This window comes from Abramis brama (genome assembly GCF_963993115.1).
Source record: "Abramis brama genome assembly, chromosome: 4".
In the NCBI taxonomy this organism is placed as follows: Eukaryota; Metazoa; Chordata; class Actinopteri; order Cypriniformes; family Leuciscidae; genus Abramis; species Abramis brama.
Window position 1 is genome coordinate 44025109 of NC_139966.1, and position 142394 is coordinate 44167502.

At 37.7% G+C, this 142394-nt stretch overlaps 10 protein-coding genes across 20 annotated transcripts; 4 read left to right on the top strand and 6 right to left on the bottom strand.

The window, feature by feature from the left end:
- Positions 1 to 623: 623 nt before the first annotated feature.
- ascl1a (achaete-scute family bHLH transcription factor 1a) lies at positions 624 to 2289 on the bottom strand. Its single transcript, XM_084112506.1, has 2 exons — positions 1558 to 2289; positions 624 to 1459 (listed from the first exon to the last, which is right to left on the bottom strand). Exon 1 carries the CDS (start codon positions 2159 to 2161, stop codon positions 1571 to 1573), a length of 591 nt encoding a protein of 196 aa, XP_083968632.1. The 5' UTR covers positions 2162 to 2289; the 3' UTR covers positions 624 to 1459; positions 1558 to 1570.
- Positions 2290 to 6638: 4349 nt separating this feature from the next.
- pah (phenylalanine hydroxylase) lies at positions 6639 to 21818 on the top strand. The gene is made up of 13 exons (XM_084112505.1): positions 6639 to 6915; positions 8102 to 8218; positions 13145 to 13328; positions 14853 to 14941; positions 15687 to 15754; positions 17250 to 17446; positions 17569 to 17704; positions 18011 to 18080; positions 19248 to 19304; positions 19426 to 19521; positions 19712 to 19845; positions 19932 to 20047; positions 21015 to 21818. The coding sequence occupies exons 1-13, from the start codon at positions 6871 to 6873 to the stop codon at positions 21056 to 21058; spliced, it is 1353 nt and encodes a 450-aa protein (XP_083968631.1). The 5' UTR covers positions 6639 to 6870; the 3' UTR covers positions 21059 to 21818.
- Positions 21819 to 22316: 498 nt separating this feature from the next.
- Positions 22317 to 27356, top strand: th2 (tyrosine hydroxylase 2). Its single transcript, XM_084111994.1, has 12 exons — positions 22317 to 22662; positions 23497 to 23674; positions 23790 to 23878; positions 23993 to 24060; positions 24572 to 24622; positions 24718 to 24863; positions 24956 to 25091; positions 25714 to 25783; positions 25939 to 25995; positions 26267 to 26362; positions 26795 to 26928; positions 27014 to 27356. Exons 1-12 carry the CDS (start codon positions 22432 to 22434, stop codon positions 27177 to 27179), a joined length of 1422 nt encoding a protein of 473 aa, XP_083968120.1. The 5' UTR covers positions 22317 to 22431; the 3' UTR covers positions 27180 to 27356.
- A 5340-nt stretch (positions 27357 to 32696) lies between these two features.
- On the bottom strand, positions 32697 to 47205 carry nup37 (nucleoporin 37). Of its 2 annotated transcripts, none has more exons than XM_084111803.1 (10): positions 47081 to 47205; positions 46482 to 46686; positions 40709 to 40833; positions 39304 to 39376; positions 38855 to 38949; positions 33868 to 33958; positions 33508 to 33689; positions 33148 to 33198; positions 32971 to 33064; positions 32697 to 32892 (listed from the first exon to the last, which is right to left on the bottom strand). In XM_084111803.1, exons 2-10 carry the CDS (start codon positions 46635 to 46637, stop codon positions 32779 to 32781), a joined length of 981 nt encoding a protein of 326 aa, XP_083967929.1. In that variant the 5' UTR covers positions 46638 to 46686; positions 47081 to 47205; the 3' UTR covers positions 32697 to 32778. The 2 variants fall into 2 exon arrangements, with proteins under 2 accessions (XP_083967929.1, XP_083967928.1); XM_084111802.1 differs by having other exon boundaries at positions 46482 to 46653; positions 47081 to 47193.
- A 574-nt stretch (positions 47206 to 47779) lies between these two features.
- parpbp (PARP1 binding protein) lies at positions 47780 to 61569 on the top strand. Its single transcript, XM_084111815.1, has 11 exons — positions 47780 to 47924; positions 48148 to 48319; positions 49323 to 49556; positions 49666 to 49776; positions 50698 to 50868; positions 50992 to 51146; positions 53267 to 53444; positions 53525 to 53706; positions 54422 to 54503; positions 59975 to 60170; positions 61264 to 61569. Exons 2-11 carry the CDS (start codon positions 48170 to 48172, stop codon positions 61566 to 61568), a joined length of 1764 nt encoding a protein of 587 aa, XP_083967941.1. The 5' UTR covers positions 47780 to 47924; positions 48148 to 48169; the 3' UTR covers position 61569.
- Positions 61570 to 61975: 406 nt separating this feature from the next.
- pmch (pro-melanin-concentrating hormone) lies at positions 61976 to 64241 on the bottom strand. The gene is made up of 3 exons (XM_084111817.1): positions 63948 to 64241; positions 62674 to 62845; positions 61976 to 62115 (listed from the first exon to the last, which is right to left on the bottom strand). The coding sequence occupies exons 1-3, from the start codon at positions 64191 to 64193 to the stop codon at positions 62066 to 62068; spliced, it is 468 nt and encodes a 155-aa protein (XP_083967943.1). The 5' UTR covers positions 64194 to 64241; the 3' UTR covers positions 61976 to 62065.
- Positions 64242 to 70454: 6213 nt separating this feature from the next.
- On the bottom strand, positions 70455 to 85582 carry igf1 (insulin-like growth factor 1). Of its 4 annotated transcripts, XR_014605769.1 has the most exons (6): positions 85126 to 85582; positions 83760 to 83919; positions 76401 to 76582; positions 76090 to 76125; positions 73885 to 74342; positions 70455 to 73777 (listed from the first exon to the last, which is right to left on the bottom strand). XR_014605769.1 is itself a non-coding variant. In XM_084111291.1 (5 exons), the coding sequence occupies exons 1-5, from the start codon at positions 85171 to 85173 to the stop codon at positions 74283 to 74285; spliced, it is 486 nt and encodes a 161-aa protein (XP_083967417.1). In that variant the 5' UTR covers positions 85174 to 85582; the 3' UTR covers positions 70455 to 74282. The 4 variants fall into 4 exon arrangements, 3 of the variants coding, with proteins under 3 accessions (XP_083967417.1, XP_083967418.1, XP_083967419.1); XM_084111291.1 differs by having other exon boundaries at positions 70455 to 74342; XM_084111292.1 differs by lacking the exon at positions 85126 to 85582 and adding an exon at positions 84711 to 84785 and having other exon boundaries at positions 70455 to 74342.
- A 7416-nt stretch (positions 85583 to 92998) lies between these two features.
- bcat1 (branched chain amino-acid transaminase 1, cytosolic) lies at positions 92999 to 103304 on the bottom strand. 2 transcript variants are annotated; one of them, XM_084110592.1, is made up of 11 exons: positions 103190 to 103304; positions 101281 to 101322; positions 98479 to 98679; positions 98260 to 98370; positions 98034 to 98153; positions 96815 to 96975; positions 96264 to 96406; positions 95847 to 95932; positions 94949 to 95089; positions 94706 to 94780; positions 92999 to 93865 (listed from the first exon to the last, which is right to left on the bottom strand). In XM_084110592.1, the coding sequence occupies exons 1-11, from the start codon at positions 103238 to 103240 to the stop codon at positions 93827 to 93829; spliced, it is 1170 nt and encodes a 389-aa protein (XP_083966718.1). In that variant the 5' UTR covers positions 103241 to 103304; the 3' UTR covers positions 92999 to 93826. The 2 variants fall into 2 exon arrangements, with proteins under 2 accessions (XP_083966718.1, XP_083966719.1); XM_084110593.1 differs by lacking the exon at positions 103190 to 103304 and adding an exon at positions 102357 to 102834.
- lrmp (lymphoid-restricted membrane protein) lies at positions 100845 to 125607 on the top strand. 6 transcript variants are annotated; one of them, XM_084110585.1, is made up of 38 exons: positions 100876 to 101224; positions 104788 to 105440; positions 105540 to 105650; positions 107102 to 107282; positions 107727 to 107785; positions 107929 to 108004; positions 108286 to 108444; positions 108548 to 108665; positions 108930 to 108980; positions 109104 to 109181; positions 109278 to 109334; positions 109558 to 109617; positions 109925 to 109989; positions 110137 to 110230; positions 110736 to 110873; positions 111061 to 111162; positions 111609 to 111760; positions 112803 to 112914; positions 113426 to 113750; positions 114340 to 114392; positions 115005 to 115080; positions 115290 to 115440; positions 115869 to 115947; positions 117975 to 118021; positions 118172 to 118254; positions 119612 to 119808; positions 120024 to 120099; positions 120190 to 120247; positions 120362 to 120389; positions 121223 to 121363; positions 121590 to 121724; positions 121830 to 121974; positions 122067 to 122110; positions 122192 to 122260; positions 122341 to 122393; positions 122696 to 122782; positions 122940 to 123059; positions 124723 to 125607. In XM_084110585.1, exons 2-38 carry the CDS (start codon positions 104819 to 104821, stop codon positions 124979 to 124981), a joined length of 4461 nt encoding a protein of 1486 aa, XP_083966711.1. In that variant the 5' UTR covers positions 100876 to 101224; positions 104788 to 104818; the 3' UTR covers positions 124982 to 125607. The 6 variants fall into 6 exon arrangements, with proteins under 6 accessions (XP_083966715.1, XP_083966716.1, XP_083966714.1 ...); XM_084110587.1 differs by lacking the exon at positions 122940 to 123059; XM_084110586.1 differs by lacking the exon at positions 111061 to 111162.
- Positions 125608 to 125938: 331 nt separating this feature from the next.
- Positions 125939 to 133090, bottom strand: dnai7 (dynein axonemal intermediate chain 7). Its single transcript, XM_084110591.1, has 16 exons — positions 133077 to 133090; positions 132782 to 132799; positions 132369 to 132456; positions 132193 to 132284; positions 131942 to 132046; positions 131718 to 131855; positions 130486 to 130620; positions 130296 to 130399; positions 129924 to 130221; positions 129726 to 129834; positions 128703 to 128866; positions 128435 to 128609; positions 128104 to 128318; positions 127310 to 127468; positions 127086 to 127199; positions 125939 to 126980 (listed from the first exon to the last, which is right to left on the bottom strand). The coding sequence occupies exons 1-16, from the start codon at positions 133077 to 133079 to the stop codon at positions 126705 to 126707; spliced, it is 2193 nt and encodes a 730-aa protein (XP_083966717.1). The 5' UTR covers positions 133080 to 133090; the 3' UTR covers positions 125939 to 126704.
- Between the last annotated feature and the right edge of the window lie 9304 nt (positions 133091 to 142394).

Here is a 142394-nt window from a genome sequence, read left to right on the forward strand (position 1 = left end):
AATGCCCTAGGTGGTGTAAGACTGTAAGCTAAAAGAACGAAAGAAAATACGAAAACCATAATATATGTAAACACTTTTTTCTTAACAAATATTATATATAAAAAAAAATATTAAGAACCATCTTGCCCTGTGCGTCCACAAAAGTCGTAGGCTTTATATTTCTCAGTATTTTAACAATCGTATTCCCTCGTTTTAAGTAAAACACTGTTTTTATAATTATTAACAATAATTAAAGCAAATAGCCATCTTATGTTTATACACTCTCATATGAGTACTTGTTCCTGTATGCTCTCTCTCTGCTATTCTCACCCACAAAAGTGTTAGTAGGGTGAGCCAACAATATGTTTATTTTCCAAAAGTGCTGTCTTCTCCAAATTGGCATTCATTATGAGCGCATGCAGTCTGTGAAACGGTCCAGTATGCTGGTCACGTCTCCTCCTGCCTGACAACAGGCAGACTGCCGAGGCTTAGCAGGCTTATCACTTTTGTTGCCCATAAAAAAGAAAATGTGCAACGAAAATCTACACTTGACACTTGATTGTGTTCTTATAAAATTGCTTTCAGAAATCAACAAGATAATAGGTTGCAGTACACAAGCAAACTCAAGAAAACATGTCTCTTTTAGAAACTTTTATTATGAGACTAAACTGTAGAAAATATGGAGATAAGGCATATTCTTATTTTCTGAAAGATGCAAACCCCAGCATTGTAAAGGCAAAGTGGAACAGTGTGGAGACACAAAACACCTCCGTTTGGACAATAGCTGCATAACCTTTGATCACTTCGAGTCATATTACAATTGCAATTATAATTCCTATTAAATAAGACACGTTGGTGTTGAAATTTAAACTCTTGAGTATTACACTCCTCTAAAACCCCCACAACCGTAAAGGGAATTGCCAGCTGCGATGCATTTGAGACTATAAGTCTGAATAAGCGAGAGGTAATGAGCAATTTACGGCAAGCTATAGGTCAAAAATATATACATATTAAAATGAATGTGTACAAAAACATCTATAAATCTCTTACATACAAAAATAGCTTAATATATTTCAAAAAAACATTTTATACAAATAGAACTTCATATAATAAAATTCGCCAAGTTGGAAGCATATTAGAGTTGTGAGGGGGTCTATCAAGGCAAACCTTCTTTGATTACATTAGCATAGGTAAAGAACAACGTTTGCTTATTGTTGTTTATATTTCCACAGTGTCGTGGAAAGTCATTTTAAAATAGATTTCTTGGGCGAATGCGCTGGAAGGACTGGTCTCCCGCTCTTCCCTTTTAGTCCTTTGGCTCTGACACTCGGGATCCGTGGTTTGCCGGTATGCATGCATGGGCCATCTCTGGGTGTGGATTCGAGTCTATCCGAACCGGACTGCAGCGCAAACGCAGTGCTGTGTTCTTGGAGGACATCCGAGTTCCTCCCAAGTGAGTGCTGTGATTTTTATGCGTTTCCTAGAAAGAGAACATGTCATGGTGAATATCTTGCATGAACAACAAAATGGTAAAAGCTCAGAAAGAGCAGCAATAATGATGTTTTGATTCATACGAACCTTTCACGAACGTTCAAAACCAGTTGGTGAAGTCCAGGAGCTCTTGTTCTTCTGGACTCAGAGGGTCGTAGGAGCCCTCATCTGAAGAGTAAGAGGACACGGGCGAACCGGCCATAGAGTTCATGTCATTCGTGTAGTTCTGGGAGATGGTGGGTGACAGGACGCCCGACTGGAACGCCGCGCTCACCGCGTCATGCTCGTCCAGGAGCTGCTGGAGCGCGCGGATGTACTCCACTGCCGAGCGCAGCGTCTCCACTTTGCTCATCTTCTTGTTCGCCGCTCCGTTGGGAACGTGTTCGCGAAGAGTAGCAAAGCCGTTGTTCACCAGCTTTACCCGGTTGCGTTCTCTCTCGTTCCGCCTGGCCACCGCGTGCGGCTGCTGCTGAGGCAAGCTGTACCCGAAGCCGGCGAAGTTGAGCCTCCTTTTGCACCGGAGCAGCTCCGGGGAGGACGAGCGCTGCCTCTTCGCCTGCTTTGATGCGGACTTGTTGCTGCACTGGCTGTCGGTCGGACTGAGTTGGATGCTCTGCGAAGCAAAAAAGCAGGCAGGTGCCATGAACTGCTGCTGGTTTACGCTTATTTCCATCTTGGCAGTGATGTCCATTTCGCGGATTGGAAAAAAGAGCGAGGGAAAGCACAAAAGTTTCTTTGGACTGCCCAGTGGCCGTGCGTCTTGCTCGTGGCGTTCACGTGTGGCTTCAATGGGCAGGGGTGCTCCGGACTCTCGACCTGTTCTGAGTTAGGAGATGGAAACAGCGCGGCCTTTTCAATACGCCGACGGCCCGCCGCGCGTTCTCCTGACCACGCCCCCTGAGATGCGCTTGCTTTGCGTACGCCAGGCGCGTGCCGCTCCTGCCACTGAGTAAACAACTTCTCATAAAGAATGACTAGAGGTGTTTTTCGGTTATGACAAGTGGTTCTCGGAGAACAAACACACGCACACACTTAACTTCGAGCTGCAATGAAGGCATCCCGTGACCTTGTAAAATTAAACAAGGGCGCAATTCGATTTTTCATTATGGCGCTTAATTGAGAAACGCGTCATTAAACTGGCGATTAATAATGTTAAAACACGGACAAAGCTTGAAAAAAAAAAGAAAAAAAAAAGAAAGAATCGAGCATGTTTACGGAGACGGTGGACTGTAGTGTATTTACAGCTAAATATAGCCTACACTCGAAAGTTCATGAATTTGTTCAAATTTTAGGCTTTTATAATAATGGCAGAATATACCTATCAGGAAAAATAGTTTAGAAACAAAACAATTCACAGAAAATGTGGCCTATAAGGAGAGAAAACTATCAAACTATTGTTTTGGCCATCAAATAGCTACTGGCATCAATGATAACAAATTAACATTTCAAACATATTTGACAACTTGCCCTGACCTAACATTTACGGGAAAAATAGCAAATGTAGTTTGGAGGACAGATGGTTTCAAGGTGTTTGAAATCAAGAACATTTTACTCTCAACATTTTTGGCCGTATGATAGTAAACAATTTGTAACTGCTGTTGTGAATAAGACCCACTTGTTCACATCCATTCAGAGGCGAACAAACTTTCAAAGCACAATGGACTCAAATGTATAGTTTAGTTATGAATTCACGCCTGTCACGGTAACGGTTACATTGTTAACGCGTTACAGCCATATAATATTGCTCCATATATAGAGAGAGAATCTTTAGAATCTTTTAGGGAATCAGAGCAAGATGAATTTGGCCAGTCATTATAAGAAATCATCACAGCTGGAAAGGCGGAACGAATGGGTTATTTTGTGGACGCGCGTTAAGAAAAGCTCCCGACAATTTATTCACTCTATTTACTTGCATTATATCTCTCGATTAATTTCGCTTCTTTCATAGCATGATAATGGCACATTACTTTCAACCAACTTTGTTTGAATGACTTTGCCTGCGCCGGTGTTGTGTGCGCGCGCGATGCATGTGGAGTGGGGAGGGAGGGGGGCAATAAATTGTGTAATTTCTCTTAGTTGGCTGAGGCATTCAAGATCAGGCCAGCATTCAAGCACCCAGCCCCCTCCAACTTTCTTTTCTCTCCCTCTCTCTTTCCCCCCTCCTCCTTTTTTAGAGCAGCAAGGGCGTTTAGAAAAGAAGCGTGGGTTCTATTCACTCCGGCTGGGACTCTCTGAAACATATCCACCATGCTCTGTCAGTGCATTTGCAGAGTCCAATTAGCGTTTTGTAAGCCCCTCTTTCTTTCATGATACTCTAGGCTCAGGGAAGGTTCCAGTCATTCCCGGGTGTAATAATTAATATGACATCTGGGCGTCTGAACTTCTATTGAAACACCTCTGCACTCGGAGAAATGCTGTAAAATAATAAAAACAAAACAACTCCATACAAAGCCGTTTGTTTTCTCCTATATCCCCGGGTTTGATATGCAGGATTATATTTCAATTTGTAAGCTGTTAAAACTACATTGTAAAGTTGTTATTGTTGTTTTTATCGCTTCAATGACTATTCATTGCTGCTATTTGGAGAAGATGCGTGGCGTTTATGCACTGCTATTTCTGGATGAGAGCATGTTGAAGTAAATGAAACGGTCATATCATATTCGTGAAAGAACCGAACACCGATGATTCCTTGTTAAATGCGCGCGCGTGCTTCACACCCATGTGCACGCGCATGAAAGTCTGCAGCGCGCGATACACTGCAGTCATGCAGAGACAGTATATAGGCAACACGATGTTTACTGCACATAAGCTAATCCTATAAAACACACGGTCACAGTATAGAGGATCTACAAGTTTTTGAACAGTTATTTGGAGCAAAGAGTTGTGTTCCATAAAGGGAGTTTTTGCATGAACATTTTGGGTTCCCCAAAGAACCTTCAAATGAACAGCTGATTTGAAGATTTGAATTATCTAAAGAACCTTTTGTTTCCACTATAAAGAACTGTTTGTGAAATGGAAATGATACATGGATGTTTAAGGTTCTTCATGGAACCACAAAGAACTTTTAATTTTAAGGGTTTTGGGGGCTATTTGGTTTAAAACAACTGCAATTAAAAAATGATCAGAAAGTGATCAGAAACTTTACCAGTATTCATCATATGTACACTGTAAACAATTATATGATCAATAAGTAAAGACAACGTTTTTAAATTGCTTTAACTCATCAAAATAAGTTAAGCCATTAAAAAAAAAAATTAAGTTATACAAGATTCGACTTTTTTTTAAGTCAGTTTAATGTAATTCAAGTTGAAATGACCTAAACATCCAAGTTGATTGTACTTAAAAATTTAAGGCAGCAACTTTTACAGTGTACCTACTACATTTTTATGTAAAAATGCATAATAGCAGCAAACTGGCATTTTTCTTTTTAAAAGCATGTTTTCTATGTAGGCCCCTTGAAGTAAACAAACTTCAGCAATTTTTAACTCCCCTTAACAATATAAGGCAAAGGCCAGATGTGTTGGTCATATCAGCCATTCATTAATTTCACTTAGCTTGAATATGTGCATTAACTACCACCATACCTTGATGTGTTTTTGTGATAACATTTCTATACAGAGTGAGGGATACTGTATGCTAAACTTACCCTACCTGAAAACATCTGCAGGTGTTGAAAGGTAACTGTGTCCAGATGTTCATTCAAGAAGAGTCTTTGCCTGCTGTTGTGTAATTTCTGAGGACTTCAACTCTAAATAGATCAGGTAGTTTGGTCATGGTCCTACATCTCCTGTGTAAATATAGACATTCTAATGCAATATTCCCATATCCTATACAGTCATCACATGTTATTCTAACATCAATTTCTGAGGTAGTAGGCTGATGAAATTAATAGTGTTTTTATATTGGACTGATTGTATTGGTACGATTTTTGTACATATAGTGTAGGTCTAATTATCTTTAGCTATTTAAATGGTGAGCCCATGTACAATATATAGGCTAGTAGCCTTCTTTATATTGAACAATGGAGTTAACAGAATGGCTGGTAAATGGTACAGACAACTACTGCCATCTACTGGTGAAGTCATGGATGGTGTGTGTGTGTGTGTGTGTGTGTGTGTGTGTGTGTGTGTGTGTGTGTGTGTGTGTGTGTGTGTGTGTGTGTGTGTGTGTGTGTGTGTGTGTGTTCATGTTTTTCTATCCTGGTGGGGACTTCAACCTGAATGCACACAGACTCATGGGGACTCGTGTCACAGTCTAAATTGAGGTCCCCATGGGTAAACAAGCTTATAAATCATACAGAATGAGTTTTTTTAAAAATGTAAAAATGCATAAAGTTTTCTGTGAGGGGTAGGTTTAGGGGTAGGGGCAGTGTAAGGAGGTAGAATATACAGTTTGTACAGTATAAAAACCATTAAGTCTATGGAGAGTCCCCACAAAGATAGTAAACCAGACTCTCTCTCTCTCTCTGTGTGTGTGTGTGTGTGTGTGTGTGTCAGACAGGTGTCAATACGTTGCCTTAAGACAAATGAAAAGATTGCTTTTCAATCAATGTGAGATATAAACTATAAACGGTAGAGGCCATATTCATTTTTAACATACAAGTATACCTATATACTTCTATGGTGTTTGAAAAGCATTTCGATAACCACAAAAGTTACATTATTAGTAATATAGAACTTAGAAGTGTATTTTAACGTTACCTGACGTCAAACAGACACGACACGAGGATGTATCCTTGGAACAGTAGGACTAGTATGCGATACGTCGACAAAACATGACAAGTAGCTACATTATAAATATATAACCAAGACGTTAGTGTTGTTTTTAGAAAGTATTTTACATAATTGACGGTGCTACATATAGGCTATAAATCCTCTTATTAAGTTGACCTCCCTAAAATCAGTGTATAATTCTTTCTCGTACTGGCTAAACACGTTCCTTCACCTGCTGGACTCAATTAACTTGGCGCCATCTCGTGGTCATAAACAGAACATCAATGTAGCCTATAGATAGTTTTTTTTATCATTTATAACGGGATCCTGCGTCAGTTTTTCCCATCTTGAAAACTCAATCCCTTCTAATTTTATTAATTATTAAATCAATTATGTAAGTAATACAATTATTACAGCAAGAAGAGAAGCAAAAGGGCAAAGTAATCGTTACGAAATGCTGACTTTGAACTTCATCCTCACCCAAAACTCCCCCTGAAAAGTCGTTCCCACTGGATATTTTCCAAACATCCCCGCGGTTTATGGACAACTCGTCGCGTGACAGGCACACCAGGCCGTTCAGGGGGTGTGGTGTCACGTGGTACTTTTAAATCGATGGAGTTTTGGATGGGTTGTGCAAATTTTACAGAAACATCCAACAAATCAGCACCACCTGAGGACTGAAGCAAGAATGGACGCAGGTCTCAAGCAGATGAACGGGGATCTGGAGAGAAAGGTGAACAGCTTTCTATTTTTAGATCTTTTATTATAAAAGTAGACTATTAATATGATTATGTTGCTGTATTATTTTAAATTATGTATTTATTATAGCACTTCCCCAACATTAGAGGAAAAACAAAACAAGAAAAAAGACATGCTTACTTGGTTGAAGCTTAGAATTGTCAAAGTGTAAATTCTGTGTGGATCTACATTTTGTCAATGACAGTCTAACTCACTTATTATTGTCAGACCTGACTGGAAATTTCTCTCCAGACCACAAAACAAAGGCAAGCTTAGTGTAGAATCCATTGAAAGTCCAGTAGAACAGTAACTACAGTAACTGTTAAAACTGATCAAATTTTAAGCAATCAGAAAAATGTTAATCTTATGCTCTCAAATAAGTCAATAATACATTGTTTTATTTTTATTTTAAGGTATAATTTGGGTGCCTCAAGGTGTATACTGTACTTGAAAGAATATTATGGAAAAGTTATGAAATATCAGAAACATTAGTCAAAAATTCAGTAATTGCTTTAATGTTTGTTTAATTTTTATTTAAATTTTGGGGGCCTGAGGTTTATTTTGTTCTTTAAAGTGTATTATGGCAAAATAGGGGGGAAAGTTATGATATCATCAACATTTTGATTCAAAGGAATGTGGGTTCACAGGAATGTGAGTGTGACTTTGGTCATGAGTTTTTAAAGTCCTTCTGCTCATACACACACACACACACACACACACACACACACTACTACTACTACTTTTGAAGCAACATTAGGATAATGCAATGGTAAGATAATTATACACCTAATTCTAAACATACACGAACCTACTGACATTGAAGCAAACGTTATTTGCATTTATTTTTACATTAATTTCCAATTACTTAGAAAGGTGAGTGTGCCTTGAAATTTAGTCATCAGTTTAGCTGCTAATGTGTAACAGACATGGTTGCATCTTTAAAAAAATGAATAAAATATATACACAAGCAGAGATGGGTCATTCCGTGTCCGTTGGCACTATGGGAAAGATTAACTAATATTCTTTTCAAGGACAAAATAAATAAATGTAGATGCTGATCAAATAAAACAAGTGCAAAGCCCTCAAAAATGTCATTTTAAATCATGGTTCGGCACTCATTTGATGCGTGTTGATGATGAAGAGTGCAGCTGTGTGAGTGTCTCGATCTGCTTGTTTAACAGGGCTCTCTGACCTCATCCTACCTGGAAGAACCTTTGAACAAATCAGGAGTGGTGTCCTGGATCTTCTCTCTGAAAGAGGAGGTTGGCGCTCTTGTAAAAGCTCTGAAACTATTTGAGGTTAGTATCCTGACACATATGACAAATCTCTCCATTTTCTCTCTCACTCTTTCTCTCGCTTATATACACTTGCGTTTATCTAAAGCCAAAACATGAGGGTCAGGGTCATTGGAATGATAGTGGGACAGAAATGCAAAACACTGAACAGGACATATTTGTGGCGTATTAGGCAATACTGTGCACATTATGTACATTCAGCTGGGTTAATAGGAGTTCATAAAACAGCAAGGAAATATTGACCTCACAACACCATGACATATTAAAGGACAAATTTGCAGATTTTCAACCAGCTTTGTATTGTTAAAATGATATAGTATGATTGATATATATATATATATATATATATATTGATATATATCATATTGATATATATGATATACATACTATAGTATGTATAGTATAACAATTTCTTGAGCAGAAAATCAGCATATTAGAATGAAGGATCTGAAGGATCATGTGACACTGAAGACTGGAGTAATGATGCTGAAAATTCAGCTTTACCATCACAGAATTATTAAAAAATATATTCAAATAGAAAGCAATTGTTATTATTTATTTCACAATATCAGTATTTTATTGTATTTTTGATCAAATAAATGTAGATGGAGTGAAATGACACTGAAGTTTTGTTTTGTATAATATACTGTACTCCTTAATATGAGTTCAGAAAATATAAATCTCAAAAAAAATAAAGGCACAGAGCTGTTACTGGGGCAGTACCCTAAGGTACAAAATCTTTGTACCTTGTTTATACATATTACATATTATTACCTGAATATTACCTAAATAATACATATTAGTACCTCAAAGGTACATATTAGTAACTTTTAGTTTTTGTACCATAGGGTACTGCCCCAGTGACAGCTCTGTCCCTTTTATTCTGAGAATAAAAAGAGCAATAATAGGCAGAGACAAAGCTTAAGGCCATTGTGAACGAACATTGTGACCTGTCCACACCGACACCGTACTTGTCAAGCACATATAATATCAAGCAGAATTGTGTTTTGATGAGATGAAAGGATTTTACACCCAGACTCAGAAGACAATCAGAAGAAAGTAGTACCTTAGGGTTACATCTGCTATAGTCACTGGGTGTCAATGTGTACATTTGAGGTTCTAATATAGACCCTTTAGGGGTCCAAAAGCTGTTCAAAAGGTATTTTTCCTATTTTCCTATTTTTGTAGGATAAACACTCAGACGCTTATTGATAGGAATCAACAATTAAACTTTGCGTTCAGGTATCACAACATATGAACACATGTGGACGCACACAGTGCCTGTGTCCTGTAAGAATGCCAAGATTCCTTGAATCATCTCCAAAGTCTTCCCTACTTGTATCAAAGTTCAGTATACTTTGTTTTTGCATGTTGACTTTTCTTCTGCCTACGTGCAATGAAGCGTATCCCAAGTAGATGGCAGGTTTTATTGACTAAATGTATTTAAAGAAATTATAACTACGTAAGCACAATGAAAAAAGTGAAACAACCCATGTCATTTCTTTAAAGTGCATTTTTAAATTGGTCTAATAGGTGGTCTAAATCTAGTTATGCTTATGCTACTCTGAATAATGCCTGAACTTTGTATCTTGAGCACTCCTTGCGTAGCTTTGGTTTTTGCCTCTTCATGATGATTCGCTTAATCTAGTCCTGCTTTGTAAGTCGCTTTGGATAAAAGCGTCTGCCAAATGACTAAATGTAAATGTAAATGTAGTTATACCATGTTTGTTTTTTTCTAAAAGCGAATAATGCTCTACATAGAAAAAAAAACATTTTAAATAGTATTTTTGGCTTGACACCGGAGTGTTTATGTGCAGGACATACTGGCTATCTTTTCTGACTGCAGAAATTATTGTGGGTTTTATTCATTGTTCTGGTATTTTTTTAAAACAACAATATACAGTGTAATTTAAAAAGACATCACAGTAAACATTAAGGTCTTTTGAAGTTGTCTTTATTTATAGAAAGTAGACTAAATTAAATGAACAAATTGTTTTTTAGTTTTATCTCAAGTGAAAATCCTTTATAGATAATTTATTGAAATTAAGGTGAAATTAAATTGTAAAATGGCAAAATATGAATATATTGGCCTACCTGACATTCTGGCTTATGTCTGAAGAGAATAAATTGGATAAGTACGGTGGTCTTTGTAATAATTAATCATTTTACTTTGTATGAATGTTTTTTCTTTGGGAAAATTAACATTTATGTTAAATCAAAATGCATATAAATATAAAATATAATGTGAGAAAAATTAACAAATTAGAGTAAGTTGGTCCAAAGTATTTTATTTTTAAATTTTTTTGAGTGCACACAACATTTTGCATGCCAATACATGCAGTGCTTTCCTGAAACTCTAAAATCCTGAAAGCCTAGAATCTTCTCTGTGCTTTCGTGCAAGTCAATAATGGATATGGGCCAAACTTGCACCCCCTAATGCTACTATAAAGATAAAAGCTTGGCCTGTGGCTTCTGATTGGTTCTTCTGTACCATCCTACTCCACCCCCTTAAAACACCCCCTACTCCACCCTCAATTTTCGCACACTTTTGACCTATAAGTAAAAGCAATTTCCTGCAGCCCACATTGAAAATGCTGTGAGGGGAAAGGGTGCTTTATGAAAGAGTGATTGGTTGGTTATAGTTATAGTGAATAATAGTTAGTTTTCTGAATTAACTTTCCAGTTCGAACAACATATCGGACAATTTATTCATAATTAATGGTAACACTTTACAATAAGGTTCATTAGTTAACTACATTAGTTAACATTAACTAATAATGAACTGCACTTATACAGCATTTGTTCATCTTTGTTAATGTTAATTTCAACATTTACTAATACTTTATTAAAATCTTGTTAACATTAGTTAATGCACTGTGAACTAACATGAACAAACAATGAACAGCTTTATTTTTATTAACTAACATTAACAAAGATTAACAAAAACAGTAATAAATGTATTGCTCATTGTTAGTTCATGTTAGTTAATGCATTAACTAATGTTTAATAAAGGAACCTTATTGTAAAGTGTTACCTAATTAATAATATAATGCTGTGCAGAAGCCTATTCATTATTAATTAATACAATACCAATTATACTGTTAATTAATGTCATAATATCCTTATATTTTAGATTGTTTGGACTGTATAAAACACAAACCAGAAATAACCACAAATAGACTAGCATGTATAATCAACTATTTTATGTGGACCAAATATCAACAGGGGCTTTGTGGCATTATACATGTAAAAAAAAAACAGAACTAATACAACAAATGTTCTGACTGAACCTGTTGACATGCTGGACAAAGTTATAATACCTCAGGACTGCAAAAAAATGCCAACCATGCAGAAAAATAATGCGGCGATTCTCTGCTGTGTTGTGTTTTGAGTGGTAAAGGATGTAGATTCATATGGACTCAATCAGTACCACATGGAAAGGGAGGGAAAATATTTTAGATGAAAAGGGACCAGAGAGGGTCCAAGGCATTGTTAAACCCCATCCGCCTTCTCTACGGGCCTATGGCAAACAGCAATGAGTGTCCTCCCTCTGTGTGCATAAAAACACATAAATACAAACACATTTAGGCTGTAACAGTGCAAAAACACCCTCACTCCTATTGGCTGAAGAAAAGCTGCACAAATCAGTCCCAGTTGCTGCCAAAATGTGTATTTCATGTGTGTTCGTGTGTGTGTGAGGTAAACAGCTGATAAATCAATCTAAGTGATCTTTTTTGTGTGTGTGTTTTTTGTTTGTTTGTGGAAAATCTAAAAATGCAAGAAGTTTTCTGTGGTTAGGGTATGGAAAACACAGTTTGTAAAAAAAAACAAGTCAGTGGAATGTCCCTGTGTGTGTGTGTGTGTGTGTGTGTGTGTGTGTGTGTGTGTGTGTGTGTGTGTGTGTGTGTGTGTGTGTGTGTGTGTGTGTGTGTGTGTGTGCTTGTTTATATGATTTATGAAGACACAAGTTTGTATAATGACATGGTTATTACACTGGTAGTCCTCGTAATACAAAATGGCTTAAAAAACATACTAAACAATTTTGTATTAAAAATGCTGAAAGTTTTCTGTGATGGGTAGGTTTAGGGGTAAGGTAAGTGCAGGGGGATATAATATACAGTTTATACAGAATTAAAAATGAATATCATGGAGTGCACCAGCATTGTGTGTGTGTGTGTGTGTGTGTGTGTGTGTGTGTGTGTGTGTGTGTGTGTGTGTGTGAGTGTGTGTGTGTGTGTGTGTGTGTGTGTGTGTGAGAGTGTGTGTGTGTGTGTGTGTGTGAGTGTGTGTGTGTGTGTGTGTGTGTGTGAGAGTGTGTGTGTGTGTGTGTGTGTGTGTGTGTGTGTGTGCGCGCGCGCGCATTTTGGTGTGCGTAGTTTAGTACAGTGCGGTTACTGATGCATTACAGTAATTTACTAAATGCCAAGTTAATTATGAAAAGAGAAGACCACACACAGAAGCCTATCAAACACTCTTAATCATGTCATGTTCGTGGTTCTTCTTACACATTTTTTAATTAGTTGCTTTTTCCTTAGATGGACTAGCTTGGAGTGCCACCTAGTGTTTATTCTATATTTGAAGAAAGACTATACAATTTGATTGTACAGCTTAAAATTGAGGTAAAATCAACTGTCAGATTTTCAAACATCCTAAAACAGGAGTAAATATGAAAAAACTTCCCTGGATTGTAATATAAATTAGAGTGAATATATATATAATATATATATATATATATATATATATATATATATATATATATATATATATATATATATATATATATATATATGAAATATTGGCCTTCTGAAATAAGCCGAACAAGCAGTAGACTTGATATAATCAGAAATTTTAATATAGCACATTGAATCATTTTAAATTATGTAATACAATGAAACATTTATATATAAACATATTGTGTGTATTTTGCAGGAGAAAGGAATTAACCTGACCCACATTGAGTCCCGTCCATCACGCAAGAACAAAGAAGAATATGAGTTCTTCATCAGCGTGGATCAAGGCTCCTGTAAAGGAATGGAAGAAGTTGTTGACAAACTGCGCACACAGATCAGTGGCCAAGTTCATGAGTTGTCTCGCAACAAACAGAAAGACACAGGTGAGACACAGGGCAACAGTATGTAGAATAACTCATCGCTCCCAATGAGAAAAATAAAAAAAGCTGTTAAGGCATTTTGAGGTCAGAGAGAAACACAACGAGAGAGCAAATGAGGGAGCAAGAATAGGATAGTATAGATTAAGAAGAACAGAAATAGAACACATGTTGTAATCGCTCATAAATGTCATTGTGCAGATGGATGGCAAAGACCCTTGCTCTCAGCCTCTCTTATGGTTGTTTCCAGAATTACATTAGTTTAGTTTTTGAGGACAAACAGACTCATAGAGATGGACTGAAATGTCTTGTTTCACTCCAAGAGTCAGTTCAGCAGGGTGGGGGTCAAAGTTCAAAACAAAGACTGACAGACCAACAGACCCATCACAATTTCCCCCTCTATACAATAAGAAAACACAGAGCAGGGACATTTATGAATATTTATGGCCGATGAAGAAAACCAGTCAGGGTCTTCAGTTGTTGGCCTTTTGTTCAGAACGCCTCAGGCTCACTGTTGAACTATGTGCTGATGGCTGGACCTCCAAAGAGTTTAACTGTCATAAATCTAGACGATACACAGCTCTGCTGTAGAGCGAGATTTAGCCTCATAGCCTAGACTGGCTCATTCTCCACACAATGCTTTCTGTTTACTACTGTGTCATCCATCTCTGTTAGCATGCCAATGTTAGCGACCAATTAATATTAGCAAGTTCACATATCCACAACTTAGTTAATTAATCTCAATTTAATAAAAACTCATAGAATGGAAACGCTATAGATCTCATTGAAACCGAAATCAGGAATTTGAATGAAGGTCTTTGGGGAGTAATTCTGGAGGATTAAAAGAGGAAGACAGCTCTATTTTCTCAAACTTCATCTATACAGAAATGTGTGTTATTTTAAGTGTAAAGGTGTCTAAATTGTCTTTTTTAGTAGTGGGACTAGTGTTCTAGGTGGATAAATGTTACTCCTGTGATTCCAATGAGTGACATTTGGGGATAGTTATGAATAATCAGTAATTTCAACTCTTCTTACATTAGCATGTATAATAGTTTAGTCTTGTGCAATGCCTTGCCCCATAGACTTCCTTTGTAAGTGCATTACTATACCCTTGTGAAAAGAAGTGCACTTAATTGTATTGAAAATATATTTTAAAAAGGAGATAATGTCATTTTAATTGGCATTTTAATTCAACCAAGTTTCAGTAGAAATGACAGTAAATTGTAATTTAGTTTACATTGAGGAGTATTTCAACCATATTTAAATGAAAATATGTAATGAATGATGAAATTACAACAAATTTAAACTATAATACATTTTTATTTAATTGCTATTAGCATGCAATTAAGTGTCCAAAAACATTACATTCGGTTCGCACTTACAAGTAAAAGTATATTATTTTCATTTAAATTTTTATTTATAATGTGCTAAAGTTTGCTTCTTTTTCACAAGGGTGCTATCAATAGAGCTTAACTCGCATTGAATATTCCTTTAATTAACACTCTTCTTTTTTCCCCCTCTCATCTAAAGTTCCATGGTTCCCCAATGTCATCCATGACATGGACCGCTTCGCCAATCAGATTCTCAGTTACGGGTCCGAGCTGGATGCAGACCATCCTGTAAGACACTGTGTGTATGTGTGTGTGTGTGGCCTGGTAAACCCTTGTAAACTCTATGCCACAAAGATGGCCAAAATCCATTTCCTTGTGGGGAAATGTTTTGGTCCCTATGAGGAAAACAGCTTATAAATCATACTAAGTGATGTTTTTTGAAAATGTAAAAATGCAGAGTTTTCTGTGATGGGTAGGTTTAGGGATAGGGGTTAGTGTAAAAGATACATATTGTACAGTATAAAAGTCATTATGTCTATGGAAAGTCCCCATAAAACATGAAAACACAATGTGTGTGTGTGTGTGTGTGTGTGTGTGTTGTCTGTTTTTGAAGTGACCGTCTGTATGATCAGAGAAAAGAGCGAAAGTGACGTGAGAGGAACGTCTTCATTTTTATTTCAAACGCATGCGTGTGTGGGTGTATTTTTGTTGACGCGTAGTTGGTCCATGCGATGCTAAAAGCCCAGTCAGGATCTGCATCACTCTCTATTCTAATGGAAACGGGCGGGGGCCCTCAAATTGATGTCATCGCTTTAATTGAGCCCCTGTAATTATAAATAATTGCCCCTTTCCAGCCGTCATTAAACTGAAATGCATTCATCATGAGCAGCAAACACTCTACAAAGGCTTCATTTGAATGAGTCTTCTGCATCAGACTGAGTAATACTGTCAAAGGCTACTGAGAGATCAGAACTAGCCATAGATCCACTTTGTGATCCCAGATCACACACCCTAACGTCGCTCTCATTCACAGGGCTTTACGGACCCCGTGTACCGTGCCAGGAGGAAGGAATTTGCTGACATTGCCTACAACTACAGACAGTAACTATTGCCCTCACCGTTCTTTCTTTCTCCCCCACTTTCCCGTAGGCTACAGGGATTGTCCCCACCTCTATTGCTTTCCCTGTTGTTTTGTTGTGCTTTCTATGGAAAATTACTCCTACTGGCTAACAAAAGGGCTAAATTACAGGGTCTCAGCGCAGTCCGGAGCGCCGGGAGCTTTGTCATCATAATTGAGATGCATTATTCACACGGCCACTACAAAGGGCAGGAGCGTTGAATGCTACGCCCCCTGAGGAAGCTCACATTTACATACACGCTCCATCAATAATAACACCACTCATCACTCCTAAACTTATTCTCACACAGATATGACGTGCAAGCTCATGTATGCTTAGTGTATTGACGTATCCTGACATTTGTGCTTATTTCAGTTACTTACAACATTTTAAAGGCTAAAATCTGATTACACTGTATTAAGCACAAACTGTGCCACTATAATATGTGAGCAACACTAGTTTGTTTGTTTAGTTAGCTACACCCCTGTTTTAGTGCTGTTTTGGTATAAAAAACTACAATGGAACCCAACAAGCATTTGGAATCTTAAAGGGACAGTTCACCCAAAAATGTTGTGTTAAGTCAAGTCACCTTTATTTATAAAGCGCATTTTACAATACAGATTGTTTCAAAGCAACTTTACAGTGATAACAGGAAAATAATGCAACAAAGTTTGTTTTGGCAAAACAATGATTCATTTCTGTTGAAAAATAATTGGTAATACTTTACAATAAGGTTCATTAGTTAAAATTCGTTAACTACCTTAGTTAACATGAACTGAAAATGAACAATACTTCTACAGCATTTATTAATCTTAGTTAATATTAATTTCAACATTTACTAATACATTATTAAAATCAAAGGTTGTATTTGTTAATGCACTGTGAACTAACATGAACAAACAATGAACAGCTGGATTTTTATTAACTAACATTAACAAAGATTAATAAATACTATAACAAATGTATTGCTCATTGTGAGTTCATGTTAGTTAATATGTTAACTAATGAACCTTATTGTAAAGTGTCACCAAATCATTAGTTATTAATTTAGTTAATATATCTATACAGCAGATCTGGAGAAAACATCATCCAGCTCAGTTCAGTTCTCATACAATGGTGTCAGTGCAGTCAGATCAGTAATATTTTTGAATATTGACATTATTTACTCACCGTCATGTTGTCCCAAACATATATGAGTTCATTTATTCTGGGGAACATAAAAGATGCTTGTGTTTATACAATGTCATAGGGTCCAAAACAACAAAATACTAAGACACTAAGACATTTTGAACTTTCATTTTTGGGTTTTGGGATGGATAAAACGTTATAAGTGTTTTTGTATTATAAAACAAAATATCTTAGTTTAAAAAATATAGCACAAACATGCTTTTAATAAAACTATAGATACAGTTCCGACAAAAGTATTTGAACACATTGGGTCCTAAACATGAGCTAAGCATCTCTCTCTCCTCTGTTAGCGGACAGATTATTCCACAAGTTGAATACACGGCTGAAGAGAAGGCCACGTGGGGCATGGTTTTTCGAGAGCTGAAGACTCTGTACCCCACACATGCCTGCCGTGAACACAACCGTGTTTTTCCACTGCTGGAGAAGTACTGCGGGTACCGTGAGGACAACATCCCGCAGCTAGAGGACATCTCACGCTACCTGCAGTGTAAGATCATCTTACAGTAGAGCTGGCTTGAAGGGAATGTAAAAATGAGGATTTAGTATGTAAAATAAAATAAAATAGTTTGAACTGTACTCTACATATCTCACCCTTTGTTGATTTCTCAGCATCCACTGGTTTCCGTCTGCGTCCCGTGGCCGGTCTCCTCTCCTCACGTGACTTCTTAGCTGGTCTCGCCTTCCGAGTGTTTCACTCCACCCAGTACATTCGCCATAACTCCAAACCCATGTACACACCTGAACCGTGAGTATACATACCAAGAAGCTGTTACAAATCTCTATCTGTGAAATAAATGTCACAAATATATTTCATAATTGTGAAAAGTGATCATAGGAAATACTGGTAATTATACAGTGGCTGGGAAGGGTCGTAAAGGCCCGAAACGTCACACTTGAAATAAATTTGTGAATGGGAGCTCTCCGGTGTGCGGATCTTTACTTTTTTAACTTTGTATTCTATATGAGATCCAGCACCCGTACCTGACTGGGATGTGCGTGATTTTACTGCTCCTAATTATACAGTGGCTAAAATATGTATTTATTTCCTCAGGGACGTCTGTCATGAGCTGCTGGGTCATGTCCCGCTGTTTGCCGACCCAAGTTTTGCCCAGTTCTCACAGGTTTGATATCATTACATGCTTTAATGTACCTGTACAATAATATAATATAATATAATATAATATAATATAATATAATATAATATAATATAATATAATATAATATAATATTGTTACGTCTGTTCTGGATTTGGTTTCAGTTACTTTTGCACTGTTCCCAGTTCAGTTTCCTTTGTCTTTGTTTATCAATTGCCATGGTTTTTGATTTGCGCTCATGTGTTACACCTGTGTCTTGTTAATTATTTAATTTAGGCTACGTTTACACGTGGCCGGCTATTTTCATAAATGGACATTTCACCCTCTCCATTTTCAAAAATAACATCGTGCACACCTGCCAGTTTTCAGTCCCCGTGTATACGCCGTCAAGACCATGCCAAACCTGTAGGTGGCAGTGTAACGAGAAAGCTCAAGCCCACGTTAGCCAATCAAAATCCCGAAAATAGCAACAACAGCAACGAATCACTTCCTCTTTCTGGTCGCACTTTTGACGCAGGTGCAAGTTCTGTCGCATACTGTGACGTCGGCTGCCTAAATCTCAGTTTTTCTCAGTTTACATGCAAACGTGCAAAATCTCCACTCTGGCCGGAGTCTTTAGAAAGAATCGTTTTCAGAGGCGAATTCTCCGTTTGCGTGTAAACGAAGGGCCCAAACGAAGGGAAATGTCTCCATTTTTCAAAATAACCATGTACATATAAACGGGGCCTTAGTCCCTAGTATGTCCCTGTGTTTTATAGCCCTGTGTTTGGTTCAGTGTTTATCAGATCTCGTCAGTGTATAGATGTAGTTCTGTTTCCCCTGTTTTTATTTTGATTAAAGAAAGCTGCTTGCAAATAGATCCAGCTCTTTTATTTCCATCTTTTACAACCCCTTGCTGACAATATTATCAATGACCTAAATTTATTAAGTGAATTTATTATATAGCCTACTGATATATGTTGTAACATACTCTTGACCAACAGTATTGTATATTTCTATATAAGAGTAAATAGTAACTGTTTTGTTACACAACATGACTCTTCTTAGTTTACATTTTTATTCTGTGACAGAAATAAGCTTCCATAGAATTAGGCCTTTTAGCTGCATATAAAATATCTGCTTGATACTTTATATTTTAAATGTGCATTTTATCAGTGTCATGATATCTAAGTGTGATGTTTTCGGTCTGATCAGGAAATCGGAATTGCTTCTTTGGGCGCCCCTGATGAGTTCATAGAGAAGCTGGCCACAGTAAGTATAGAATTATTTTCCACATTTTTACCGAGGCCAAGTTATAAGACCACACGTTACATTTGGCTCTCTCGAAAGGGCTGCATGATTATAAAATGTTTTTTATTATTATTATTTGTAGGTCTACTGGTTCACTGTGGAATTTGGTCTGTGCAAGCAAGGGAATGAAGTAAAGGCTTACGGTGCAGGTCTGCTCTCATCTTATGGCGAACTGCAGGTGCTTATGTGCCTTTGTACTATGTCCTGTGCTCTAATAGGGTCTAACACAATGTAAACTGGGTTATCGCTGTGATCTTTTAGAGAATGTTTTTTAATGGTATGACTAGGGGAGTGATACACAGATGCACAAAAATATAGCCATAGTGGAGATCAGACTGAAATGTAGATGTTATTCTACTGTCTTGCAGTACTGTTTAACAGACAAGCCCAAACTTCAGCCCTTCAATCCAGAGAAGACCTGCCTGCAGAAGTATCCCATTACAGAGTTCCAGCCAGTTTACTTTGTGGCTGAAAGTTTCGAGGACGCCAAAGAAAAAGTCAGGTAAAGTGACTGCAATTAAATCAACAAAATCGGTCTTTCTCTCAGAGTTCTTTTTACAGTTATCTATGTGCATTTGTTTATTACAGGAAATTTGCTGCTACCATTCCCAGACCATTCACTGTGCACTACAATTCCTACACACAGAGCATTGAGGTGCTGGACAACGCACAGCAGCTGAAGGACCTGGCTGACAGCATCAGTGGTGCGTCTTCAGAATTATGGATCTCTTAAACTGTGTCCTCCCCATAATTAGACAAGAAGGAACTAAGTAAAATCAGGATCTTCAGTAGAAATTCTGTACTGAATGTAAATAAGAATGAGCAGAGTTGGGGATGGGGATTCTACAATTTTTTTTTTAAAGTACACTGTAAAAATGTATTATCAGAAATTGTAACAAAGAAACTAACCGGTACAATTAAAGTAAAAAATTATCTATTTAGTATCAAGTCAAACTGAATACATTAGTTAACATCCACAAAGCATTTTTAAGGGTCAGATCAGCACTCACTGTAAAAAAAAAAAAAAAAAAAAAATATATATATATATATATATATATATATATATTTTTTTTTTTTTTTTTTTATTTTTTTTTATTTACTAAACTTAATTTACTGTGTTTATCCAATTGGTTTGTCCAATGTATTTGAATTGAAAAAATAAAAAAAGTTATCTCAACTTTTGGGAGTAAGTAAAAACTCAAAAAAGCCCATACAAAAAAAGAAACAAAATATAATGAGTTGAGATTTTTTACAGAGCTGTACAACTTTTTATGGCATTATTTCATAACATCTTCGTTTCGAAACATTTAGCTTGTCACAATAATTTCTACTCATTTTTATTTTATATTTAAATTCAGAATTCGGAGTTTTAACTTAATTTTCTTCACCATAGTGAAATTCAAAGTGGTTAAAAGTGCAAGGAACACCAGCACCACATATAAACACAGCAATAAAACTGTATTTTTAAGTTTAGTAGGTTGAAAATGTACCCCCCTCCCCCCCTTTTTTTTAAGTGTTTATCTTATGATTGGTGCCTAAAGCAAGTCTTTTTGCAGAGGTTTTGTTGTTCAAATGACCAACATTTTTTTTTTTGTAGCCTTATTTGTTATGTTAATATGTGCACGTTTGAATTTAATCCACAAATTCATTTTTTTTCATTTTTTTTTTCAGGTGAGATCTCAATCCTCTGCAATGCTCTGCGGAAGATGGAGTGAAACGATGGGGAGTAAAGAAGAAATGCTGGAAAATCAAAGAAAGCTTCATAAGCATCTTCTATATATTGCTTTTTAGGCTCATCTAACATCACTTCTATATATAGTTTTGCTAATCAAGCTGTGACAGAGAGAGCATGCTAGCTATTAAATATTATATTAGTCATTACGTATTGCATGTAGACAATATTTATAGCCTAATTTTTGTAGTCGAAATATATGTAGGCACCACATATTTATCTGTCAGATAACGAAATAACACGAAAAATGTAAAACAAATCGCATGTAAATACCAAAAAGCTTCGGGCATTCTGAGGCGCGCATCTCGCAATATAGGCTATTTGTTATTTTATATGATACATTACTATGTAGACTATAATCTTGGTAGTTTAATCGTATACAGAAATACAGATTGCCTACCGTCCAGCATTTGCTTCAGCTGTTGATTCTTGTTGTCGCACAATGTTGCTGTAATTTGTCCAAACCCTCAATCAATGAATCACAGCATCAAAGGCTTGTTGAAACTGTGTTGAGCCAATGCATTTTGCCGGGACGAATTGGCGGGAGTGCTTTTATTTTTACATGCGTTCATATGTTTTATTAAACCAAAGCTTAATAATTTGCAGTTTCGCTTGACTGTGACGCAATTCAGCATACTGCATTTATCATTTATCTGTGACTTAAATGTTATGCATGCATTGTCGAATGTATTTAAAAATAAAAGAATAAAAGTTATGTTGTTATTAATAAAAATGAGAATGTCTTTCTTTTATTATTGTTATTATTATTAGTATTTGTATTATTAAGATGGGCTAGGCTACTACACTACTACAACTATATAATTTGTTATGGAGGCCTATAATAATTAATTTATTATTATTTTTATTATTATTATTTATAGCATTAACACGTGAATAAGCATGCGCACAGCAGAAGTCCGTTTCAGTACCTTGGAGAGCAGCACGATCTCAATGCGCTAATTTTGCATCATTTAGGACCCTAAAAACAAAATATATTTATATATTTCCAATAAAGACTCATTTAGTTCTGACCTTTCACAAAATAGCGTTTAGTTTATGTAATTTGTCGCTTATGGCTGTGAAGCACCTGTGAAATGTCACGTGTCACGGCTCTTAGCCTATTTGGTGCCCGTAAAATAAAAGACAAATGACGCATCTCAGCATAAAATCAGACGTGCATTTGCGCAACACATTTACATAAAGTCCCGCACGATATAAATCGCAAGGCTGTGGCCCCACACTGAACATAGAGTTTTCTCCGCATTTGGGTAGATTTGAACTCATTTAGTGTCAACACAACGATTAATTGGATATATTTATTTTAGATATAGTGGTCAGTTGTTCCCCTAAGAATCGATGAAGACGGACAGTATAGTACAGAATATCCCGCTGGGCGGCAGAAAGCGCAGTTTGATCGAGGACGCGCGGCGCGACAGAGAGAGCGGCTCGTCATCTCCGGGCCCCTCGCGCTGCGGGGACAGCTTCGTGTTTGAGGAGGACAAGAGCGGCAAAGTCACCCTCAACCTCCTCTTTGCTCTCAAAAATGAGAAAAACGCAGGCTTTTTCAAGGCTGGCAAAGTCTTTGAGGTACGTACTTTTACTTAGTTGTTTTTTATTCATTAACCACAGGTGTTGCAACACACAAAAATACATTTAGTTTCAACGCCTGTAACGATTTTCCACATTGTATGTCTTAAACTTATAGCTATCTAATTTAATATTCCAAATATTCACAGTTTTGTTATTTTGTTGCAAATAAGGAAGTTTAAAAATCAAGCTATTTAATGTCAAAAACAAAAACGGCTCATTTTACGTTGCAGTGTAATTACACAAATTAGTACTGAGTAATACTGATTAACTTGTGCTATTTACTATAGTATAGTGTTAAGGTTTGGGTTTGGTTTAGCGTTAGTTACTTTAATTATGCAATTTTACTGTTATTACTATAGTAAGTAATGTGTAGGTACACTCTTAAAAATAAAGGTTCTTTGGCATCTGTGGTTCCATGAAGAGGTTCTTTTAAGAACCGTTCACTGAAATGTCCATGGAGAAACCAAAATGGTTCTTCTAAAGCAACACTGCATATAATTTTTAATAATGTAACTGTCACCTTAAAATAAAATGTTACCTAACATCAATGGAAAACATGGACATTTTAAGTTCTGTGCATGAATTTATTGTGGTAATCAAACATAATGTTCTACTCCATAATTACCATCCCCATTACCACCCCACATTCATTTTAATTCAAAAATTGGAAACAAACACATAAAACATGTTAAGGACTCTAAAAACATAACGGACATGTTCAACTTTGTGAGTCCTGAAGCAGTACACTGGAAAGTGTTACGCAAGTGTTACAGCTGATATTTCTAGTGTTTATACATGCTACAAATGTTGTGTCTGGTTTTTGCAACTTAGACTTTCGAAGCCAAGCTCCTTCATCTGGAGAGTCGGCCGAGCAGGAAGACGAAGAAGAGCGCTGGAGAGGATCTGGAGTTCTTCATGAGATGTGAAGTGCACTGCTCCGACACTGACATTTTCATCAACTCTTTAAAAAGAGTTGCTGATGAAGTGCGAATAGTGCAAGAGGAAAAAAGTAGGTGATTTAGCTATTCTATATTGCATATGACACCAGAAGAAATGTATTTTCAAAATAAATAAATAAATAAATAACATTATTTTACAATGTCAATTTTATTTTGATCCGATAGTTCCCTGGTTTCCAAAGAAGATTTCTGACCTGGACAAATGCAATCATCTGATAACAAAATATGACCCTGATCTGGACCAGGACCATCCTGTAAGTGAACAACAGTGATGCTGTTTTTAAAGCAGGACATTATTTATGATCAGGATTTTATAATCCTAGTTCTGCTTGAGCGTTATTCAACTGTAATACTATTGTATTATTCAGGGATTCAGCAATCCAGAATACAGAAAACGAAGAGAATTAATTTCTGCACTGGCTTTCAACTATAAGCAGTAAGTAATATTAATTATTTTATCTGAAAATAATAATAACAATAATAATAATTATGTGCATTGTGCATTATTATAAAATGTGCATTGTGCTAACTAATCATAGATTATTTTACTCAAATATATATATATATATATATATATATATATATATATATACATATATATACATACATATATATATACATACATATATATATATACATATATATATATATACATATATATATATATATATTTGAGTAAAATAATCTATGATTAGTTAGCACAATGCACATTTTATAATAATAATAGTAATAATTAGTTAGTAATTGACGTTTACAGTAATCTATACATTATTTAAATTATACATTAACACATTTTTATAAAAAAAAAGAATCTGATTAATTAGCAGAATGCACATTTTACATTTTACAATTCCATTTTATGTAATTAATGCATGAACTTCAATCATCAACTATGTAAATATATTTTAGGAAGAAAAAAAAAAAAGATCTTTCTTTTGTCATTGTAGTGGTGACCCTTTACCTGTAGTGGTTTACACTCCAGAAGAGATTGCAACTTGGTTGGTTTTCCTATTATGAGTTTGATTGCAGTCATTACTTCTTTAACTCTATGTACGACTGCATGATTCTAAGAGCGCTTTTTGTGATGAGGCAGGAGGGAGGTCTACAGGACTCTGAGCAGTCTGTACCCCAGTCATGCCTGCGGACAGTTTCTAGAAGCCCTGGGCCAACTGGAGAGCGAATGTTTGTATGGGGAAGACAAGATCCCTCAGCTCGGAGAGGTGTCTGCTTTTCTCAAAGGTAAACAGGCCTGCTTATTTCATTTCTGTGTGCAAAAAGTTCAAACTGCGATTTACATTGATTTGAACCATTCTGTGTGTGCTTTTGTTTAGAGAGGACAGGGTTTCAATTGCGACCAGTGGCAGGGCTGCTCTCTGCTCGGGACTTCCTTGCCAGTCTAGCATTCCGGGTGTTCCAGTGCACCCAGTACATTCGTCACCCTTCAGCTCCCATGCATTCCCCTGAACCGTACGTACAGTGACACATTTTGCAAAACTTTTTAAAGGGGTCCTATTATGTTTTTTTTTTTTTTACTTTTTGAACTCTTTATGTGTAATGTTGCTGTCCAAGCATGGAAAATGTCTGCAAAGTTAAAAAGCACAAAGTCCACTCTAAAAAGAGTTATTCTCTATAAGCACCGTTTCTGAACTCCCTGAAACGCCTCGATTGTAGTCTTGAGTTTTCCTCCAGGAACGTACACGTCACAATATTCCTCATTTAAATAATTCCCGGCCAAAGCATACACAGAAAAAAGGGAAGAGGCCTGGTTGAGTTTTGAAACATGCAGTTATGGTAAGGGCCGTGACATTCCCGAAACACACTCAGCGGTTGACCAATCACAACACACTGATCCAACCGACCAATCAGAACACATTGTGCTTTTTGGAAGGAGGGTCTTCATAAACACCAGAACTAAATAGAGTGTTACTGACAGACTGGGAAAAGAGGTGCATGCTGCAACAATGTATACTTTGAGAAAAATTGTGTTTTTTTAAACATTCAAGCATTAAAAACTTTTCTAGTAGCCATAATAGGTCCCCTTTAATGTACACTATTGATATTTTAAATAACTCAATTTTAATGTCAACAGTGACTGCTGCCATGAGCTACTTGGACATATCCCTATGCTTGCAGACAACGAATTTGCTCAGTTTTCACAGGTAATTCAATGAAAATGTCCATACTACATAACAAACAATTTAGTCAAAATAGATTCATTCATTCAAGTTAATTAATTACAGAAAGGTCTTGGAATCTCCAACCTCTCAATATTGAATAACAATTTGTATTTGACACTGAATCTTTTACCCTGCAGGAGATTGGTCTTGCCTCACTTGGAGCATCAGATGAGGATATTGAGAAACTGTCCACTGTGAGTACATGGAAATATTCAAAGGGAGAATACTTTGAAGAATAATGTATTAAAGCAAGTCTTTAGTGCCCCCTTGTGTTGCTTCATTCAAATGACAAATTCAAGAACTGATTAAAAGGCCATTATCTATAAATATTCTGTCCTTGAAGGAAATCTCAAAGCCAGCCATTTATACTAATCATTTTTTATTTAGTTCCCTGTATGTATGTACTATACATGTTTGTATGTGTAGCCTAACAAAAGTCTAAATTTCTCTAAATTTCACACACAGCTGTACTGGTTTACAGTGGAGTTTGGCCTCTGCAAGCAAAACGGAACAGTGAAGGCCTATGGGGCCGGACTTCTGTCCTCCTATGGAGAACTTTTGGTAAGACAATTTATTTATTTGTTTCTTTGCTTGCTTGTTTGTATGTTTACTCTTGATGCACTCATTACGACCCTAACTTGCAAAACCACTAAATCCAGTCTTTTATGTTTACCAGAACCCAGTGAAAACAGTAATATTGTGAAATATTATTGCAGTTATCAAAGTAACTTTTCAGTTTTAATGTAATTTATCCCTGTGATGGCACAGGAATGGCAGTTTTCCAGCATCACTACTCCATCCTTCAGTGTCACATGATCCTTCAGAAATCATTGTAATATGCTGATTTGGTGCTCGAAAAACAGTTCAATATTGACAGCCGTGCTGCTTAATGTTTTTGTGGGAAACCATGATGCATTTTTTTCAGGATTCTTTGATGAATAGAACAGCATTTATTTGAAAATTAAACGGATAATGAATTGTGTCTTTTACCAGTACGCTCTTTCTAATGAGCCCCAATATAAGTCATTCAACCCAGCTGAGACTGCAGTCCAACCATACCAGGACCAGTCATATCAGCCCGTTTACTTCGTGTCCGAGAGCTTTGAGGATGCCAAACACAAGCTGAGGTGGGTGTTTGTTTGTTTTTCAGATGATCTGTAGATCTCTTCATGGAGGTTATGATTACTGACTGCTATTGCTGTCGTTCCACAGGCAATATTCATCTACAATACAGAAGCCCTTTTCCATTAGATATGATCCCTACACTTGCAGCATGGAGGTCCTGGATGAGCCTTCTAAGATCCAGAATGCTTTAGGGCAGATGAGGGATGACCTGAAGATCTTACATAAAGCCTTGGAGAGGCTGGGACAGAAATAAACCACAGTGGGTTATCTATCACCAACAACAACTAGGAAACCCTTTCTTTATGAATATGAATAATATGAGTCAATGAGTCCCGGAGTTTAAATGTGGGTATGCGTGTATATGTGTCAGTGTCACCTTGTTATGTATGTAATGGACAGTTTGGTTTACAAAAACAATAAATATATTTATTTTGACTACTGCTACTGTAGTGAAATTTGAATATGCAATATTTTGACAAAATACTGTAGAAACTCAATTCTGAAGTCTGGTATTAGAAAAAGGCAGACACAGACATGGCAAAGGAAGTACGGGTCTGTGCTCACTGTGACACTGGTGAGGTTGAGACAGAGACATGCTTTCTCCTTGGTGAATATCAAGAGGTGAGAGAGAAATGCTCTGACAAACTGTCAAACCTCATGCCACAGTTTTCCAGTTCAGTAAAAACAGATCAAATGCACATGTTACTAGGGGAAAGACAGTTACAAAATTCATCTTTCACAGCTGCACACCATCTGAAACCATTACTTTAATGAATAATCCAGCAAACCCCCTCGCCCCAAAAGGCAAAATATGTGTTAGAAATCTGTGTACAACCCCCGAAGAGCAAATAACACACAGGCACGAAAGCCATTTACGACAAAAAGAAATGTGAAAGAGCTCTCACCCACTCTCACATTTTCCTATTGAAACAAACATCATGCCTATTAAAAAAGGACTCTTCCCCATTCATTCATAGAAAACCTTCTGTAAAGGAACACGCATATCTCCAGGACATGGTGTGTATGATTATTACTGTCTTATATAGTGTATTTTGTTGTACTGTATACTGTTTTATGCATGCTTTATGATAGAACCACTAATGTAACCTCATACCACCTTCCTATCAAAATAATCCTCATTTAATGCCATACACATTGGTGTACATCACTTCATAGCATGCATTGTCTTGATATATTAATCAGAGCATAAAGGGACACAAACTGCCTGCTTACTCCAATCATTCAAATGAGTCAGCTTTCAAACAAAGAAACTTTTCCCGCTTGAAAATTGCACCTTTCTCATTGGTCAGGCCGAACTTGAAAGGCGTGATCCCTGTGTGGGTTGCAGAAAGTTCTGTTCAGATGGTTAAATAACTCTTTCCTATAGCTTCATCCCCGGTTTCTGTTTCCAGTTTCATTCCCTTTCACTTTTCATTTTATTTGTGTGGATGAGTTTGTTTAGATTAGTTATGTGTTTGTGATTTAGTTAAATAAAACTTTTGTGCACATTCATGCGAGTTGATTCTGGTCACCGTGTGTAAATCAACGTCACTTTAATGATGCGATCACAGCTACATGCTAAAAAATAAGTGTTTTCCTGTGGCCATGGAAAATATCCTTTCTGAGAGTTGATAGATGATCAGTTCACTGGATGGATTGAACAGATTAATTGATTGTAATATTAACTCAGATCAAGTAAATGCTATTAACTGATCCAAATATAAGTTCTAATTAATTATTCATATTTCCCTTTTGAGCATCATAAAATGAATCATCTTAACTGCTTTGGCTCCAGCAGGAAAAGAGACTGTGTCTTAGCCCAACTTTTAACAGATTGGCAGCTTGTGGTTGCACTACAGATGGAGGTTGGAACAACTACGCAACTGTTCTATTCATACTAAAGGATTAGGCTACCAGGTCACAGCATATTTGTCCCCAATGGCCCAAGCACAGACCAAATCATCTTCTAGGAGAAACCACAAAGCGAGCAACCAGGTCACTCTGTCCTGGAATTCATTGAGTTCAGGGGTAAATGAGGTTCTATTAGCTGGCTGGCCTTTGTTTGCCTTGAACATGCTGAATAAAACGAATCAGAGAGACAGAGAGAGAGAGAGTTTGTCAGGCAAATAATGTAATAAATCTGTGAGAGAGGAGAGAAGCAGACATCTGCTTTCATAAACCAAATTCAAGCACTTAATCGTCTCTCGTATCTCATTTTACACGGCGCTCAACCCAGCCCACAAATCCCTCTGACCATAGCTTGGATCTGAATCCATTACGTACAAAACAAATGTGCATTGCCATAGCAATACGATAACCGCTGATGGTTCCAGTGAAATTCAAATCCCAAATGCTTATTACGTCACATCAGAACTCACATTTCTATTTGGTAATATTGTGGGCATTGTTGAATGCAACAAACGGGTTTCGGAAGTAATTCCATTCATTTTCTCCATAGGGGAATTGATTTTGAATGCTAACTTATAAATCTATAAAGACAGACCTACTGTGAGGGTTATTTATAACAATTAAGGGTGTTAATTGTTGGTATATGCTGTTGCTGAAGCCATCAGCCCACTTATTTTTGTAAATAATCATTCAACAGCAGAATTCTTGGTGGGGGAAAAAATCAGTGCATGATGGAGACCTCACTGGTCAAAAATTCTGGGATTTGGATATGCACACGCACATTACCAATGCATTTTGGTAATGTACCAAAATACTGACAAAAGCTCTATAATCTAATAGTATTGTGACAATCAAATCACACAAAAATAACTGTTTAGCACCCACCCACTCCCATGAAGCAGAAGCAGAACGATTTCAAGAACTGAAAGGGGAACCAGAACCAGAATTGTTAAATTTACAATTCCCATTGGTATACATCACTGTTCAACTACTTTTCAGCCATTGGTTATACTAACAAAGGAAGTGAAACCACAAGTCTGGTCCTCAAAAGATTTTATCCAGGAGAACCCTCATGAAATTACATTATCTCCTGGAATCAAAAAGAGCACTCCTTCCTTTTGTTCTTTTCGCTTTGTCTTAAGTAGTGAATAGGATTATGCCTTTGAGCCATGCGGAAGCTCTCAAGTTGGTTGGAGCTGCTTTGATCATGGTGATTTTTTTTAGTCATTAAAACTACTCGCCAACTTTGAAGGCTTAAAGCATTAATCCTTTGAAGGAGGGCTTGCGTAGGCTTTATTCTTAATGACAGAGAGCATCTGCTGGAAGAAATGCCGAAGCGTACTCTATCACAACACTGCCTCTGTAGTGCCATCTTTCCTGCAGGATGACTAAAATATTCCAAAAAAATGATTCTTTCCTTATTGATGCATACTCTAATGCTCTGATTTTGATTAAAAAAGGAATATTCACAGACCTCTGGCACAGCCCTCACTACTAAGTGTAATTTTACCAGCCACCAGATGGCAGTCTTGGGTTAATTTTGATAATTTAAAGTAGATTTTGGAAAGGTGATCATTTACTGTATTATATTTCCTAAAAAATCATTTGAGTTTTTTTTAAAAAGAATTTCTCAATTCTCTTTCAGAAAGTTATTGTATCCTTTGGAATAGTGTCTCTTGTGTGAGAGTATGTGGAAGAGGCTGACATTGATTTCTCCAAGCTATATGCAGCTGGTCCAGCACCAGCCACGTTCAGTGCTACCAAAGCCTTGTTTCAGACCACATTGAACTTATTCAAACAAAGCCAGCAGACCAGGAGAGCAGTAGCATGTTATGATTGCGGATGGTGGTGTGCTTCTAGACTCCAAGAATCATACAGGCTTGTCTTTCGGGCTTGAAAGAGTGTAGGTTCATTTCTCCCCCTTCTTTATGTACCCGTTTCAATCACACCTTAACACCTAGGCACAATATGCCCTACTGTTACAAATGGAGCACATGCAAAATCTCACATGGAAAACTTCTCCAGGGTTGCTACACTTCTTCACCAAAAGTGCTTCAATTTGCTAGTCATGAGGTGCATGCAGAAAAAAAGGAAATTATATCAGAGGACCCCTACAGCCCCTCAATTGTCAATAAGTCTCTTAAAAAAATGTTATGCATGACAAGTCTCAGAGTGTTTGGCATGGTAATGGATATGACAATGTTGATATGGTCTTGGCAGAACATATCTGCTAAGCTGCTGCTGCAGAGCAAGTACAGGACTTGCTACTGTTAATACATACAGGACACACTGCTGTGAGCAAGACATGCTGCTGCTGCTGTACATGAATTACTCATATCAGATCTATACAGGTGGAGCTGGGGAAGGTGGAGGGTTTCTAAAAGCACCTTGCAACTGCTACAGCAAATGCTGACCAAGTATTTGAAGGTTGAGCAGCGAGCTCATTGGCTACTGATACAGCAGGAACCAATCAGCTGTGCCCAATAGAAAAATATGTGATTGCAAGCAGATTGAGTTAAGACCTGGGCTGCGTTCCAGTCCAAAATTGTCATGCCCTTCACTCGCTAACTTCTCTCTGTCTCGTTCACTCGGATGTACGTCATTGCTTACGTTGAATGAGTGCCCACTACTGGCGGAACCTTTGCAATAGGCTGAATTGGAACGTGCTAAGCCCTTGATCACTTAGAATCCACTATGGGGTTGATTTTATTTTTTTTATTTTTCCCTTACGAAATTGTTTAATGCAGCATTCTATATGTATATAGGTGTGTTTGTGTAATAATATATCATAGAGTTGTTTGTGGTGGGGTAAATTAAATGCAATATGCGTTGACGTCACAATCGTGTTGCATTGTGGTATATGGAGCTGCCTGAAGTGTACATATGAAGTAGACTCGCTCCCTCTGTCAAAATCGAGGGAGCGAGGGTCTGTCCATATAAACTTCCCTCGTCCACTTCATGAAGTGGAACACACTTCAAAATGGCGGCAGGGATTCCCCCGAGGGGAAGTTCTTAGGGAAGTTCGCAAGTATGTGTCTAAAAGTGGACTGGACTATTTGCTTGTGCCATCCAGTTTCATGACAGAACTCTGCATTTATTGTCATGAGGTGCGATTCTCCAAAAAAGTAATGATTTATGAATTAATAAATAATGGTATTTGTAAATAATACTTTAACTTAAAAAATACATTCAAGGTATAAGAATAAAACCAACATAAATAGAGAGCATATTTTTAAAAACTTAGTACATGAAAAAAATCTGAAACTCATTTTTTTAGTGTGTGTTCTTATTTGTCATTGACCCAACTTTTCTACCTTTTGGCCTCACACCTTCCTACCCACACAACTGACCTGAGAGAACCCTTGTTCCCCCCTTTGAGAGTCTACTGCGTTTTTCTTGGAAAAGCACGGCTCACGTCGTCTTGTGTTCCCCTTGCACTACAGTTTCCCATGCTTGTCTTCAACTTCAGGGTTCAACTGTTGAAGCACAAATAGCATTGCGTCTATCTCCCCCACCACACATGCGTCACGGTCGAGTGGAGGAAGTTCCCCTGTAGTGTAAGGAATGGGACTGCATATTATTATCCTGGTGGAGTCAGTGAGACAGTCTATATGAGCACCTGTACAGAGTTTTTTTTCTCACACTCAATCGTTCTGCAATGAAAACTGCCAGCTCCTGCCGTTTGGCGACCTTTGGCTCAACTTTAAGCCAGCTTGGCAGAACACCACACCAAAAACACTGATACAATGCTTCGCAGAAAAAGGGGAAAAAATTGGGGAGAGAGAAAAGTGTCTCATTTCCCACAATTGTTAGTCTGAGTTCTAACCCAAGTGACCTATAAAATAAGACACAGTGGAGTAAGTACAGTGACAGCGCATGAAAAATATGACTTTATTTATTGAAAAAGTAAAACAGAAAAACTCTCCAGTTGAATTCTATCCAGGTTACATCTCCGTCATCCAGAAGAACAGCTTTCGGTCCCCACCGACAACGCAAAGAGGTAGGGTCTTATGCCAGCTTAGACCAGCCCCCACAGACGCTGAACCAATCATCACAGGCTGCAATGACAATTGTGTACCATAAGGCTTGAGGTAGGTAGGTAACACATAAACAAACAAGTAAGTCATTTTACAAACCTGTGGATGGCCCAGGTGATGCACCAATAACTGACTGTTTATTTTTCCTGGATAGCCTGTGGTGGCGAAAAGATTCTCATTTGCCCTTGACCATCTGTAGAAGAGAGGCCACCAGCATTATAGTCATGAACGCAGTCCAACAAATAATGAATGATCTGATCTTTAGTAAAAATGTACCTGAAATGTCTCGCCTTCCCAACATGAGCTGGCCTCTTCTCAAGTGGATAACTACAGGCAAAACACATCAGTATCATTTACAGACAGTTTAATTCACTCCTACATTACAGCATGGTCCAAAAAAACTGCTCATTTGAATGTTGTTATGGTGATTCAGTGTGGAGGAGCTCATGTAAGACTTAAAATCTTGATTCTCAGGAAGATAAACTAAATTAAATAGAACAGGGGAGATAGTAGACAATATGCCTGGGTCATGCTGACTGCACAAAAAAATTAAAATCTGCTTTAAAAGTAACTCACTGCAAAAACACAACACACTTTGAACAATGACGTTGACCACAGAGACAAAGTTGTGTTTACCTGGAGCGGGTAATGTCCCAGATCACCCAATCATTGGACACCACAGCTCCAACCTTAATAGTGTTTGTGAGACACCAGTCAGCTGACATGAGTGGCATCTGCCCGCTGTCCAGAGACAGAATGGCATGTTGTGTAACAAGGTCATAGAACCGTATAGTGCCTTTCTTCTCCGCCACCATCAACTGTAACAAATGAAGATATATTGATTTATTTTGATATACAGTGGAATCCACAAGTCTGAAACCACACTGAAAATCTGGGACTCAAAATCAAATTTGACCCTAGAAAAAAAAAAATTAAAGAATGAATGTTATGAAATAAAAGTATACATAAGTTCTCTACAAGACTTTTGTTTCTGACCTTACAGATGTCCTCGGGGTGCCAACAGACGCTTACACCGGGGGAACGCAGTCTGAATGAAGTGGTTTCATTGCCATCAAGGTCCCACACTCTTCAGGAAGGAAAGCAACAATATAATTTTCAGGTAAATACAATACAAAATGCAGAGATAGATTTTGAGGTGAATTATGTTACAGCTGTCCACATGGTTCATTCTGAATGATGGCCAAAAGATAGTACTTGATAGTCAAAACATAAAATCTCTGGAAAAACTACTAGGGAGTGAAACAAACCATGTGCACTTTTAACTTTGTGGATGTTCTTTTTAATTGTTTCCCTATTTTAGTGTCCGTTGTGTTAAGAAATTCACAATCTAATCCAAATTATAAGTGGCGCAATAAAATCGGAGGTCACAGTGACAAAGGAAATGGGCCAGCAACAGGAAAAAAGACTGAGGCCATAAATGGGTTATTACATCACCCCTGTCCTCATGTGTTCTTACCCTTTCAAAGGCATACACAAACTAAAAAAAGAACTGTCAGAACCAGGACACTAATCAAAAGCAGCATAATCATAATAAGAGCTCAATTAGGCACAGAAAAAAAGCCAGATGCTAAAAATAACTTCCCGTCAATGCAAAACCATAAACCACTAACCTAAAATAAAACAACAGGATGACATAAGACTACAGAGTTTGAATACAACTTCAATAGATTCAACATATTTCAACCAATAGATGAGTAGACAGTAGTGATATATTATCATTCAGGGCTATATTATCATCAGTATGCGTGTACCTTGGGAATCAAACCTATGACCTCGGAGTTGTTAGCACCATGCTCGACTAGTTGAACTACAGGAACCCTTTCCTGCAGCTGAACTGGAGTTCCAGTGAGAAGCAGGATTGCCAATACCTCCCAGCCTTTTCTTCCCAGGCACAGAAGACTTTCACTCCAAATCTGCTTCTTGAAGTTTGTGAAGGCACGCTAGGGCAAGTAAAGGTACAGCAAGAGGCCTGCAAGCAGACGCAATAAATCATCTGGACGGAGAAGACTGGAGATCAGATTCTGGATGGTTTCACTGAAGATCAGATCTTGGGTTTACCACATCACAGAGGCCCGAGTGAAGAGAACCACAATTTCCCTCAAATGAGTTAGAACTGTGGAGGTTTTCTGGGAAAGCATGGGGGAAGAGAAAGAGGGAAAAAAAGAAGCCCTCCATTAATAGGAAAGACGCACAACCGCTTAGTTGATGAGGTCATTGAGAAGTCTTCATCAAATTAAGGCCAAAAGCACTCCAAAGCCTGTCTGAATGTCAACCGTGCAGTTGGGTAGATTAATATCTTCAGCTGGGCGGTACTTGGAGGACATGCCTCATGCTCAACAGCTCCCAGACAGGGGTCTTTGTAAGCACCTAAGCTCTGTCCAACACATTTGCCAGGAACTCCTGAACTGTCTCCCTGCGTCTGGGGCATCTCTGCTCTGATCAAGCTCATTTGAGTGAGGTTTCAGACCACACCACACAAACATGGTTAAAACCCATTTACTCAGAACCCCTCGCCAAGCAAGAGTTCAATTGCACGCAAAACCAAAACCGCCAGCCCTGACTATCGCCAGGGTATTCAAGGCGGCGAAAAGTCAGCTCTCTACAACCCTGACAAAGCCAAATGAGGATTAAGACACTAAGCACACAAAAAAGTGGGAAGCATCACAAACAATATACTGCTACTATTGCGTAAGGCTCTTCAATGACTGACGCAGCATTGTGGGATAACACGCAACAGCCATGTACAATACGAGTTGAAAGAGATGGAAGTGTTTGAAGTCACGGAAGATCTAAGAGGGAAAACAAGGGGAGGGTCTGTCTGGCTTGTCTGTGTTTTCCCACACTGCACAACCGGGAAGCTGAGCGGAGCGTGTGATGTGATTTTTAGGATGGGGCAGGGGTGAGAAATGCTGAAATTGAGTTAAGAACTGTTGAAACAAACATTTATGGTGGTGACCAGGTCAGTGGCTAATTCCTTGTCAAATATGATGTGAATAACAGTTCAGACCTGACCTGTTTAAAACAACAGTGTTGGAAGTTTTGTTTACGTTCAGGTGCTCTCAGCAGCCAAAATGAGACTTTTTTGTGGTCTAGAATAATTGAATCAATCATGAAGGGTATGAAAAGTTTAAAACCTCACACAGAACCTAGAGGACAAAACTAACCTGAAAACAGCCATCGTCACCAGACTCACATAATGGATTGGTTTCAAAACCTAGTAAGCTGGTTTATAGTAGTACCTAGTGCATATTACTACATTTAGGGTACATATTCTAAGGTACAAAGTACAAACGTGGCTCTTTAGGGGTACTGCCCCAGTAACAAGTTGTTGTACTTCTAAAGGTAAAATTTTTGCACATTTCTTCTGACAGTATAGACAGTCTTTTAAGGCATCACATGCACCTTTGAAAGGTGGTACCAAACCGTAAGCAGCAACATTTTGATGCCTTCCAAGATACCTTGGCTTGCATCTATAAAATTCTAAGACAGCACCAAATGTATCCTTCTTAGATGAGAAGTTATGTGTCATCAGTTTAGCAGCATAGTAAAGCCAAACTCTATTGCGGGTTTGTCCAGACCTTCTTCTGGAGGAGCATCTTCCTGCAATTTAACTCCAGCCTGCTCCAATACACCTGTCTTATTTGTAGTCAAATCTCCTGTGCCCATTACACGATGAGTGCTATTTGTTTTTCAAGTGAAGTTGCTACCTAGGTTTCAAATAAGTTACTTCTGATGTTCTATTTTGGATAAAACGATGTTTCTATATAACAGAACACTCCTTGCATTATCTGTCATCCTCTAGAACAGAAGGTGTGCCTAATTCTCCTACAGTGAACTCTGTCAACTCAGCATTTCCTTGTGTGACCTGCACTCCCAACAGTAATCAAAGGAAACAAGCTGCACTCTTTTCTCAGCACACACACACACACACACACACACACACACACACGTAACACTAGAGGAGATCTGAAACTGCTTGATTTTGAGGCGATTCTATAATTGAGGTGGTTAATTCATCCTCAATGGCAATATCTTAAAAGGCAGGAAAGATAAAGCTTATGTGAACTTATGTGAAAGAACAACTCTGCAGAAAAGAACAATGCATTTCAATGTTTTCAGATAAGGCTGCACTGCTGCAGACCAACTGAGGCTTGCTGGATAAGCAAGTTAAGAACCATTGTATGGACACGACCATACTAGCATCCCATGCTGGGGACCAGCATCCCAAACATATGCTGCTGAATAGAAAAGTTGATCTTTTCAGCAGGGAAAGTGTCACACATGCAAAAACATTCCAGCTGAAAGCCAGATTTGTATCAAACGCAGTTTGTGTGGCCTGACTGGAAAAGGTTCACTCTTTCTCTAACATTAACCTGATCTTTCTCTTGTTCCACCTCGCTGTTCCTCCTGCGTCCCATTTTTTCTCAACGTGACAGAATTTAAATCTTTCTGCAGATGGAGCGCTCTACTGTTTTCTCTGGCTCCACAGGAGAGGGAGACTGAGGCTTACGGCGGATGTTTCCTGCTTCGATCCCTTCAGTGGCCCCTCTTCCTCTCCAACCAAACACACTCTGACACAAAATCTACTGACCAAAGCAACATATATCAACTATCTGCCTCTAAATTCTGATGGGCATGTGTAAAGTATGGGGGGCACAATGGGTAACATTTGTCTGTTTTCCTTGCGAGCATGACCACAACGAGACACCAAATCTCAAATCATGATATCAAATCTCTCATTTGAGCTGGCAGTTCAGGATTAGTAATATATGGTAACTGCAGTGGTTTGCACCTTACTGTGCTGTCGGGTGGGCCATGATTTATTCATAAGAAATGGTTACTATTTAATCAAAATAATAAGCTGCTTCTCCCTGGGCCAGTCTTAGGGGTGTTAGGGATTACAAAAGGGGTTTCAGCACATCCAGGATCCAGCCGAGAGAAGAAGCCCATTATTGCCGAAGCTGAAAACTGAAACGGTCTCATCTCCTACTGTGATAAAGATCAGCGATTCCTCCTTTCATCACAGCCTGAAGCCCCACCAACATCAATAAAACAGCTGCGAGAAGAGCGATGGACCGAGAGCACTCTTATTCTCAATGGCGCACCACCCCTATGATGAGTGTATGAAAACATTATCGCAGCGCAATGGGTCAGTGCTAACATGGGTTCACATGCTGACACAGGCGCTGTGTGCACCAAGAAATGCACTGGATTCAGAGCAGAGCTTCAAGCATGCTGATCCCAGCACAGACCTGATGGAGAAGATGATGGTTAATATCAAACAAAGGATGTAATATCTACAAGGCAATGGCACAGAAATTGCAAAATCACCTGATCATGTTGAGGAAGCATGGTTACACCATCCAAATTTAAGACGTATACCATAAAACTGTCATGGCAAGGTCTGCATAAAGGATCCAGTTGCTGAAATTTGGATCTCTATAAGGAAAACTACCGTCTTGGTCCTCATCCACCTTGAAGCCATTAAGGTTTGCAAGCTGGGAAGACTAAAGAGTTGTGGCAGGCCACAGCACTACAACATCCAGGTGTGTCAGTTACATGGTTCTGACGCAAAAGGGAAGACCCGAGACTCCAGGAGTGCTCTCTTACATTACCTCTGACTGCCAGGAAACCGCACTTACCTCAGTGGCTGATTGGTGGGGCCACATTCAAGAAGCTCGTTAACTGTGGCCGTGGAGAGGAAAAGCCATGGCTACTGATTGGATTTCCACGTTTAACCAATTACTTAGAAAAACTGTGCGAGCAAGTGGCGGTTGACGCTTACGCAGAGCAACGGCGAGCCATGTTGTGTTTAGTGTTGGGTTTCAGTGTGGAAATTTGGTCAAGACTTTCTGCATCATTAACAGAGAACAGAACACACTCACACACACACACACACACACACACACATATATATTTTCACTTTCACACACTCATACACTCGGACTAAAGTGCAACTAACCTGCAAGTGTGGTCATCGCTGACAGAGGCTATTTGCTTTCCTTCTGCAGGCTCAAACACTAGATGATTGATGTAGCTGGTGTGGCCTTCCATCAACTAGGCAACACAAGAAATCAAAAAAATTGGAATACAACATTCATACAGTGAACAAGTCAGCCAAGGACAAAGACAAACTTTTCCGTATAGATAGATGGGTGTGCAGTCAACATCTTGACATTATATATATTGATATTTTTCAGCCTTTTGATAATATTTGTGAACCTTGAGTGATGATGCTCATGTATAGTTCAATTGATTTTTCATTTGAATAAATTCAGACCTTTTGAACTGATTCAAGGAAATTAATCAAATTTCAAATCAAATCATTTTGATACTGACACATTGTGTAATTTTATAACACCAGCAGAATCATTGCTAATATACTGGGAATTTTCAACAAGAAAGAGCTACCTTTACATCACAGTTGTTTTGGAGATTGGATGTCCACAGCCTGATTTTTTTGTCTGCCGCTGTGGTGCAAAGCCTGAAACAGGAGCAAATTATTATTTATTTATTTTTAAATAAAACACTGCATTTAGCCACCATCATGTATGTGGGTGTGTAATAAACCACAGTCAGAATATAAAACACTGGAGAGATTAAAAATGTTAAAGACATACAACTGAAGTCAGAATTTCATCACGCCATTTTCACATTTGTCTGTTCAAAAATCCAACCAAACCCAATAAAACAGCTCTGACACTAATCAGGAGCAGCAATTATTCACACAATTACACTAACTCACCTCTGACAAGAAAAACACTTTCAGTTAGAGAATCGCACGCACATTTTAATGTTACTATACCACACACAGACACAAAATCTTCTTACATCCTCAAACAAATAAGAATCACATGAGTTCTTGCCATGAAAGGTCCAATTACAATCACAAAGTTCTATCAACATGTTCATTTGCGAGTTGTCTTTGGCTAGATTGTTGCGCAGATGGCGTAACATCACAATGATACCAATCATTTACATGCCAGCAGTACAGGCAGTCAACCAGTCAATAACCTCTGACTCTATCAACCCACACGTCCAGGAAACATTAATAAGATCTCTAGTACTCCATTCCCAAGAGGTACATCTACAATGAAGAAGAAAATAAACTCAAATAAGGGGCAGTGCACATAGTTAAGCACGCTACACCTTCCGCTCTGACCACAGCATGGCCAGGAAATAACTCTGCCCTTCCCATGCTGCTAAAGCTACAGGAAACTTCCCCACCGGGAGCAGAACACTCCCAAGTTCACAGCTTAAGGAAGGACATGTCAGACTGACAACATCTTATTAAATTCTTGATACAAACCAGATCAAACTAAAGCTGTGACAGACACTTTCCACTGCTTGACATGAACATACAAATCTTGGTAATTAATTGATCCCTGGAAAATGGGTCTAGTGATAAAAACATTCTGAGAAAGCACATTTATTTGAACAAAAATTAGTATGTTTGTGCATGTGTGGTAAAATATCTCAACTCTCAAATATCGCAATTGACTCAGACATCAATTAGGAAGGGAAATTCAATAGTGCAATAAAGAGAAAGCATATTTATCTTAACATTTAAAAGAATATCAGGATTTGTGCGGTAAAATAAATCAATTATCATATGCTGTGTCTGAGCCTCTAATGAAGAGAATGAACCCGGCTGTAGATGAAAAACTGTATGGTGTCTGGCATCAAGACCTGTGCTCCTTCTATAGATCATCATAATTCCACATCTTCTATTACAAACACAAAGTCACATTATAATCTATCAGTCTCATTCGGTTTCAGCCCTGCATAAATAAGCAGTACGCGTTCAAAGCCGTACCTGATGACTGGAGGGAGCTTGTCCAGACGGGTTTCAGGGCTCCATGCGATGGCATCCACGCGTACTCCATGCATGAATACTTGCAAAGAGGTGAACTCTACTCCCTCGACCTCTGTGTCTTCCTCCTGCACAAATACAAATAACTAGGCTGTGGGCACCATCACTCAAATGTAGTGTCAATGCAGACAAGACTAGATCTGTTGGCTAGGCACCATCCTGGTAGAAAGAGTGTTTTCTTTTATAGATAGATATGAATGGTTACATTCGGAACAGTATACTATTTCTCTAGGATGCATACAATGTACTTTGGCAGCATCTGAAATCGCATACTCGCTGAGTAGGTACTTCTTTTTTTAACAAGCATTTACTTTGCCACAGTTCAAATCAAGTATCAAATCAAGTATATTTGTATAGCGCTTTTCACAATACAGATTGTATCAAAGCAGCTTCACAGTATTAAATTAAAATTAAATAATACAACAAGGTTTGTTTCTAGTGGAATTTATTGATTGATAGAATAAAATTAAATATCCCCCAAATATCCCCAACTGAGCAAGCCAAAGGCAACAGTGGCAAGGAACCGAAAAAACTCCATCAAGTGACCTAATGGTGTCCTAAAACTCCATCAGGTGACCTAATGGAGAAAAAAAAAACCTTGGGAGAACCCAGGCTCAGTCGGGGGCCAGTTCTCCTCTGGCATTTATGAACTAGAGGCCGGATTGTAGTTTGAACTGTAAGATTAACAATATTATATGAATGCCTGGCCGAAAAGATGCGTCTTTAATCTAGTTTTAAACTGGGAGAGCGAGTCCGAGCAACGAACAGTATCAGGAAGACTATTCCAGAGTTTCGGAGCCAAATGTGAAAATGCTCTCCCTCCTTTGGTTGATCTGGATATCCTAGGTATGACCAAAAGCCTCGAATTTATTGATCTTAAAGCGTGCGATGGATTATAGGGCGATAGAAGATCCGTTAAATAGACTGGAGCTAAGCCGTTTAGGGCTTTATAAGTCAGTAGCAATAACTTATAATTAATACGGAACTTTATAGGTAGCCAATGTAGTGATGATAAAATCGGTGTTATGTGATCATATTTTCTTGATCTAGTAAGAACTCTAGCAGCTGCATTTTGGACTAACTGTAGCTTGTTTATTGAGGATGCAGGACAACCAGCTAATAAAGCATTACAGTAATCTAGTCTCGAGGTCATGAATGCATGAACTAACTTTTCTGCATCAGAAACTGATAGCATATTACGTAGCTTAGCAATGTTTCTAAGGTGGAAAAAGGCTGTTTTTGTAACATACGAAATATGATTTTCAAAAGACAGGTTACAATCGAGTATAACACCCAGGTCTTTTACTGTAGAGGATAAAGTAACAGGACATCCTACGATGTCAAAGTTGTATTGTGAGAGGTTCTGTGGGCGGTTTTTTGAACCGATAAGTAGTACCTCTGTCTTGTCTGGATTTAATAAAAGAAAATTACGCGTCATCCAATCTTTTATATCTTTAACACACTCTGTCAATTTGGATAATTTAGCGTTTTCATCCGGCCGTGATGAAATATATATTTGAGTGTCATCAGCATAACAATGGAAACTAATTCCATGTTTCCTTATAATATTTACAAGTGGCATCATATATATTGAGAATAATAGAGGGCCCAACACAGATCCCTGCAGCACTCCATAGTTTACTGGAGTTATGATCTAAACCAGCTTAATGCTTGTCCTTGAACACCAGTATAATTTTGTAGTCGATCTAAGAGTATTGTGTGATCTATAGTATCGAACGCAGCACTTAGATCAAGTAAAACTAGTATTGAGATACAGCCTTGGTCAGAAGCTAAAAGTAAATCATTTGTGATTTTAACAAGCGCAGTTTCAGTGCTATGATGCGGCCTGAATCCTGACTGAAACTTTTCATAGATATCATTTTCTTGCAAGAAAGAGCCCAGTTGAGCGGACACAACTTTTTTCTAGTATTTTAGACATAAATGGAAGATTTGAAATGGGTCTATAATTTGCTAGATTATTATGATCTAATTGTGGTTTCTTAATGAGAGGTTTTATAACTGCCAGTTTAAATGTTCTTGGAACATGACCTAAAGATAAAGATGAGTTAATAATATTGAGGAGAGGCTCTTCCACTACAGGTAACACTTCTTTCAGTAGTTTAGTTGGTATAGGATCTAATAAACATGTTGTTGTTTTAGATGAAGTGATAAGTTTATTTAACTCTTTTTGTTCTATAGTTGTAAAGCACTGTAATTGTTCTTGCTGGGTGATAATTGAGGCTGAATTATAAGGCGCGATTGAGGACTGAACATTTACAATTGTGGTTCTGATGTTTTCTATTTTCTCAGTGAAGAAGTTCATGAAATCATTACTACTAAACTGTAACGGGATATTTTGTTCGGGTGACGTCTGTTTATTTGTTAGTCTAGCCACGGTGTTAAATAAAAACCTAGGATTGTTTTGGTTATTTTCTATTAGTTTGCGGAGGTGCTCAGCCCTGGCCGCTTTTAGGGCCTTTTTATAACGTGACATACTGTCTTTCCACGCGATTCTAAAGACCTCTAAATTAGTTTGTTTCCATTTACGCTCTAAATTACGGGTTTCTCTCTTTAGAACATGCGTAGTATTGTTGTACCATGGTGCTTTAATTTTCTCTCTGACCTTTTTTAATTTAATGGGTGCAACAACATCCAATGTTCTAGAGAGAATGGTGCTCATAGTGCTAGTTAGTTCTAGTTCATCTGTTTGTTTGGGTTCAGGCAGCAGCTGAGACAGATTAGATAAGCAATTTGAGAAATTATTGGATGGAAGGATTGTTCTGCCTGGTCGATAACGCGGCGCAGCATGACATATTACAGCAGTATGTAATATGCAAGTTACCAAGTAATGGTCAGTGACATCATCACTTTGTGGAATGATATCTATATCGGTTGGATCGGTTCCATATGATATAATTAAATCGAGTGTGTGATTAAGACGATGAGTTGGTCCGGTGACGTTTTGCTTGACCCCAAAGGAATTTAATAAATCTATAAACGCAGCCCCTAACGCATCATTTGAATTATCTACGTGTATGTTAAAATCTCCAACAATTAATGCTTTATCTACATTGACCAATAGATCTGAGAGAAAATCTGCAAACTCTTTTAGGAAATTAGCGTAAGGCCCAGGCGGTCTATATACGGTAGCCAAGGCTAAAGATAATATGGATTTTTTTCTAACATCTAAGAGCGTAACATTTAGTACAAGTACTTCAAACGAAATAAACTTATAACCCGTTTTCTGAGTAACATTGAGAATATCTCTATAGATTGTTGCAACACCGCCGCCACGACCAATCAGACGGGGTTCATGTTTATAGGAGTATCCAGATGGAGTAGACTCATTTAGACCGAAATAATCATTTGGTTTAAGCCAGGTTTCAGTAAGGCAAAGTACATCGAAGCTATTTTCTGTGACTATTTCATTTACAATAACTGCCTTAGGTGTGAGTGATCTAATGTTTAGAAGACCTAGCTTTAAAAATTGTTTTTGTTTACTAATAGCAACCTTTTCTGTTTTAATAACAATTAGATTTTATACAATTGTTTATTAGATATACAGTTAAAAAGTATATTTTATGTAGTATGAATGTCTATAGTTTGAACTACAATCATCATGTGACCTACAGCATGGCTTCACTGCCTATCCAGTGGCCTCATACGATAGTAAACCGTCCATTACATGCGAACACTGTTTTATGAATACTGTAAATTCGGACATACTATTTTCACACACTGCTTTTTGCCGACTATATTAAAGGGAAGTATGCATATTAGAATGCCGTGATTATGCAATTTCTGAATGTCTACAAATCCTAGACAACCTACTACTTTTGCCAAAATAGGTAGTATACAATATCCCAGAAATGTATTCGAATTGACCTTTAAAGGGATAGTTCACCCAAAAAGGACAATTCTGTCATTAATTACTCACCCTCATGTCACTCCAAAGTAAACCCGTAAGACTTTCGTTCATCTTCAGAGCACAAATTACGATTTTTTTGATGAAATCTGAGCGATTTCTGTCCCTCCATTGACAGATACGCATCTACCACTTTGAAGCTTCAAAAAGCTCATAAAGAGATCGTAAAACCAATCCATATGAACTGATCAGTTTAGTCCAAATTATCCGAAGAAACTCAATCGCTTTATGTGATGAACAGATTGAATTTAGGCTTTTAGTCACATATACATATCGACCAGCGAACATAAACAGAAGCTCAACCGAACCTACTTGACACGCAAGAACAAACCTCTTGCGGAAGCTCAAACATGCTGCGTAAAGCCCTGTTCACACCGCCAGCGACACGCAGCGAAAAAACGACACAATCCCATTCATTTCAATGGAGCGCTGGCGACTTCCGGCGACATGAGCGACAGTGACCGTTGGCGACAGAATGTGGGGCTGTCAAGCGTTCATAAATTTCAACTTTATGCAAATGAGAAGCAATTTTCGCGAGCGACAACCAATAGGAAAGAATACTTTCAGTGGAGCTCACGTCACTGTCTCGAGTGCAGGCAAGACAGAAGAGTTCAAGGGCGATTTCACTGTTTTATATTATTTGACTGTAACCACATACATTGATATAATAAAATGATGCATGGAAAAGAAACTGTCAACAGTCTCAGTGAGTTTAATTCATACATTTATAGTTCGAGTGTTGTAATTTTATGATGCAATTTTAGCATTGCTGCAGTTCCGCTGCATTATGTTGACTATTAGGGACAAGAAAATTGATTATCTGTCAAATTCGAATGACGTTTTAGTGATTTATGACAGTATGAGTGAGTTTAATTTGTTGATTGATTGATCGTTAATCTAGTAACGTTAAATGATTTAATCCACTGAACACTGCTGTGGTAATATAAAAACACTCTCCCAACAGCAGACTGTTACGGGATGCGGGGCTTCACACACGAGAATGAATATCATTGGTTCTCGCACATCAAGCAAACATGCTTGAGCTTCCGTTTACCATAACTGGTGTGCGAGTTGGTAAATGTTTATATGTGAAAGCCTAAATTCAATCTGTTCATCATATAAAGCGATCATGTCTCTTCAGAAAAAAATTGGAATAAACTACTCAATTCATATAGATTAGTTTTACGATCTCTTTATGATATTTTTGAAGTGTCTAAGTGGGTAGTTGCGTAGCTGTCAATGGAGGGACAGAAAGGAAAAAGATATTAATTTGAAAAGTCTTACGGGTTTAGAACGACATGAGGGTTAGTAATTAATGACAGAACTTTCATTTTTGTTTGAACTATCCCTTTAATTTCAAGTGTGATGAATGAACATAACGCATAATACTTTTAAGAGCTGCTTTAAGAGTTTTTTTCCCCCCAAACGTCCAATATAAAATAATGACATTTAAATTCGATATGCAACTTATAGTTGGTAGCAAAATATTTTGTCAGTATACATACACAATTACATGCAAGCACAGGTGTTTACTTTTGTCAGCAAAACTGCTTGTGTCCACCTTGCATCCGCATACTATCCACCCTATATAGTATTAAAGATTAGTTCGTATGTAGGGTGTTTTGTCCCACCTGTGATCAAATACACCTGAACTGGTTCATCAATGTTCAAATCACAGACAGGTGTGCTGGAGATGGATTGTAGTGAGGTAACGTTAGATCTCCAGGAAGGTTATAGATTTTAGAGTGCCCTTGTCACAGATTGATCAGTCTGGTGGACAACTGTTCTTACCTTAAAACGACAAGTGCCCACGACCACATACTGGTTTCCTCCATACGCCAGGAGTGACGCAGGTGAGCCACAGTCATATGGACTGAACTCCACTACATGAACATAGTCCTCGCAGGGCACTGTGTAGGTTGCAGAGCGAACTGTATCATCTGGCATCTTCCATCAAACGAATCTTTATTATTTGGATGAAAAGGAGTTACTTTTCCTTTATAAATAAGTAACAAGGGGAAAAAAAAATTAAAATGCATTTTATTTGGAGGAAATGGTTAACAAAAGTTCACTAAGTATTACAATGTATCTAATGTGCTGTAATAGGATGAAATGTGTGCTGTGCAGAAACTCATTAAAAAAAATATAGCTTCAAATATATTTGTATAATAAACTCTAGAACTTAATCTCTACTGTACCTCATTCATGTTATGTAGTAATAATAATAATGAATGCATTACTATTTATTTACGCTCTCCACACACTTTCACTGTCGAAGTTGTAAGTGTGTGAACTACACTTCTTTCAGTTCAGAGACAGCACACTGATGTGTAACGAGTCTAGACGATTCATGCGCATGAAAATAAATATTAAAGCTTTATACGACAAACCTGGGATAACTTTATGAAGATCGTCTGGTCGAATAAGTGAACGCTGGCAAATGAAACACATGCGGTGATTGTTTTCAGCGCGCTTTCTGGTCACGTGATCGCGTTTGTTTTCTTCCAGGTTAGTGACGTAATCATGACGCAAGCCCATAGAAATATCATGATTTTTTTGGCTCATTTGAAAAAAGATGTATTAATCCACTTCTTTATTTAATTTTTTTTTTTGTACCCCTGCACAACTTCATTTATATTTTGTTGTTAACATAAATAATCGTACATTTGGACATTCTAAATGTTTTACTGATCTTATTATTGTGGAAATGCTTAATAAAATGTACAAACGATATAAACAAGTGTAAAACGTACTGATTAATGCTTTAGTTTAGTGCCAGAAAGATGTATAGGAGTGTTTGTTGATTTCTCTAGAGTCTGGACTGAAATGAAATCATTTCTCTAGGGTCTGGACCGAAATGAAATCATTTACTCCGATTTATAGCCCAGGGGAAATGTCCTGCTCCTGCACTTATAAAATAAAAGTGTTTTTAGCGGTGGCAGTAGCTCTCATATTCTTCCACATCGCTATTATGAGTTATATTTATTTTGTCAACAAGGATACACATGTCGGTTTGAAAGAAAACAAACGGTACTGTTCCGTTGCGCTTTTGACTTCCTGTTTGATGGGGGCGGGGCCAACAACACATCGCGCTCTGTGATTGGTTCAGACGTTTTGGCATGTGGATTTAAATTTACAGGCAGCGCACCAGTTTATAATAACTTATTTACTGGCGTCTGTTTTCCCATATGTTTCACATTAGAGACCTCGGACGCGAATTTAATATCAGTGTTGGTAAGTTGACCTACGAGGTTTGAAGGTTCTGTTCTTAATGAAGTGCAAAGGGGCTCTTGTTCCTGACTATTATTGTGATTTGCTTGATGTCTTTGGACTTTCTGTTCTAGCTCAAAAGTAGAGTTGGAAAGCTATATGTGAGGTGTGGCTGAATTGCATGTATGTTCTGCTGTCTGCTCATAATCATTTCATTGCTGACCTGCTCAATTTTCTGACCCCGTAGTACATTTTGTAAAGATTGAATAATGGTGGTTATGGAGGAAAGCCTGAGAGCAATGACCAGGGTTTTCAGAAGAGAGTGTCACAGGGTGTTGGACTCTGAGAGGACCACCATCCAAGGGGCTGATGGGATGCTGATGGTCCTACAACTTGCTATGGCTGGGGTCAACAAGCAGGTAATGTTGCATTGTAAGGAACTTGGTTTGAAGACTTTAGTCGACATCTTTAGAATCTGGGTTATTACTTTTTGTGAATAATTATTTTAGTAACCAAGCATTAAAGTTTGGATCTCAGGTCTGTAAAAGCATGTACACTAACTTTCAAATGTTTGTGGCCAGAGTAAGATTTAAAAAGAAGTAAATACTTTTGGTCAGAAAGGATACATTACATTGATCAAGTGACAGTAAATATATTTATAATGTTACAACAGTGATACTTTAAATAAATGATATTCTTAAAGAGTCCTGAAAAAAAAAATCAGTTTCCATAAAATTTATTAAAGGGATGGTTAACCCAAAAATGAAAATTGTCATTTACTCACCCTCATGTTGTTCCAAACCCGTAAGACTTTCGTTAATCTTCGGAACACAAATGAAGATCTTTTTGATGATATCTGAGCGATTTCTGTCCCCATAGATGGCTACGCAAGTACCACTTTGACGCTTCAAAAAGTTCATAAAGAGATTGTAAAATGAATTCATATGAATTGAGCGGTTTAATCCAAATTTTCTAAAGAGACTCGATCGCTTTATATGATGAACCGAATAAATTTAGGCTTTTATTCACATATAAACATTGAACATTTCATTAAAATATCTTCATTTGTGTTCTGACGATGAACAAACGCCTTACAGGTTTGGAATGACATGATGGTGAGTAATTAATGACAGAATTTTCATTTTTGGGTGAACTATCCCTTTCAAGCAGCACAACTGTTGATAATAATAAGAAATCTTTCTTGAGCTGCAAATTACCAGATTAGAATAATTAATGAGGATCATGTGACACTAAAACTGGAGTAATGACTGTTGAAAATTCAGTTTTATACATGTAGTAATAGAAAGAAAAGAAAAGGAGTCACGCAAGTTTGAATCATACATTTTGTTCTGTATCTGTACATTTTCTGTGGATCGGTTGTGCGTAATATGCTTGTCCCTGTGTTTGCTCTACTCCTGACAGGAGTATGGGGACTTTGGTGTTGCTTTGAGTGAAGTCTTGGCTGCCTGGAAATACTTCCTTCTGGATAAGCTCCAGCTATCCCACAACGATATCCCTCTTCCACAAAACTATGACCTCATTCGAAAAGAGTATGACTGCTTTTTGAAACGCACAAATACTGTGGACTTGATTGACGTCTTCATTATGTTCAAGGAGCTTCGGATAAATGAGGACCCTGAGGAGCCCCTAACTGCGGTGAGTGCTGCCTGCGGGCCTCAGATTTGGTTATTCTTTCAGTCGTCTTTCCGAAAGAACTTTAACCTGTGGTGTATTCTTTAATCTGCGGTCTTATCTCGATATCTAGATGCAACTGTTTCAATTTCTCATTGGTGAAAAGGAGAGTTTGGAAAAAATGGAATCTTTTCCTGTGTGTCCCGCAACTCCATCTAACAAGGCTGGAATCTGCAGTCCACAGGTAACTGGGGAAGGATTAGTATTAAACTTGAGAAAATCCAAGACGATTAACATTTCTGTCTATATTTACTTAAGTAAAATTATTTCATAAAAAAAGGGGAAAAATATTAAATACACCTAATTCTGACACTGTATATTCATGTATAAGTATATTTAACATTTATTTACGGTTTATACACACAATTATTTATATATACACTTTTGAAATGGCTGACCTGCTTTGAAACGTACCTAACTCCCATTAGATGGATGGGTATATTATTGTCCAATAACCTTAAAAAAAAAGCCAAATATGAACAATTAACTGGCATAATTGGCACTAAATAATCCACATCAGTATCCTATGGAACGTTTTAAAGCTATTGGACCTAGTAACAGCAACTAAGAAAGGTGAAGCTTAACAAAGGGTTAATTAATGTTGATTCTGGCACTTCTGACTGATGTCAAGATCTTACTCTAGTTTTCTTTTCCTGGCTCTCATTCTCCCTTTTGTTTCCTGTTAAATTAAACACCCGGGGATGTCTCTTATTCAGAAGAACGTGAATATCATATCATTCAGAATCGAGAAATGAGAACAGGATGTTTTAAAAACACTTTGTATAGTGTGTTGAAACTACTGCTACTCTTGCCCAGTTCTGTTCACAGCTGCTCTGCTGGGCTCTGATTTATGTGCGAGTAGACGCTGGGCTTTGCCACTGTAATACTGGGGGTGATGAAGTTTATGAGCCTGGCCTGTTTAAGCTTAAGGGGTTGTGGAAAAAGCCCGTCCTCTATACAACATGAGTCCAAGTCCGCTAACTGACTCATCAGTATTGCAGAACGGAAGAGTATGAACTGTTCCTGTTAAAAAAACAAACCATTCACTCTTTCAATTAATTACAACCAATTATCGCAAATGGTTGTTGTTCAACTTTTCTTTCAGATACAGAGAGTTGTCAGGAGAGTTTTCTGTTCTTATTTGGGTCTTCTGGTGAACTGTAAGAATGACCTGGCCCTCGTGTACACCCTGGACAACCCTAATCGCTCTCTGGGCCACATCGCCTTTACTGACCTGAGGCATGCTGCATGCAACAACGCCTCGTCTCTTTTCTTGGTGAATTTGCAATGACTTGTACTTTTCAAATAGATAAATTCACATTTGCACACATTTTTGTTCAACTACACATCTTTTTAAGCCTAATGTGAATGCTGATTAATTGCCTTCTTGTGTGTTCAGACAGTGACGTCGTTTGTCAGGGCCATACAGCTGGGAGGAAAGGGGTACGCCCCACCTGAGTCTCACCCCTTAAGGAAGCACATAAAGGGTTTATCGGAATTTCTCAATTTTGTCGACCAGTGTCAAGACATTTTAGGAGAAACCCCCAATCCAAGGTACGCTTTCATGCCCTATTTGGCCTGAATAGGAACTCTGTAGGAACTGTATGTCCAGCATTGGCAAATATCTACAGCTGCAATGTAGACTCAAGACATTTGCTGTGTTCAGAATGGAACTACCTTACTATTGAAAATAGGGCTATATATATATATATATCTATCTCTATCTATCAACATTTATTTAATTTATTTGAACATGATTATTGTAATTCTAATATTAAGTAAAGAATTAGGCATTATTCCATAAAGTTTCTAGTTGCTCACATGACTTCACACTGTTGATGACATAATGTTGCCTATGCATAATAATCCCCCAATTTTGTGTAAAATGTCCGAGTACTTGTAAAGCCAATAATGACTGGTATTACTTTCTATTAATCTGTCACACTGGAAATGGCAGGTCAGTTTGAGTGCACTGCATCATGGGATACATTATTCCATGCCATGAACCATGCCTGTTGTAAACTGCTCTTTTTGGCAGATACAATTTGCATACACAAAATTGGCACCCTGTGTGTTGCACATCGTACATTCTGTATGCTAACTGCAGCAGTAGTATGAGTGGTATACTATTCTAATAGCCATTGCTTTGAATCAGTAGCAAGGAATGTCATGACCTGGCCTTGACTTCCTTTGCATCTCTCTATCATTAGTGCACAACCCCAAATGAGAGAATAGAAGCCTTTGATTTATACAGATTTTGTATCACATTGCTTGGCCCAAAGAAAATGTTCCTGCTATCTGTATTTGTAGATCTGTTGGTCTCCTATCTTGAAAACGGATCCTCTCGTCGATCTATAGATGCATGTTCCTCTTCTCTCAAACGCAACATTTAATGACGTCTGCACCCGTATTAATGAAATTGCCTGAATTGTTCAAGCATGTTTATCTGAAGAACATCAAAGTGTGTTGTTCCGAACAGCAACTGGCGACTTGTCCCACCTTAGTTTGATAACTCTGATTAAACGTCATAACGCTGAGATTCTGCAATGATAACTTGCACTTCAAAACGTCTGAGCAAATCTCCACTAGACATTTGGCAGCACAACACATGGAGCTGAATAGTGTAGATGATTGAGTTATTCAGAAAGGACGCAAGATCATTTCCTGCACTGCATCATGTGCATCAACTTCATTTTTGATGGAAGTGCCTTGAACCTGCTGCATGTGGTCCTGTTCACCGGCACGTCTCTCTCCTCTGATGAGCGAGTGCAAGCGCTGCGCCAAAAGGGGTCTTTCATCGGTCTGCTACCCTGCCTGTGCAGTTCCCCACCTCCCAGCACCTTATGGAGTACTGTATTACCACACACAAACACTCCTTACGGGGGAATCGGGGTCTCTCGTACAGCTAACATCTGTTTTCCCAGATGATTCTGTTACTGTAATTCCCTTTCACAAAAGCAAGGTCAGGGATTCAGGGCGGCCTCTTTCCTGCTGCAGCCCAAATGTTTACATTTATTAATCTGTTCATATATTCACACACAAAGTGAGGTGGAGTACAGCAATAGCACTGGTCTGGCACAAAAACCTCTTGGACCCTCCTAGACCACATTTTTACATGAGTTATAGAGTGGTCACACTAGATTTTAATCAATTCTGCAATAAATGTCTTTATATAACAAATAATTAATATTCAAGAGTTTGACAGTCATGGAAAATCTGAAAACCTTATTTCTCAAAGGCCTAGACAAGTCATTGAAATGTATTCTTTTTTTTAAAGTTATGATCAGCGGTTGTTAAGTAGTGCAAATAATAGCTTGTTATAACAATTATTAATATATTGAAAATATTTATTGCATATTATTTATGCAATTATAGATGTTAATGTAGAATTAAACTTGCAAGCCATAGTTGTTTGTGAGTGTTTGTGTTTTTAAAGCAAAACCAGTTGACAAATTGGTTTGTAAGATTCATTAGCAATTTGTTTTTGTTTTTAAATCTATTAATTGCAACAAAAAAGTAGTCATGGAAAATCGTTGGTTAAACCTTGCAGCTTCTTGTGTTGATTTGCCAACTAAACTGCACAAAGGAGAGTTCTCTCCTTGTTTGTGACTGCACGTTTAGGATTGGTGAAATTTGAAAAGGCTCATTTTTGTTAATTGTCTTGTCTCAAACAGAGAAGCTGGATCCAAGCTGGTGTCTAGTATCAGAGCTGCTTTGGTCAAAGGCCGCAGTGGTGGAGACCCAGTATACCTTGCAGCAGAGGACACTGCCAAAAGTCTCAAGGAAAGGATCAGCCAAATACACACCACGCAGACTCAGTCAGTGATTGGCACAGGAATTAGTCCAGCCAGGGTAAAACACAGTTGATGTACTCTATTTTCTGAATCTCACCAAACCAGCATTATTAGTAAGACACAATGTTTACTTTTTAGCCCAAAGCGCATGCTATTAACCACTCTACTGCCTATGGGGGCCGAGAGACTGTTAAGGTTCTGATGGCCCTTTTGGATGAAGAGGCACTAGCCCCGCCCTGCAGGAACAAGGCGGAACTGCTTTCTGAAGATCATGCGATTCTTAATGGCAGCGCTGGAGCTTGTCTTCTTACTCTGTACAAGTGAGTTACAGCCTTTGACGGTACGATTACAAGGCCATGATCTAAAAATGGACTATGTTATGAGCAGTCGTGGCCTAATGGTTAGAGAGTCAGACTAGTAACCCAAAGGTTGTGGGTTCAATTCTCAATACTGGCAGGAAATGACTGAGGTGCCCTTGAGCAAGGCACCTAACCCCCAATCGCTCCCCGGGCACCACAGCAAAAAAGGCTGCCCACTGCTCTAGGTGTGTGTATCCACGAGTGTGTTCACTACTCACTACTCCTAATGTGTGTGCACTAACTTGGATGGGTTAAATGCAGAGGAAAAATTTACCATTGGCCTTCACATGTCACCTTCATTTTCACTAATCAAAATGATCCCCATTCCCTTGCGAAAATGACTAAAAACACTGTATTATGCATGCCAGGCCAGTAGTTGATGTCAAAAATGGATTCTAAAATTAAAAAAAGGTTTAATTAGTATTGTTGTTGCTGTTTTCTTTAATGATGCAAAAATACAGTTGTTGTAGAGTTAGTAGATAGTTCCTGTCTATTTGATCTGTTTAACTCTCCTTTTAACAGGTGTGGCAAAAAAGTTAATTTGTGTTAATTGGACTAATTAAAACTGTTGTTTGTTGCAGTCATTTATTTTTATGTCGTATTTTCATTTGCATTTCAACACCTCGTTTTATTCTTCAGTTATTCAACTTGTTCTCGTTCCAATTTGTGCCTATAGATCTCCAGAAGCTCCTACGGGATCTTCTCCAAAACCTTTACGGAACCGCGTCTTGAACCAACAAGAACAGACCAAGTCCAAGGTAAAGAATCATCGAGGTTGTGAGCAGAGACCCTGGTCTCAAATAGCGGTCAAACAAAAATTGAATGTGACACTTGATTTTAAAAACAGACAGCAAGTAATGCACGTTCACGAGCTATATCATCTGCTTCCTCTGTTTTGTAATGTGCAAATTTATACACTACAGCTGTTTTTTATGCATGGTGCTTGTGCAGAGGGTTTCCTGTAAAAACAACCACTGAGTGTGAAATTTAGTGTAGTACAGTACACTCCAGACTTGAACCAATAACCTCTGGCAGTGATGCGCATTCACACACTTCAAGCCTATCTTATCCAGAAAACATTTAAAATGGTCTTGGAGGGCTGTGAGAAGAAAGATTATATTTGCATGTGCTAAAACTTTAGGATTGTCTTCTGGCCTTGTAAGGATTTCTTTTACTATTTGGTCATAAAGTTCTTGAAAGGAATAAATCCCTTAATATGAAACAACTGCCTGAATAGGAACTAAATGATGCCTGTCAAAGAGGCTTGTTTCTGAAACCAACTTTAACTAGTCACTGGGTTGCTAACACGTTTTAAATGTGGTGATGAATGGCACTTTAAATTTAAGGACTGGCCATCTTCACCAACCAAGAAGTGGTGAGCGCTCTGTGAACATGTATGCTAGGCACATTTTGTTAAAAGGCTTCTTTATTTGATTGCACTAGCAGATGTCTCTTTAGACCTCCACTTTCTGGCCGCCTTCCTGTGTTAGTGAGTGGTAATGGTCCCCGGGCAGCTCACCGCTTCCTGAACTGGACGGGCGGAAGCTTTCTGCATCAATTTCACTTTGAACATGCCATATCAGTGGCGTTACTCCGCTAGCAAGGGAAACTTGAAAGGTTATTGTTTCCTGTTGTCTGCAGAATGACTTTATCCAGTCATACTCGAATAGTTTCATCACAAACTGACGTTGATTGGCACGGGGAGAGATCTAGAGGTTCCTCCAGCAGTACGACTGCAGAGAGAGATTATTTTGAGTACAGTTATGTAGTAAGGTTTAATGAACTCGTAATGAACCCCACAGTCGGTACTTTGAGGGCCAGTATACATAAATTTTTTTTTTAAAAAGATGATATTAATTTTTTACATAAAGTTAGCACATCTCCAGCTGCACATGTCCATTTAAAAATGCGCTCAAAACAGAACTCTCGTATTAAGATCTGCATCAAGTTACCCAATCTCAAGTGGATGGTCTAAGTACAGGGGCCCGTTCTTCGTACGTCGCTAACTCAGTTAGCTGGATTTGATTGGTGACGATTTGGCATGATCTTGGATTGTTTGGTTCTTCGAAGCTCATCCTGGACTTGCTGTCATAGCAACAGGTCCGTAAGGTTAAACCTGCTCGGGAGCAGGCTTATTTCATGTAAGCGGGATTAGATCCCGGCTTTATAAGCGGAGCTGATACAGGAAGTCCAGCCCAGCGCGATAGTGCACTTTCTGAGAGATATATTTTTTTCTCGTGACTCGTGAGATTGTCGTTTACATTATTCATTTGTTGGAAACGCACATTTATTTTCGACTTGTCGGAGTCGGGCTTTAACTACAGCACAAACTGTTTGCATTGCCCTAAGATTATTTGCGAGTGGCTCTTTCCTTTACACTATCGGAGATGCGGAGAACTTGATGGAAAGTGCTGTCTGTCGTGTCATTCGGAGTTTACCTGGTGCTTTTAGGTTTAAAAAACAGTTTTAGGTTTTTTAGGTTTTTTCATGGCATTTCCAAGCCACTTAAGACCCAATGTTGTAAAGGGGTGTTTGTTTGTTTTTTTGTTTTTTGTTTTTTTTTTAGGTGAAGATCATGCAATCATGACCATGCCGATTACAGTATATGTCACGCTTATAGGCTAGACCATAGACTGCCATCAAGGCCTCAATGAAGGGGATTATGTGAACAGAAAGGGGGTTCACAATGTAAATGTGTAACCCAGTTACTATTGTGATTCTTAATATTCCAGATTAGTAATATATCAAATTTAAAAAAGGCAGTTGACTAAAATCTTCCATATCACAAATGTGAACGCAAAATGGCCAGGATCTGTGCATGACTTAAGAATTTTCAGAGATTCACATTCATGCACATTATTTGAAAGTGATAAGGAAATTTCCACAATTAAATATCAAGCTCACTGTATTACATACACTTATGCTGATCCTAACAGAACTGCATTTTTTCATAGGTGATTATGACATGTTCCTGCCTGCAGACAGGTGTTTTATGGCCCCATTCCCTGACCCAAACCAGTTACAATGCAGCTCTAGCCAGGACAAGGGCACACAATGAAATGAACTTTGGGTAACTAAAGGGAAGATTTCAGTGTCTGAAAAGTCTGAGGGGTTGCACACCTGACAGGACTTGTGACATTGTTGCATGTGCCATATTACACAACATTTGCCAAAAAAAGAAAGAAAAAAGCAAGTGGTCAAGTGCCTGCGACAAGAAATATTAGACACATGCCTCATGCAACAAATAAAAAGGAAAAGTTGGCTATACACTGCCCACCTGTAGGCCTGTGTCTCCTCTGTCTGTGCAGACTCTTCTGTAGGCCTTTCTGTAGATGTGGAATCGTGCAACTTATATTGCAGCCATAAAGCATAAAAGTATAAATTAAGTAAAGTTATTTATGCACTTGCAGGTAGGCTAGTTCCTCCATATGACAGTTATCTGAGAGGGTTTATTCACTGTCCAGTGCAATGGAAACAAATGGACATTACAAAGTCTTATACTTTCTTTCCTTTGGAAAGTTAGAAAATGTCCACTTACTGCACATATTTCAGCCACCACTTTCTTGGGAACAGATACAAGTGTTGGTGTATTATGTAAAAGTGCACAAAAGAGGAAAACACAATGTCATTACAATGAACTACACTCGGGGGGGAAAATGTGATCAATAACTCATGGCAAAATATTTTTACATTAACATAAGTTTATCAGTTTTCACTTTCACAAGTCAAAGCAATTCATCATTACTCAAGATTTAACAGTTGAAATAACTATACGGCCTTAATTTAAGGCAGCAAAAATTATTTTACAGTGTAGGCTACTAAGATCTTTTTCTTGATTGCTTTTATAAACAGACAACCATTTATTTAACAGTGCCTTTTATAAAAGAGACTATAATATAACTAAAAAATAAGGAAAGCAATATCTTTGTCATAGTGTCTTTGCAATGGTTAAAGTTACCACAGTCATTGCATGCAGTAGCACCTCAATGCAGTACACGAGATCCAGGGGGCGGAGTTGGATCCAGATATAAGGGGTGGAGATTGGTAGGTTTAGGGGTGGGTTTAGGGATTAAGGGGTGGAGATGGGTAGGTTTAGGTATATGTAAGGTGGGAGGAGTTGGATCCGACTCCTCCCCATGGATTTCATGTTCTGCAGTGAGGACCATCTCATTGCATGTGCTGCACTTTATTTGTTCCATTTTGTTTTATTGGTGTTTTTTCATTTGTCTATTTACCTTTTTTTATAATTTGAAAGATAATAAAAAAAGAAATTGGTAGTCCTTGAAAACCAAAAAAGTAGTGCTTGAAGTCCTTAAGAGTCCTGGAATTTCATTTTACATTATCTGTACAAACCCTGGATATTAGACAAAATAAAAATTTCATTTAATACAGGTACTCCTTGAAAACAACAAATTCAGCTTGAAACATGTTCTAGCAACACTTTTCCAAAGTGTATTTATTTTGATTAACAATAAATTGTATTAATATTATATATTAAATAAAAATATTATTTAATAAACTCTAAAAGTAGAATCAATTATAATAATAGTAAAAAGGCTATTCTGAATAGGAATTTATTATACTAATACTAATTATAATGATAAAAAATGCATTCTCTAACATGCTTATCCTAGTCACAGGGATGCTGGATCCTATTCCAGCATTGTGGGCTGAAGGCAGGGAAACACCCTGGATATAAATATCTTATATTATATCTAAATGAGTTGAATGTGTAAATTAATTCTACTTCACAAACTTTCATTTATAATAATAATAATAGTTGTAGCAATAAAAATAATTTACTTTTTTTCAACATACAGGAACACGATGAGTAGTTTAAAATCAGAGACCTTCCCCTCAAACTGTTCACAGTACTTCGATGCACATTGCTAAGTGTTAACAATAATGTCTCAGCTAACACTTATAAGTTGATTTGACGTTAATTTCATGTGTAAATGGGAACTTAAAGGAATAGTTCACTTAAAAACAGACACTTGATAGACCCCCTTGACTTCTATAGTATATATATATATTTTTTTTTTCCTATTATGGAAGTCAGTGGGGTCCATCAACTGTCTGGTTACCGACATTCTTCAAAATATCATCTTTTGTGTTCAGCAGAAGAAAGAAATTCATACAGGTTTGAAACAACTTTTTCATTTTTAAGAGAACTATTCCTTTAATCTTACGGCTGTGCTACTAGTGCTGTGTCAGCTGGCTCCTCGGGTTTTTCCCAGGGCAGGTGTTATTCAATCATGCGTCATTTCATTGTATGCTTCACAAACACGCAGACACACCCCTCATCTTATTGAAGGCTTAATGATGACGTTCATATCAGAGGAAGTAGCTGGTGGACCCAGCCTGTTGCAGTTTTTCTTGGGCTCTCTGTTGGCGTGCAGTCAGGGCTGCCCAACGTACCATATAAGCCTCCCATATGAAAGCACCCAGTCTGAGCGATACTGTTGTTTTAGGTGCTCTTTTGAGAAGTGCTTTGAAAAGCTGCTCTCAAGCTTTGATTTTTTTTTTTCCCCCCCCTCACATACACCCACTGCCCCGTTTTCTCTACGCTTTGCAGTCCCACCCAACTATGCCTGCAGTATTTTTTTATTTTTTTACTTTGCTGAATTCCACTCTCCTACTGCGGCCGGCTAGCCTAAAGGGAGAGAGCCTTGAATCCTGATAATCCTTAGCAGAGATGGATCAAAGGCCCTGAAAGCGGTGGATCAGCGCTTCTCTGAGACCCTTGAGACCTTAGAGGTTCACTACGCCTGTTAAAGCTACCATTTCCTTATTTCATGCTCCTCACGGCCTCCGGACCGCAATATTTATCTTTTTTTGTATTCTTCTCATAAGATTTTAGATGTGGTCATTTCCACCCATGTTGTATCAGCAGGGCTGAATAATAAGGACGATCTGATGACCATAGGCCAGTGTGAGAGAGTTTCTGGGTAGTTGATGGGAATGTTATTTGTCCAATCGGACCAGTCCTGCAGTGCCACTGTGTCATACATCTTTTGTTGACCATATTCATGTCTTGAAAACTTAAACGCTTGGTTTTGTGACAATTTGAATATTCTTGGCAATATAGCACTGAGTAGCAGTTTTTTTTAAATATTATTTTATATACAGTATACACATGCATGAGAATAAGCAGTTCACGTTTTTTGAAACTCAACACTAACTGAAAATGTATATTTATTGACCATTTTAACACTTTTCCCCCACTCAGGTTGTGCGGCCAACCATCCGCTCTCAGTTTGCGTGTACGTACAAGGACGATGAGCTGCCCCTCAACCGGGTGTTGGAGTTTCCAAGTGCTAGCCAACTTCCCACCTGTGCGCACCCTGCGCCCAAACGAACCATCTCTTTACATGTATCTGTGGAGGAAGAGTGTGACTCCCCTGGGATGGACAACAGACTCAAAGGTAGTGTCTCTGCCAAGCTTAAAGATGCCATTATGTCAAAAAGTAGATTTAGATAGATAATAAAATCTGTAGGATTTCTCTTCTGAGAAACAGTGGCGATTCTGGCCAAAAAATAAATAAATAAATAAATATTGATCGTATTGATGTTGACTCATCCTGCATGCCACAGACTCATGTCCTATCAAAGGCTCTCTAGAATTAGAGTCCCACCTCCTGTAACCAACTGGCAAGAAATCTGTTCAAGTCATTTTGTATTCATGTATTTTTTTGGGAACACTTTAGTTTAGGGTCCAATTCTCACTATTAACTAGTTGCTTATTAGCATGCATATTACTATGATTTTGGCTGTTTATTAGTACTTATAAAGCACATATTATTGCCTTATTCTGCATGACCATATTCTACATCCCTTAATCCTACCTAATACCTAAACTTAACAGCTACCTTACTAACTATTATATATAACTATATAAGCAGTAATTAGGAGTTTGAGGCAAAAGTCGTAGTTAGTGAGAATTGGACCCTAATCTAAAGTGAGACCAATTTTTTTTTTTTTTTTTTTTTTAACAAGAGGGGGCTCAGTTCTAAGTGTACTGAATAACCTTCATGCTTGGTCTGTTCACTGCGCACACACGCAGAAGTGCTCCCCTTTTCTGACGCCACACAGTCGGAAAGATGCCCAGGTCCACCTCCACAGCCCAGGCCTCGATCCCTGCCCAGTCCCTGCTTGGGGACTGGTACTTAAGATCAACCTTTAAACGATTCCCCATCCCATAAAACCTGGCCGCCCCCACATCTGTTGTAAAAACCCTGAGAGCACACGCTTCTCTTCCCCCCTCGCTTGCTTTTTTGTGGGAACGCGGGCTTCGCTCCACCAGGTTATATGACAAATGTTCAGCTTCAGCACTGTAAAATAAACACACCGCCTGTTAAAGTGCAGACTAACGTCAGCAATTTCATCATAACCTTTTCTACCCTTCCGTCCTCAGCCCTCCCTTCTTTTTTATTCCTGCTCATTGTTTCACCTTATTCTCAAATTCAAATGTTTTTCTTTTGTCCCCCCCCCCTTGTTTTTCTGTGGATGTGGACCCAGAGGCCACTAACTTGAGGTGTGAAGGTCCCGGCCAATCCGCTCTGGGGGAACATAGTGGAAATGCCTGGAAGCAAGCAGGTGGGAAGGGGACCCAGCCAGAACAGCTCCGAAGAGCAACCGGGACCTCGAAGAGAAAGCTTGCCAATAGAGAGTGCGCTGAGCATGGAAAAGAAGATAACCAGCCCCCTCAGAAAAGACCCCCTGCCAAGGCTCCCGCTGGAGGCCTGGGGAAAAGGAGCAGTAAAGCTGCCGGCAAGAAGCTCATTGCTGGTCAGGGCAAACTGACTGGATTTTTCAGACTATAATTTACTCCATGATCTCTTATTGATGATGCTGTTTTGGCAACAAGCACATATTTAATTTATTGGTAGTCTAAATGCATTTAAGGAGGATAGTTCATCTGAAACTGGTAATTTACACCCTCATCTTTTCAAACCTTTTTATTTTTGCCATGAAATATCCCTTTAAATAAATAAAAACCAAATCACATCAACATGAGTCAGGGAACTCTTCTGCAGATATATTTGTTTGTGGGCATGTTCGAGACTTAAGGGAGAAGATTGAGTTGGCAGAGATTGAACTGTATCATTTTAATTGATGATTGTGTGACTGGAGTACATTTTTATAATGTATACTTTCTGTTTTCCTTAAACACGACCCATCATTTGCAGATTTTAATAAATTTTTATTTCCATTCTTTAAAATCATATAAGTATGTTTGTCATCTTTATATTTAGAGTATCTTGAAGGATCAAGGGAGATCTGGGAAAATCATGCAGATGCTTTGTCAGCTGCTCTGTTTTCAAGCTTTCCAGCAGGGCCTGTATACTCGTCCTATCATGCACCTCAGCACTGTGAAGAGAACAGGAAGAGCAAAACAAATTTAGTATTAAATATAACTGGAAGACAGCTTGTTTACTCATGGGTATATTCTCTACTGACAAATAAATAACCGAAGCTTGTTTGTTGGTCTGCTTTGCTAGTTTTAGAGGGGTTTTGATCACTTTTCAGGCCAGCTTAAACCATTTAAGACCAGAAAAACATCTTTGCAATTGTTTTTCATAAAGTAAACCATAAACAATTGTTTTTCATAAAGTTATGGATGTCAGGTTTTGCTTTTTACCCAAGTGGCTTTGACTTCAGATTTCAGATGTATGTGCCAGATAAGAGACATCAAAAATGTGCAGTGTTGGGGGTACTTCAGGACCAGGGTTGGGAACCACTAGATGGATGGCCAGTCTATCACCAGGTGAAACGTTATTTTATTTAATTTTTCTCTCTTTTAAAAAAATAAATCCTATACAGACAATTATTTAAAAACTTGCTTCAAAAGCACTTTCATACTATCAATTTCATACTACTTTCATGGCTAGTGGAGAGGAAGAAGATAAGAAACTTGGCAGTGCTTACTGTCTATGTCCCTCCTGCCCACAGGAATGACATCATCATCCACGCTACGTCGCTCATCCCTCATGTTGAATCCATCCAGAGCATGATCCATCCCACGTGGCGACAGTACAGGGAAGTTTCTCGAAAATGCAAGGTTTGCTTCCCTCCCAGGAGACCCTTTCATTCCTGTGTCCTGATGGAAAAGGGAAATGCATTAAAAAAAACACAAATATGAATGTGGGACAACCACTTGAACAGAAGCAGCCTAACTCAAAACACTGCTCCCTCTACAGGCATTTTTTTCTGGAGAATCAAAGTCTGAAACCACACATGGAGATGTTTAAGTTAATTTGAACAACACACGCCCAAGGGCAGCCTCAAGATCCCTCTCCATAACTGCTCCCAAACTACTGGAGCAAATCCAGTGCATGGAGCCCCACATGGAAGAAATGTCAAATTGCGACAAAGTTTCCCATGCCTCGCTTAGCCAATTTTCACAATATCACCATGGGCCCTTTTATCCATAGATTCCATTTCCCCTCTTGTGACCGTGTCCTTCCCATAGTCCTCTCCGACTGTTCCATTACTGCACTGATAATTGTAGCAATGTGAGGACGATTCAACCTTGAATTGTGAAAGCTCTGTTAGATACCCATAGAAAGGCCACCTGACTCCTACGATGCCAGCAAAATCGAATTGGTACGATTTCTTAAAGGTAAATCATTGCTTTAAATGGACTGAAACCAAACTTGTAAAGTGCATGTAAATGTATAAGTGTTGGCAAATACAATCTTGAAAAGAATTTTTTTTTTTGCAATTTTCACTTGTTTCACAGACAAGGCTTTGAGCCTAGTCCCCGACTAAAATGCATGTTTGAGCTGTTTTAACTGAAAGCAACTTGTTCTGACAAATCTTAAAATATGTCAGTATCATTGTTTTGTCTCAAGATGCACACCAGTAATGTTTTAAAGGCACGTTTATAAAAGCTACTTGAATGCCCTAATTGAACTAAGGTCTAATCCTGACTTAATCTAAGCCCTGTTCGTGAAACCGGGCCTTTGTTTGTCAACTCAACTAGATCTTTATTTATATCACACATTTAAAAACAACAAGAGTTTAACCACAGTGCTTTACAGTGTACATAACTGACCCCTAAAATCTTATATATATTTTTAAAAGTTAGTCAAAAGCTAAGGAATAAAAAAAAAAATTCAAAGCAGATTTAAAAATGTTAAGGGACGAGGCTGGTCTGACATGAAAAAAATTGAACATTAAATTGACATGCAAACACTTACAGCAAGTATGAAGATGCGTTTTGTCCCGTCTTCATCCACCAGTCTGCCTTCTATGATGGGGTGTCTTCTGTAGGTGAGCTGCCCAGGTCCTATTTCACTTGTATCGTCTTCTCCTGCTATCGATGCCAGTCTGTCTTGGTCTGTGCGTTCTTCATCCATCATAACTTCGGGCAGAGCCATTGTTGAGTGAGTATTCAACTCAACTAAAAGTGCAAGTGCAAACATGAGCATGTAGGAAGATGCCATGATCTTGGGCGATGATGGTTGATTTGCTCGCAGGAACCTGACTTTGCACTCGCATGTCCTCTAGGAAGCAAATGTGTGCTTTTATAATGTGTGCATGATGAGTTGGCCATTTTGATCTATTATTTGAGGTATTGATGACTTCCATGGCTCTTTGGTGAAAGTGGTTCACCTTGACATAAAGAGGTTGATGACCATCCACAGGGAAGATACTACGAGGATTATCTTTTATCTTCTTCTAAAAGACCCCACTGTGACTTTGTAAAAGGCCAAATAACATTTCATTGTAAATCTGGAGAAAAGGGTATCCCCTACCACTATGACTTTTGCACCCCTACCATACTTTGTTCTTCAAGCTCATGCAGTGGGTCAGAGGTTATGCACTGAGGTCACATTTTGTATAATATCTAAAAGCAGTAGTAGTAATCTGCTACAAACATTTACAATATGAAAGAAATGAGCCTCAAAGAAGGGAGAATGCCTGTTGAGACATCATCATCCATCAGATATTTTCAATTCCCTTGGTGCCGCCTCCTCATTGTATAGGCTAATATCTTCCTGTCCTTTTTTTGTTTGTAGGTCAGTGCTGGATTATATGTAATTTCATTTTAGGTAGAACTTTGACCTCTCTAAGAAAGGAGGCTTATATTGGTGGCCTTCTTTAAAGGACCAATTTACTGAGAGAGACATTCTGAAGAACGATGTGAGAGGTAGGTTGGTGTTAAGATCCCTAAGATGTATACACTGTTCAATCCTACATTCAAGACAATATCTTTCAATAAGAAAGGCATAATAATTGCAGCAACCCTGTAACACTGGTGATATTCCCCCTTCTAAATTAAATATGTAAAACGTTCCTCTATCCGGGATTAAAAGTGGTTTACAACGACAATAACACTAGGTTAAGCGCAGTGTGAAAAGTGCACTATATGTATGTTCACATTAGCGACGTTTCGCCAGCAAAAAAAGGTCCATTGTCAATTATAGTGTAGTCATAGTGCATGAAGCACTGCTCACACAGAAGTCACTTTCATTCAAACCAAGCAGCTTTCTGTTGGTCAATGCAGTGAATTTTTTTTTGAATTTTTGCGAAATATGCATGTGAAAATGTTTCGCCCTCACAACAAATTTCTCCTTCTATCTTTTTGATTCACTCATTAAAAGAAACGACTAATAAGAGTACTTCATAAGAAATCAGAGGTGTGTTTCCAAGGCTCCTCTTCAGTTCTTATGAAAACATAAGGGCTTTCCTTATTAATATCATGGAGGCTGTTGCACATGCAAGAAGAAATGGGACATGAATAATAGTTATTGAACTCAGCTGAAGTGATTTTACTTGGAACACTCAGCCTTTATTTAGTGAGTATTTGTGTTGGAGTGAGAGAGCCTCTACTGAAGGACTCAACTGGTCTATGGAGACAATGCTGTTCCAGCAAGAGTACAACTGAACTTCATAGTTTGACGCTCTGTTATTCTAACCTCTCTTTCTCTGTTGCCACTCCACTTTCTGATGTGTCTCACCCTTCAGAGCTACCTCTTCCCACCTTTAATTGCCCTCAGAACAATAATCTAATGTTCTGGTGTGCAATTTCATGCTAACATTCGTAGATCTCCTTTCATGCCTCAATTGCCACCATGGTGAAACATGGTGTACATTTGTGGTCTAGCTTAATTTTTTTGCCAGGTTTTTGAACCTTCGACCTCAGCGTAACTGAAATGTTAACTACAGTCACAGTTAACATAGAGGTAATCTCTATTAAATGCATTATGTAGAGCGATTCAGTCATGATTAATGTTGGCCAAAGTTGTGCGAATTATAATGAAGATTAAAGTGATAATGAGTATTTTAATTTCATTTTATTTTCTTCAGTAATTGACTGAACATTGCAGTGTAATCATTTATTTCAACATCAACCAGAAGATTTTAGGTTAAAATTTATATTTTAGGTGCTGTGACTGGTTCTCCCATCCCTAGTTTAATAGTTTAAAATAGTTTTAGATGGCATTTAGCATTTATCAAACTGCAGGACATGTCAGCTTTCTAAAAGTATTATGTCCGCTATCCAATTTCGTACTACTGCAAAAGCTCTCTGCATTTTCAAGTATGTACTCTGGGAGTACAGACTGACTGTGACTTTTGATTTGCTCCTTTGCAAATCTATCCTTTTGCCGCAAAACTGGAGACTTGAACATCCTGTAATTTAAGCGTTGCACTCTAATGGAAATCCATTTGTGTCCTCTGAATATTTTGCATGGGAATTACCAAAGGTGACACAAGATATATAATGACATCAGAATTTTGGCTATTTTTTGCTGTTACACAGAATCACACTTTTGGCCCTGGATCCCGCCACGGCCCCATCTCGCCCCATCTCTCACCTCATGGTCTTTGCCATTGATGGATCAGGTATCCACTCCAGAATTGGCAGCCGAAATACCCAGTAATGGAAAAGAGAGAGTGGTCTGAATGACAGTTTTTTGTGTTTTTTTTCATGCGGGATAAAGTTACGTACAATTATGGCCGCTGACTCAAAGATATTCCACTCATTGCCGGTTTGAATTAAAAATCACATGTGGATGCTTCGAGGAAAAGCATTAATTCTTCAAGAGAACTGGAGCTGTGTGATGAGTTTAAATAATGCAACAAAAAAAAAGAACTGCGGAAATGGACTGAAAGATTTAAGCAGTGGGACCGATGAACCAAGCACTTTGTCAGGGAGCATCTCATGGGGACATTTAGTTCCTTTGCTTCTCATATCAGGGGGCACTGCTGTAAAGTGGTCAAATGCATCTTGTGGTCAACAGGGACACTTGACTTGATGACATCACCAGTATCATCGCCATATTTCCCAACGGATGCCAAAAAGACCGGGCATGTTACTCTGTCCTATTTTGTTACGCACGTCTTCACAAACCATACGTTTTCATTTTCCAAAGACGTTAAAAAGCGGCTTTTGATCATCCTTTGGGAAACCAGGAGAATTTACGGTCACGATTCCAAGATGCTCTCCCCATTGATCGTATTACCAGATTATTTTCTTTACTCGTCTGTTGTTTGGTGGTGTAGTAAATGATGGGTTCAGGGCTGAAGGGGCCAATGGGGGCTCAAGCGGGACCATGGTGGACCAAGATGGGATTGGCTTCTTTGTTGCCCAGAGAACAGACCATGGTTTCCAGGAACAATGCAGCTGATGAGAAACTCTCCAAGGAAAATATGTGTCTGACATCATGGGTTCTTAAAGCTCGCAGCTGAGCCAACACTCTCTTGCCACAATCAGCTCCCAGTGAATTTCCACTGCTAACCGAGGGAGCGATCTAGAGGTAGAGGGTGAAAGGGAGTGTGTAGGGGTGTGGATGTCGCCTGCTACCTTGTGTATACGTGTAGTGTTGTATGATGACTGGAGACCTAAGAAGAGTTTGGTTTTGATTATCAGTGGACGTTATTCTGTGGCATTACAGTAATACTCATATATGAAACGGCTTTTGCAATGCTTTTAAATTTAGTGATGCAACACATGCAGCATGAAACAATGTAAGGAGGGACTTAATTTTATGCATCAGGATTGGATCGTGCACAGTGGGCTGTGAAAAGTGAGTTAGAAGTGTGTCATTTTGGGCCACAAGTGGAACCAAACGGAATTTTGATTGTTAGACCATTGGAGTTTTTTTTTATGATCCACTTGTTTGGTCAGTGGAAAAGTAATTTCAAAGGCAGAGAAAGTTTGTATTTGTATACTAGTTTGTATACTATCACAGCATTTATTAGTATTTTGAATTAGTTTTTTTTATATTTTCATTTTTCATTTTGATTTAGTAATTTCTTGTGATTTTTATCATTTTTATTAGTTTTTCTTTACATTTTCTATTCACATTTAATTGATTTTTATTTAAGATTTAATGGTTTTAGTGCTTCAACTTAAATGGAAATTGAAAATGTTGCCTACTGAAAAAATTTGTATTTCACTTAATGAAAACGATTTTAGTTTTAGTTAGCAGTAACAACACTGGTATTAAGAAAGTAAAGTGGGTTGATTTTAATGTTATGTTGTCTTTTTAAATGCCAGGATATGTGTTATGTACTGCAAATAAACATACAGGAAGAGACGCCATGAACGAATATGGGAGAATTGCTGTTATTTCTGGACTTCAATAGACCACCGCCATTTATGCATTGTACTAGTGTGTTTTACCAGGGCAAGTTATGCTGTATGACATTCGATAACACAACAGAACATCTGTTTTCCTTGTATTCATCCTCCTTTCATCACCTGCAAAGCTGCGTTTGTTAGAAAGTGTTACAGCTTGTGCTTAATTGTGGAAATGACATTCTGTCACTTATGTATTTGGTAATCAAAACAACACAAAGCAGTCAAGTTCTAGTACACACCTGAATCTGATTATTATTTCTGAACACATGGTGTTTGGAATGAATGCGTTTCATCAATGGCTGTTCAAGCCCATATTGTAAAGCTGCCAGATGTGCCCCGGGGTGCCCAGTCTGTCAAGACTGTTTAAATAGTTGCTGCTCCCTTAAAAACACTTAAATTAATAATGTATTTTTGCAAATCTTCATGCACCAGCCATTCCAGCAGGCTAACTGATGCCTTGTATCCAATAGCAGTAAAAAAAAAAAAAAAAAAAAAAAGCCTTTTCAGCCCTACATTAATTATATTTCTTCAGAAACTACTGTGGGGAAGTTTGGGAATGGGAGAAAGAACTGAATTAGACCACAAGGTCATTGAAAAGACAATAGCACACGTAAGATGAATGAGCTCGAAGCTTCAGTTTCAGGGTTAGGTCCAGGAACCGTGTCCTTAGATGCACTCGGCACTCTGAGAGCTACAGTAGGCCTGGTCTGGGGGAAATGCACAAGCTTGCTTTTTAGCTAGAATCCCTCTGAACTTGACCAGCAGATGGGAAGCTGCTGCCTTCAAACAGCTGTCTTTGGTTAACATTGCTGGATGGCATATGGAATGGTGGTACTGGCATGTTGTACGTGTGAGAAGTGTACATTGCTGTTGTCATAATAGACTAGAATGTCATTGGAGCATTGCAAGATTTAATAGGATTAAAAGTGTTTTCATGGAGTGTGGTTTGGACGTGCAGTATCTACTGATTGTTTATGTTCTTGGCTGAATTTTTGCACAATCCTATTTTATTGCTTTTTTTTAAAAAGAGAGCAAATACATAATTTGTTGCCTCCTTTACTGTACTTTTATGGCACTTTTTATGACATTGTGGAGATCTGGTCACCATTTAGCTTCACCATATTGAAAAGAGTAGTGCGAACATTCTGTCGGGTTTGAAATGGCATCAGCTTGAGTAAATGATTGATCTTTCCCTTTAACAAAGGTGTAAAATTACATGCAATTAGCAGATGTTTGTAATGTATTTTTTGTGCAGCAGAGTGCAGACCAAGTTGGAGGTAGCATAGACCAAGTCAGGTTTGGATAATCTATTACAATTCTAGAAAGGTTATTGTTTCTCTGGTTTTGCAGAGAATCCAGAACTATTTGCAGACAGTAATTTGTCTAATTGGGCATAATAATTGATTTGGTATTACAAGGAAAAATGGATGAAATTAAGATTCAAAATAACATTGACAAATTAACATTGCCTGCCAGCCGCCTGCTCCACATTTCAAATTATGTCTGCTGAACGTAAGCCAGGTGGCCAATTTATTTATTAAAAGGCTTGATTGTTCCACTATATATCCATTAAAAAGTGCTGACAGCAACCAAGAAGCTTTGTCCCGTCACTGAGTACCTCCTAGAAAGAGCTGAATGTGCAGCCGTCTTGTCAGTACAGCCACTGCCTGATTTGTTTGTCTTGGCGAAACTTCATATTTTAGGAAGTATCACTTTGTCATGCGGCTAATGTGCAGTTTTAGGGCATTAATGTACGATTTGGCAAATGTTACACCTTCATCACTTTTTGGAATCCAAGGTGCTTCGCAAGGGGCAAGAACATTGCTTTCTCTGATTGAAAGACTTTTTGAAATCTAAATTTTTGGAGCTTCATTTGTGTTAGCTTTGAGTTTTAAAAAAAAGTTTTTCTCTTCTGGGAAAACAAGCTAAAAAATTGATGACTCATCCTGCACTAACAAACTTTTTGTCCAATCAAATGCTCTCTATAAGGAAAAGCCCATCCACCCTGAAACCGGCCAGCAAATCTGCGTTGTGTTTATTCAAGTCCTGCCCAGACTTCTTGTTTCATAAAGAAATGCAATAGTTTATGTCATTATAATCACTCTGAGACTTCAGGTATTGACAAGTGGTTTATTCAGCAGGAATGGTGAACAATCTGTCAGTATTTTCATATTTTATACAGAAAGCAATTGAGCACCAGTAATGAAAGCCTCACAATCCAAAAAAAATAATAATAAAAAAATGCTTTAATGATCAATGCCCAGAATCCTCTAATATTTGTCATTCCATACATCTGTCTCTGGATTTATGTAGACATGTTCTGATGAAAACTATCAAACACAAGCAAAGTGGCGCAAATCGCCGCAGCAGTCTTAAATCCTCCATTTAATTTGAGGAAACAGAGCCACTTCAAAATAAGCATGATATTTCTGTAACAATATGTTCCTTAATGTGTCTAATTAAAGATTCAAGAAGTTTCTTCAGTGCTGCCCATGATATTAGCTACAAAGCTATAACCAACAAACCAAAGTCTTTGGTATTTTGTGAGGACCTTTTGCCGGAGGTCTATTACAATCAGATAACTTGTGCACATTACATCGATATTCTGGGTGGCTATTGCATATGATTCTACATTGTTCTATTGTTTCTTAATGCTGATTGAGAAGATATGCACACTTTTAAAACAAAAGCCGCAGAGTTCAAAAGTACAAACACTTTAAGACACAAATTGAGGTTGTCAAAAAATAGATAGTTGCCTTTTTGAACATGGCATCCATCTTGTGTACACTGTAGATGATTTATCGTCAGATGGCTAATGTGCTGTTATTTAAAACATAACCTTTCTTCATTGCACTGGTGTAATTTAAATAATTTTGGTGCAATTTTCCTATTAAACCTCCTTAGGCATATCGATAAGTAAAAACACAGGCAGGTGAAAAGAAAACCAACGGTCCTGAATGGGCTCGTACAGTGTTAGCCAAATTACACTGTTGCTAGCTGGTTGAACTGTACTGTAACTCTATTATTACTCGAGGGGAGAGAGTCTTTCTCGTCTCTGTATTACACTGAAGACAGTTTTGCCCCATTTCCTTGCCAGTTACAAATACTTAAGTTGTAGAATCAGTGCCAGGATGTCAAAATGAATGTAGTGCGCATGAAAAGCTACATTGTGATGGACAAAATCTTGGTAAAATTTGCAGTTCACAGTACTCTGTCAAGTTATTTGGCATAGGGACATTATGTTTCAAAAATATGAATAATTTAAAAATCGTAGAGAAAACAAAAACAGCAATTAACCATCTCGGGCCACATTTTTCTTTTTTCCATGCATTCACAGCGCTCACAAAAATACTTTCTCTCGCTTACACTGTTACCTTATTGAAATAGCTTAAAAATAAAAGAATATTATTACAATGGTGGCCACAAGGCTGTGCAAAAGGGAAGACTTCCAACATTGAGCTTCTCAAGCCGTCACCTATGTTTTCAGCCAACCCCTGCGAGTAACAAACTACAAAATAGCACCATTATACAGTGGGTTGATCTTTTATATGGTTCCGCTATATGATGCCATCACATATGATTATGGTTAGAGAATGCAAAGGTTAATATAGGTTTAATATAGATACAGAGTAAACAGTGTGGGTTGACATGATCCGATGGGTTTAGAAAAGAGGAAAACACCATGCAGAGGGACTGTGAAAACACCCAGCGACCCCTCTGACAGCCACTTAAAGTGGTTTGTAGTGGGATAGTTCACCCAAAAACACAAATTCTTAATATTTGCTAAAACCAATTTTTGCTGTATAATGATAGAGTGACCCTGTCTATGGAGTGCAACAGCGCCTGTTCACTTTTTCAGCAGCGTTGGTTCCGGAAGTATTTTTTCCAATCATTTCTCCCATAGGGATTTCAAAAAAGTCTTTGTTAAAGCGTTGTAAGTCATTAACCAAGCCAACCAGCTACGAGGTAAATCATAACACTACGTTATGTAAAAAAGCAAGAAAGCATTTGAAAATCGGCCTTTGTGTACTTTGTGTAAAATATATATATATATATATATATTAACTTATTTATTATACGTTTATTGCAAAATATGCATTTATATCGAAATATTCAAATATTTTGAGTGTAGGGAGACTCGATTATGTCATTCACAGTACTTCATGGGAGTGGGTGAGGCTAAAGAGATCTTTTGGCACGTTTTGCTTATTCTGACTCTCTGATTGGTGGAATTATTTTTTCTTTTTTTGTACAGTGTTGTGGGAAATGTAGTTTTTTCAACACAAATACCACTGTTAAACATGATTATTTTCAAACTAAGCTGAAATAATGCGGGCTGATGGCTTTAACAAAAGCAAATACTATTGATTAACAGCCTCATAGCTCACAGTAAGGCTGTCTTTAAAGGTTTATAAGTTATTGTCAAAAATCAATTTCCCTATGGAGAAAATTAATGGAGTTTTTACTTCCGGAACCCAACTGTTGCACTCTATAAAGCTCCAAAATGGACAAAATTAATATGATGAAACACAATTCCTGTATTTTTTTGGCGTGAAATGCAGAAATGCAAGTCATTGAAAAATGTTACCTTTATAGATTCCCATTTGCGCTTCAGAGAAAAAAGTTAATTGTGAGAAATTTTGTATGAGAAATGGTCACATTGTGGGCCATAAAGTTGTATTATGCTAAAAAAGTTGCATTTTCCTAAATATTATATTGAAAGTTAACCCATGAGAGGGTAATGCAAAATGAGTATGACATAATTTACCTTTTTGGGTGAAATATCCCTTTTAATAAAGCTAGTGAGTTGCAGTCCGGCTTATGTCACCAGTCTTTCACTATAAAGATGCAAACCTGCAACTTCCTGTTTGGTGAAAAGTAGTTGCTTAGCCAGATTATGTTCTTATTGATGTTCATACCTTACAATTGCTAGTAATTTTTATGTTTCTGTTGTCTTCCCTCTGTCTTTCCTGTGAGTGCTGATACACTGGTGTAAATGCATGCGGAATAACTGTTCGAGTGAATGGCTTTCACCTCCCATTTTCTAATGAAGGTAAACCATGCAGTTAAAATTACTTAAAAAAAGAAGCAAAGATCCCTCACACACAATTTAAAAAAAAACACACACAAGGTGTTTTGCAGGATGTAGGTCATGTTCTATCATTCCTAAATGTGTTCTCTAGAGCACCTCAGCGCATTTGCATAAGGCTTTTGTATAATCCCTCTTGATCTGGTCTTGCACAATGAATCAAATAAGAAAAAAGAGATTTGTATTTTAAACGTCATCTTTCTGTGCAGCCGTACTTCAGATCTGCAAGGGTTGCATCTGGTATAAACTGTCTAGACAGCCTTTCTTGTCAACACAGTCCATGATCTCACTGCGAACTCCTCTCTTGGCAGCGGAGCTTCTAACATTTCACATAAAGGCAGCACGTTTGCCTGCAAAAAAATTGTTTTTGAGATAAAAAATATTACAGCTTTCTTCCACTAGATCCAGATTGTGATAATTATAAGTAACTTAATGTGTGTGGGGCATCAATAGTCACCTATTACTTCTGTTCCAGTGGCCATCCATCAGAATTCAGTGGAATATGGACATTTAATAGGTGCTGCGATCTAGAGAAGGGCCAATTTATAGGGCTCTGACACATTTTTTTGCCACTTTAAAAAGATTTCGGCATCCATTATGTGCAACCGTTCACACAAGGAGGATAAACAGTTATTATTTGACTCTTTATAGCAGCTAATTTAGTATTTTCCCCCAGTATAGAATGGTGCAGTGCATGGAAATCATCAGATATTCAGTAATTCTTTTTTTTCTTTTTTTCTTCTTTTTTTTTTTTTACAGTGGAGCACGTCCCTGGAAGACCAGTCTTTCTTTCATCCCGTTTTCCACTATCCAACAGTTTCGCTTGTCTCTCTTAGCCGTTCCCCCCGCTGTCCTCTACATGCGATAGTTTCTGCCCCCTGTGTTTCCTCGGCTTGAGTTCTTCTGATTAACCTCCTGAAAATAAGAAAGAGAAAGCCAGTAAATGTCGGTTCAGATGATGAGAAGTAACGCAAAAAGCCGAACCAAGGAGAGCAGAACGGCTGTCGCTGCCCGTAACAACACAGCTGTTTGGTGAACGTAGTGTTATTTCATAATGCCGAGGAAATCTACTGTCAAAGCAACACATCAAAGCTTTCACCGCAGCAAGATTAATAAGTGTAATTCACGAAAGCTAAGCTGGGACTGAAACCGCATGCAGGGAGTGGAGGAGAAAGGCCGGCATGAGGGTCCAGACTCTGAACTCAGCGTGCAGACTTCTAAGGTGACCTTAGACTCGGCTTCCAGCGCATTACGTATGGGTGCAGAAATATGTCTGCGGAGAGCGTATGCAGGTCTACCACAAAAACCACTTAGGCAGTTCACTTGCTAATGGTTTTCTTTTTCGAGAGAGGACAACTGAGAGCACTTAAAAGGATGGCCCACATTTGGGCAGCGGGGGTGAGGGAAGAGCTGCTTTTTCCTTAGTATGTATCGTAGCACAATGTCCTGCCATTATTCGCTCTGTTCTGAGATGACGTAAAGGGGTAGCTCAACAAAAAAATTACATTTCTGTCATCATTTACTCACCCGTTTCAAGACCGTATGACTTTCTTTCTTGAGTGGACCACAAAAGAAGACATTTTGTAGAATGAGTCGGTTGCTCTGTTCCGTGCAATTGTGAAAGTATCATAAAAGTGGTCAATATAACTTATGTGCTATTACAAGTCTTCTGAAGCCATATAATAGCAAAGTTTAAGTCATTATTCACTGATCTTTCCCGCCATAAACTGGTAAGAGCTGGATATCTACAACTGGATCATTGAGTTGAACTTGAGTACTGGACCAGTCTTGCAGAAAGAATCATTCAGACTGGTGTTGTAAACTGGATCAATGTATTTAATTCAAGATCTGACTCAAAATAATTTGTTTGGACATTGCAATTTCAACTACATGGAATTTAGGGCAGATGTCAAGATTTTCAGCAAAGAATAGCTTATATTTTGGTCTGTTTTTCACACAACGCTGTTGTAATGGCTTTAGAAGAACGAGTAATATGAGTTGTGAACCACTTTATGGTACTTCAGAGTGTGTGTGTGACTGTGTGTCCGTGTGTGTGTCTGTCTGTCTGTCTGTCTGAGTCATTTTAGAGCTCAAAAATTCGTCTTTTGCACTGGAAAAAAAAATCTTAGTGTTTCTCTTGTTTTCCAGTACAAGTATCTAAACATTCTTAAATCAATATACATTTAATTTAAGTGAATTTATGCTTAAAACAAAATATCAGCCAAATATTTGGGAAAATAAAAACCAACTAAATTTGGGTGAAAACAGTATTATTTTTCTTACTCTATTGACAGATATTTTTTCTTGTTTTAAGAAAAAACTCACTTAATTTTGATCAGTTTTTCAGAACATAAGACTTGAAATGATATCTTATGTTGTTTTGCTTTTCAAGTAAATACACCCTTGATTTTAAGAATGTTTCGATATTTGTACTGGAAAGCAAGACAAATACCGTACACTGCGAAAGATCTTTTGCAGTGTGTTTACCACAAAAATAGCAAAGTCATACAGGTTTGGAACAACATTAGGGTGAGTCTATGACAGAATTTTACAGGCTCAATAAAAATGCACTAAACTTGAACGTTGTTATAATTTAAGCACTCTCATGCACATGCCCAGCACTGTTAATTACGGCTCGCTCTCAGACTGAGGGAAGACTTACCTTACAGGAAGAGTGGCTATGTCCAGATATAGGTTTCTGCAAGGGAACACAATCAGTACAGTTATGAACTAATATCAACCAAATGAGTCAACTGATGTTGCATCAGCATTATATATTCATAAATTGTTACTATCTGTCCCAAGGTTTTACAGAAATGTACGATTGCATCAAATGCTCTTTTGACCCCTTCGCTAAGCCCCACCTTAAAAATGGTGCTGACCAATGGTACAATAATGGTACAAATGACAAATAACCAAGGAGGTGAAGCTTAGCAAAGGGTCACTTTTGACATCACAAGTGTGGCTGCACACCTTTGCTGTCCTGGTGATGTCCGTGTGCCGTTGCGCTCGTAGGGATCGTGGAGTTTTGCCGGTTTTCACAGGTGCACAGTACATCTCAAGGCGCCGCAGTTCGCAGCTCTGAAAGCAGCATTCGTCAACAATGCCGCGGTTGTGCGACCGTCTCGAACTAGGCCCATATCCTGTTGGTTTGCCTGTTGGATGCATAGGAATAACATTAAGAAATAGCCTTCTGTATGGCGAGCACATCTGATACACATAAGAAAAGCGAAAGCCCTCCTGTAAATCTTCACTGTGAGGGAGGATCTGCACTTAATGGCGAGTTTAAATTCTGTCCTATCTAAGGTACGTTAAATAAAAGCCTGTCATCACATCGAGTTCAAGCCCTTTATCCATTTTATTATTGGCGTGGCACCAGCTCATGAGGAACAATTACAGCCCGCAAGGTCATGCTCCGAAACGCTAAATCTCAAAAACTTACGGTTGTAACCTGTGGCTAAGAGCCCGGTCATGAGAGCTATAATAGCTTAGTGTAGCAGCCAGACCGTAGCTGTGATTCTTCAGATATATGGACGTGTTAATGACATGAATTTACAGGGTATCACTTTGCACAGAGTGGACCCTTCTTGGCAAGCCTCCTAGTTAAATGGAGGTCACACTGACACAAATGTTTAGAATATCACGTTTTGCAGTTTAAAACCTGATATCTTAAACTAGCTGGAAGGCCAGGTTCGGCCCTTGAGGGGGTCAGATCAACCTACGGAGAAAAATTCCCTGCTCAGCACCACTTATGAGAATAACAATGTTCCTAGTAGACCAGGATGAACCGTGAACTTTCCCCTGTGTGCTTGTTAATGTCACTGCTGAACTAGGTGATAATTACCCATGTGAAAGAACATGAAAATGAAACTGCCTCATGGGTATAAAACTTTGTGTGCTGCAAATGAGGTCAATGCACTATTATAAAATGTCCTAGACATTATGTTTAACGATGAGGTCGGGCTACTTAATGCGTAGAATTCGGGATTTGGGTTGTCTGATCCCAAACAACTTTAAATGTTGTTAAAGGTAGCACTCAGACACCTGACTAAGTTACTATTGTTTCTTTGTCGCCAAATCACGGTGGCCTTAAAAAAATATCCCACTCTCCATTTACAAGTCACCACTTACATAGGGCAATATAGGCTTTTCCCAGTTACCAAATTAAATAATAATAATAATTTAATATGGCATTTACAAGAAGGAAATGCCTTTCCCTTTCAGAGTTAATAGCTCTTGGCTTGCAGGGCTGCCAGTGCTGACAAAATGCATTAACTTCTGCTTTGCACTTGCTGCACTCTGACAGTGTTGTTTTGGAAAGAGAGGTGCTCTAATTCTGACAAACATGCATCCCTGCAGACTGCATGACTCTTGGGTGCCGAACATGTTGGGGAGAATAGGGGGCGCTGTTATATTCAAATACAATTAAGTTTTATGTAGGACACTGTTAGTTGTAGAATTGTTTGCACACTCAATTGGACACGTGATGTCCTTTTTTAGATTTTTAATTAGATTTCAGTTATTGAGTATAATCAAAAAATATTATTATTATCTGACACTATTTTGTCAGTGTTTTGTGCCTGTAATAATGGCCAGATTATTTTTGAACACCAGGCTTTTGACTTGTACAGTTACAAAATGCAAGAATCTCTCATCGTTTGTTATTATTGACATATTGAACTAAATATTAAATTTTCCTCTCGGATTCAGGGGTTCTTTTCTATTTGTGGGCTATGTGGCCATATAAAACACAAACACACACACAAACAGAATTATCTTGCTGTAAACCAATCCGTCACCGGTAAAATGGTTTTCTGGATGATTTTTCTAAATCCTTTCTAAAAAAAAAAAACCTCCCAAAATTAACATCTGCTGTTTTCCTCAAAATAGCTCATATGACCCTTCATGAAATCCATTGAGTGGCGGTCCAACAGGTGCAATAAACAACAAAAGCAGCTCTTATAATGCAGTGTAATCGGTTTAAATAGGTTTTCAGAGATTTGAAGTGCTGAATTTTAAGAGGTCAAAGTTGTAATCCTAAAATAAGGTATTATTGTTAGATCAGCCATGATCCAGCTCTGGTCTGCAAATCTGTTTTCATGTTTTGTTCTTTTTATCAGTATGACTAGCAGATAATAGTCTTGCATGTTTTTCATTTTCCATATAAATTGTCCACAGATTAGGTCATGCATTTATTGAAGATTGTTGCAATGTTGGATAGATTATATATCGGCTCAGCTGACAGTCTTCCATCCCCTCCCCCAGTAAAACCATCAACCCATTCACAACATTGTGAGAGACCTGTGAGACCTTTGGAAAGCACATCTCCATCACAGTGATTAAGATCAATGTGCCGTCTGTTTCAGTGTTGCAAAATAACAAACGTTTGTGTTCCCACACTTTTGGGTTAACACCTTTGCTTCCAACTAAACAGGCGCATCAGGACGTGTACATTCCAATGAGGAGCACCACTGGAAAGAAGCTGACTTTTATAGCCATGCTAAGGTTATTGAAGAACAGGGAGTTCTTGGAGCTGCTGCCATAAGCTGCCTGCAATAGTGTCAGGAAGTTTACTGTTCACTGGGGACTATGAAAGCTGCTATAGTCCTGGAAACTACCTCTTTATCAATGGCACCACAAAGAGTTTATAGCAAGATTTAGTTTCCTTCCAATTTTTTTTCCTCCTGGCCTTTCTTTTTGCCACTGTTTACTATACAAAGAGTTGTTAGCTCTTGCAGGCATTAAGAATTGAATATGAACTGTTTGTGGTGTTTAAAGGTTGTCAACTGCCAAGTAACGTTTTACTGTTTCATGTCAAAAAGCTTTTAAATGTTCTAACCAGGTTATTGTGCTGATATAGGCCTATTATTGTTGTTGTTGTCTATTTAAATGTTAGATAAATAGATATTTACTTGTGGTGTTCCCAGTCAAAAAAAAAAAAAAAAGCTTATAAACCTATCGTATGCTATATTATCACCAAATATCAAATTCAATCTTTGTCAACTTGTTTTGACAAATTCAATCTGAGCCTCATTGTTCTGAGGATAAAGTTGAATTGATCAAAGTCAATGATCTTACGATCTCTGTGAAAAAGAAAGCCTATAATACTCAAAATAGTTTGTTTGTGTGTATGTGCGCAGTGGCGCGAGTGTGCATGTACTGTATCCGCGCATGCACAGGTCTGAGGCCTTTATCTTTGCAAGTATGTACAGTAGTGCATGTGTGAACATAAACATGATGAACATGCTTCTGAACACTGGATATTTCTCTTATTTTCGATTTCCCCCATTTCCCCATCATTTTTGACCAATTCAAGCTCAGATCAATGAGGCCTACAATGTAGTCAGTTTTAAAAAAAAAATACAAAAACTATCATAATTGAAAGAAAACAAGTGGACAAAAAGGTTGAATCCAATATTTGGTGATTGAAAGATTGATAAGCAATTTTTTGCAGCCTGGTCATTTTTGACCGGGAACTTCAAAAGTGTGAATTTGTGCCATTTTGTACAAGATAAAAGCATTTCAATACAAACTTCCTGGTTAAACATTAAAGCACGTTAGTGTGATACCGTGCATTTTTTTTCATATTTTATTGAGTAGGCCTATTGACAAAATTATCCACAAATTCTGCTTTTTTCACACAAAAACTGGAGTACATATGCTTAGATCAATGAGGCCTACGATCAATCATTTCCAAAAATAAATACAAAACCTGATCAAATTAAAAGAAAACAAGTTGACAAAAAAGACTGAATCCAATATTTGGTCATAATATAGAGATTTCTAAGCTATTTTTTTCTGAAAGTTGCATTTAAAATCCTCTTGGCTCAGAAATCCAATTCATATGTATATGTAGTCTTGATGGACGCTTAGCTTTGGTGAGAAGTCAATTGTTTGTGTCTCTTGTAAATCAGACACAGCCAAAGCTTGAATATCAGGCTTTGTGATTAAAAAACAACAACTTCTTCTCACCCAAAAAGTGCTGGCCATAGAATACACAGTGCCCTCTGCAACGAGTTTAAGTCCAGTAGAACAACGGAGCAGGAGGGGGCAGGGGGCATCCTGATCATCCTGTAATCCCCTATAATCTGGTGCTGCTCTAGGACAAGAGCCAAGCCTGACTGTGTGCTGTTGATGTGTTCTTCTCTCCAGCTGCTTCAAATATAATGAAACCAGACAAACAAAACTGAAAAGTAGTCCTATCACTGACATTCGTGACAGAACGTCCGTTCTGTTTTGCAAACTTTGCTACTGAGTGGAGGTCACCTGCAATCTTTCATCACTGATTGATTAACAATGCTTAATAATGTTGGAATGATCATATTTGCAAGTTGAAGGCACATAAACACCAGTGCCGGTCATCCCAATACGCAAAGTTTTTGGTGTCCAACGATTATGTAAACTTGACAAATTGTGATTTTACTGCGTATACTGAGCCAAAACTTTCCACGTTCCCGGTGTGTTTGTGTCTCAGGAATGGGAATGCATCACGAGGTACGCGCTCAGGCTGTTGGCAGACGTCAGAGGTGCTTTGCTGCAAATGATGACTACACAGTTGAATGACCATGGAGGGAAAGGGCAGCTTTTATGTCAGCACAAACACGTCTGGCCACGAAGTGCCCTTTGTAATAAGCAGGATGATGTGTTCCAGCATACCTCCCTCGTTCCGGAGTCCCGCTCCTCTCCAATAACCCCTTAGAACCCAAGACAATCTGGGATGAGACTGCGGCTGAGGCATTTCAACGACAACCGAGGATTTCTAGGTCAGGCTAACAGTTGGAAAAACTGACTACACTGTCAGTTTCTTCTTCTTCTGCTTCTGCGTCTTCCTCTTTTCGATGTCTTCAAAAGACCACATTTGGTTTCAATAATAAAAAATATTCCATGAGTAGTATTTCACCTTTATATCAAGATGATAAAATCTGAAGTATTGAAATGTGAGTGGAGTTCCTGCACTGGCAGTGACAAGGGAACTGGTGAAATGGGTCGCACTGAACACTCGCCGGACACTGTGTCACTGAACACAATGCTGCTCGCTGCTTAGATGAATCCAGTTTGTTTATGGGTTCATGTGTTTGATGCCAGTCTGTTTAAAAGTAACTTTAATTATATTACATGATATCCAATATAATAAGTGTTAAAAAGTTGTGGTTGTTGGGGCACACAAGAAATTCCTTTAAGTTTTATATTACATACTAGGTCAAAGTCAAATGATCTGTATAAAATCGTCTATTTGCTCTTCACCGAATCTGTCACGCTGATGCAATAATTTCACGGAAAGTTCAGATTAGCATAAACATATTTATTTTGGGCTCTGTACTGACAAAACAAACACATGTCCATTGACAGCCATGAGCGATCCAGCCAGCTCCTTTGTGACCACTAAAAGCTCAAATGTTGTTGACTGGAAACTTAAAATGTCAACTCTAACTTGAAGTTCAATCTTGCTTCGCTTTAAGTGAACAAAATGTGTCTCCTTAGAATCCGTGGGTTCTGTCCACTTGTCAAAATAATCACTTCTTACGTCCTCATCAGTGGCCTGAGGCTCACGTATACTTTCTCGAGCCATTTGCACATCGTAAATATCTCATCGGGTAATTCAAACAGATAACAATATATGTGGAAAACTTTAAAACAGCAAAGCTGCACAATGTGATGGAACTGGTCTCATTTGGGCAGCTGAAATGTCATAGACAGGGCAATTGATTTTTCAGAAAATAGGAATAGTCTAAAATTAGAAAGTGATCCAGTTACTGCTGCTGAGTGGACATTGCAAAATAGTTATCCGGTTTGAGTTTTTTCAAGCAACCTGGCCTTAAAAAGATAGTTCACTCAAAAATGAAAGTCATTGCGTCATGTTATTCTGCATATTTCATGTTGTTTAACGGGATGCAAAAAACACCAGCCAGCATGTGACCGACCTTCAACACTGAAATGTGGTAGAAGTACTGCAGTTGTACAACTATGTAGCATTTTTTTCAATGTTGAAAGAATGTTTAATGCTAAATGTTGTAAAAAGGTTAACAAAATGCATATAAATCAACAATGAAACAATGTTGCGATATCAAAGTTCAGTTGAACTGCAGAATCTGAACAAAATTCACAGTAATTCAACATTGATCCATGATGTTGATTCACCCTTGAATAAACATTGAAATGATGGCTAGGAAAGTTATTCCATGTATCATATCTTGAAGCTGAAAATGAGATTTTCTGTTAATAACACATTTTTTTTGGAGCTTGACAAACAAATCACCATCCTCTTTCAATGAATGGAGATGAGCAGTCTATACTTTCTGCTAAATATCTTATTTTGTGCACCACAGGAAAAAATATCAAAATGAGTCATTAAGTAATGACAATCCAAATTTCTGGGTGAAAATCCCTTTAATCCTATAGCACTAAACACACTTAGGAATCAAAATAGATCATCCTGTTAAACAAATTGACTAATAAATAAATGAAATAAATTTGAATTTAATTGCATGCTCAAGTTAAAGTCCATAAAGTGTATGAACAAAGTGTAACAGAACTCTCTCTGCCTTCTGCTGATTGGGACAACTCAAGAGTCAGCAACTCTCATGGGTTGTGGAAAAAAAGAGATTTAAGTCTAGGATTCAAAATGGTTTTCTTTGGGTAGTCCTCTACTCAGTTGGAAATAAGATGTGCACTACATTCATTTGCCCTGCCTACTCGTGCCTGCCAAATTCCAGCAACCTCATTTTGGGGGCAAAGCAGCTGGCTGATCTTCTTTAAATGCAATACACAAGCATCAGTCAGAGCATTTCTTTCAGCTGCCTCTTGGCATTGCAACTGCTCACCTTACAACCATCCAAAGTGAAGCAGCATTCACATTACATACATAATGACATATGTATTTCAGAGTGAAAAAGGAACATTAATGCTTGTTACATACCAGAATGCATGTGGTTGATGGGAATGTTTGAAAAGTGAGGGATTTGTGATGTCAGGCGATTAGGAAAGTCATTTTAGAGGTGGAGCAATGTAATTATATATTTAATATATTTTGATGAAAGCTTATAAACATTTATATTTAGAATACCATGCACTGATTGATCGTGCAGACCAGAAACTTGCATTGACATGTAGCCTAGTGTAAATTTATGGTATTGTTAACTTTCTATCCAATATAACAGACAAAAACGGAAAAATTTTGGGAAATTGGACAGCAAGACATGAAAACTGATGCTTTTCTTATTTATGAGTGGCGCATTAGTGCATGGAGAGAGAGAGAGAGAGAGAGAGAGAGAGAGAGAGAGAGAGAGAGAGAGAGAGAGGAGCAGTTGATGAATAAATAAAATGTGCACTTACTGAAATAAAAGCCCCTGTCTCCACACACAAACTGCAGCGTGTCTACAAGCTCCGCCCCGCACAGCGTCTCCGGCCCCGCCTCCAGTGTCGCGGGAGTCAACGCGAGTACGCACAGCACCAGTGAGAGGGTGTGGGTGCACGAGAGACAGCGCATGGTACACTGCATCCCAGAGAGAGATGAACCAGAAATACATTAGATCTATGCACTGAAACATAATTAAAGATAATGTACATTTTATTGGCTTTTTATTTATATATGTATTGTTTTTATTGTATTTACTGATGTCTTCTTTTATCTATCTATCTATCTATCTATCTATCTATCTATCTATCTATCTATCTATCTATCTATCTATCTATCCACCCATCAATCCATCTGCACAGATGTTACTATCATTCATGTTTCTAAAATCTGATTTTGCATATCAAATAGCCTGCAGAGACATGTGCCTGGATATTGAGGATCCTAAAAAGAACTTCAGCTCATTGCTCATGAAGAATGACACACAAAAACATGATTCCAAGCAAACTAAAGTTGAACTGTTCAATGCACCTGTCTATACATATAGGATAGCTACTTTTGCGCTCTTGCCTTTAACTGAATAGTGTCTCCCAGTCAGCTTTATAACCTCGTTTCTGTGGTGGCTTTACAAGTAAATTGTCCCACCTCTATCTGCACACAATCTCGCTAAAAACAGAGCACGTTATTACGAGGCACTTCTCCACGAATGCGCTCCAGCGCGCGCTTTGAAGCGCCTAGTTCTCGCCCGTGCCAATAGGATACTGCTACTTGAACCCAGTTGTCCGGTAAAAGAAGAGCGCTTTTGTAAACCATGCATTTTTGGGTTGCTTGGATAAAAGATTGGAACTGGAAAGCTGCAAAGCCGCCAAACCCAAAGAGGAAGCACTTTACATAATAAAGAGAATATAATGCGCAAACACACAACGCACAAGTAGCTATGCTGCAAAACCTTCTGCCAAAGCCCTGATTCGTGTCAACTCAGCAATATGAACTTTTAAGGGTCGTGATATAGCCTACAAGTTGGTGACTTGTGCACTGCGCAAATGTACTCCCTGGTGCATCATGATATGACTCACCATACACATCACGCAATCTGTCGTAAGTCTCAAAAGTTTGCCATAACACAGCTGTCAGATCTTTAATGTGAAATACTTGTGCATGCACAGGTCTAATGTCATGCAAATTGCGTAAAGATGCAGATTGATCATTTATCAAATTTAAAATTGAGTGCAAATTGTCTTAAAATATCATTCAGTCTATATCAATGGCTATTGCTTCACTGAGAAATCAATAATGGTTAGTCTAAGCTGCCTATTTGCTTTCAAAGGAAATAGGTTAAGTTACCTTAAAGGCATCACACCAATGCCCCTGGAAGAAATGACCGCTAGACATCCCCTTGGGTCTCCAGCAAAAGCCCAGCAAAAATGAACTTGTTTGAAGTCATTAAAAAGCGAGAAAGAGGATGAGATGCGGGCAATGTCACATCTCAATATTCCGACTTTGTTCCATTGCGCAGGCTCGTTGTGGAGAAGTGAGATTTAGCGAACGGGAGACGGATTCGGAGAGAAAATCCCTCACATTTATCTACATTACAGAGACATTTTCAACAGGAAACAGCTGGGGCAGCATTTGCCTTCTCCTCTTGCTAAGTTACTCATTAAGGATTTTGGGCACCCTGTCAAATAACGTCATCTGTTTCTTAGAATAGGCTTGAATTTGGATCTTTCTAGGACTTACTAACAGATCAGAAACGATTGCATTGCTGAACGAAAACGAATAGGAGAGTTAGAGAAAGTGGTGTGTTTTTAGAAAGAGACAGAAGCTGAATTTAGAGTCACTCCCATGCGTAATTTGGACGGTGTCTTTTTCATCACTATATTCCCAGCAGACATACATGGAAGTGTATGCATTATGCTATACATTTAAAGAGGGTCAACTTTTTAAAAGTAATTTCTGTAGTCAGATTATTTTCAGGACTCGATTACTAAGCGTTATTAACATATTTTAAAAATAAAAGTTCTTGTTATATGCTATACAGTATTTATAAAATGTAAATCTAAAAGTGGTAATGGCATTATTTTTGTCAATTTGAATCTGATAATCCTAAAGAGCTCGCGCTTTTTACCGACGATTTCCTCCTGACAAACGATTATTTTCGCGCGCCTCTATTTAAATTTTTTTTTTTATTCTGAAACTGAAAATCACTTCTTCATATCTATTCATCTCAGCTGGCGCACGCATCTGCAAAATTTCCATAACCGATATGCAAAATTGATTGCTTTATTAAATGTCGTTTTATTTTTGCTTCTCGACACTATTATAAATATAAAAAATCGATTGCAATAATTATAAAAAAAATATGAATACATTTAGAATATATACTCACTTAATATTAAGTATGCATTTGCTAATTTTTTAAGTAGGCTACAGTTAACTTGAATGTTTAAGTAATTTCAACTTAAATGACATAAAAATAGTTGAATCATGTATAACTTATAAAAAACGTGAAAAATGCTTAACTTATTTTGATGAGTTAAAGCAATGTAAAAACATATGTTGTCATAACTTATAGATCATATAATTATTATTTTTTTAATTATTATTTTTTACATTTCGGGCATTAAATAAGGAGCTTTATTATAGAAACAGTTGTTTTCAAAGTAATGTTGTAACAGTAACGCACACACAAATGATGCCATAAAGTAGCCTAAAGTAACAAAAAATATCAGTTCAAACCGATTATCGGTCTATACTACTTGCGCATTGTGCGTATTCTAGTATTCTAGTCTGATATCTGTCACTACACCACTGCATTATTTTTGGAATATGCTCCAAATACTTTCATCTACCATTGCTGTGATGTGACAATAAAATGATCTGATTTGATTTTGAAACTGAACCACATTATCCACACTCATCAGCGCATACATGTTTAAAACACTGCAATAACATTATCCGTGGAAAAGGGGTTGTCGACTATTTATTTGATATAACTCCTGTCTAGATGATTGATGCTTAGCCTGGCTTCTTGGGTAAGTTTTGTCAAAGTACGGTCTGGCTGACCTCAGAGGAATGAGCTCTCTCATTGCTTCAATGAACAGACATTGCTTTCACTGAGACTTGGGAGAAGATTTCTCTCCACTAATACCATCTCATAGTTTGCACGATGAGCCAATAGAAGTGCTTACATAGTACAGTCTCTCTCACACGCTCACAGAAAAGTGGTTAGAGGGGACACAGTAGTCAATGTGGAAGGACATGTTAACAGATGGCCAGAATTACTGATTCTGGAAGCTTTTTGAAACCACCCAATAACCTCCTGCTGTGTGTGGTCAGTGTTCACATGGGCAAATGAGTTAGACTGGCACAGACATGTCTGTGATGTTTTTCTCTTGCTGTTTTCATCAAAGAACAATGATCACTGATGGTGTCGGCAATCGGTCGGCCAGCAGGATAAGGTTTTGTTCAGTGGTTAGCGATGTTGTTGAAAGATCATTGCTACAATATGGCACATGGAGAGTTGATCTGACCCTTGCAGCCTGAAGAAAATATATCAAGGTAGATTTAGCCATGGGATGTGGCATGAAATGAAATTGTAACAAAATAGAAAACTTGTTTAATGCCATAAACTTTATATATAAAGTTATTATGCTGAGTCAACCTCTTATGTTCTGTTAAAAACTCCATAGGCCTATATTTGTTGAGCAACAGTGGACAATAAATCTAATTAGTATGTACAGGATGAAAAGAACATTGCAAAACTCTTTACAGATTTACTCTTCAGCAAAGCCAAATGAGCGGTGAGACCCTTAAAGGACCTCTCAGCTAAGCTGACAATGGTGACATTGCAGTACCATGGTGTTCCTGAAACAGCATGGTGCTATTGGCAAGGTCATGGGTTCAAATCCCATCCTTCTGAAAAAGAAGTGCACTTAACTGTATTGAATCTGCACTTCTAGTACTTCATATCTTAAAAGTATTTACTTAAAAAAAAACTATACTTGCAGATAATATAATATTAACAAAATAAAAGTCTACTTAAAGAGAGTGCACTTTCATGACTATGTATCTTAACACACTTAAGTACGTTATTAAAAAAGTCACTTTAACGTTTTACTTTAAAGTACATTTGAAATCGTTTTGTTTTAATCTTTTTTGTCATACTTTAAAGAAGTACCCTTATTTTGATGGGTTGACTAAATTAATTATAAGTTTAACTAACTTAATTATAATTTTAACTGTAGTGTGTTATTTGGTATTACATTAAAAGTTAATATGTTTTAAAAGAACAAAATTGCAACTTCATCATTACAAATGTGTAATTACAAATATATTTAAATACATCACATACAAGTTTTAATAGAAATGGCATTAAAGTTTATTTTAGTTTACCATAAATACTTGTCAGCACATGAAATATCATATAAAGATGTACTAAAATTCTAATTCTTAAATTCAGCTAATTGCATTTCATTTAAATGAACTATAATACATTTTCATTGAATTAACATGAAATCATTACATTCAGTTTGCACTTAAGTATTTTAAAGTACATTATAGTATAGCACTACTGAATATAGTATAGGCTATGTTTAAAATCGTGAACATTAACATGAGAAATTTAAAAGGTGTTTCATTTGAGCGGGTCACCTTAAGGAGGCGGCAATTTTGAAATCACATGACTAGCTGAATACTACTCCTGTTATTACCCCATATGCTCACAAAATAAATATTTTGTGGCTGACTTTGAATCGAACATTTCTGCAATGGCATGGGTGACTGCTACATTCACTCCACCAGGTGTCAGTATCAAGTAGGCCTAAATAATTCCAAGACGAATGTTATATTTGCAAGCACAACATCAACCAAAAAATTGCATGAGTGCATGTTTAAGCCAACTAGAAATTTTAGATGGAACATTTTTTAGTTGGAGAGATCTTATTTTTTTTAGTAATGTAGGCCTACTTTATATGCACAGCCATGTATCATTTGAGAGAAGTCACGCAATCACTAGAAGTACTTAAGGATAAACCCTTTGAATGTGGTTCTTCTCCACAACAGCTGTGAATGGAGAGTAACAGTAAGCTGAGTTCAAGCCACAAGATCGTATTTACAGAATGAATGACTTACCCCTCCCTCTCCCCTCAACCCCCAACCCCCCAGTACTGTGAGACGGCTACATGTAAAGTAATACAGTGGGTTTTGTGCTGATGCCTTGCTGTGTGTCTGAGCAAGTCTGGTGCAGTGGGCTGACCTTCTCTCTCTCCTTGCTCCACACTGGGCAGCACTTAAATTCACTGTACCTCTGCCAGCTTGCTCTTCTTTGGAGCCGTCTGCCTGCCCGTCTGTGTGAACCCACTGACCAGGAAAAAAGTCCCCCCCCCCCTTCAGACTCTACAGAGACAATGCCTGTCAGTGTTATCTGTCTGGCTCAACCTGCCTAGCCTGCTGAGTAGATGTTGAGATGGTGGTCCCTGCTGCTTCATTCAGGAACAATATCAAATGATCTGAAGGAGGAGCATTTCATGTTGGCCCTGAACCATTTAGATAGTTTAGACACAATAATATGTTGATTCCTGTTGGTGCTCGCAACACTAGAAAGTTTTGATGTTGATGACTCATGTTGTACCACACAGATTTTTATCCAATCAAATGTTTTCTAGAATGAGAATGCCCCGCCCCCTAATACCACCTGCAGCCAAACTAGCAAGTAGCAAATCACATTTCTAGTTTAAAAAGGAAATGCATCAATACAAGAAAGAAAACTGAGTTCAACAAGTTATTTTATAGATTTATATCAGTTGATTATGTTGTTGTTAACGGTAAAGCCTACAGGGTGCAAAATGGCATCCCATAATGCTTGAAATGTTACCATATTTTGTGGTGAATATCTCTCAGTCGCAGTTGCTACAGTTGTACTTTTTAAAGCAACAAATGTATATGAATAATACAATTGTGTAAAAAAAATAATGGATTCAAAATGCACGGATTGCTAATTAAATTGATTATTCCTGTAATATATGAAATGTCTTTCCACCAGGCATCTATACACACAACACAAAGGACCTTTCTGATTAAGTAACTCAATACGATCCACTTCCATAATGCATTGACATTTGTGTAAACACGGTCCTTCATTTAGCATGCGAGACAAGGACTGCCATCATTCTGTCAGCTACCATTAATAAAAACTGGACACAATGCTTTCCTGTTGGAATTTCATAAAATGGATACTGTAAGTCTCTGAGTGGGTGAGATAGAGAGAAAGAGAGTTTGTGTCTTTGTGCAATGATTTGTTTCTCTTGTAACTTATTTCATGATGTGTTATCAAACTGTCATCAGTCAAATGTTATGTTTTGCCATTCAGTGTTGCTATGCGGTATCAAGTTTTGAGTCTGTTTAAAAATCCTCCTCCGACTGACGTCCATGTTGGGTTTCCATGTTAGAAAGTGGTGAAATCAAAAGGTTTATGGGAAACTTCTTACCACTATTTCATACATTAAGAACAAAGTCATGGTGCGGGTCCCGCCTGGGAATGTCATCTGTGTAAAACATCTGACTTGATTTTTCCACACCCAAGCTTAATGTCGATGTGTGTGTCGCTATCTTCGGAAAGAAAAAGAAAATAAGAAATAAACCGCAAATCTGTTCATATAGGAACATTGGGAAAAACAAAATAAAAATAAAACAAAACAAAATAAATGCATAAATAAATAGGCATATGAATTTTATGTAGTTAAAATGCATCCCATTCAACTTTTTAGAAAATATATTTTTTATTTAATATTATTTTATTAGCCTAATATTAATAACATTTGGTGCATTTTTTTATTTAAATTTGTAAGACAAAAACACCACTTGATTATTAATGGAAACTACTGTACAGTATCTAGTTTTTATGTTCATTATATAGTGCAACAAGAAAACACAGGCCATTATGACAAACCCATGCCAGCTTTGTAAGGTGCAATGAAAGTACAATCTTATCAATGGACAGCAAGTTTCAGCTTTTACACACACTGCCAAATTCTCGCCCTTTATCATATGAGTAGATGCTCACCGAACCATGTGAACAGGGAAACCTCTGCCGTAAATGAAGATGGGGCAGGGTTGGGGATGCTCTCCCCTCTTGCTGGCACAGGGGATTGGGTGGGGTGTCTCTTTACCCGCTGCCTGGCACTGGGCATTTCCAGGAGTGCGTCTTTGCCAGGCCTCAATTATGGGGGAGTCATCCAGAACATATTGTAGCAATTACAGCTCCATATAAATCAATATGCTTCTGCTTAAAAAAGTGATCTGATCCCGCAGCACGCTCTGGATCAAGTCTCCTTCAGGTCCATTTTGATTTCTGTCTCCTTTTCTAAAGGCAAGAGCATTATTTCACAGTTCGAGAATGATTAAGGTCACTGAAACCAGCTTCACATTTTTTATGTAACCATAAACCAGAGCCATCTTGGAGGTTAGTGGAGGCTATTAAAGCTATAGTCTATAGTCAATTTTATTAGCAAACAAGAATTCGGTCTTAATTTGCAGCATATATATATATATATATATATATATATATATATATATATATATATATATATATATATATATATATAATGAACAGAAAAACTAGAAGATACTGTACAGTAGTTTCCATTAATAATCAAGTGGTGTTTTTGTCTTACAAAATTAAATAAAAATTGCACCAAATGTTATTAATATTAGGCTAATAAAATAATAAAAAGTTGAATGGGATGCATATATATATATATATATATATATATATATATATATATATATATATATATATATACAGTATATATAAATAATATATATATATATATATATATACACACACACACACACATATATATATATATATATATATATATATATTTCTTGTTTTTTTTGCAATTGAAATGTTTTATTCTAGATGACAATCACACACACACACACACACACACACATTTATTTATTTGACTATATATAGGCTATATATTTATTTATTTTACTATATATATATATATATATATATATATATATATATATATATATATACACACACACACACACACACACCTGCCCACTAGCACCTCACTGCATGCATGCCGATAAATATGATTAATAGGAGTGGATGAAATCCACTTAGACAATCATTGTTATATTACGCCATCTTGTGCAGAAAGATGGTACTGCATCTTTCTTATTTTTTCTTCTTATTATTATTATTTATTATTATAGACGTCATCTTCATTAAATGATTATACAATTATTGAGCTGAAAAGACGTACAGAAACAAAGAGAAAAAAGGAGGAAAACACAATGCAATGCCTTCTTTTTTGCTACTACATCAGTGATCTAATGATTTACACCTGACTAATGTCTCTGACAAATTTTAATATCCATTTAGTTGAAAAAACGTTACAAATTAAAAAATAAAATGAATATTTAGTCGCATTTTACCTGACCAAATATCCAGACATCTAAGCCACGCACATTTTCTGGTACTTAAACTCTAATTGCCTTACTACCGTCTATGCTAACTTTATCTGAGAAGTTTCCCTCAACCAAGTCCAAGACACTTAATTTATATATCGATACTTATAGTGATTAAAAGCAATTTAAAAGGAGGAGATTTATACTAAGGAAAAACAGTATATATAGAACGTCTTTAAAGGAATTTGAGAACTTATTTTCTGAAATGTGAGATGTGTAGGCTACTATTCTAGGCTACTTACAGAGGATATATTATTTTCATTTCATGTTGTGTGTATGTATGAGGAAGAGAGGCATTAATGAAGTCTAAGGTAACTATAGGGCATGTTAAATAATGATGAATGTGTTTAAAGTGTGTTCACAAGACAGAGTAGCAAAAAAAAAAAAAGAAAAAAAAAAGTGTGATTGAGTGGAACTCAAACCCTCTGATGTCTCTTCACAATACAGTCCCAGCACTTTTCTCCCTCATCTATGGGTGAACTATATACACACTCATAACGCACTTGCTTAGGAGAAAGAATGGTATGAAACAGTAATGTATGTATAAACTTAACCAAGTGTTACACAATATGATAGCAAATAAAAAAACATGCAAATGTTTTTTTATTATATTATATAAATATTATTATAAATATATTTTATTAAATGTTATTTTTATTTTATACATTAAATATTATCAGGTATATTAGGCAAGCAAACAAACAAACAAACAAACAAATATTATGATGCATTCATGTTTTATATATATATATATTTATTTATTCCTGGTCACATCACAAAATACTCAATACTATATCTATAGTATTACACATCTCTAAATGTCAATCATTTAATTTATTTGTGCTCATGTAACTGTTAAAATCTTATTTATATTTTATATTAAATGAGGGATCACTTTGTTTGATCATGCAAGCATCTACAAACAAATATAATGTGGATTTTAAGGTTCCCTTTTTTGAGTGCAAAAATGTTCTCCATCAAATATAATACAACTCTAAGCTTGTGCACATAAAATGGAAGAGTTTTAAACACAATAGCTGTAATAATCACTATTATCAGCTACAATTAAACATTACAACAAACATTTCTTGGTGGCATATACATTAAAAATGGAATTTTCTTTAAAAATAAAGTTCTACCACAAAAACACACTTCCTTAAAATATCTATAAATGTCTTTAAGAAATTTAAAGAGCTTGTGCAATACGACAGAAATGGCATATTATCATATTATCAACAGCATCAATAAACTATACAGTGAGGAAATATCTCATACACCTCAGCTATATTATTAATGAAACAGCTGGTCACGAACTGTTATTTGCTTATTACTGATTATTAGAATAAACTGTACTGAGAAAATGTGACCAAATAGAGGCATCTGAGTGGTGTAGTCTGATAAAGAGCAACACAGTATTGCTAGCCTAGATTGGTAAACTTTGTTCAAAACAAAAAATACATCTACGTGGCAGGTAATGTATCCACAAATAAAGCTTTTGTTGTATAATGTGCATGTTTTAAAATGTGTTGAAGAGCTTGTGTATGTTGACAACAGTGAGGTTCCTTTATACGACGCAGGACCAGTCACTGGGGGTCCGTCCATACTGCAACAAGGCAAATATGTTACAAAATATCACACCCAAAACCTCATAATTCTATTTGTCCCACGTGGGTTGGGATGGGGGTATAGAAAATTGGGGTTAATTTTTTTAATTATTATTCTTGTTAAGAGTTGTTTGCGAGAATACATTAAATTAAAAACCTAAAAAAACTAAAATATCCGAATTCTTCCATTTCACCACACGTGGGAGAAGCAGCTCAATTTTTAGCCACCATTTTTGGGTGGTTCATGATGACCAGCACAACAAATGAACAAAAATCTATGGGCTAGTATGTATGAGAAAACTTTCAAAATATGCAAATATTGATATTATTATTATATGTTATTATTATTAATATTATATATTACTTAAATATTAACAGGTATATTATGCAGAATGAATGAAGGAATAAATAAACAAACAAACAAACTGCAAACTACAGGAAAAATCTAAACAAAATATCCCCATGCATGGCAGTAAATTAATTAAATTCCTGTAATTGAAAAGACACAATTTCTAAACTAACCAAGTATGAATGTATTTGTTTCCCAGTTAATATAACACTGAATGACAATCTATTTTGCTTTATTTCTATTTCACTGATTTCACTGTTTTTTTATTTTTTTATTTTGCTTTTAAGTGCGCATACAATGAGGTCATTAAGCTAAGTTGAAGAAAGTGTTATCAACCATGCAGCTCAAGACATAACCAGAGAGGAGATATGTTTTACTTGTGCAATATTGATTACAATATTGATTTCTAAATAGTATACTGTTACAAATAACACTAACATACATTTTATAGGGCTATAAAACATTGTAGTGTGTGTGTGTGGTGTCTTACCTGAATATCTGTGAGCTCCTTTAACAGTCTGGAGGCAAGTGGAGGGAGGCTTCCCTCACATGGAATATGTAGATTCTAATGGACAGGAGATTAGTATAAGAAAAACGTGGAAAATCTAAGTAAAAAAACAAACAAAATTGGCCAAGTTTTTGACCCAGAAGTGGATATTGGTTCATTCGCCTACATATTTTGATAATAAACTAGCGTGCGGTGCTCTTACCATCCAAAACAAACTAAACCCACCTCTCCCTGATATAAGATCCTGCCAACTGGACTAACGACACAAGCTGTTCCAGAACCAAACATCTCCCTCACTCGGTTTTCCTCCAAAGCCTGCTGAAGATCGGCCATGGTCAAATAGCGCTCGGACACTTTAAACTCACCCTGTTCATGAAAATGAAAAACAAACAATTTGAACCAAGCATATGCAAGACAAAAACACAAAAAAGAATAAAAAAAGATATGCAAAAATGTTAATTTTTGTCACGTGATTCTATTTTTCATGTGTTAGTTCTTGTTCTTGGTTTCTTGTCTAATGTTCCCATTTGTTTCTATGGTTACTCATTTGTTAACTGATTAATTTCACCTGCTCCTTGTTTTCTCCCTTCCCTTAACCTGTGTATAAATAGCCCTCAGTTGTTGTTTTTTTGTTCGCGTCTATTTTAAGTTGGTTGTGTTAGTCCTGTTCTCCTGTGTGCTGGTTGTTCTGATTAAATAGTGAATAAAGTGACTGCTGTGCTTAGATCCTGCCTCACAACTCTCCAATTATGTCTGTGACACCTTTAGTGGTACAACAGCATTTCACTGGTGCAGTACCTTTAAAGAGACAACTGGGGTTTGGGGTCGGGGGGAAGTGGGATGGATGGATGAGTTGGAAGGGGAGGGAGGGGTGGGTGGGGTCGAGAAACTGAGACAAACGGTGTGGTGAAGGTGGGTTCAGTGTAAATATACAGACGGGGAACGAGCTGATTAGTTGAGGCGTGGCCTTGCTCCCGAACCTCAGTTAACTTGTTAACTACATTAAGGTACAAAGTGGTCCCTTTTTAAAGGTAATTCCCCACCCCAGTGACAAGCTGTTGTACGCTTGAAGATACATTTTTGCACATTTTGTATCTGACAGTATGGTTTTGACAGTTTTTACCCATTTGCGAGCAAGTTCTAGGATGCTTTGCCGTGTAACGCCTGGCAGAATTATGCCATCTAGAGGTGGTGTTGCGAGCTCCTCCTCTGGAAAGAAAAAAAAATCCATAGGTTTTCCATTCTAAAGGTTTGCTTAAATAACATTTGTGTCTCTTATAAAGACATGGCAAAGTTGTTTTGAACTGTCGCTTTCCTTTTGACCACTAGAGGTCTTTAGTGATCTGCACCAAGCCAGAGAATGAGACTATAAATCATTATTGATTTGCAGCCTTTTGAAGGTCCTGCAAATTTACATTGAGCTCCATATTCTTTGACATACTCTTTATTGCCTGTTAAAGCAAATACACATAAACAATCTATCAAAACACAGAGTGAAAGAGAAACTTTTCACAAATGTTTGATTATCAACAGTCATCACCTCCTTTCTCATTGATCCAGTAGAGGAAAAGGTTCATGGTGCCGACCTCTGTGATCTGATGGTTGTCCCCATAAAGCCACAGAACCTGCTGACAGCCGTAATCCACTGCCTCATACTGGGCATAGATAGATGCTCCATAATTCCTAAAAAAATGCAGGTTTCACACATTGTATCTTCTTCACAATCAGAGATCTTCACCTTGCAAAACCATATAGTCCTGTTGCATCATCCTCCCTTCAGAGGCTGTTAAAGCACTGGCTGCATTGCTAAAACTACTGTAGTTCTGCTCTCATGTGAGAAGTTTTGAGCCACGTGAGCCAAATATCACAGACTTAGAACGTGGCTATTAGCACACACAAATCCAAAAGTTTACTATGAGGCTTTCAAAATTAAACCAAGCTTGCAGGATTTGGATCAAGGGTAACAACGTGCCAATAAGTGTGCAACAGTGCTCCTCATTCATTTATGAATGAGTGTTTTGTAGTAAAATACTGAGTCATGTAGACACACACAAACAAACACAGTGAAATATCTCTTGTTGAGTTGCTTACCCTCCCATCTTGCAGTCTCCTGTCCCTCCTCTCCAAGCTCGGATGTATTTAGAGTCGGCCCACAGAGACACTGGTTTAGCTCCTGTGCTGAAGTAAGAGCCCACAGGACTGAGGATGACGAACAGCAATGCACTAGAGGGCTTCTTCACACCAAGGGTGGGCTGTTCACACACGCATATGTAAAGAGGATATTGGTTACAAGCCTTCATGTGTTCATGTAATGCAAATGTATAGGTTTTTTATTTATTTATAGCTGTCATGGATTCAGCGTTGGGGAAAGTTACTTTGAAAAGTAATGCATTACAATATTGCGTTACTCCCTTAAAAAGTAACTAATCATGTTACTTGATTACTTTTAAGAAAAGTAATGCATTAGTTACTTTTTAAGAAAAGTAATGCATTACGTTACTCCCGATTTTTCTCAACATGGGGACAAGAGAGCTCTCAATCAATAATGGGAAAACAAAGTAACTTGTGTTACTTTATTATGATATTTTGTTGTGAACTTTACTAGTTACTTGAAAAAAGTAATCCGATTACGTAACTCAAGTTACTTGTAATGCGTTACTACCCCAACACCGCATAGATTTATATCCATGAACATATATTATGGAGTTGTAGTTATATATATTTTTTTTTTTACAGTATAATATTACACTAAATTACCAGCTGTTAAAATGATAAAATCATTATATTCAATAAATTATTATTTTACATTCCAATACTTTTGTCATTTTTTTTTGTTAAATTAAAAAAAGTTTTTTACACATAAACATGTCTAAAAAATAAAATATACATAATTTAAATAAATGTATAATTTTTGTATTGTGGCAAAATATTGTCAGAGCAACAGAATAAAAATACATAAATAAATACACAAATGTATGAGCAAACTTAAACAAGTGTTATACTATGAGAGCAAATACAAAAAATAAAACAATTATTAAAAAAAGCATGTCCATTGTTATATTGGTTAATTAAATATCATTATTTATATTAGATATTAATTAACTATAATCAGGTATATTAAGCAGAATTAATTAACAAATAAATAATAAATCTTGTATATTTGTGTTCTGATTGACATAATTAACACTTTTCCTTTAAAACTCCATTTTAAATGGAAAAAAAATCATAAATGCATGTTCAGACCTTAAAGAAATGAAAGTCTGAAAATAATGAGTTTATTGCAAGAACGGTGGTTTTGTGTAGCTATAACCTCTGTGCCCAGGAAGGTGGGGCGGATGTACAAACTGGCTGAGTCTGAGTCAGGAACCCACTCCTGATCCACCTCCACCAACTTCCTGATGCACTCCAACAACTCTGCACCATCAAAACTCTACAGATAAACAAAGAAAATGAGAAACAGAACTGCAGCTTAGAGTCGCTTTCGTAATTATATACGGAATGTGATGGAGTAAAAAGGAGAGAGATGTCGATCTTACAGGCAGACAGGCCCTGTGGGCGGACTTCTGCATCCGCTTCATGTTCATCATGGGTCTGAAGAGACGCACTTTGTTATCTGGCCCCCGGTACGCCTTCATACCCTCAAAAAGCTGCACACAGTACGCAATTACATTTTAACATAAATCATAAATCTATAATAGCCGTGGAAGTCAAATGATTTTATTTGATGTCTAACCACACAGATGGCGAGGACACACCTGTATAGCGTAATGCAAGGCAGAACAGCCTGGATGTATGGACAGGTTCCCAAAAGGCTGGATGTGCGGCTTTTGCCAGCCTCCCTCAAGACTCCACTCGATGGTCAGCATGTGGTCAGTGAAAACAGTCCCAAACATCAGGCCATTCAGGTCAGGTTTTGGCTTATGGGTCTTTGCTAACTGTGTCACTGTGTCTGCGGCCTAAACAGAATGCGGCCAAAAATAATCAGCATCAGATGACGTAATACACAAACCAAGACCTTTGTACAGACACAGAATAGGGTCAGTCTGTGAAAACCATCCCTCTATCCCTCTATTTAGTTCTATGGATCTCTCTCCCTGATGGAAATGCACTAAAAACCCTGAGATTAGACACTCTCACGGATTACATGTTCCTTCAGCAGCCCTCTGTAATCCAGGATTATGGTGGAAAGGTGCACTACACTGTTGTGTTTGTTAAACTGAGACTGTCCACAGCACAGGCAGCGACTATCTATCTATCTATCTATCTATCTATCTATCTATCTATCTATCTATCTATCTATCTATCTATCTATCTATCTATCTATCTATCTATCTATCTATCTATCTATCTATCTAGTGTCCAAATACTTTTTGAGCCCTGCAGTTTTGGACATCTGTCTAATTCATGGACTATCAATTAAAATAAAATCAGCTCTTGAGACAATGCATATCTGAGGTGCTTCATTTTCAAGGTGCTGACTCGTAAATCAGTGCTAATATGAAGACTGTGCTGTCTGACACCTCAGTTTATGAGTGCTTTGTGAGTACCTGACTATAAATATGCTAGATCCAATTGAACAACTGTCTGTAATCTCAGCTGAGTCTCGAGAGCAATCATGTGGCGGATTTATAATGGTCAACAGAAGTGCTTGTCATCGATGACAGTGTTTTCAGGTCTATACTAATTAGTACTTTTACTTAAAATGATAAGGCACATTGCTTTCTTGAAAATCTATCATTTCGTTTAGTTTACACTGTAGTGAGAGCTGCAGTGTGGCCATCATCAATTCACTTGCCTTCAGTGCCTTGTGTGACCTCATCCACAGTCCTCAGTCCCTTCAAGAGGCTTAAATGCGATTATCCTCATCAATAAACAAACACTTATTTCTGTTTAATGACATCTGATATTCAACTAATGCTATGTGCTCTTGAAATTATTAAATTAAGGAATAGTCTGCCCAAAAGACTATTTTTTGTGTTCACTTGCAAAACTTTCGCATTTAAAAAAAAAAATGGGTTCACTTTTGTGTTCGCTTGGAAAACTTTTCCAAGAACGCAGAACTAGTGGTGGAAATGATAAGAGATTGAGAAATTGAGAAACTCTTTGACTTTTGTGAACAAAGTGAGTGCAGTATTGAATGCAAAATGCATCGAAATATAAATTTCCACCAATCTCATATTTTTTCGAGCACTTCAATAAATTAATTAGTCTCTTAAACACAAAAAAGAGACATTTTGCAGAATGTACTTGTTGCTCTTTCCCAAGCAATTACAATGAATAGGGACTTGAGCAAGGATGCAAATATGTCAGTATCATACCGTATATTTCAAGTGTGCCCTATTTAAAATATAAATGCCTGATTTGTGGACTTTCATTAAATCAACTGATCTGGATTGAATGATTTGTTCAAGTTCAACTCACTGACTTAAATTTCAATCTGTTCCACACACACAGCTATTATATGTGACCCTGGATCACAAAACCAGTCACATGTTGCACAGGTATATTTGTGGCAATAGCCAACAATACATTGTATTGGTCAAAATTATCGATTTTTCTTTGTAAAGATCATGCTCCATGAAGATATTTCATAAATCATAAATATAGAAAACATTTATTTTTGTGAGTGAACGCAGCACAATTGCGAACATAAAAGGCGATGTTTAGATTTTTTTGCACCCTCAGATTCCAGATTTTCACAACAATAGTTGTATCTCGGACAAATATTGTCCTATTCAGCTTTTAGGTGATGTATAGATCTCAATTTAAAAAAAATGTACCCATGTGACTGGTTTTGTGGTCCAGGGTCACATATGACTTTAAAGAGTTTAAAATGTAGCACATTTTGAAGTTGTATCGTTTCCATTTTGAAGCTTGGAATCTTCACTCCCCATTAATTGTAACATAGAGAAAAAACTGACCCAAAGTTACTATATACTGTTTTAAAATGAGATATTCTCTCATTCATAAATGGACTCCTTATGTGAGCCTGAGGCATGATTGCAGATATCAGACAATTCCATGTTGTCTTTAAGGCAATGGTGTGATTTAGCATGTGTTGAAAAGACCTTAATCACCACCTGAGTCAGAGAAAGGTAGAAACAGAGGGCATGTCCAAAGCCAAGCCAAGCCAAGCTTGATTGACAGGGCTTACAGTGATCTGAGAGACTGGATTCTGTTTTACTCAGCACGGGACCTCTTGGAAGAGCAAGGGACCTTCTGCTAACTGCCAAAAAGGTCACATTTTGGAGTCATGAAAGCCAAAATATGCCATATTTGAAAGAGGTCTACCACAATTCAACACAAGACACTCGGACTCAAAATGCTCCTCTGCTATGTTGAGAACGTTTTAGAAACAGTATGTGGACACTGATACGACCATAACACCAGAACAAAAGTGGATTTATCTGAGGAATCAAGATTTGACTGAGGAGGAGAGTTTCTAACTGTGTAGAGTATCAATCAAACATCAGAATGAAGCCACTGGACACCATGTTTAAGGCAAGTGCTGTATTTTACAGTATGGCAATCTGTAATATGTGTATAGTATACCATACCTTAAAGCTAGAGGCATTGTCAGCCACATTATTCTCAAGCTCCTAAAAGGAAACAAACATTCAACATGGATTAAAATATAATAAGCATAAGCATAGTTAAAGCTGGGATATGCAATCAGATTATGTAATTTCCAATCTGATACATTTCTAAAGTTCTCTCTCTGGCACTTTAAATAGGCCTGCCTTAAAAAGTAAAGGAATGTCTTAAAAAGTAAAGGAATGTTAATTTCAGGGCTTCTCTAAACCAGAATGATCAACGTTGGTCTTTCATTTTCATGCCCTTACAAAATATCTAGTATATCATATAATTCTTAAGATTAACTGAGTCATCTTCATGTCTTATTATAATTGAGTATGCATGTGATGCATACTACTACATATATCTGATAAGAGCTGAGATATAAAAACAAATGATGAATTATATGTAAGTATGGATAATTACATATACTTACATCAAAATGTAATTCTATTTAAAAATCTAAATATCCAGCTAAAAACATACATACTTAAGTGAAACTAAAAAGCTTGGAAAACAGATTGAAGAAGTCAAGACGCCAAAAATGTCCTGACCTCTGTCCTGAAACTGAAACCGAGACCTTTATATTTAGTATAGCTGTTTATAGAAAAATGGCAAACCCAGTCTTTAGCAACATGCATAATTATAACTTTGTTAGATCAAAGACTGTGCTGTGTGAATAAGACGTTTCCTCACAAGTACGAAGTGTTATTTTGTGTAAATGAGTAAAAACTAAAAAGTATATTTTTTGCCTTAGAAATGTATTGAGCAAGAATACAAGCATTCCGTTTCAATAATAGGCCTACTCAAATTAATTAGCCTACAAATTATCCAAAATAATGCTTAAGTGTAATAATAAAGTTAGAAAGTCATGATGACCTTCTAAATTTGACCTTTTACTTTTGGTGTCTAAATTAAACTGTAAGGAGTAAAAGCAAGAATTGTAATTTTTAAAATAGACCCCTGCTCCAGTAAAATCTCCACCAAAATATTATTAAATATACAAGTTAGCTGCAATGAAGTACAGTAGGCCTATGCTTTACACCCCTGATGAACTCACCCAGTCAGACATCATCACGTTCGGTCATGAAATGAATGAACTTAAAGTGGCTTGAGTTGAAAAATAAAAATGATCTGAATGAGTGAGCCGTTTTTAGTGACCAATCAGATGGACTGAATCAAAGGCGCACCTCCATGTGTCCTTCACTTGCAGTGTTTACAGAAGATTTGTTGCTTAATGGTCTGAAAATAACGTGACTGTTAAAACAATAGCCAAGGAACAATTAACATAATAAATGTGCTTGAAAGAGTTTTTAAATATCAACCACGGTAAAAAAAGAAGAAGAAAAAAAAACACAATTTAAAAAAATTATATGAATACAAAAATCTTAATAGCTTCTTTCTTATTGATAGCGTAAGGTACGTGCCTTTAACCTGTAGGACATCATCAAATGTAACTGGAACATATTTTTATATTTGCCTAAAACAAAAACCATTACAGAGGACTTTGCTTCCCCGTGTTATTAGCCTAGTCCAGTGACGTATGCCTATCACGGCATCATGCGCGTAACCACAACGTGCATCTGACGAACGCATGCATATAACCAGTAGAGAAAACAGGCTACATAGGCTACGTTATATAACATGACATATTTTCTATATAACAAAATATACTCCTGCGTTGTTATTTATTTCAATACAATACAGAATAATGCGTTGAAAATGCGAAACACAGAGAGATTTGGTTAATCTCTCGTTTAAAGTGCATGACCACCGAGCGTGCATTTTCAGTCATACTGAAATGGCGGTTGTATTTAAAATATGACGGGGTTTAAACATATTTATCAGACACACGAAGGTTGAAACGCTAATGAAGAGCGCGCGCTCTTTTACCTTGTAAGAATGAGATGATGGTGCGCTCGTGGCTGATGCAACGCTCGCCATGATGAATGTGCGCCGTCTGTAAACCTCTTACAGATCACACCATATCATAGCCAGTGTGCCAAAACAAACAAAGCATGTTTCAAATTTTAATTTTAATTTTTAAAGTATAGAAATGCACGTATGTGCCACCATTATAAATTCTTTTGATTGTGTGAACTGAGAAAAAACCTTTTGGTAGAAAATATGGGAAATTATCGGTAGTTGAAAGTTAACATGGACATTAATATATTTAAATACGGCACATGATAGGGTACTGAAGTCCCCTGGGGTAATGGACCCCTTTTTTAATTATCTATTATATTTCTCCCAAGGTACTCAATTGCAACCTGCAACAAAACAGTACTTTTCTAAACACCTCTTTGTCATTATGCATTGCATTGGCAGAGGGGGGAATGCAGAATACCTGAACTGACAATAAATAGGTTTCCATAGGTCTAATTTTGTTACATCTAATGTGTGGTGCACATATGATCTTATACGTAATGCGTTTATTGGAATTTTTACATTTTTAATAAAGGCACAGTAATTTAGTTATATCTATAATATATCTTTATATAGCATACGTTAAATATGCGTTTATGTGATTACATTTTTAATAATAGGCCCATTAATTTAAGTGAAAATATGAGGAATCAATGCTCTGTTATTCAGCCTCTGTCAGTTGCAGTTCCATCATTGGACGCACGGTGTCAGTGCGCCGCAGATTTTAATACGGCCTTCGATCAGCTGTGTGACGCTTCTGACGCACTTATTTGTGAACCGACCGCGGCGCCAACGTTTGAACAGATTCAGGTGTGTTTGTTTTTCCAACATTAGCTTTCCAATATTTGCTTGTCACGTATAAATGTCCTCAAAAGATAACAGAGACACCACATGAAATTGAAGGTGGCCTTTATTTTCACCTTAAAAGTGACGGAAACGTTTTGCGTTTCTCGGTTTGTATATAAAGTTTACATGTTGTTGTTGGATTCCCCAATAGTCGGATTTTGACAGGTTGGTTTGCTTTTTTTTCTTGTCTGTTTTTGATAGTTATGTTTTTATGCACGAGATCATACTTAGGCAATATTTTAAGATAAGTGTGTTAGGTTTTTATTGATGGCCGTTTTTTTTACAACATTAAGACGTCACCCAGAAAAAAACAAATAACGTAGTGACCGTTAAAAATGTATTAAACATTTGTATTGTATATTGTAACGATACATTCATAAATCAGTTTATTAACAATCTTTTATGTGTTTTGTGTCTCTATCTATCTATCTATCTATCTATCTATCTATCTATCTATCTATCTATCTACTGTATCTACACATAGCTACATGTTTGTGTGGACGTGATTGACATGTATTAAACTATATATATATATATATATATATATATATATATATATATATATATATATATATATATATATATATATATATAGTTTATTTGAAAGGGTGAGTTTTATATATATATATATATATAGCCATTTTGAGATCACATGACCTGCCAAATACTATTCACTCTGTTTTAAGCTTTGAACTAATTAACTCATATCCCTCCTGTAGATTGAGGCTTTCTCTCTTTTCCCACTCCAAAATGGATGTTGGAGTGACTCCAAGACGGCACAACCCCAGGGACAGCATCTGCCGCAAGCTGCAGACCATCAAGCGGCGAGATCAAGAGGTTAACTCACCCTTTCAAATTCCTAAGTTTCAGTCTAGCAGCTACGACAGCCCTCACTCGGGGCAGCGCTTCAACCTGGAGGCCATCCTGAAGAAGCGTACTGTCCGACCGGACGGAGAGACTGACTGCGATTCCTCTGCGGACATGCGGACCCCCACACCTTCCCCCGGACTGGGGTCTTCCTCCAACACCCCTTGTGCTCCCATCACCCCTGCCAATGCCACCTATACCATCACCAGCACGCTGGGCACGTTAGGCACGCTTGGGGAGAGGAGAATTTCAGCAACGTACAACCGGCCGTTTCGGCGCAACTGCTCCACCCCAGCAGCCCAGACTGGGGACAATTACTTCAACTTTACCCCACGCTACTCCACACAAACCCAGCTAGAGGGGCCCGTCACGGAGGTGAAGACTTCGAAGATCCCAACTCCCGGCTTGATCTCGTATAACCTGAACTTCTCTTCTGATATTTCTAACATGGACGGTGAACTGACTTACCCGGCCCTTGTGGTCAAGAGACTTTCACTGGGCGAGGGTAATGAACCACCTCTTTTTTTTAATTCTCTTTTTAATGTCGTAAATGTTTTGTTAATAGCGGTAACAGTTTTTTTGTCTTTTCATTGGTTTTGAACAGGATCTCTGTGTCCCTCTGAGCCCAAGAAGGAGAGCATGGCTGAGGTCAGTCTGATATGCGAGGAAGACCTGTTGGACACCATTTTTCAGGCCTGTGACACACAATGCAGAGGTATTTACATCTGTTTGGGACTGTTTAGTACAGTTTTTTTTTTTTTTTACCCATTTACTAACGTAATTTGTGTAACAAGATATTTAACAAGAAAATTAAGGCCAGGACTTGACTTTATCAGTCTGGAATTGACTGAATGTTGACAAGCTTCAATGCAAGTTTGGTAAACTTTGCCTAAATATTTATTTTCCTGTTGTTTAATATTATCCAATAGCCCACACAGCTTAAAGTCCACCTGTAGTTCATATTTTTTTATCCCTTAGGCCCACCAAAATTACTTTTTCTTGAAAATGATTTCTTCATGCCTTAAAATAGCTCGAATGTAACTCATTTAGTATATGCGGTTATATGAATATGCAAATTAGCCCCACCTCACACCAGCTCTGAGATCCACTCTGACGATCACACGTTGACGTGATTGGTTACAAGGTAGTCAGAAACACCAGCGATTTCAAACCGTTTTTGAGACTGTCTTTGGTTCACTGCAGTTTTAAAGAGAAAAAAACTCAGCAATGGTGTTGACTTATGAATTTGTACATGGTTTGTCTTAAAGCATATTGAAAACACCACATAGACATATAAACATTAAAAACTTGATTTTCACCACAGGTGGACTTAGCCTAAGTGATTTCAACAGAAATATAAAATCATTTCGGAGTAAAAGCAAGTTCTCACGTTTTCAATAAGCTACATTTACCTTTGTTCTGTGAAGTTTTACAGGCAAAATCTAGTAATTTCAGTAGGAATCCACATGATCATGAATTTTGCATGAGGGCTAAAGATTTGTGCATGAGATTTTGCAGCGGGTTCAAGTTAGTCGCTATACCGTTGACAATGGATCATTTTTTTGCACATTAAATTTCACTAATGTGCTCACATAAATACCAGAATTGTGCATTGAAGACAACCGTGCTTTGATGTTTAGTGGACTTTAACTGCTTCCTCCTGTTTCACAGATATTAGTCAGCTTTACAACCTGCTAAGGAACAACTTTACAATGCCTGTGGTTTTGTTTTATTTAAACTAAAGTAACCTCTAAGAGCTTTTCAGCATTCACACTTGGAGGCAAAGGCCTTCTGATCTGTACTCAATGAAGTCCTGCTCTCTCCTCATGATGTCTCTGACCTTATGTGCTGTTTGTGGTGATGAGACTGATAAGCTAAAAGAGAACAAAAGCGTTTTTTATTTACAGCCATTCTTCTCATGAATGCAATTTGCTGTGTAAATGAATGCAAAAAGTGTTTTTTTTTTTAACAACCTGTTAAAAGCGATGATAGCGGTGGACTTTTATATATATACAGCCTTGATATGTTCAGACACACGATCATGGTGACTCAGAACAAGTAGGTGTTGATTTGCAAACTTTCTTGCTGGGATGGCATCTGACGAGACCCAGGTCTTCTGTGACTCTAGCCACTGTAACCATAGTAACACAGAGTCCTCTGTTGCAGGTAAGGTTTATGTATCGCACATTGTGGACTTCTTGAGACACACCACCTGCCGCAGTTCAGAGGACAGCGGACTAGAGGAGCTGTGCAATATGCTGGACCCAGAGCACAAGGACATCTCCATAGACCAGGACACGTTCCATGCCATCATGAAGGAGTGGATTGATGACTGTCGCAACCAGGGGTATGAAGACGTGCTCATGATTTAGAACAACGATACGCAGTGAATTACTGTAATAATGGCCATTTTAATAATATTAATAGTAGTGTTAAATGATATAACTGCACATTTCTGGTTTTGTGTCCATGAATGGGTGTTTGAGTCTTATTGATAGAGCAGAGACAAAAAAGGTTGGGAAAATATTGCACAGGACAAAAAAACATTTTGCTGAATGTTTTGGTCAGTTAACAGGAAGCAGTTGGTTTTGCCAACAACTTTATGCGGTATGCCTTTTGTAGATATTGCCAACCCCACCAAAAACACATTGCAGATTTTCATCAGCCTGCTATCAATCCACAATCAAATGGGCACTAAAATTTTGATCAAATGGCCTTTCTTCGCTAAATTTTCCCCATGACAGTTTTTTTGGAGATAAAAATCCAACTCAAATTTTCCCTTTTCATGTAGGACGGACTCAAAGAATGACACCCAACAGGAATCATTCAAACTACTGGACAGTTTATCAGGTGAGATCTTCTTAGGAGTATATCAGAATGCTTATATTATTGATATGTTGCATATATGTATATGTATATGTGTGTGTATATATGTGTATATGTGTGTGTTTTATTATTATGAGTTTGTTTCAGTCACCTCTTGTTTCCTTTAGCAAGGAGATCTGCTCTACTGAATATGACCTCAGGTAGTCTAGAAGCATTTGGAGGGGAAGCCTCCAGAGCTGACCTGTAAGTTTAGGAGTGCGAGTTGTTTGTTTGTGACAGATAAAGCGTTAACAGTAGTGCTCATGTTGTTTGTGAGACTGTATCAACTGTATCAATCAAAACTTTGGGCACACTTGAATCGATTTGATTTTCATGATCTTAAAAACCTTTTGATCTTTAAAGGCTTATGCTTAAATGCTTATTTATACAAAAGTTAGAAATCTAAATATAAAGCTGATTGAATATATATTATATTTAAGTATATAAATATGCATTCTGAGTTATTTTGTGTTTGTATTGTACAGGGAGACATCAGATCTGGTCTTCTGTGTGGCAGATCTGCAACTAAATAACCAAAAGCTGCAGGAAGAGGTTCGTAAACTGAAGCAGACGGTTGAAAACATGGAAGACACCAACCAGAAACTCATCGAGGAAAATGAAGACCTCAAAGCACAAGCTAAAATGTACTGATTTTGTCTCGCTTATCTTAACCTCTGAACGATCAAATCCCTTCATCATCATCAATTCTCACCTCTTCACTCCCGTCCCTTATTTTTGATCCTGCAGGGGGCAGCAGTTATTACAGAAGGAGAATATGCTTAAAGAGGAAGTTGAGGAGATGAAGCTCAGCCTGACCTCTTCAGAAGAGAGTCGAGCTCAGGCCTCAGCTCAAAGAAAGCAGATGGTGAGGCACAAGACCCTCTCACCTTGATGGCAGCTCAGATGTTAAGAAGCCAAGTTATGAGACTTTCATAAACTAGTGCAAACAGATAATGCTTCTAATTAGATGGCTAGTAATATTACATACCCCAAGGATATTAAATCATTCAGAGTAAACAAATCTGGTTGCCAGATGAACACTATCACACTGGTAATATTGACATTGACAATATATATTATTAGAACAAACATGAACACATTTATAACCCTTTGTTCTGGCTTCCCACAGGAACGGGAAAACCAGAGTCTCATATCCAAGATTGCTGATCTACAAGAGGAAGTATGGCCCTATATATGTACACATTAATTTAAGTAGTCTCACTTAATGATCCTCACTCATCTATAATTCCATTTTATTTGTCTGTCTTCCTTCCTTCACATTTCTCCTTCAACCCACATTAAGAACATGAAAGTCACACTGGAGGCAGAGGAGCTTCAGAAAAAGATGGGTGACCTCTGTGACCTGAATGCTGACCTTCAGGTAGGCCCTTTTTTATTTTATTTACTCCTGCTTGGTCTTTTATGCCAAAATAAGCATTTAGCTCTGTCATTGGTAAATGCTTTCTTACACCCACAGGTCCAAGTTCATTCATTTGATGCTATTTTGGCTGACAAGGAGTCGATAATTCAGGAGGTCAGTCCATCTTGCGTATCGCGAAAACAAAGTTTGAAATGAAACGTCAATCTTAACGGACAAATGAAGTCGTTTGAATAACTTTATGGAAGAATTGAGGCTTTGCTTTAGTCATTACTAAGAATCATTTAGTGTCACCATTATTAATTTGGTATGTTTATACAACCTGCAATCATGTTACATTGTATTATCCTTTATTATAATAGAACTCTTTCTCCTCCAGAAAAATAAACGGATAGATGAACTGAAGGTGGCCATTGTGGAGTATTCCTCAGTTACAGAGGTGATCTCTCTCTCTCTCTCTCTCTCTCTCTCTCTCTCTCTCTCTCTCTCTCTCTCTCTCTCTCTCTCTCTCTCTCTCTCTCTCTCTCTCTCTCTCTCTCTCTCTCTCTCTCTCTCTCTCTCGCACACGCACACACACAGACAGGATGCTGAATCAGTGGTTTAAGAAAGTAGTTCTACACACAAGGACCTCAAAACCTAAAAAATATTTCTAGATAAGCAAGTGTGCATATGATAACCGGTGTGAGTGAAATAATTTATTCCAGAGTGTTGTATTGAATTGTGTATGTTCATTTTGCTTACTTCAGCTGCTGAGAGCAGACAAAAACAAACTGGAGAGTCAAATGCAGATGATGCAGCCTGATATGACAATGTAAGAGCTCTATAAAGTGCACATAACCCATGTCAATGAAAATATTAGCTTTAGTTGAGCTTATTAGTGGGATACATTATACTTCATTATACAAACTTCAGCAGTTCCTTCACATGTTCCTCTAACTGTGTGTGTATGGGTTTGCAGCCCGGGTCTCTCTCTCTCTGTGGCCTACAGACTCAATCAGATGAGTTCAGGCTCTCTTCAGACAGAGTTGGCACTGGCACAGAATCCCGTGGAGGTTTGTAGTGTTTTTTTGTGTGTTTGCTATTCCCTTGTCTTTGTCCCGTCCATGATTTGGAGTGTTTCTTTCTCTCCACTCCCACCAGCACTCATGTGCTGTTCTCTGTCCGCCCACTCTCTCCCACTCCACTGCCACAGTGTGCACTCAGTAATCCACACCCTCTTTTTGCTTTAAACCAAACTTCAGGCTTTACAATGAGTCTGTCTACATGTGCTTTATTTCACAAGTTTCTTTTTTTATTTTTATTTTTATTTTATCTTTTTGGCTGTGGAGTATTCCATAATTGTAACTGATAACTTAACACACACAAAAATATATATATATAAATACTATTTTTCTCTATTATGTTTGAAAATGTATTGTATTAAATTGTATTTTATTCAATAAATAGAAATTATATATTATTTATATTAAAAAATATATAATATATTTAATAATTGAATATATTGACATAAATGTATTACACATTGCTGACATTAAGTGTGTGTGTGTATTTGTGTAGGGTTTGGAGCATCTGTCGTCCTCTGTCTGTTTTACATCTTCTCTGGATGAGACTCTAGATCGTGAGGTTCTTCTGCTCCTCCAAGGCCCGACTCCGGAGCAGCTGTCTCTGGAGTTCAAAACTCTGACTAGCAGACTGGTAAACTAAACCAAACTAACCAGCCATCACACACACACACAGCTTTACAGCAAACCCTTACCTGCACAGTTAATCTGGGGTTAATTTTGCCAGCTCTCCGTCACCAGACACCTGAATTCAGTTTTGTATGATCTTGGTCCATAATGATATAGAATGTTCACAGTGTATCAAACATGAATCGTTCCAGAAGAGGGAGTTTAAGGAAGTCGGCGTGACCTTTCTCACAGCATTCAGATGCCTTACAGAGAACAGTGAAACTCAGGAGGCCAACACTAACCTCAAGATGCAGGTGAAAGGATTTCAGCCAAATCGGACTGTATAAAAAAAAGTTATGCACATGCAGTATGTAAAAAAACTAATCATGATACCATTATATAGAGATACACATTGGCTCTTGAAAATTATGCAAGTACTCATTTTCCCTTATCTGAGCCTTTATCTACCACATTGCATAACTGCCTGGCTGGACATGATCACTCTTATTGTGTGTATTCAGCGGACCGCATCATTACGTGCAGTCCCTGGTGGTCAACTATATAGGCCAATATTTCTCTCACTCCAATTCCCACGATGCACAGGGGTAGTGTGTCGGGTCAGAGTAACTCTGTGACTCTCCTTAAGAGGTCTTTGATGAAACTGATATTTTTTTCACATTCAGTATGATTTATTGGTATTAAGGACTTAGTGGTATACTGTCTATTGTATTTTTTTTGTTGATCTTGTGAACTGCTGCAGGGCCTGGAGGTGCAGCTTGAGCAGAGGAGGAGTGACTGGACTCGCAGTCTGGAGCAATTGGACCAGTACACAGACTCTCTAGAGAGGGAGCTTCTGAAGATGGCCAGCAACATGCGACGTTCTCGTACTGAGATCCTGCACCTGTCTGTCAAGTGAGTGGACTGAGTCGGTAGCAGAGATGGTTTTTATTAGCTATCTTAATAAATAATATAATTTTTTTTTTCTCTGTATTTCCCAGTCACATTTACCGTTAGAAGTCTTAGAAATAGAAATCTTTGTGATCTGGAATTTTGAAACGGATATACAATACAGGTTTGGAACAACTTGAGGGTGAATAAATGATGACAGAATTTAACTATCCCTTTAATTTAGACTTATATTTTGATTTTATCAGTGGGTATTGGTAGTACAAAACACCAGCTTGATCATACAGTTAACAGAGACTATGGAAGCCTTTAGATTGCAAATGGCAATTATTTTAATGCATATATAAGTGCACTTTAAAACTTTTTTTTTTTGTATATTCAGATTGAAACATCACCCCATTCTAGGCAGTGGAAGGATTATGGAGCAAGGCTTTACCAATTTAGTCCATGTCTGTGTGAATGTCTCTGAAAGCATTTGTCAAGGGGCTGTTCCGGTTGACCCCCCTCAAGCTGTTTTTGGTTCATTGGTGTCTCTCGTCTGACATAACACGTTTTTCAAGGCTATGGCACTCAGCGTACTGTGAATAAAAGGCAAAGGCTGTTGTGAGAAGCCAGGGAAGTTAAGGGGTTGCACCGTCTAGTGGTGCTCTAAGATTGGGGTAAAGGAGCAATGGGACACTGCTTGGGCCTGCGGATTGGGTATAGTATGTCCACCTTTCGCTTTTGAAGGACTTGTGAACAGTTCAGACTTGTACTGAGGATTTGTGGAGATGGTGCTTATTAGAATGTTTTCAGGCTGCTATGAAATCTAGTTTGGTCTGTGTAATAGTAGAATCTTTAGGCACCTCACAAATAGTCTTTGAATACAGGAGTCAGGATATGATTCTTTTTTTATCTTTTTACTAACATTGTCTCATGTGAAGTGCTTTTCAGTAACCAGAATAATTGTGTTTTTGTGTCACATTATTCTTTAGTGCATAAGTTGTATTTTAGTGTGTTTAGTTGGGGAAAGACGATCTTTGGATTTTTGTGAATTCTGACTTTTTAGGGTACAAGAACAAGAGAACCAGAAGCAGCAGTTGCGAGAGGAACTCGACCGACTAAAGGCTCCGCTGGACAGCAGAGAGGCCAGCAGCCAAACACCAGATCACCTACAGCAGGTATTGAGGCTCATCAAACAATTGCTTTCACTTTCACTTCCTGCACATGCTTCAGCATATGTGGGCTTTAAAACTCATGACAGATTTAGATTCAACCTTGGGAAAAAAATAAATATATATATATATTTTTTTTTTTTTGCGAGAATCTGCAGATCACAGATGGGTACTTTTACAGTCTCATTACAAGATGCCTGGAGCTTTGTGTGTAGGCGGCAAGTGTGGTTTGTGAGCCAGTTTGAATCTTGACTTCTTCTTGAACCTATCTCAAGAGATTAAATGCCGTTTACCAACTACCCCACAATGTTCTTATGTTTAGAACTTGCCACATGTCTTGAGTTTGGTTCACTTTTATTATTTTCCAATCCACTTTATTTGTATGTATTACAATGCATATTGTTCCAAAGGCTCCAAAAGGTAGGCTGGGGAAGCCCACCTAGTTTTATTATAGTGTTTGTGTAGAGCTTTTATCACCACCTGATGACATGTGACTGGTGTTATTGTGTATCTTCAGGTTGTGGAAGAGCTGGATGGCCCCTTTCTTGAATGGGATGAGGAATATGTGTTGTCTGAGTCACCTCCTTTACAAGAGCGCGGACCTGACCAGGAGATGCTTCAGGAGCTCTTTTGTGATGAAGAGGAACTACAGGCCCTGAAACAGGAGGAAGAAGAGGAGGAGCACACAGAGTCTGTGAGGGACAAGGAGACGATCACGGTAAGGACTGAGGAAGAAGGTGAAGCAACACAGGATTCTGGAGTAGAAACCGAAGAGCTACAAAGAGACTTCACAGTTTCTCAGACGATTCTACCAGACGACAGCACTGACGGTGAATCTCAAGGTGAGAAATGTATTAATTAGTAAGGGTTATTTTTCCCATAGTAGGATTCAGTTTAGTTTGAAAACAAGATTCTGAAGAAGTTTTAAAGTTACAGTCTGAAATTGCAAGATAAAGAAGGTTTTATAAATGGTAAAATGGAGAAACAGACCTAAATGGTAGGGTTTTCCTCTCTAAAGAAGAATAGTTTTGGATGTGAATCTCAGTGATCTCAATTAGTCTCATAGTAGTGTGAGACTTCATAGTTGTCTAGTGGAAATGGTCACATCTAGAGGACAACAGGCCTCTGTCAGATTCGTCAGGCTATATAATCCTTCCTTAATCCCTAGTCACACAGGGCAGGCAGCCATCCCTGAATCTTAAACCCAAGCTGGAAAAGCAGGGTCAGACCTTTTTTGGCTTTTCTTCTCCACTTGTTCTACCATCTTTGGTCAGTAGTACAAACTATGTGACCTTATTCTCCCCACATCCTTCACCGCATGACTGCTGACTAACCATCAGAGAGACTGGTCATTTCATAAACCCAACTGTCTGATCATAACTACTAGACATGACAGTGAGGAAAATGCCATTCTCTCTCTCTCTCTTTCAGAAACTCCATTTAAGGGTGTTGGAGGAATACAGAGGCCTTGCACATCTCTAAAGGTAGATTTGTGTTTTCTCATCTTCATTTCCCATAATCCCTCTCTACAAACTACCAGAAAATTAAATGATAATTGTGTAAATATGTTATCATTCTTGTGATCATATCTTATGATGCAGTGATGCAAGATTAACCATTTTATACACATTTATATATACAAGTTCAAAGCGTTTCATACATTTGGTTTAAAAAAAGCTTTTTCAGAGTGCCTGACCATGAAATTCAAAAACACATTTTTTAGTGACCTTGTGATGTGTTAGGCATGCCAAGCTGCATTGTTCTTTTTGATGTCATGGACAATTAGTGTTTAGCATGGTCAAACATGTGACTGACTGCTGTCAGGGGGATGGAGTTTAACTAGGGAATGCTGCTTCCTAAATGCAAGCGGGAAATTGGATGACACTTAGAACAAGTGTACACGCACAGACACACATTGACAGTGTTGCACATCACACCTGAATAAACTTGTCACAATTTGCATTGCAAATGTCTGAAGTGTGGATTTTCGCCCCATCATTTAAAAGTATCCAAAGACAATATGTCGTCTTTGGGGAGTCGTTCTCTCTCTCTCTTGATTTTCACTGGCCTTCTGAATCTTTTTCTGGCTGCTGCAGGAGGAAGACAGACTCCCAGAATGCATTGGGCCTGAGGACGCCCACGGGCAGGCTGCTCCTCTGCCTCACACCCACAGTCAGTGTGCTGATAAGAGCTCTTCCTCTCACTGTCCTTCTCTGCTTAATGCTCTCTATTATTTTAGTAACATACTTTAGTGAAATATATTTCATTTGTCATTCGAATTGAATTAAATGATTTTCATTACACAAAATTAAAACTTTGACAAGGTGACTATTTTATTGCATATTGTATGTCCTCACACACTTCTACCACTCTCACTTCAGATGACCCATCTTTGAGCTCCGAGATATCCCATGAACAGGTGACCTCAGTCAAAGATCTCGTTTCATCTGCTGAACTTTCCTTTTTTGTGACCTCTGAGATGGTATCTGTCTCCACGGGCCAGCCTGAAGTTGGTGATTCCATTACGGGAAGGTGAGACACTGCACCCCGCACCCTTTTATTGTGCACATACAATTTCCATACATCATCATTTGTTTGTGGATTTTTTCTGGCGCACTGCTATGAAGTGCTAGTTAATGATTCACAAAAAAGAAATTATGGTCTACTTTTATTCGAAATGCCTCCCACACACCCAAAGATCACATTTGCTAGTCAAATGCGTGTCCTCTTCCTGTGTGTTGGGCTGTTTTGTGTAGACTTATTAAGGAGTTATTACTACTGACAGAGTCTCGCTTTGCATGCTCACCATGCACCTGTGTGGCCAGGCTTGCACAGACGCCCTGTCTACACACTGATGGAGTGTACGTACCAATGTTGCACTTACTGAGAGCAGCTGCATCCTAAAAAAACAAAAAAAACTGAACAATTTGGTAAACCCTTTTTTTTTTCTCCTGGGTCAGGACCCACCAGTCTGCAGCCACAAACAGAGGACGTGAGGCAGAACGTGCGGCCGCCACAGCCGACATGAGTGACTCGCAGGTCAGTTTGAGGAAGCTGAGGAAACCAATGGGGAAACTTGTTGCGTTTGTAGCGCAGCTAGCCATTTCTTTCACTTCCCCTTTTGTGTTTCTCTTACTTTGTAGTTTTGCCCTTTTCTCTTGTCATGTTCAATTGCTAAAGACTTCCTGTTTATCAGTCCAGTGTAGTGAGAGAGTAGCTAGGCTTACATTTCTGTTGTGCCGTAAAGGGAAGACCGCAGTTGGCCGATTGAGAGGGTTCTGGATGGCGGTAAGCAGGAATTACTGCTCATGAGAGGATGTGCCCACTCTCTTATCGATGTGATGTTCTTGGGCTTTCTGTGTTTAGAATTGCTTTGTGTGAGCTGCTTTGCAATTTTATATAAGCATCTGTCATCTGACAGCATAGTTTTGTAAGTGTAATTTGCCTGCTTGTTTGTCCAGAGTCAGATGCAAACTATTTTATTAACCTGCAAAGCCAAGCATTATTCTCTGACATATGCACTGTACTAACTGCCTCATTGTTGACTGTCTCGTGGAATTTGTTAACTTATAATGATAAGATGGGAGATATTCAGGTAAAATTGGAGTGCTACCAAAATAAACTGCACTTCATCTGAGGGCTTTTCTGCTTTTCAGTTCATAGAGAGTGGGCAGTGTTAGACCTCTATGAATATGTACTGTAGCATATTAGTGCAAGTAAGAGATAAATAGACTGTCCTATAGCTAATATTAGTCCGGTATGGTTTTATGGAAAAGCCTCGTATTCAAGTCCTGCCTGAATACAGAAAAGCTGGCTGCTTTTCACTACTGTTCAAACGTTTGTGGTCAGTAATATTCTCTTGTTTGATAAATTGCCATAACGACCTTTATAATGTTACAAAAGATTTCTATTTCAAATAAATGCTGTTCTGTTGAACATTCCATTCATCAAAGAATTCTGAAACAAAATGATAATGGTTTCCACAAAAAATAGTAAGCAGCACAACCGTTTTCAACATTGACAATATATATATATATATATATATATATATATATATATATATATATATATATATATATATATATATATATATATATATGTATATGTATATGTATATATATATATATGTATATGTATATATGTGTGTGTATAAACAGCAGCCATTCTCCAGCCATACTTCTGTCACATGACCCCTCAGAAATCAGATTATTTTTTTTAATACAGTATATATATCTCACAATGTTACTGTACTTTTGATCAAATAAATGCAGTCAGGTAAGCATAAGAGCCTTCTTATAAAAACATGTAAAAAGTATTATCGACCCCAAACTTTTGAACTGTAGTGTATATAAGTGGTTCTTAACTAGTTTTTGATTCAGTACCTAGATATTTGACTGGACATCAAGTGTGATCTGCCTAATTTGGCTAGCTTCTACTAAATGACAGATTGGGTGCTCAGCCTTTGATGTCAACAGAAAATATGGGAAGCTTTTCATAAACCTAATTATTTTTCTATTCTAATTTTGCAACTAAACAATACATTATGCATTTGTTTCTTCCTCAGTAACTGTAACTCAACCGGAACAGACCATTCTGCAACCATTTTTGTTGTTATTTGTTGGTTGTTTGATTGTTATCTTGCTTCTGGTTAATGAACTTGATGATAAAATATGTTGCCCAGGCTTTGTGTGTGGATTTTCATCAGTATGTTTGGAACAAGTATAGCACTTTTTCACTCCCACTTCAATGAACTCTGCCAGTACAAGTGCTCTCCCCCTCCCTCTCTTTCTGTCACTCCCTCTCCCTCTCTTCCTGTCTTTACCATCCTCTCTCTCTTTCCCTGCCAGCTGTAGAGCTCTCATACACATTATGTAAGTATCTAGCACTTCTCTCTCTGTAAAGCAGAGTTTAGCTCTTATATTTCATCTGCCATGTCATGGGACAGGTATGGAACTGTGTGCATGTACGATTCTTATTTGCACAAGATAGTGGTTTTCACAAGTGTATATGTATATTGCTTCTCAGAGTGTCACTGTGTCATAATGTCACGCTGTTGTCACCTATAGAGACTGAGCGAGGGACAGCTTTCTAAAGTGTCTGCAAAATCGGACAAGTGAGTATTTCCTCTTTATGAAATTGATTATTTTTTCAGTACATTTATTATGCACTTGAATCGCAGAGATCGGTGGTCTGAGTGTGTTAGTGTTGTAAAATGCTTATCTTAAACAGTTGTTGTATTGTTTATTGTTATTTATTTGTATAGAAGTCTCTTATTGCCAGTAGCAGAGGAAGAGGAGGCCATGCCAGAGGCAGTGGAGGTGACATCAACTGGGGTTAACTCACCAGGTAGGAGGAAGTTCCCTGTTGACGTTTGAAGTAAGGATGTCACATGCATTTGTATTTCAGCATCAATTTAATACAAAAAAGATACAATACAATAGTACCGAGAAGCTAATCATTTTGATATCCATGTACCAAATGTATGACTGAACTATACCAGCTGTACTGGTATAAAGATGACTGCTTTTGTAACAATTAAATGCACTTCTTGGTCAAAATGAAGTCTGTTAATGCAAAGACAGATTTGCCATTACCTATTTTTGATGTTAAAATTAATTGTTGAGCAATACTGACAAGATAAAGAGAAACCCTGCAACTGTTTTTCATTTATTTGTTCTCATTACTGACTGTTACTTGAATATTTAGTTCGAAAACCTGAAGCAATGTGTAAATAATTGACCAATACTTGAAGGATGCATGCCAATGTTCATTTTTAAATTTATATTTTGCTTTTTAAATAAATGTGTTTAGTAGCATTGGCTTTTGAAATTGATATTGAGATTCGTGAAATCTTGCTGGTATTGCTATTGGCTCCTGAAATTTTGGTATTGTGACCAACCAATAAAGTACCTCTAATAACACTGTAGCTTAAAATATAAATATTATAAAACAAACTTAAATGAAAACTAGAAATATTGCCTTGGCAACTAACTAAAATAAGTTTAAATTGAAGTACTAAAACTAATATTGAAATATAACCTAAAGCTAAATAGAAATATTTAAAAGAAAAAGAAAAGAAAAATTGCTAAATTGAAATGAAAACTTTTATATTTTTTTAAAATATAAAAAACACTCTAATTTGGTAGCAACTTTGGGTGTCATTCCAGTAGCAGTGCAGATGAGACTCGACTCACAATTGATTCCAATGGAGTTTGCTGTTAGCATGCTGCTAAGATAATTATATCTCTTAATATTCCAAGTATAAAAGTACATAGCAAACATAAATATTTGGGAAAATCCATTTTTATTTATTACACCAAACTATGTTTTGAATGATTCTCTCTCTCTCTCTCTCTCTCTCTCTCTCTCGCTCTCTCTCTCTCGCTCTCTCTCGCTCTCTCTCTCTCGCTCTCTCTCTCTCGCTCTCTCTCTCTCTCTCTCTCTCTCTCTCTCTCTCTCTCTCTCTCTCTCTCTCTCTCTCGCTCTCTCTCTCTCTCTCTCTCTCTCTCTCGCTCTCTCTCGCTCTCTCTCGCTCTCTCTCGCTCTCTCTCGCTCTCTCTCTCTCGCTCTCTCTCGCTCTCTCTCTCTCGCTCGCTCGCTCTCTCTCTCTCTCTCTCTCTCTCTCTCTCTCAATGTCTCTCAATGTCTCTAAATGATACAATTAATGATAAATGTCCCTTCTCCTTTCTTTATTCTTTTTTAGACAAGACAGACAGTAAAAGGACAGTGGTCACATCTGAATCAAACTCAACAGCCTCACCTGACTCATCAAAGGGTCCTTCTGAAAAAGCAAAAGACATGACCTTTGGCTCCGCTGCCAGTGAAGGAAATCTTCCCACAGTTCCTGATGTACAAGGCTCCAAAAAAGACCCCTCGACTCTAAGGAACAAGCTCAAGAAGGTAAGAGCCACTCTCAGCAGCATGTATTTAAATAAACAAAATATAGTCTGAATGCAGTCCTACCTGCTGTTCCAGATACTTTGATGAAATACTTTTAATTACACAAGAGGTTTGTGATCTTATTAATCAACATTTATAGGATGCCATCTGATACCCAGTGTAAACTACTGTAGTAAATGTGCTGAAGTTGACATGCCTAAATGGTCCTCTTACAGGAAGTGCGCAGTATGGAAGCCATTGAGGAACAAAAAGCTCAGGAGGACGATGAGCCTTCATTGGCCACAGAAAAAGGTGCTTGTAGATAAACTATATTTCTCATCCAGTTCTACTTAAGATATTATCTTGTCTTTCCTCAATGTCAATCTCCTTCTCCGCCCTCAGGTGACACATCTGTCATCTCTGAAAATGCCAGCGATTCCACCAAAGATGACAAGAACAGGTTATGATGCTTTGTGTACTGAATTGATATCCATACATTTTTAATCTGATTCAAGCATGATTCACTTGACATATTCATGTTCCCATTAATCTGAAATGTGCATTTCATCTGCAGCCTGTTGACAAGTGACAAAGAAATTGAGGTAAGGTGTTTTTTTTATTTTATCCAGTCCCATGTCAATGTGTAGAGTGTGAAAAAAAAAAAATATATATATATATATATATATTTTTTTTTTTTAAATAAAGTGTTAAATAATATACCTTAGAGAATATGCCGACAGCTACACATTAACAAATACATAATAGTAATTATTGATGACTTCAGATCAAATGGCAGTTATGTTGGTATTTTTGTATCTTAATTTACATTGGTAGCTCATAACTAGACCCACATAAAATATTCATCACATAGCCTTCACCATACCTAGAGATTGGCATGGAGTACTTTCCATAAGATCATCTCTCAATGCAAATCAAACCAGCTATTAGGCTAACTGAAATAAAACCATGCCAATCTCTAGGTATGGTGAAGGCTATGTGATGATGTGGGGCTATTTTAATTCCAAAGGCCAAGGGAACTTTATCAGGATGCATAGTATCCTGGATCCACGAAGTAACTGGCCTTTAAAAATAAAAATCTGCCTGCCTCTATGGGAATTTAACATAGGGGTGTCCAGACTTATACACCCTGTATTTTAAGGAAGAACATTTATTTATTTACGATACATTATTCATTCACAAAGAAAATTGGTGTCCTTAAAGGTTGGATTTTTCCTAATTTTTTTAATTAATAAAAGTTCCATTTCCAAAAGATGATTTTTTTATTCCTCTTTTTAGTCAACTTTAGCATGGGTGTCTAAACTTAGCACTGTATGTTTTAAACAGACCTGATCTACATTCTAATCTAGTGAATAAGCAAAAATATTTGCAAAAGCATAAACGGTTTTTAAAGAGTTTACTGTGTGCTCTCCTCCAGGCGGAGTTCCACCGTCTCTCTCTGGGCTTCAAATGTGACATCTTCACCCTGGAGAAGAGGCTACGCCTGGAGGAACGCTCACGGGACCTGGCCGAGGAGAATGTCCGCAAGGAAGTGAACAGTTGTAAAGGTCTACTGCAGGTCTGTCATTTTGTCCTTTTTCTGCAGGCATAAAATCATTTTTATTCTTTAGAAAATACATTTAGAGGCAGTCTATTTTGTCAATGTTAGCAAATAGTCTTCTGCTCAGCACAATGAATTTTCAGCTCACAACAGAAAATTATTATGGAAATGTAATTTCTTCCCAAATTTGATCTAAATTCCTGTTTGAAGTAGTTTGACTATTACACTGTGTTTTGTTTTATAGGCCCTGATCCCACGGTGTGAGGAGGATAACCAGTCCATGGAGATCATTCATCGTCTGCAGACGAACCTTGAGATCCTCATCCAGTCCATGACCAGAGTGTCTAGCCGTTCAGAGATGCTTGGGGCCATTCATCAGGTTTGTGTGTTTACTATGGCTTTTCAGAGTGCTGAAGTAGCCCACAAAAGACAAAGATAGCAAAGAAGCTTGCTTGTTTACCTCTCGGCTTCCTTGCATGTATAGGAGACCAGAGTGGGTAAAACGGTGGAGGTGATGATTCAGCATGTGGAGAATTTGAGGAGGATGTACACCAAGGAGCATGCAGAACTGTTGGAGCTCAGGGAGAACCTCACGCCGAACGAGAGGCCATTTGGGTCCTCTGAGAGGGGTTAGTCACTACAAAATAATTAGAATTAAAAAAAATACCAGTAATAATACCAGTCTCTTTTGTGTCACATGGGATTTATTTTATACTTGCAGATGATTTTAGAAACAAGAAGCAGTCAGCCTCAAACATGTTCAAAGTGAGTCTTAGAACAAAACACACCATGTTAAAATCATGGATCAGCTTGCAGAGTTTACTGATATTTGTGTTTTGTCCCTAGACCACTAGCCGACGCATCAGTATAGCTACCATTCCCCGCAGCGTTGGAGGACAGACTCATTTTGACATGGTGGGTAGTCCAGTGCTTTTGAGATGCTTTTGTTAGAGAGAAGTGGAACATCTGAATAAACAGTGGTTTCTAATTCACAGCCCAAAGACATGGCAGAGGCTGAGGTCGAGAGACTTTCTCGTCGGTCACCATGGTAAGTGTACAGATGCTGTTTTTGAGATTGCATGGTCCACACAACACAACAGCCTTTAACTTAGTCCCCCAAAACAAGGGTTAATGTGATCCAAGACTTCTCAGAGCAACAATTATTCATTTGGCAGACACTTTTATTGAAAGCTACCTAAAGTGCATTGAAATTATACACTTATCAGTATGTTCTCTGGAAATCGAACCCATGACCTCTACTGGAGTTGCATGCCGATTGTTTTTATAAACTTCTGCACTTCTTTGCACTGCGAGAAAGGATGTCATGGCTGTGTGTCAACCGCTTTACAGGATCATGACAGCCAAGAGGCCACCTCTAAAGCGCTTCGTTAGCTCTGGTACTTGGGCCGACATTGACGAGCCCACTCTGATGAATAGGTAAGGTCACGCGTGAAGAACTGTTGTGTACCGTTCGTCTTTTGCAGCGATTTCATGTTAAAATCATAAAGCAAATGTGCCATCGAAAAGTTGTCATGCAGACCCACAATGGAGACCTTGAGCCAAGATGGGTCAGTACAGTGTAAACTTTGCACAGGTATGGATATGAAACAGACTCTCACTCGGAGGAGGAGCAGAAAGAGGAAAAAGTGGACAGAAGGTCTAGCCTAACAGAACTAGGCATTAAAATCACCTCCTTCATAATGCCAACTAAGACGTTAGTGTATCTTCCGCATCCATTATTTCTCTGCTTCAGCATCCAGGCATTATCTACTACAAATTGAGGGTTTTCTGTCAATAATGTCACTGCCTTTTGCTCTTACAAGTAAGCTAGGAAAGTAACTTCATGTTCTGAATGGACGCTGGACACCCGTAATGTTCGTTAGCTTTGCATATATCTTTAACACACATTATACACTGCATGTCTTCTGCTTCGGTTTGCAGCAAGTAATCTAATCAGCCAACCTGTGGTTTCAGAGAGAAGACAAAGTTCTTGAAAATATTTGGTGGACAGTTGTGGGCATTTGCAAATTTGCCAGTGTACTTTGATCCCACAGTTGTGTGCTGACGTTCTCTGGGGTATTTTCTTGAAAACAGGATGAGTGGTAGACCGATAATTAGAGATAAGGATGGATATATTTTTGTATGTATACTACTGTTCAAAAGTTTGGGGTCAGTAAGATTTTTTTTATTTGTTTTTAAAAGAAATATACTGTATATTTTTTTTTAATTCATCAAAGATGCATTAAAATGACAGTAAAACATGATCTTATAATGTTAAAAAGATTTCTATTTCAAATAAATTGTTACTTTTGAACTTGATTTTCACAAAAATATTAATCAGCACAACTGGTTTCAAAATTGATAATAAGAAATGTCTCTTGGGCATCAGTGCAGCATATTAGATTGATTTTTGTTGGATCATGTGACACTGAAGACTGGAGTAATGATGCTAAAAAAATACAACTTTGATCACAGGAATAAATTGCATCTAATATGTTAAAATAGAAAAGTTATTTTAAATTGTAATAATATTTTACAATCTTACTATTTTTACTATATATTTGATCTTTGTGAGCATAAGATACTCCAAACTTTTTAACTGTAGTGTGTGTATATATAATATAAAAATATGAAAAGCAATAAAATAAAACACTTTGACCTAGCTGGTATATTTTGAAACTCTGGCTGCTTCTGTTAAAGGAGAAGTTCACTTTAAAATGAAAATTCTGAAAATGTACTCACCCTCATGTTGTTTCAAACCTGTATGAATTTCTTTCTTCTGCTGAACAGAAAGGAACTTCTCCTTTAATCAGCCAGTCAATTATTGGCTGACCTCAACATGTTAAAGTGTTGGCAGACTACCCGGTCTGACCTTTTATAAGTATCGGTCTATCACAGAACATTCATATTTATCTTGTTTATCATGTGCTTGGTAAAACATTGCTTTCAGCAACAGCTGTCGGTTTTCACATTCCTTTAAATGTTCAACTTATTCTCTTCAGGTCGCCTCAACCGTCTCACCCATTCAGACTGACTTTTTTTCTTTTTATGACCTGCTTTGTACATTTTCTAATAATAAGGCTCAGAACATACTCTGTACAAGTATGTGTATGTAAACGCTTCTAGCTAAAGCAGCTCAATTTCATGTGTTATTGATTACTAATGAATGAAATGGTTGCTGTTCATTGCCAAGTCATTGCTTGTACAGAGCATCTTACTGGCCTAAAGATATCTACTGTATAAGGTGTTCTGCAGCTAATTACAATACCATGAACATTTCACTTGCCTGGTTTAGCATAAGAAAACGCCTTGCTTCTTTTTGTTGAAGGTATGCCTTTGTACTTTTCTTTAAACATTTCTTTCACTCTCCATCCCAGTCCCAGCCCCAGCCCAACAGATCAAGCTCCACCCAGTCTGATAGAGGGGCGGCCTGCAGTGTCCAGAGGCACCAGGGGCATTTGGATTTGGGTGGCCTTGTTTGTAGTGCTAGCTGTTCTACTGGCCCTCTTGGCAAGCCTGATGTTACAGCCTGCAGTAGATGCAGCACCTGTGGGCACCGGGGACTCCTGGATGACCATCCAGCAGCTTCTGTGGCCCTATACTGGGCTGAGGCACAACGCCCAGCCCCCTGTGTGACACCTGGGCATCGGCAAGGCTGGAGTAGCCGGTCCTGACATTCAGAAACTCCTCCGGCTACACTAGCTGTGATGCAGCACTGCTGCCTGTCCTTCTAACAGAACTCTTTATGATCATTACTTACTGAAGGTAAAGAGAAATGTGGGCGTCTTGAGAGAGATGCACTGAAAACTGCAGACTGCCTGGATGCTGTGTACACAAACCGTTGTGTTGGCCACGTATGTTGTAGGCATTTATATGAGACACTCAGTGCCAGCCAATCACACAGTGAATATTTGGTTTGGAGTGAGATGAGCAGACTGCAACAGTGTGAATGTCGAACATCATATATAGATTGGCCGAAAAGGGTGACTTTTTTTTTTTTAAACATTTTAAAATTGATCAGTGTATTTTTATGGGAAGTTTGAAAGAGTATTGAGATTTTAAAAAAATATTTTTTTCTTTTTGTTAACTTATTGTTTTACAGTTTTATGCAGTAGATTGTTTACCCCATATTATTAACTGTTACAAACACATCATTTTTAACTTTATTAAGCTGTTGGTTTGGTGTTTGTTTAATGTTCACTTTTGTATGTTCCAAAGAGGGGGGGAGAGAAACTTTGCACAATAAAAGAAACTGATCCAAATTATAGCACTATTTATTGCAGGAAAACAAGCTAAATGGATCATGAGGCTTCAGTCAGTCTGTTACATGTAATACTCACGTTTGGGTATGTCCTACTTGTTGTATGTCCTACAAATAGTACATAATTCAACATGAGTATAACAATCTATAAATCTCACCAAAACATGTCAGTCATGTTTCAGCCCCCAAATCAAAAGATGTTGTATCTAAGATATAATATATATATTTTATTAAATATAAAATATTATATTTATGAAACTTGTTTTTAAGGATGTTTTTGCATTGTGACCATATTCCTGTAAGAATTAAGCATTTAAGTTAATATAATATAATATAATATAATATAATATAAATGTATGTAGGCCACAATCAACAACCTGATTTTCAGTAAAACTGCATATTTTAGAGTGGCCTTTTATTGTGGCCAGCCTAAGGCACACCTGTGCAATAATCATGCTGTCTAATCAGCATCTTGATATGCCAGACCTGTGAGGTGAATGGATTGTCTCTGCAAAGGAGAAGTGCTCACTAACACTGATTTAGACAGATTTGTGAACAATATTTGAGAGAAATAGGCCTTTTGTGTACATAGAAAAAGTCTTAGATCTTTGAGTTCAGCTCATGAAAAATGGGGGCAAAAACAAAAGTAATTTTGTTCAGTGTATATTCACACTGCTAAAAATATCTTAATGCCCCTTCAGAATTTAATTACTTTATCTCCTTTATTTGTAAATTCTTTATTTAAAATTAACTTTATTATAGGGGAAACCTGGACAGGTCAGATTTGATGAGATTCACATGCGAGTTAATATTCTGGCACTATAAACATTTCCTCAACGTCAATGATTTAGCCCAGTGGTCAGTGCTCTGAGATCTTATATTTATTTCTTTTACATATTTCTTAATATTTTTGCTGGTATCAGAAAAATTCAAGATCATTTGGCTCCACTTGCTGGTTATAAAGAGAAGTATGCTGGGTGTAATTTCATATCCTCAACATATTGCAATGACTATCACAAGTTCAAAACAGGTGTCAAATGTTTTAGATATTGGTGTGTATGTGTGTTGCCTGTTTCTGGATGTGTATGCTTTCTAATCTCAGGAATATGTGAGGACACGTGTTGCACACAGGAGCCTTTGTATGGTGTCTGTGTAGAGATAGTGAGACTGACGGACTCTAGCTTGTCCCTCGATGCTCATGTCCTGTCTGAGCATGTGCAGAAAGGTGGAGTGGAACTCGCTGCCCTCGGCCAGTTCAGCAGAGAAACTGTTGTCATGCTCCTTCATCTTGAGATGCTGGTTCCTCTGAGCACCTAGCAAGTAAAGAGACCACATCTCCTCAGCCACTGGCACCGCTTCCAGCTGTTCACACGCCTACCAGAGTCAAAAGGTTAGAGGTCAGAGGTACTGCCTGCTTAAAAATAACATATACCGTAGTTTAACAGGGCTTCAGTCTGTTTATAGGAGTGCATGACATACCTGAAGAACAAGGTGCTCTTGTCCGCATTGTGTGTTCCAGCGGCTCCAGGAAAAAGCCACGGCTGAGGACATTAGGGCCATCTGTTCATACACTGTGTGCTCTATTAATGGGTCCTAAAAATGAGAAAATGTATAAAAAAAAGCTCAAAGCTGGGTTTCTGTAACTGGTCTATTTAACAGTTAATTATTGAATTGGCTCCAAGGCAATTCAGCCCTTTTGTTACCTTTGAGTTGATGCTGACGTACTTGTCTGAATACTCGTTCACAAATATATTGATCCCAGCTCTCCTCATGGCCTTCTGCAGTTCTGAGGGGCTCATCCACTTCCCTAGAATATGATCCAGGTCTTTTGTCTCCTCCATTTGCAGCATACACTGCTTACCCTGAGAAACAAAAAAGCTATTGATCAGTGGCGGTAATTTTTTTGGGCCTTCAGTATGTATCGAAAACAATATGGCCTTGAAATGAAGGCTTAGCTAAATTAAATGTCTCAATGACAGGATGCTTTTTTTCTGTTGTCTATTGATATATTCAAAAATACATTAAAAATATAATTCATACATGGAGTAATTATGTGTCATGTAACATCTGTGACAAGCATGTATTTTAATAAAACTATTTTGCTTGTTAATATTTGAAACACTTTGTCCTCCAAATCAAATTCAAGTAGTAGAATCAACATGCAGATACGGGTAAGGGACATTTTTTTAAAAAGTTTAAATATTTGATGAAAATATAAAATAAGTGCCCCCCATTTTCCACAACAATATTTGAAGGACCCTCTCACAATTTCTACCCAATAAAATATTTTAGAAATATGGATAACTAGAAAGATGTATATTTGTTCTAAAAATAACTAAATACTAAGAAATATCTTGATTTGTAGTTGTTATAACTTATTTAATGCTTGTTTTGTCTTGTTTTAAACAATTTTAAGTTGAAACCAACGAGTACATTTCTAAGAATTTGGCACACGTTTTTATATATCTTGGATATGTTTGAACAGGGCCTCTCTTGCCTTGATGGTGATGCTGACTTCAGTAAGAGCTCCAGTGATTGTGAACAATGCTGAGTCTTGGCCCAGAGGCCTCAGCTCCCATGACTGGAAAGGCATATTAGCGTAAGACTCTTGCAGTAATGTGAAGGCATAGAATGCATTCATCTGAAAGGAAATGCTGCGGGTCTCTGCGTCATAATTTGTCTCAGAGATGCAGTCCGTCCGCCAGTGTTGGCCTGCAGAAAACGGTGACCAATAACAAGCATGAGGTAAAATACTGTACTAAGATATGAATGTATACAATATAAAATCTATTGTTGCATATACTGTACGTGTGGTGTGAATTGTTCACCGATGGGATCCCAGCGTGCCACTTGTGGACCCTCCAGAAACATTATGGAGTCAGGCAGAGCGACGGTGACCTCTACAGGCAATGAGACAGCAGTGCTACTGTGTTCATCCAGCCTCACTGAGGTAGAGCTCTGCTCTGTGGGATAGGGGAACACCTGGAGACCGGTCTCTAACAACTATGAGGAAGCACAACAGCAAATGATTATTAATGCAAATTACTTTCTATGATCTCTTGCAGTGAGTGTCCCTGATTACATCCCAAGATGTACCTCTCTCATTTCCCAGCCCTTCACTATATGAGACTGGGGTGGTAGATGGAAGACATCAAAGTAGAAGACTCCGCCCAAGGGTGTGAACTGTTGCAGATCCACTATATGTATGTCAGCACTGTCAGACACCAGTTCAGCTTGTGATGGGTTGGAGCCATTTTGATCTAGAGACAATTTAATAAAGATTAGTTTAATAACACACTGTAATCTTTAGCAGATCTCAAAATTAAATTCCATCATCATACTTTGTTATAATGTTGTGATGCCTAAATTAACTTGCAGTATGTTTTTATTTTTATTTAATTAAAAGTAGTATAGCATTTTGACCAATGATTTATTGGATATCATCCTAACATCAAAATAATTTGACATTTTTATTGGGTAAAATTTTAATACCCAAGTACAAATAAGCTGTGTTTTTAGGTGCCATGCAAAGCATAGTTAAATAATATTAATAATTAGAAAAAAACATAATTTGCCACTTAATACAGTTCCGTAGTGTAACTAAGGCTTTGTATGCAAAGCAACATAGCAACTATAATATGTACATATTAATATAGATCTCAAGTCGAACTCACGCAGTCACGTACAGTTCATGCTTTTGTGAGGTAGACTATGATGTAACATCCTTCAGTGGTTTATTGCTTTTATAAAATCGTGGTAGCAGTGTCCATATACATAATAATTAATAATAACCACAAATATATATATATATATTCTGCCAGTTAATTGGCATGTCTGATAATATTAAACACACTGCATTTGGCCCATTAATGTTATTATTATAATTCTGATGTGCATATTTTTACCATTATACAGGAGCTTTAAATACATTTTTTCAAATATGGAACAATCCAATTTATAATTTAAAGTATTGGTGGTATTTTACAAATTATCATAGTTAACTAAAACAAATTATATATTTTGTTTTTACGTGATAAAGATTTCATCCTCATATAAAGAAAGAAGGAAAAAAATGAGGAAAATCAGGAAGTGAAAGACGATAAATGGAAGGGACCAAACCAGCTTCTAAACTTGTAGCGATTCCCTCCATCTGACTTTCTCCTTCCTCTAACAGCTTGATTGAAGAGCTCTTCCTCCCCTCCTTAGATGAGATCACACTCACAGCACTCTGACACATGGACACACATTAATATTGTCAGCGACAGAATCCACTAGAAAACAAGTACATAGTGTGCACATGATCAAAGCCTCACTCACCCTCTTCCTGCTCTCTGATCTGACTGAACGGCTCTCTTCCTCCACCTGCTTTGAGCTTTCTCCCTCATCTCCCTCTCCCTCTATCTTCCCATCTTGCACCTCTGCAGCACTCTCAGATGGCCCTCCAGTGAGAAAGCCCTCCATCATGGATCTCCTTCTCTGGACCTGTTCACGCTCGCTGTGGTGGGACAGGTGATCATAGCGTGTGTGAAGGATCCGAACAGCGATGTCACTCAAAGCCAGAGGCTTCGGCAGCTCGAAACCCAGACCCACCTCCTCGAACCGGTAACCTTTAAACCTGGAAACATGGATTGTCAAGTATTTCCTTTATCCTACAATAGTGCCTAAATTTCACCACGAAGACTGACAAACCTTGGATTTTTGTTGAGGTTGGCCCACAGACAAAGAGTAATATTGTCGTCCTGGACTACAGTCTGCATGTTGCCACTCTCAATGTCAGAACTAGAATTTGCAAACTGGACGGGAAGCAAAACACATATTATATCCAATATGTGTTGAAATAGAAGTAAGCTGCATGGGAACATCTTAGAAGAACTCACACCTTAAGTAGCTCCTCAGTGGCCTGGTTGAGTTTGGAGAGGTTGATACTCTGTAGACAAAGGACTGTTTCGCGATACTGTTGAGCAGTGCTTGGCTCAGGACCCTCACTCAAGAGGAAGTCCAGTTCGTCTATCAACTGTACAAGAGAAATTGTTTTAGATTTTCTGAAGAAAACATGCCTGTGCAAACTCACCACCATAATGCTACAATGTTGCCAGGGCAATGTGGTTGATTGTGTGGTTAAGTGAGTTGCTTAATGGCGTGAGTCAAAAAAAACCCACCCTTACATTGTGGTCTCTAAATACCCATGTTTCAATGTACAGTATAGGCCAAAGAATGATAACTATAAAGATTGCTATCACGATAACCAGGATCCACACCAATAGACAATAACATTCTCTTTTTTTAAGGGGCCATTCACACATAACACGTTTTTGCATTCCACTGTGCTGCTTTTCCATTGTTTTCCATGTTTGATTGTTCCATTGCTTTCATGTCTCTCGCTCATGACGCTACATTCTAAAAAATGCGACGCTTAAGTTAAAGTAAGTTTTAAAAAACTTGTGTATAGACCTTGCATTTATTTCATTCCACTGCTATGGAACTCCAGACAGTTCAAATACAACACTGTTTGTACATTGTTTCTGCATTGTACATTGAATGCATCATCAACATGTTGTGTACTACATGTTAAAATTTGTACTGCCTGGCGTTCTTGTGTACTTGTATGAGTTCAGGATAGGCTATAGAGTGCTGTTTTCTCGAATATCAGCACAATTGTGAAATGTGATAGCCTATTGATTTCATACAACAGTTCAATAAACAAGAAGTTAATGTTAGGTGACTTTTATTTTAGTCTTAGAACATAGTCTGTTTTTGTTACGTGTTTTTAATAAATTGTTTGACTGAATGATGGGGGGCCTCCAACTGTTTCTTTGGAATGGGCCTCCGAATTGCAAAGGCCACCTCTGCATCCTTGTTGTGAACGGCCCTTACGTCTGACATTTCATCAGCTTTTTTTATCATTCCCCAGAAGGAAATAAAACATTGGATCCTTAACAATTAACATGATTTGAGGTATCACTCATGACCCTAGCACAGAGGTATGAGTTATGTGTCAAATTTAATACTAAAATGATCAATAATAGCGATCTTCGACTTACCAGGATCACCTTAGTCATCAATAATGGACTTGAAAACATGAAAACAACAGATCCAGAGAGCTGGTCTCACCTGAAGAGCCAGAGCACAGTTTTCCAAGACCTTCTCGATTTGGGTTTCAGAGTCTTCTCTCCACAAACTGATGAAGGAGTTGATTTCCGGCTGCACAGCTGGATCCGGACTGCCGTCGCAACGCATGTAACGCTCCCACTAGAAAATACCAGAAAACAAATCATCCTGTAACACACTTTTAGTAGCCTCAGAATTACCCTGAGATAAAGCTACATGAGTCTTACCTTAGCTTTGTTCCTGCATTCTGATTCCCACGTGGTGACTGCAGAGTGATTCTCATCTAGAATGTGCCGCAGTTCATTCAGCTCGTCCTCTCTGCGCTCTCTGTCCTGTGGACATTGACAGGCGTCAATCAATCATTACATCCAAACTTGTCACACACAATCCATCAGTACAGACAGCTGCATATGCACTAAAGCCTGCAGGTAAATGTCTGCAACACAACTGTGAATGTTCAAATGAAAGTTCATCAGACCTTTAACTCAAGTAGCTGTTGTTTCTCTTGTTCTATCTGCTCCCTCTCCAGCCGTTCATTCTCCTCACGTTCAGCAATGAGACGAGCTTCTTCTACAGGACAAAACGCAGTATACAGATTTGTTATCAATCAAAAAACTAATTTAAAATTAAATTACTTTTATACTGCAGATATACCTTCCTCTCTCAATCTTTGTTCATCTGCCTCTCTCTGCAATCTCTCCCTCTCAGCCTTGCTGATTTTTCCTCCTTTCTTTTTTGCAGACTGGATATAAAAGATGCAAGTTATTTATGCTGTGTAAAGTGAGCAAATTATTTCTTTCCTTTTTAATGAAACAATTTTTCAGCTTAAAGTTTATAGCTGCAATTATAGTTCTACAAAACTTTACAATTTCTAATAAAACAAATTAGTAAGTGAAGAGATGTTATTATACAGATTTTATTTTTAAGAATACACCTACAAGCCTAACTGTTAACGTTAGCTGCTACCTGACAAAAAAACATTTAGAATGTTAATAAAATAAAACTAATTTGAGGTTGAAAGCTGTTATAAATATAGATTTCCAACAAAAAAAACAACAACAACATACTTTTCCATCCTTTGGTGGCTGTAGAAGAACAAATGAGAAATAAATGGATTAAAGGGAAAACATCACAGACAAAAAGTCAAAGGTGAGTATAAAATCAGACAGGCATTGCTAACATGATATGTCAATGCTAAGTTCACATTTTGTCTCGGGACTTTCGCTTTTGCTTTTTATGTTTCATTAAATAAGCAGCCATTATTAATTTACTGAACATAGACTTTATAGCACATATGAACACTTATATTTTGTTGCTTTAACATTTTTTCTTTCTTAAAAACATCGGGAAACCTTGACTTACCATGTTGAAAAGCTCTCGGGTAGCAGGCAGGCAGGCAGGCGTCTGGTCACCATGGCAACGGCGCACGCGAGATAGAAAACAATCACTTATAAGCGGGAAACGTCTGATAGAAAAATACAAATATGGTGAAGAACTTAACCATTAAAAGTGTACTCAACGTCCTGATACAGTGCAACAACAACAACAAAAAAACTTGTATGAAAGCTTGTCAATATTGTCATCTCCTTGACACATTTAATTATTTGACTTTAGCAGTAGTATTGTCTTCTTCACACAAGATGGCGCACAAGATGAGTCCGTCGTCTTCGTTTTTTTTTTAGCACAAAGACTTTCTGAAGCTTCTCTACATGGATGGTATTATTAATGCTACTATTATTAATTATTAATGCTACTATGTTTGCTACGCTACTTTGTTATTAGGCAAGCTAATTTACTATTGATAACAAATGCTGTTTCTCGTGTTCAATCAACTGCCCTCATTTTGTTTGCAAATTGTCAACTGTAACGTTATTCTGTTTAAGTTAGTGAAATCGTATATGAAATCAAATGCAGTATTTAGTGTCCATAGTTTCATAGTGGCTCATGTTATCTGTGTTTTAAAGCTAAACATATTAACCCTCTCATTAGACCATTAACTGTTATGGTAAAGGTTATTTACAAAAAGCAGTACATTCTGGTCATAATGACGTTTGCAGTGCTAAAATAGAATAACAGTTAGTTTTGTCTATTTTGTTTATTCAATAATGAGCTAACTGAATCCTCATTTTCTTCCCAGTGGCAGCTCGAGATGATCTCATGTTCTGCAACACCCGTCAGTGTTCAGTCTTTCCAGCCAGTGCCCCACTACATTGTGAGTTAACCTTTGGGTGGTTATGTCTTATGTGGTTAAGAGGGTAAAGGCATTGCCCTATATTCATCTGCTGGTCAAAGGTAATTTGCACATCATATGTTTGGGACAGTGTTCACTCGTCTTGAGGAAGGCTGGCAGAAGTGGCACATCTAGCTTTTTGGGATCTTGTCCACACACCCAGGCTGTTCTTTCTTGCATTACGCTGCACAGGTCTGCACTCGCCATCTGGAGTTTCATCTGTGTGCACACACCACGTCTATCCAGAGTCCAGACACTGAAACAGGACATGACAAATGCAGCCACTTGTTAGACAGACAATAACATTATTATATTTATTTGGATCATTGATGTTGTTTGTAAATTGAGATTTAGTCGTTTGTAAACAGATCAGTTTGATACTCTTATCAGTAGGGATGCACCGATGCATCGGCTGAACATCGGTAACGGGCCATCGGCCATCGGGAAATAAAAATGACATTCGCCGATGTCACATGGGCGTCAGTTTGGTTTGAAATGTGCTGGGGACAGAGACGCATTTGGAAGTGCATTTTCAGAAGTGCTGGGTACAATGACGCATTCATTTTTTTTCTCTCTTTCGCGCAGGTTATGTTTTGAAAGACGATGTCCTGTAGCTCAGGCACGGCTCCACTTTTCAACAGGCCCACCCAAAACTTTCCAAAAAAAAAAAAAAGTTTTTTTTTTTTTACTATATTCTAATTTTGTCAATAATTATAAAAAACGCCAATAAGCTCATAATTTGTGCTAAAATAGTGTAGTTTTAAAAACCATTTTAAAAAACTGGTTATATTTTGATGTTTCTGCGCAAGTTCAGCAGACAGTGAGGTTCGGGTTTGTTCCGATCAGAGCTCGTAAGTGGAGAGCGCATTTCTGAATATTCCGCTCCGCTCATTCATTCCGCAGGGTCGCTCACTCAACCCAGATGTCCTGTTGCCTGGTTCGAATGTGGAATAAGGGCTGCTTCCGACTAAAAGTTTTTTTCTAGTCGACTAGTAGGCTAGTTGTTCATTTAAGTCATTCGTGGACAAATCGCCCCTTTATATTAATTTAATTACTTATATAGCCTACAGGATAATGAGCGTTTATGTAATATAGCCGCACTCAAGCGCACGACTGCGCATAAAGCTTGCCACAAAGAACCGGTAAAAGTAATGATTATGAATGCGTCTAAATGTGTCTAAATACGCTGTGAATGTGAATGTGCATTATACGCTGAGTTTCGGTTCATTTATGAGACGAACTCCAGTTCACTCGCCGGCGCCTCCATGTCATGATTCTGCTATATTTGATTCTTATTTATTAAATCCAGGCAATTGGTTCATGAAACATTGATTAAAATTAAGATATAATTAATTCAAAACGAAATTCAATTTAAAGAAAGGCAGCTGTTCTGTTTGAGGTCTCTGTGAAAGTTATAAAGCAGTCTTTTAGTGCCGCTTTCAGAGCGCTCACGTCCATAACAGAGAACTGACATGTTGTTTTTTCCCTCATAAATGCGAACACGAAAAATAAAATGAATATTATAATGTTTTTTTGTTGGGTCAGACAATGATTACCAAATTTCTCTCTCATATTGCTCCTCATAACCACTGAAAAAGAACTTGTCATAAATAAGGTTATAACTAATGTCAACCAGAAAGTGACATTAAAGGTTGTTTTTGTTTCATAAATTGGTCTGATTGAATTTGTGCTCATTCTATAGGATAGTGTGATCAAGAGCCGAAAGACTTGTATGTTTCCGTGGCACAAAAGAATAAATAACAAAAAGAAAAAACATCGGCATCGGCCATCGGCCAAGTTGTTATGTTAAACATCGGTATCGGTATCGCCCAGAATTTCCCAATCGGTGCATCCCTACTTATCAGTTTCACGGCGGCTATCTATCTATCTATCTATCTATCTATCTATCTATCTATCTATCTATCTATCTATCTATCTATCTATCTATCTGTCTATCTGTCTGTCTGTCTGTCTGTCTGTCTGTCTGTCTGTCTGTCTCTCTCTCTCTCTCTCTCTGTCTATCTATCTATCTATCTATCTATCTATCTATCTATCTATCTATCTATCTATCTATCTATCTGTCTGTCTGTCTGTCTGTCTGTCTGTCTGTCTGTCTGTCTGTCTGTCTGTGTCTGTCTCTGTCTGTCTGTCTGTCTGTCTGTCTATCTATCTATATATCTATCTATCTATTCTGTCTGTCTGTCTGTCTGTGTCTATCTATCTATCTATCTATCTATCTATCTATCTATCTATCTATCTATCTATCTGTCTGTCTGTCTGTCTGTCTGTCTGTGTCTATCTATCTATCTATCTATCTATCTATCTATCTATCTGTCTGTCTGTCTGTCTGTCTGTCTGTCTGTCTGTCTGTGTCTGTCTCTATCTATCTATCTATCTATCTATCTATCTATCTATCTATCTATCTATCTATCTGTCTGTCTGTCTGTCTGTCTGTCTGTCTGTCTGTCTGTCTGTGTCTATCTATCTATCTATCTGTCTGTCTATCTATCTATCTATCTATCTATCTATCTATCTATCTATCTATCTATCTATCTATCTATCTATCTATCTATCTATCTATCTATCTATCTATCTATCTATCTGTCTGTCTGTCTGTCTGTCTGTCTGTCTGTGTCTGTCTCTATCTATCTATCTATCTGTCTGTCTGTCTGTCTGTCTGTCTGTCTGTCTGTGTCTATCTATCTATCTATCTATCTATCTATCTATCTATCTATCTATCTATCTATCTATCTATCTGTCTATCTATCTATATATCTGTCTGTCTGTCTGTCTGTCTGTCTGTCTGTCTGTCTCTCTATCTATCTATCTATCTATCTATCTATCTATCTATCTATCTATCTATCTATCTATCTATCTATCTATCTATCTATCTATCTATCTATCTGTCTCTCTGTCTGTCTGTCTATCTATCTATCTATCTATCTATCTATCTATCTATCTATCTATCTATCTATCTATCTATCTATCTATGTTTAAAAATTTTGAGCAAACTAACAAACAAACTTTTTTTTTGTAGTGTCTTTATACTCTACATGAAGCAAACAGCTTTTGTCTCCAGACTGCCAAAAGAGCTTGCAGATCTTCAGGTGCGGCACAGTTGTCACACGCTCATTGACACACAGCATGGAGTGTATAAAAGCCCTAAATCAGGTACGTTACTGGGGTATTTATAAAGCTAATCGAAAAAGGTGTTTTCTTGTCAAAACAACAACAACAGCAAAAAAAAAAAACATGCTACAAGGCTGTTTACGATGTGCTTTCTTGAACTTAGTTTGAGCTGAACAACAGCAAACCAGATATTGGTTGTTTAGGTTCGTGTGAGGCCTTTATAGTTCTCTGTTTAAATGACTTTTTCTTTCTCATTATTAATGTTGTTAGGGTCAAATGCTGGCAGCTTGCTTTACAGTATCTAAACATCAGTGTTTTACACAGCAGCTGAAGCGATCTCCCCTCTCCCTACATCTTTGATATCAAATTCAGTATTTGTGTGTGACCTGGTCATCTGATAATACCATCTTTCTCAAAGCCGTTGTTTAGAGTGACAGTGCAGGGCTAATGTGGGATTAATGGTTATCCGGAGAGAGGCAGTGAGCAGATAGGGCCAGACATTTCCCTTCAACTCTTTCATTATGCTCAGTTCGTAATTACACTAAACCTAATTATTGTCCCAGGCCTTTGTGATCTTCAAAGCCAAGATGTGACAAATAAAGGCGCTTGAGCGCAAGCAATGTTAAAGAAAAAAAAACGCTTAATGAACAATAAAATCGACAAAACGCTCCAGAAAAAAATGAGATTGGAGCCGATGTTAAATCTGTTGACATTTAATTTGCTGGCGAAACGGAAACACGCTTCCCTCTAAAAGACAACATTCGGGCACAAACAAATGTGCCGGCTATGAGGAGAGGAGAAGGATGAAAGATGGGTTTACTAACACGTCTCTTCGTCTCTCTTTCATGTTAATTAGAAATCGCATCCCTTTGTTTCCTTTCGCAGGCACTTATTTATTTTCCTATTCCATCCATTAGAACAAATTTGCAACATGAGACACAAATAATTGGATTTGTCTTCATGGCCGTCGTGGACGGGGGATGTTTTCCTTTTGTTTTTGGGGGGGTTTATTTCCTGTAGTTGAGTTTGCAGATTTGCCTTTGGATGTTTTGTCATGTTGCAGTCAGAGAGAGAAGATTGCGAGGTTTCTGGTGACTGAGTGACCTTATTCTCAGTTCAGGGACATTCCATCCCTTACCTTTCTTCTTTTTATCATCTTGGGTTCAACTGAGTGGAATTTGGTTGACTGACTGGGCTTGATTGACTGTGTAGAGAGAGCCTATTTGTGTCTGTTGAAGCAGCGTTTCATCCACTTAAATTAGTGTAATCTACCCTTCCGTTCAAAAGTTTGGGGTCAGTAAGGTTTTTTAGTTCAAGTGTTTTTAAAAGAAGCCTCCTTTGCTCACAGAGGCTGTATTTATTCAATCAAAAATGCAGAATTATTTTTTTTAATTTAAATAATCGGGTTTTTTTTAAATAAAAGTTTTTTTTTCTGCATTTTTGATTGAATAAATACAGCCAAATGCATCCAAGTCCAACCTGCTTTTGGACTTGGATCATGTTGTGCTCACCAGCACGTGATGGAAACTGTGATTTATATATTTTTTTCAGGATTCTTTGATGAATAGATTGTTCAAAAGAACAGCATTTATTCTAAATAGAAACAATAGAAATAGAAACTTTTGTAACATAAATGTCTTTACTGTCACTTTTAATCAATTGAATGCATTGTTGCTGGATAAAAGTATTTTATTTATTTCATAAACTTATAAAATCGGTATTTTGAACGGTAGTGTTTGTAGTGTATTTATATTCATATATGATTAGAGTATTCCTTTTAGCTTTGCCATCTTGGAAAAACATCTTATTAAACTTTGAATTTTCCATTTATAATGACACTTCAGTGCACACATGCATTTAAAGTAGTTCCTTCAAAAATTAAAATGTTGTTCCAAAACCAAATGACTTCATGAAATCATGCAGTAAGGCTTAGACTTCAGTAAGGACTCTCTTACTAATATCTCTTAATATTCTTTTAAAATATTAGTATAAAATTCCATTGTTTTGTATTTTGGGACCGAAAAGAGCACCTGGGACAAGCTGCTAAACCTTTCTCATCATGTTCCAGGGAAGAAAGAAAGGCATACAGGCTTGGAACGAGATGTGGGTGAGTAAATTATGTCATTTTTGATTGAACTATCCCTTTAATATTTGTTATGCTTCAGTGTCTGGCCTATAACATTCTAAAGCATCTTGTAGGGAATATGCGTGCATGCTGAAGGGGGAGTGAGAGCACATAAGAATGAGGAAGAGGAGTGCTGGGACTGTGTATCGTGATGATATATGAGAGGGTTTGTTGGAGAATATCTCTTAGAGTTTAGAAGCTGCAGGGCTGAAGCTGAGCTCCACGCTCTCACACTTACTTCCTGCTCTGCTGTCCTATGAACACACCTTACACACATTCATCATTATAACATGCCCTACTTACTTTAGACATCATTAATTCATTCATGCCTCTCTTCCAAACACACGCACACACATACACACGCAGGATCCCAGGAAGGAAGAGAAGCACACCTCCACCAATTTCCAGAGACAAAGGAGTTCTCTGGCACTCTCGAGGAGAGAACGTGAACTAGAATTGGTGTGAACAACCCGCTTTTGGACTCGGATCAGGTGTGACTGAGTGACAAAGTGTCGGTGTGCTCACCAGCGCAGGTGATGGAGTCGGCTGCCAGCTCACTGTGTGAGTGTGAAGCCACTGAAGGCTCTGGAACCAAGTCAAACTCATCAGCATAATAGATCAGATTAAAGCTGCAAACGCTTGACAGCGCCAAGCCAGCGGGCACTCGTCGTCTAAACGCTCCTGTAAATCTCGGCTTGAACAATGTAACATGGAAAGCATCCAGAAACTGTTGTTGTTCCTTTCGGAGCATCGGACGTCAAAATGTTTGTTGTCTCCATCTACAGTGGCCTCAAAACTTATTTGGACACTTAAGACACATTAAACAAAATGTGTATGTCAGTGCGTAATATAAAAAGTCAAAGCAATATAGTTCAAACATGATTTCTAAGAATTCAAATGACAAAACAACAATGTTCAAAATGGCAACAAAAGTATCTGGACACTTACTGGTTTTCAAGCGTTAGTGGAATGTTCATTAATATAGTGATCCTACACTTATGATTACTCCGTTAGGAAATCTGTGTGAACTTGAGGGAAACAATGGAAACCATTTCCATCTTTAAAAAATTAAGGTGGGGTTAAAATAAAATAGTCAAATTGCATCATATAAATATATTATGAGATAGCTATGTGAAAAAGACAATTGCAAGATATAAAGTCATCACATTTGGAGATATAAAGTTGTAATTCTTAAATATAAAGTCACAGTAATGATAAATAACGCTTGGTTTCGATAGTTCACTTTAGACATTCTACTAACTAAAAGTAACTTTGCAACTACATGTCAACTAGCAGTCATGAAAGTATTAGTAGACTATCTGCTTAATACCTGCTAACACTTTATTTTGATGGACCCTCAACAGACTTTGCAAATGCATGTCACTTATTCTACTAACCTGAACCTAACAATCTACTAATACTCTGAGAGTTAGTTGCAGATTTACTTTGTAGAATGTCTAAAGTAGACTCGAAATAAAGTGTAATCTAAATAAATTCACAATAATACAATTGTGAGATATAAAACCAAAATTGGGAAATATAATGTTATAAAGAGACATAATGTCACAATTATATTTTTTATCTATTTAAACAGAAATGTGCTTCCATAGAGAACTGCCATGATACATCCATTTGTTTATCCAGTTTAAGCATCCATTGGCTTGCAGATCCCACTTGGTTTTTATATTTTGCTATTTAATGCAATGACATTCAGACAATTTTAAATGTCCAAATATTTTTTGGAGTCTCTGTAATGCAGATATTGTATGTCTATGTTACTTGTCTCTTGCTCAGTGGCTGTGCCAAGCCTTCTAGAGGAACTATATTTTATGTCTGTTAAGGTGCAACGATGATAAGCCTCCAATTGATGCCCCTTTGTTCTCATCCTTTCCAGTCGATGACCTCTGTTCTACTTTAAAGAGTTTGGGTAAATCTGAAATGGATCCTTCATTGGCTGTGCTCCGAAACTTTGGTCTCTGTAGGGTGGGGGGCTGGATTTTTGTGCCCTCACTGAGTCCAGGCTAGTTTGGCTTCATCTCCCCCAGTGCTGCAGCTGTCTACTGACTGACCTGGTATCCTGCCCAAACAACCTCTCTGTTTCTGCCTTCCACTTTCTCTACTGTGTCCCTCACAAAGAGTCAAATACATATCCCTTTCTCAAGCTTTTCAAGCTCTTTTATTGATTCAGATGCTTTTGTCTAAAATATCTTATACGTGAAGAAAATAAAAGCAGAAGTTTTTCAAAGGACAACACAATATAGCTAGTTCTACCATCCCACATTTCTCTAATTTGTGAGTATAACATCTCTAGAGCAAAAGTGCATGTGCAGAAAAGTGCTCCCAGAAGAGGTTTTTAAAGGGATAGTTCACCCTAAAATGAAAATGAAGTCATCATTTACTCACCCTGGTGTTGTTCTAATGCAGTTTTCCATTCTTTCTTTTTCAAACCACAATTGGAGTAATAAAACAATAAAATCCAAATAACGGCAGTGAATAGTGACAAGCATCAGGCTTTTTAAAAAGCTATTTATCCGTGCACCGAGTTAAATATATTCTCCGGACCGGAACTCCATTTGTCAGATGACGGACAGATGCAAACGTGTTAACCTCCTGTTACGACGGACACAACAGATATATGGATTGTATTTGTCTCGTTTTTATTAATAATGTTTTCTAGTAATTCCGTAAACAATTCTTTTAGAACTTTAGAGAAAATTCAATTAAATTCAATTGCCATATAATTTTAAACAATTCTTGCAAAAGGTGTTTACACAGAAATTTTAATGACTTTTTACAGTCTTTTTTAGAGGTGGCACAAATTTTCTATAAATAACAATATTAACTGATTAATATATAGTAACATTTTATTGATTCATTTATTTCTATAAAATACTACTGAAAAAACTCATAATGTGTATCTTTAAACATTGTTATATGAACCAGTGTTATTTTAGTACTATTTATATACTATAGTATTTATTATTTAGCTTTTATATTTATATTTTCACTTTCAGTCGTTTTTATTAGTTTTTTAAATTTTAAATATTATTTCGCTTTAGCTTTAGTTAACAGTTAGTCTCAGCTGTTTGATTCACTAAATTGAGCAACTTAAAAGAGTCATTCGTTTGGGAATCAGACTATGCTGTAGATTCAGTAGCGCTGTTACTGGGATGCTGAATAGAAAACATTTCAAGCG

Excerpts from the sequence above, each read along its gene's own strand:
- pah (XM_084112505.1), top strand. The coding sequence starts at position 6,871 with ATGGACGCAGGTCTCAAGCAGATGAACGGGGATCTGGAGAGAAAG. Across the intron at positions 8,219-13,144 it reads AAGCTCTGAAACTATTTGAG|GAGAAAGGAATTAACCTGAC; the intron begins GTTAGTATCCTG and ends TGTATTTTGCAG. Across the intron at positions 18,081-19,247 it reads GTTTTGCCCAGTTCTCACAG|GAAATCGGAATTGCTTCTTT; the intron begins GTTTGATATCAT and ends CGGTCTGATCAG.
- th2 (XM_084111994.1), top strand. The coding sequence starts at position 22,432 with ATGAAGACGGACAGTATAGTACAGAATATCCCGCTGGGCGGCAGAAAG. Across the intron at positions 25,996-26,266 it reads ATATTGAGAAACTGTCCACT|CTGTACTGGTTTACAGTGGA; the intron begins GTGAGTACATGG and ends TTTCACACACAG. Across the intron at positions 26,929-27,013 it reads GATGCCAAACACAAGCTGAG|GCAATATTCATCTACAATAC; the intron begins GTGGGTGTTTGT and ends GTCGTTCCACAG.
- nup37 (XM_084111803.1), bottom strand. The coding sequence starts at position 46,637 with ATGCCAGATGATACAGTTCGCTCTGCAACCTACACAGTGCCCTGCGAG. Across the intron at positions 39,377-40,708 it reads AAGCTCCCTCCAGTCATCAG|GCTTTGCACCACAGCGGCAG; the intron begins GTACGGCTTTGA and ends CTCCTGTTTCAG. Across the intron at positions 33,199-33,507 it reads TGGGACATTACCCGCTCCAG|TTATCCACTTGAGAAGAGGC; the intron begins GTAAACACAACT and ends TTTTGCCTGTAG.
- dnai7 (XM_084110591.1), bottom strand. Across the intron at positions 129,835-129,923 it reads GATCAGAGAGCAGGAAGAGG|AGTGCTGTGAGTGTGATCTC; the intron begins GTGAGTGAGGCT and ends TCCATGTGTCAG. Across the intron at positions 128,867-129,725 it reads CGCTACAAGTTTAGAAGCTG|ATCAAAATGGCTCCAACCCA; the intron begins GTTTGGTCCCTT and ends AATTGTCTCTAG.
- ascl1a (XM_084112506.1), bottom strand. The coding sequence starts at position 2,161 with ATGGACATCACTGCCAAGATGGAAATAAGCGTAAACCAGCAGCAGTTC.
- lrmp (XM_084110585.1), top strand. The coding sequence starts at position 104,819 with ATGGATGTTGGAGTGACTCCAAGACGGCACAACCCCAGGGACAGCATC. Across the intron at positions 107,786-107,928 it reads ACTACTGGACAGTTTATCAG|CAAGGAGATCTGCTCTACTG; the intron begins GTGAGATCTTCT and ends TGTTTCCTTTAG. Across the intron at positions 118,022-118,171 it reads GTGTCTGCAAAATCGGACAA|AAGTCTCTTATTGCCAGTAG; the intron begins GTGAGTATTTCC and ends TTATTTGTATAG.
- parpbp (XM_084111815.1), top strand. The coding sequence starts at position 48,170 with ATGGTGGTTATGGAGGAAAGCCTGAGAGCAATGACCAGGGTTTTCAGA. Across the intron at positions 48,320-49,322 it reads TGGCTGGGGTCAACAAGCAG|GAGTATGGGGACTTTGGTGT; the intron begins GTAATGTTGCAT and ends TACTCCTGACAG. Across the intron at positions 54,504-59,974 it reads AAGAACAGACCAAGTCCAAG|GTTGTGCGGCCAACCATCCG; the intron begins GTAAAGAATCAT and ends TCCCCCACTCAG.
- bcat1 (XM_084110592.1), bottom strand. The coding sequence starts at position 103,240 with ATGGCGAGCGTTGCATCAGCCACGAGCGCACCATCATCTCATTCTTAC. Across the intron at positions 101,323-103,189 it reads CATCATCTCATTCTTACAAG|GAGCTTGAGAATAATGTGGC; the intron begins GTAAAAGAGCGC and ends GTTTCCTTTTAG. Across the intron at positions 95,090-95,846 it reads TAGAACTTGCTCGCAAATGG|GGTGAGTTTAAAGTGTCCGA; the intron begins GTAAAAACTGTC and ends TTTCATGAACAG.
- pmch (XM_084111817.1), bottom strand. The coding sequence starts at position 64,193 with ATGGCATCTTCCTACATGCTCATGTTTGCACTTGCACTTTTAGTTGAG. Across the intron at positions 62,846-63,947 it reads AACGCATCTTCATACTTGCT|GACACAGGAATGAAAGGGTC; the intron begins GTAAGTGTTTGC and ends CTTTTCCATCAG. Across the intron at positions 62,116-62,673 it reads GGGCAGGAGGGACATAGACA|TGCTGAGGTGCATGATAGGA; the intron begins GTAAGCACTGCC and ends TTCTCTTCACAG.
- igf1 (XM_084111291.1), bottom strand. The coding sequence starts at position 85,173 with ATGTCTAGCGGTCATTTCTTCCAGGGGCATTGGTGTGATGCCTTTAAG. Across the intron at positions 83,920-85,125 it reads ATTGGTGTGATGCCTTTAAG|TGTACCATGCGCTGTCTCTC; the intron begins GTAACTTAACCT and ends TCTGGGATGCAG. Across the intron at positions 76,126-76,400 it reads ACATCACCAGGACAGCAAAG|AAACCTATATCTGGACATAG; the intron begins GTGTGCAGCCAC and ends GTTCCCTTGCAG.